At 42.0% G+C, this 143870-nt stretch overlaps 2 protein-coding genes and 1 long non-coding RNA gene across 5 annotated transcripts; 1 reads left to right on the top strand and 2 right to left on the bottom strand.

The window, feature by feature from the left end:
• Positions 1 to 45241: 45241 nt before the first annotated feature.
• Positions 45242 to 60718, bottom strand: Ccnj (cyclin J). 3 transcript variants are annotated; one of them, XM_034498348.2, is made up of 6 exons: positions 60555 to 60718; positions 59914 to 60023; positions 54594 to 54804; positions 48903 to 49202; positions 48658 to 48817; positions 45242 to 48158 (listed from the first exon to the last, which is right to left on the bottom strand). In XM_034498348.2, exons 2-6 carry the CDS (start codon positions 59980 to 59982, stop codon positions 47759 to 47761), a joined length of 1140 nt encoding a protein of 379 aa, XP_034354239.1. In that variant the 5' UTR covers positions 59983 to 60023; positions 60555 to 60718; the 3' UTR covers positions 45242 to 47758. The 3 variants fall into 3 exon arrangements, with proteins under 3 accessions (XP_034354239.1, XP_076777033.1, XP_034354258.1); XM_076920918.1 differs by having other exon boundaries at positions 47610 to 48158; positions 48658 to 48784; positions 60555 to 60693; XM_034498367.2 differs by having other exon boundaries at positions 47610 to 48158; positions 48658 to 48781; positions 60555 to 60693.
• Positions 60719 to 62633: 1915 nt separating this feature from the next.
• On the bottom strand, positions 62634 to 143478 carry Cc2d2b (coiled-coil and C2 domain containing 2B). The gene is made up of 35 exons (XM_034521319.2): positions 143353 to 143478; positions 139918 to 139982; positions 136228 to 136285; positions 135170 to 135234; positions 134273 to 134347; positions 132012 to 132095; positions 127644 to 127842; positions 127354 to 127490; positions 127123 to 127251; positions 117733 to 117942; positions 116328 to 116425; positions 114635 to 114775; positions 111453 to 111555; positions 111188 to 111306; positions 104614 to 104791; positions 103621 to 103771; positions 100751 to 100898; positions 98725 to 98863; positions 97628 to 97831; positions 96186 to 96278; positions 93822 to 93913; positions 92656 to 92826; positions 91143 to 91239; positions 90256 to 90365; positions 87060 to 87156; positions 82437 to 82535; positions 80072 to 80254; positions 79714 to 79911; positions 78505 to 78594; positions 75886 to 75999; positions 73674 to 73808; positions 73245 to 73367; positions 68397 to 68455; positions 66725 to 66899; positions 62634 to 64699 (listed from the first exon to the last, which is right to left on the bottom strand). Exons 1-35 carry the CDS (start codon positions 143435 to 143437, stop codon positions 64511 to 64513), a joined length of 4413 nt encoding a protein of 1470 aa, XP_034377210.2. The 5' UTR covers positions 143438 to 143478; the 3' UTR covers positions 62634 to 64510.
• On the top strand, positions 71089 to 73219 carry LOC143436679 (uncharacterized). The gene is made up of 3 exons (XR_013106536.1): positions 71089 to 71205; positions 72894 to 72990; positions 73084 to 73219. It is a non-coding gene; the product is annotated as an uncharacterized LOC143436679 (long non-coding RNA).
• Positions 143479 to 143870: the final 392 nt, after the last annotated feature.

Below are 143870 nucleotides of genomic sequence, written 5' to 3'. Positions count from 1 at the left end.
AAAAGACCATACACGCAGAAGTACTGTGGAACCTGCTGCCATCAAAACCACGAGGCGGAGGGATATAGCAAAATATTAAAAATCGAAACTAAAAATTTTGGCTTCAACGGTGGGCCGTAGTTTTTGGGGGGTGGGGTGGGGGATAGGGTGGTGGCTAGTAGGGGGTTAACCTGAGTAACCCCTGACACGCACAAATTTTTCTTAAAACCAACTTTAAAACCTTTAAGAATTTTCCATTTTCTTGGGGTATGCTTTTGAACACATTGACCTGTTGCACACGGACTTTACCCTTTAAATAAAAAGAGAGAGAGAGAGAGAGAGAGAGAGAGAGAGAGAGAGAGAGAGAGAGAGAGAGAGAGAAGGAAAGAAAAAGAAACACTCCGGAGAACCCTTAGTTTTTGGTAGTATAATGTTGTACAAAAGTCCTCCTAGAAGAGGCAAGCTGAAACTCATATAAGAAGTACAAATATAACTATAAAACTGAAGGTGAAATCTATTAATATAAAAGGGCATATTTATAATCTATAATGATATTTGCAAAATAGATTTTTGGGGGTGCGGGGGAGGGAGGAGGGCGATGAGACAGGGGAACAGGTCCTGAGACAGTCTAACAGAGCCCAGGTTGTCTCAGAACTCAATTTGTAGACCAGGCTGGCTCCAACTCACAGAGCTCTGCCTGCCTCTGCTTCCTGAGTGCTGGTAGATTTTCTCCTTAAAACAGTATTTTCATTGCTCCAGAAAAGAGGACACACATTGCTGAGGAGAGAAGGGGTGAAAAGCTTATTTGTTTTTGTAATAGGGGAAAAAAAGTTGTTTGGGAATGTGAATAGTTTTGTTACAGTTTTTATAATTCACATGACGAAAATGATGCATCATCATGCTCTGAAGTATTCTCATAAATATTTAGTTTTGCATATATATTCACCTTGAAAACCTGCGTTTATGCTAGAAGACTCAAGGTATTCATTGCATGCTAAATAAGCTAAAACGTTGTTGAGCTCTCTCTTTCCCTTGCCCAGTTTTTTCATTCCTAACAAACAAGTCTTATTTGCTCTTTTAAAGTTCTGAACACTGAAGTTAACAAAAGGAGTGAAACAGAAAGGAAGAGGAGATAGACTCTAAAACTACAAAGAAACAAACGCTGAATAATAGTTCAAGAAAAGATTCTAGAATGTTTTATACTTAAAGGTAGTTCATGGGAATAGGATAACCATGTTAATGCTTTCAGGGATAGGTTGTTCTGAAGATAAACCTGCTATTTACTAGTAGGGGGCAATAACCTCTTAGCTTATCATAGTAAACCTGGTGTTGACAGTCACAAAGTTTCCTTCTTGCTTACAAATCCTTTGTTTAAATGTATTATTAATTCATAGTCATTGCATCATAAAGTGGGTCAATATAAAATAATGAAAAAAATGGATATAATGCATTTCACTTTAGGTATTCTGTCCTCTGAATCATATGACATCATATCATAATGTGGGTAGCTTTCTTAAATATAAGTTCACAGAAAAGCAAGTATAGCTTGATACACCATAAGTACTTCAATCATAATGAAAAAACAGAAGTTTACTTCTTTGTTTGTTTTCTTGAGACAGAGTTTCTCTGAGTAACCCTGGCTGTCCTTGAACTCTCTCTGTAGACCAGGCTGGTCTCAAACTCAGGGATCCACCTGGCTCTACCTCCTGAGTGATGGGATTGAAGGTATGTGCCACCACTGCCTGGCAAGATGTTTAATTTAAAGCACAAGCAAGAGTCTCCTAAGATTTCATCTCTTTCTGTTGATCTTTCAACTCAACCCCATGCATCCTGCCCCAACAATATCTTCAATGCATCTGATTGTGGACAAACTAAACATAAACAATGTGAGAGATCTAACATGAAATGGCCATATACCTTGATCAAGGCTATTATGGGTTGGTCACTAATGACAATCTATAAAATGGTAGCCGAGCTTCAAGTGGTATTTTCCCCCAATGTTTTCTTTTCCCTTTTTTTTTTTTTTTATTTCTTTCATTAGTAGACAAATCCATTCACTTCACCCTTTACATTATGGCTCAGGGATGAGAAGATGTTGCTGTCTTAGCAAAGAGGTCTCAATGTTATCTTCAGAGTTCATTATTTGATATCTTTTCAGGAGAAATTCCCTCAAGCACCTATTTATATGCCACAGAGATGAATGTGTGTATTATATTAAAACAAAGACAGCTGGGATTGAGAGTAAAAATGAATTTCATGAAACCTCAGCAATACAAATTATAAGAGCAGCCCATTTTTTAAAACGTATGTTCTAGAATCTGCAAACATCTTCCTGCTACAAAATATTGTTTCTGCCCTGGTGGTACAAAGTTAAATTAATAGTAAGTAAAAGGATCACACAACTCTTTTCCATGGATGTTCTCGTTTGTTCCAGTTTCCTGTAACTCACTCTATACAGGAGTTGAAGTTTAAGTGATAAGTGTATGCTCACTAGAATGATAAGGGAAAACTACTGAAATTTTCATTAAGTAATAATAAGCAATCTCATGTTTGGTTTGCCTTACTCATGGCTTAGAGAAAGGAAACAACTCATTCATAGGAAGAAATACAGACAGAAAGCAAGAACTGTTAGCATGAGCTCAAGACTAATCAAATAGCGGAGTTTCTTTACAGTGAGGTGTGGATAGCATGAGCTCAAGACTAATCAAATAGCGGATTTTCTTTACAGTGAGGTGTGGATAGATGGATCGGAAGCAGTAATCCTCAGTGATTTTATGAGGTCTGGTCAATCAACTCTGACTCTCTTCATTTCTCTCTTTTTAACTGGGACTAAAAGAACTTAGCTTTCAATCTGATCTAAAGAAAGAACAAAAATTCCTAAGATTTAACAAGCAAAAGAAAAAGATGTCAAATCAAGAAGCATGCCTTTCTGAAAAGCTAGGAAGATCCCTGAAACTTGCTGGCTACCCAACCTAGCAGAATTCTTGAGCTTCATGTTCAGTAAGAGACACTTTGTCAAAAACTGAACATGAGAGCAATGGAGGAAAGACCTTTAACATCAACCTCATGCCCCCAATGACACAGACACACTTGTGCACATGCCACACACATCACACATGTAGTCTCTCCCCCCGACCCCCCTTTCTCTCACACACACACACAAACAGGGGGGGGGAGAGGGAGAGAGAGATTTTGTAAAAGAGATGGAAGTACAGATGCTACTATTCAAGCAAACAAACAAACACGAATAAGGGACAATTAGAAGTTTGAAGACTGAAGATATTTGATAGTAAGAACTTTCAATAAATAAGTGTAGATAGATAGATAGATAGATAGATAGATAGATAGATAGATGGATAGATAGATAGGTTTTTAAAGCATGCTACCTGAGATATATTGCATTTTTACAGATGAGATGATAATTTATCAGAGAATTATTCCACAAGTAAGAGGAACACATATAGGAAAGAATATAGATGAAAGATAAAATGGTTGTTAAAAATTATTTTTTATTTTGACATTTAACATAGAGGGAAAGAGAGAAACTGAATGACTTATGATCAGGTAATTTTGTATTTCGCTGATTTCCTTAACAGGAAGGGAAAGCTAGAGTGTAGCAGAAAAGGAAGTAATAGAATTTGGAGAAATGGCTCCACAGTTAAGAGAACCACTGGTTGCTCTTCCAGACAATCTGGGTTCATTTCCCAGAAATCACTTGAAGGCTTACAACCATCTGTAACTTCAGTTCTAGAGAATCTGATGCTCTCTTAGACATGCACACAGGTAGAATACCCATATACATAAAATCAAAAAAAATTAAAAAGAAAGAAAAGGAGGAGGTTAGCCTGGGAATAAGTATTAAAGTAATAAGTATAAACCAATAAGTATTAAAGTAATAAGTATAAATCAACTGAGAGGGGGGAAAACGTCTGTAGCCCACTGTCTTCACTTTAACTGGCCAAGTCACCAGACAGCCTACATTTATCAGAGGTAAAGAGCCAATTGCATCAAAGGAGCCTCACTTCAAGGCAACAGGTAGAAGCTCACCAGATTTAAGTAAAAAAAAAAAAAATGACCTTAGGAAGCCTGAGATTACCTCTGTTGCCTTTTTCAAAAACCCAAAGCATCAGAATATCTAGAAAACATATATACTGTCACTATCCCACTCTTAGCTCAAAGGGTAACGGGATTCAAACACTTACCTAAAAATAGTAAGTTTAGAAGGCTCTTTTTACCTAGACAATAATTGGAACAGAAAGATTAATTTCAAATTACTCATTTAAAATGAATACAGTTCATGAAGTAGAAATAAATTTCATCTTATTCAAAAGAAGACTTATAAAAAAGACAGGCATCCAGAAATAATTCTGGGACTATAGCAAGAGAATAAGTACCAGGTGTCTATCTACCTAGACAAGAGCTGTTTGTCAGGATCTGTTGATGATGTAACTATTTTGGAACTCTGAAGTCCACTGATAGCTTAGAACTTCCATAGGAAGTCTTGTCTAGACTGACCACTAGTAATTTTAGTCCATGTCAGCTCATAGCTTATGCTGGCTTCTGTAGTCCCTTTAGAAAAATACCTAGGTTCTTGATCCTGGGGGGAAAGCCAGGATATGCAATAAAAACCAAGTGTTTGTCTGCACATACCAAAGATCAGTATTTTCTTTCTTTCTTCTTTTCTCCCTCCCTCCTTTCCTTCCATTTTATGTTTTGTGGCAGTGGTGGTTGGGTACACAGTGGTTCATATATCCAAGACCAAGGCTATACTCCCAACCTCTGTATTGAGATTACTGATAATTACTTCTAATCACAGAGATACTGACATAAAGGTGAAGAGGCATTGTTGCACAATGGTCACACAAACCTGCTGCAGGCCAGGGTCCCAATACTGTCCTCTGCAGAGTGAAGCTGAAGCAACTACTGAGTGTCCAGGCATTTGAAGGGCCTGCGCCTTTCCCTTCCTTCCATTTTTCTCTTTCCCTAATTTTAGGAAGCAGACATTGAAGAATTATCGGTAGAACACTAAGACAGCAAGAAAAAAATTAAATGCAAATAAATGACAAAGTAAAGGACACCCCCTTCAGTGGCATCTTAGAGACTGTAAGACACATCTGGAATTGCTGAGAGTAAAGAGGATATGGCTGTCAACCTAGAACCTCACACCTAGCTAAAATAACAGGTCCATGGTGAGGGTGGGGGGATAAAGGTATTTGCCACATAGGAAGAATAAACAAGCTTAAATATCACCTTCCTAGTCACGCTGAACTTTACCAGAGGTAAGTCATCCTGAGGGGAAGGTCACAGATTTAACAACTTGAAGAATTCTGAAAGTTACAAGTATTTCAGAAAATTAATTCTTTGAAGAAACTTTATCTTCAAACAACTTGATGCCAACACTATGCAACAGTCAAACGATTTGGAGCTAGCCTTGGCATTTGGTGGGTAAAACACCTTATTATTTTCAGAATAGAGGTAAGAAAACTGAGTATGGACACTACTAAAAAAGATATATCCATAATTTATATCCTTAAGGATGAATATAATTAAGGATGACTACTTAAGAAATAGACATAGCCCCCACAGTTTTTAATCCAGGAGAAAATAAAAAAGTAATGCATGTTTTCTACCCACTATGAGAAAGGGACACCATAAAAACCTAATAACGCTACAGTACTCCAATAAAAACAATTTAAATGTATCAATAACCATTTTAACAGATTGTGCTTAGATAATGCATGACAGATTCTAGGACTGAACCCTACAAATAAATGCTATCTCTGAACTATGCATAGGAGAAAACCTAAAATAAAAGTATGAACTCTGAAAGCAAAGGATAGGAAGACATGCCAGGAAAACAGTGAAGGAAAACGAGGTCAACTATTAACAAGGGTGCCAAATGTCATTTAAACACCAAAGTTTTTATAGGGATGAAAAAGAGTCACTCAAGAGTAATAATAAAAAAGAACAGTCTATTAAGAAAGTATCACAATCCTGAACTTGTACATAGCAATGTAAGATTTTTTTTAAAAAATTAATTATTTATTTTATGCATATGAGTACACTGTAGCTGTCTTTAGATACACCATGCAGTTGTGGGGAACTGAAGTCAGGACCTCTAGAAGAGCAGCCAATGCTCTTAACCATTGAGCCATCTGTCCAGCCCTCTGTAATTTTTTTCTTATACAGCAAAATCTAAAAGTCAAATGAAAATGACCGAGTGGTCCATACATAATCTGAGAAGATCTGAGCACACATCTGTCAGGGATGTATAGGTCTGGAGTACAAGAGATTTGTGTAGCAAAACGCAAAACTGGATCTCATGTCTATATTTCTGCCTTTAAACTGTGCACAGAAAAAATGGAATATTTACAAGATTGTAGCTCACTTTGGGACAGTCTCACTACAATGCCTATGCTGATCTTGAAGTGGCCATCCTCCTGCCTCTGCCTCTCAAGGGCTAGAGTGCAAATGTGAACCACCAGGCCTCTTTTAAATGCAGTCTTTATTTTCCTTGCTCTGTATTGCTTGAGCACACCAACGAGGTCCTGTGCAATAGTCTATGAATGCAATGTGCATGGTAACATTCAGCTTCCCTCCATTCCTGCTCTCCCACTCACAGCTTCTAAAAATCTCTACTCCACATTCAGACTGACATTATTTAAAGCTTCCACATAGGAGGGAAACATGAAGCAGTTGCTTTTCTGTGTCTGGGTTATTTCACTCAACATTATCCTATCCAGCTCCATTCATTTTGATTCAAAATACAGGATTCCATTCTTCCCTATAATATTCTCAATAATATTCCCGAATAATATTCTCTGGTGTGTAAACACCACACTCTTCTTTATTTGGACACCTGTTGGTGAGCAACCATGTTCATTCTCTGTCTTAAGCTAGTGTGAATAGTGGGCAGTTAACATGAGTATCCAGAAAAACACTTTGGTGTGTAGATTTCATTTCTTTTGGACTTGTGCCCTGAAGTGAAATAACCAGATCCTATAACAGATTCACTTGCACTTTTTGAAGCAATGTCTGTACTGTTCTCCATAATAATAGTACTGACTTACAGTCTCATTTTTTAAAATGTGTTAAATTTTATTCTGAGTAGGTGTGTACATGGGGGTCTGAGGACAACCTTTATGGAGTTGAATTCTCTCCCCCACCTGTGTGTACATTGGGAGATTAGGCTCAGGTGACCAGATTTGTGTGTGACAAGTGCTTTACCTGCTGAACCATCTTGTTGGCCCACACACTCTTTGAAAGTTCCCTTTTCTCTACATTGTCACTAACATTTGTTATCTCAGTTTTGTTTCTTTGTTTGTTAAACAATAACCATTTTAACCAGGGTGACAAAATTGGTCACCCTGGTTTCTATTTGCATTCCTCTAACAGTTAGTGACATTTTTCATACATTTATTGGCCACTTGAATTTCTTCTTTGGAAAATTTCCCCTCAAATCCTTCGCCTATTTAAAAATATATAGAATGAGGGTTGGCTGTTGGATAGATTTGTTGAGCAATTATTTTATTCCTTCCATTTGCTGTCTCTTCACTCTTGGGATAATTTTTAAGACACAGAGTTTCAGCACTTTTCCTAGAATTTATTCCATGCAAACTATTCCAAGATCAAGACAAAGAAGTAAATAGTTGTATATCATTTCACATGGTGGAGCTTCCTTTAACATCTTAAATATCAACCAAACTCTGCGACTGAGGATCCTAGACATTAAACATCTCAAACACAGTAGTAGCATATAAATGCCATAAGGGTTTAAGAATATAACCATTAAATATGTTTGTCATTTCAGTATAGTTTTAAAGGCACTAAAATTGCATAAGTGCTATCCCAGATTGGATACATTTTAAAATGAAAAACACCAAGTGAAATTATATTTGATGATTTTTCAGGAAGTACAGTTCTGCCCAGAAGAGGCAGCTCAGTGGCAGAGTATTTACCTAGCATTGCACACGACCCTAGGTCAGACTCCCAACACCAAAAGGAGGGGAAAGGACAAGCTCAGAATCAAAGTGTGATGATAGTGACGTCATTGACTCACATGTGCATCTCCTGTACATTTTCCAGCCATGTATTTCCTCTTCTGTTCATTTTGTTATATTTTCCTAGAACATGCATTTTTTCCTTAAGTGCTAACTTCACTGTCATTTTATCATTTTCTTATTTGCAGATATTTTATAGCTCCTTATACATTGCTATTATAAGCTATAATATCTTTCTGTCTCTTTGTGTCTGTCTGTCTATCTATCTATCTATCTATCTATCTATCTATCTATCTATCTACCTATTTACCTATCTATCTATCTATCTATCTATCTATCTATCTTAAGCACCCAAATTTTTAACTTTGCTGATTCTGTTGTTCTGTAGACCAGGCTGGCCTCAAACTAAGCGATCTGCCTGCCTCTGCCTCTGGAGTGTACAATTAAAGGTGTGCACCACCACGGCCAGCAATTTGTGGACTCTCCTTGTTGAATGTTTTGCTTATTCCCTCCCTTTACATGACACGAGCTTGCTTGTTTTCTGCTTCTGGAAACTTTAGCGAATCATCTCTTTTTGTTATTCAGCCATGTAAAACTGTAAATGTCCCTCTTAAGCACTGCATTAGCTGTTTCAAAATGTTTTCTAACTTCTATTGCAAGTTTTTTTGGGGGGGGGTGGGGTGAGGGTTTTTTTTTTTTCTGTTTGTTTTTTTTTTTTGTGGGTTTTTTTGTTTGTTTTTTGGCTATTTTATTTATTTCATTTCAAACATACCCCTTCCCAGTCTCCCCTCCACAAACCTTCTACTCCATCCCCCATCCTCTTTGCCTCTAAAAGGGTGTTCCCCCACTCATCCACCCATTCCCTTCTCACTACTCTAGCATCCCCCTATGCCGGGGCATCAAGCCTCCACAGGACCAAAGGGATTCCCATCGATGCCAGATAAGGCAAACCTCTGCTATATGCAGCTGGAGCCATAGGTCCCTCCATTTGTACTCTTTGGTTGGTGGTTTAATCCCTGGAAGCTCTGGGTATCTGGTTAGTTGATATTGTTGTTCTTCCTATGGGGTTGCAATCCCCTTTAGCAACTTCAGTCCTTCCCCTAACTCTTCCATTGGGGCTGCCAGTCTCAGTCCAATGGCTGGCTGTGAGTATCTATCTGCATCTGTATTGGTCCCGTGGGACAGTCTCTGGATGGCCTTTCCTTCAGTCTCCACTCCATTTTTTGTCCCTGTGTTTCCTTTAGACAGGAATAATTCCGGGTTAAAATTTTTTAGATGCTATTCCTTTAACCCTTGGGGTTTCTTTTGAAATATATCTTAATATCTAAACCCACAGTGTTTCTTTGATTTTATTCTTTGCTGCTTTTTGTTATGGATTTTGAACACAATTCTATTGTGATCAGAAAAGGTATTTCTCAGAAAATCAAACTATCCTAATTTGTTGAGAGTGCTTTACAGTCTTCAATATAGTCAATATTGTTAAATATTTTGTGTGCTTTTCAAAATAATGTGCATAGAAGGTAAAGTGTCTATAGATGTCACTTAGGTGAATCTAAACCGGTTTTTTTTTCTTCTAGATCTCTATTTTTTACTCTGTTCTCTTATTTCCTCGGAGAGTATGTACAAGGGCTGGCAAGATGGCTCATCAGGCAAAGGTGCTTACCACGTAAGTCTGATTACCCAAGTTTAATCCCCACAATCCACATAATGGTGCAAGGAAAGAGTCTACTACACAAAAGGTTTCTCTGACTACTATGTGTATGCTATGACTTGACCCTTCATGTACATTTCACACACACACACACACACACACACACACACACACACACACACACACGTGTGCATGCAAATGCACAGTAATAATTATTAATAATAATATACCCAATATATATACACATGTACACACATATGTATACAGTTAATATATGCTAATAAAAGATAATGACATTTCCACTATGAACATAGATGTGTCTCTTTTTTTATAGCTCTGTTCTTTTGCTCTGTACATTTTGAAGTGACGTTATTATGTATATACAAATTGTTATATCCTCCAAGTAGACAGAATGCTTTCCTTTATGAAGATCTGTATGAAGATCTACCTGCCTCTGCCTCCCAAGTGCTGGGATTAAAGGCATGTGCCACCGCACATCTTTTAGTATATGCTTTCAAGTACGTTTTTCAATGTTTATTGGTCTGAAGATTTGCTTTACTTTTGATAATTCATTTTTGGTTGGTGTGGAATCTAGGCTGACAGTTGTTTTCTTGCATGGCAAAGAAGGTATTTTACATGGTTTCTGGCTTCTCCTGTTTCTATTTAGATATCATGACTACAATCTATCCAATTTCTGTTTCATTGGAAATATTTTTTAAATATTGGTTTTGCTCTTAAAGCCTTGTTTATTAATTTTATTTATGTGTGGCTAAGTGTCTCTTGTGAGGGTATGCAACACATATGTACAGGTGACACAGAATCTGGAAGGTATCAAATTTCCTGGAACTGGAGTTACAGGTGGTTGTTACTGATATGGGTGCTGGGAACCAAACTTGGGTCCTTTGAAAGAATAGCCAGTGTCCTTAACCACTGAGCCATCTCTCCAGCATGAGTTTTGCTCTTAAATTTTTCTACCTGTCTGCTTTCAGCAGCTTGGCTCCTACATCTCTAGCATGACTTTGAAATATGCATTGTGCTTATAGTTTTGATGGGGAAGTAGACCTTCATATTTGGGGAAATTCCCATGTTAGCAAGTTATAATTACATTAATAATTACTTCAAGCTTCACAAACTCAATCAGCTATTATTTTATTGCGATTTGTGTGGGTAAGTGACCCAGGAGCAGCACTGCAAGGTGTCTCAGGCACTGTGTCACAAGAGGTAACAGTAACAGCAGGTGGGGTTCACTAGAAGTGCTGTCACAGCTTGACTGTGTGTAGTGATCTGCTTTCAAGTGTCTTCCATGCCAGGCAGGCTGTTGCCAGGTGGCTCCTCTGAAGCACCCCTTAGCTCTGCCAGGGTGTTGCATGTACTCTGGCATGGCAGCTGGCATCCACCACAGCAACTAATCTGAGAGAAAACAAGGTGCAAGCCACCTGTCCTTTATTACACAGGGCTGCCTCCCCCACTCCCCTCATTTCTACTCTGTCACTTTGGCTGCAGAGATCAACTGTTTTAGTGCGGAGACTCTGCTAACAGTCTGTTAATATCAAACGACAAAAAAAAAAATCACTGGACACCTTCTCAGTGGCCACTTTGTTTCCCAAGTACCCCTCCACATTTATTCATGTGCCGCTCATATGGGAAATACAGTCACTTTCCAATGTGTCAGCACAGAATGAGCACAAAACTCCCTAGTTTTCTATCTAGTTGTTATGACTCGACTTGGAGAGTGTCCAGACAGGGCACCTGAGAGAGGTCCTAGACGAGATTAGTAACTGTGAGCTTCCCAGAGTTACTTTCAGGAACGTAGGTAAGAGGTGACTTAAGGGAGCGTAGGTGACTCAGAGCAGGTACCCAGCCTACCCCAGCATGAGTGATAACTCAGGTAAGAGGTTACTTAAAGGAGGTGACTCAGAGCAGGAACGTAGCCTACCTCAGCTTGGCTTCTCCTCATGGGGCTTCTCCCATAACTTGCAGATGACTTGGCTGCCAGAAAGGTCTCCTCTTCCCAGAAATTGTTTACTGCTTTTACAACCTTGAGGGCAGGGTCTTGTGACTCTGGTAGTCTGTTACTTCCTAAATCGTATGAGTCTCCTCCCTCTTTCCTCCATGAGGAAATGACTACAATTGGCTACACAGGTGTGGATGAGGCTTTGTTGTAAGAGTCTTTTAAAAAAAAAAAATGCTCCTGGGACCAGGTGTAGTGGCACATGCCTCTAATCCTACTTGGGAAGCAGAGGCAAGTGGATTTCTGTGAATTTGAGGCCAACCTGGTCTATATAGTGGGTTCCAGGACAGCCAAACCTATGTGCCCTATCTTGAAACAAAACAAAACAAACCATCAAAAAACTGAACAAACAAAGAAAAGCTCCTGGGCATTGTTCCTGTTGATCTGAAGCCTCATGAACAAAGAAAACAAACTGTCTATGACTTCCAGGCCAAATAGAGACTGGTAGAGAAGCCCTGGGTGACCGGGTATAGATGCTTAGCTTTGAAAGGTGGAAATGGGCAGAGCACATGGTTTACAGAATTCTTATGAACATCTGGGCAATAAGATAGTTTTAATTAGATCCATTCCCAATCACCTGGCCTTACTATCCAAGCGCTTGGTTCTTCCTTCTGAATTAGCTTTTCTTTCTTGTAAAGCACAAACTTGTACTTTGAGTATATGAAGCTTTTTGCAGTGAAGTTCACAGATTTGATGACGGGCTACTACCTCAGTTCTGTGGCACCATCGATTTTGCTGTTCTTAGTCATTTCCCAGTAAGCTATTTTGTCTGATAATATCTTTAAAAGACAAAGTCTCCCAGAATATTCTATCTCCTCATTCTTCTCCTCTCCTGTCCTTTTAAGACGTCTCTCATGAAAACATTAAAGATGAATTTTAAAAACTGAATGTGGAGCTTTGAATCTAATATTTATCCTTAAGTGATTATGCTACTTTATTAAACTTAAACTTGCTCTTTCATGTGTGAGGGTATGTGTGTGAATGTGCACATGTGTGTGGGGTATGCATGTGTATGTGGAGGTCAGAGGATAGATAATCTTAGGTGTCTATGGATCTTTTGCTGGAGATATGCCTTGCACGGTCTGGAACTTGACCAAGTAGGCTAGGCTAACCGGACATGAGCTCAAGGAATTTGCTCTCACCTCCCATTTCACTATCGTTGGGGTTAGCAAGTGTCTGTTATCATGCCTAGCATCTGATGTGAGTCCCAGGGTCTTCAGCTAACTAAGGCAAGCACACTATCTACTGAGTTATTTCTCCAGTTCCTAAACAGACTCTTCCTTTTAGCCTTGCTCATAGTTGATATTGAGCCAATATTATCCTTGTACAACTTACCTATCATATTCATGTATTTCAGATTTTGTGAATGTAAAAGAAAAGGACTCCTGAGTTCAATATTATAAAAACAACTTTTATGCTTATGGCTTCTGTGTGGATCAGATTCAAAAAATGCACAGAGATAGCTCATCTCTGCTCTACATTGTTTGGATCCTTCTTTGGAAGACTGCAAACTGGTATTTTGAAATCATTAAAGATCTTATCCCTCAGAATGCTGGTGGTGGATGCTGGCTGGGAGATTCATTTTCTTTCCCTATGGGTCTCTCCAGGTAACTTCTGTTTGTAGATTACTTTGAGATTCCTTAAAGGTGCCTGGTTTCTTGAGAGTAAACTTTCCAATAAGGGAGAGGCAGGCAGAAGGAGTATTTTGGAACCCTCAGCAGTCACATGACACCAGTTTTGTGCACTTTGCTATTAGAGAGCTGGTATGAACCACCCAGCTTCAAGGGAAGAAATGACACTGCTGATCCACATAACCACCCTCAACCAGGGGTCAACAGCTGCCTCTCGAGGCTGGGACTCAGATTAGAGCTTGCTCAGCCCTTGTCAGAGAAGCTTCTTCTTGTGGTGGATGGTAGTTAACACAGAGACTCACAATTGGACAAAGAGCAGTGAATGGGAGTGCTCAGTCCCATACGTGACATCTTCATGAAACCACTCCCTCCAAGGGACAGAGATCTGTGTGGAAAAGGAAAGATTCTAAAAGCCAGAGGTGGTGGATAACTCCAAGGAAACAGGCCATCCAGACACAAAAGGATTGATACACATATGAACTTACAGAGACTGTGATAGCATTCACGAGACCTGCACAAAAACCAAACAAAATCTCAGAATGGAGAAGGGCAAGAGACGACAAAGTCTCACCCCTAACAAAGAAGCCATTTGCAATTGCATTTCCCTTTCTACTGGAAAGGGAAAATCAGTTTTTTCTAATGTAGTGTCACACTGGGCATAGCAACCACACTCCAGGACAGGCCCCATGCCCAGGGGCCTGAAACTGGCCAACATAAGATTCTATTTTTGTATTCATATACACATGTGCATGTGCAAGTGTGTGTGTGTGTGTGTGTGTGTGTGTGTGTGTGTCTATAAGTGTGTCTGTGCATATTTTGTTTTGTTTTATTTTGGTATGTTTTGTTATATTGGGCTTTTGTTTTGATTTTCTTTTCTTTCATTTTTAATGTAGAGAAAGAGCATAAAGTTGGGTGGGTAGCAAGGTGGAAAGCATCTTGAAAGAACTGGAGTAGGGGGAAGCATATGACCATAATGCATGGTAATTTTTAAATAAATACTTTGTTAAAAACTAAAATTGTAAAAGGAACTGTTTATAAGCACCATTTCCTTAAACAACAAGCCATCCTGTTCCTCCAATCTCATTCATTTTCTTTCTAGGGGCCTCCCACCAGTGGTCTAGTTTTGAATTCTTGAAATGTCTTAAAATACATTGTTTTGTCATTTGACATGAAAGGTTCTTGGACTACAGGATTTCAGGTTCAGAAGGAGAATGGGACTTTGGCCAATGTGTTGATTCTTTCTGTGCTTTCTGATCTCTTATGATTAAGAGGAGTGACCGCAGACTCCTGATGCTTGCTCCGAGACTTGTAGGAGTTTTGTGTGCAAACATATACCATCGGCACAGTGAGCATCTTTGGGTATCAGTTATTCTTCTCTCTTCTCTTCCTCCCTTCTGCTGCTAACATACCAGTGTATCATCACAGATGGCCGAGCAAGGCTCCCTTTGCTCCATTCAGATGGAAATCATGAACAGGCAAAGAGCAGCTCCATGCACTTTTGAGTGTAATACACTTACAGTCTGGGCTTTGAACCTAAAGGCTCATGGCTTTAAACTCCAAGAACCTAGAGATTCATTGCTGCCAGATTCAAAAGCAAAGACTTACAGTTCTAGCTGTTCTAGTCCAAAGATGATTGGTTGTTCTAGGCTTTGAGTGGCACTAGCCCAGCACCCAGCAGCTGGTGTGACAGCTCCTAAGCTGTGGGTAATGGGACCTTTGACTCTTAACTCTGTTGGACTTCAAGAATTCTTCCAGAAACCAGGGATTGGAAATTTTTGCCTGTGGTTTCTTAAAGTCCCTCTGCCCTCCTCCGTCCCAGTTTAGCCGATTTAGCTCTCCCAGTGTTCCTGAACTGTTCAGCAGCCTTTTCAGGGCTGGTGGGTGGGTTTGGGACTAAAATCTCTAGGAGTGCTGGTTTTCCTTGTATAACCAGCTCAGCCTACCCTAACTGAAAAAACAAACAAACCTGCAATTAACCAGTAAAAGAACACTTAGAAGCCAGGTATAGTGGTGGACACCAATAATCCCAGCAATTTGGAGGCTGAGGGATGAAGAGGATGTGTTAAAGGCTGGTATGGGCTACATGATAAATCCTTATGGTGGTGGTGAAGGGGAGGCATTGGGGGAAACCTTTCCTGAGGCCAAATGTTGCAAAACTGTGTGATTGAGGGTGTTCGAAGAAGGTAATTTTACCAAACATAGCTTTGTGTGAGGGTGACTTCCAGCTTACCATCCACAGCTTACTTATACCCTTATCAGATACCTTGTCTATGAACGAATCAGAAGCCTTACATATAGGAATCAGGAGCTTTTGCCGAGTCAGGGGGGGAGGTGCCTCTGCTTCCTATCCTGAATAAGAACAGTTGCACAGTGGGCAGGATCATCTAGGGTTTCCCAAAACCCACTGCTGTCTTCTAATTTCACCATGAGTGGAATGGATGTGGTTGTGATTGGAGCACGTTCTGAAAGAGCAGTTGAACTCTAGCCACGGTCATGGTTTACGGTGGTCCTTGCAGCTGGAATAAAGTTCTCTCCATGTCATGGGGTATTCAATAACACTGGACTGCCCTGGGCAGGTCAGTCAGTTGCCAAGGAAGAGTGCATGACTAACAACTCCGAGGCCAGGGCAGCCAAGCTTTCATGCAAGTGGCCTGATGGCCCATTCCTGACTCCTACTCAGTCACAGAGGAAAATATATATAAGGATGCTTATAATAAAGAACTAAGAAATTAATATTTTTAACATTACCTAATGATGCTGAACCCCTCACCATGGGCCCCTTAGGAGGGTTGGCTCTTTTTGATCTGTCTTTAACCGTACTGATATTTAACTACACTTTTCAACAATTAAATCTTTCATTCCCAAAACCTGTAACTAACTTACATAATAACTTACATTTGTCTGTTTATTAAAGCTATTTGTTCTTAAGCTGGGAACATGCATTTTATACATTAAGAACTCATCATCGATTCCCTGTTTGCTACCTCGGTTCATAGTTTATGGTCCTTAAGTGTCTACTGAAAATTGATGATGAACCTACCTTCAGAGTTGTGATTTCTTGCTGGTCTTGAGTGAGATCTTCATGGTAAAAGAAAGTAAAGTAACTTGCTAGGGGTTGCTGTCTGCTTCCAGCAGGAGTGGGTGTATTATGAGGGTCTTGGGGTAAGGGGTTGTCACCTAAGGGTATCACATGAACACATAATTGTTAACCTGGGAGAGAAGACAAACTCAGAGACTGAGAAAGTCGAAGGTGATTAGAAAGTGAAAGTATCAGCTGAGAGTGCCAGGGCCATCTACCTGAAAGGGGCTGGTACCTAGAAAGTGAAAGTGACAGACAGGGAGAAGAGGGCCACAGCCATGGGGACAGAAAAGCAACAGTCACAGAGGAAGGAGAAGACAAAAAAAAAAAAAAGTATAAATTATATTAAAACAGACAAACATCTCCTGTCAGCATAGGAGGGGCCCCAGAGTTGTGAGTCCATGTTGGAACTCTGGGTACAGATTTATAGGATTCTGGGGTCCTCACCTTTCGAGACTTTCTTCCTTTCTCCATCAGCAGTTTTGCCTGGAGTAATCTTCCAGGAATCCCATTGAGGGGCCGGCCACTTGTAACAGTTGCAGCATCCTGGGATGAGCAGAGAGCAATCTCAGGAACAAGTGACAACCCCTGCTTTCCTGATCAACCTAAGTTTCCTTGACCCTTCTTCCGGTTGGTTAGAGATGGGCAGACAAACGAGATATCTGTGTTGCTGGTTTTCTGGTTTGCTCACACTCTCATTATTAAAATGAGAGTTATTTATCAACAAGGCCAGCTCCTCTCTAAAAATGAGATACCTGTATTATAGCACTTGAATTTTTTGTTAATATTTTATTACTTATGCTCCTATTCTATTTGTTCCTCCTTCTGTATTTCAAAGATTATACACTGTGGTTGACAAGAAGTAGTTGCTCAAAAATGTTTACTGGGGTTATGGAAATGGTTCCCTGGTTAATGATCTTTTTGCACAAGCATGAAGACCTGAGTTCAGATCCTGAACATCCATTGAAAACCCAGGAATGGATGCATGCTCCTGCAACCCCAGTGCTTGGAGGGAGGGAGACAGGAAGCCGTCTAGGGCTTGATAGCTTTCAGGCCAAAAAATGGTGAACTCTGGTTCAGTGAGAGACCTTGTCTCGAAGGAGTGAGGTTGAGAATGATAAAGCAGGAAACTTGGCTTCATGTGCATGTGTGTGTTCACCCCCTACCACCACCAACACATTTATTGGCTCCATAAAGAAAAGTAAAAAAAAAAAAAAAAATAGGAAAAATTAAAGTTTGAGGAATTCTAACACTCCCAAAGTAGAGGCAGCAGGATCAGAAATTCACTGTTGTACTCTGGCCATTCTTCATGACTACAGGAGACCTTGAAGTGCCATTAAAAGCATCTCTCTCTCTCAGGAAGAGAAACTTGGGACTTTTGGCTCTAAAGGAGCAGGTACCACAAGAACACATGAACAAGCAGATTTCCCTAGATAAGCAACATTCAGTTTCTCCATCAATACTTCACCCATCCATTGCTTTGGATTTTCTACTAATCCAAGCCAAGCAGGCTTTCTGTGCTAGAGTCTCAACTCTCCTCTTAAGCATGTCAAAATGGTTCTAACACAACTTTCTCACTCCTGTGGTCCACACTTGATGCATCACTTGTCTTGACACACTGTGGTACAAATGGTATCCACATAGAGATTCTCTATCACCTCTGCTAAAACTTCTTGCTGTTCCATTCCTCCTACTCTTGACATTTCTCAGATGTCAAGGTATTACTCAAAATACCATAGTACCTCTAAAAGCTCTGGTGATACACCGGCACTTCTCTGACTTAAAGCAGTGTAGGGAAATGGATAACACTGTAAAAATTCCTACTCCTCTTATCTCTAAAATTCTCTCTTAAGACTTGGAACTTGAGGCTGAGGTAGGAGGACAGCAGCAAGTTCAAGGCCACAGCAGGCTACAGAATACTGGGTCATCTGGGGGTGTATTACAGGAACCTGTGAGACAGGAGAGCACAGGTAGCTGGCAAGGAAGGGGTGCTAGTAAAGTTTCCAACAATTATGAAACCAATCTTGAACTGCTATGGCTGTTTAACAGAGAGAGCAAACTTGGTCAAGGGTACCCATGTACTACACTCAGAAATCCTCTGCCACATTAGCATCAACACAGGCTGTTCCAGCACAGATATAAAGCAAACTGGTTCCGGGGAGGTCTTCTCGGACAGTTGATTTCTAGATTGAGGATCCTCAATGGATTTGTTGAAAGTTACTTAGGTTGTTAACAGTCTAGGACACTTTCACCAACCTTTCTGACCTCTGCCCTTCCTTCCTTAACTGTTTCAGATTGTGGAGTGGCTCTTGAAGCCTTCCCTGGTTCTCACCCATTTTTTTTTTGTGAAGAGTAACCCCTTACTCTCATCTTTAAGATCCCCCCGCCCCTCAGGAGAGAAATTAAAGAATTTAAATCTCTTTGAATACATGTGTTTTTGTCAGTACCTCACTTTGGCAGTTCAGAGTTGCTACATTGTAGTGCTGCAGTCAGTATTGCTAGTTATTTATTGTTTACTACCATCAGCAAAATAAAGCAATAGTGAAAGTGCAATATGCTGATAGAAGACAAAAGTTTTATTGTGCTTAGTCTGAAACAAATTGTTTAAAACTACAGTTTCCCAGGCTTTGTTCCCCAATATAGGAAAATACTGTACCCCTAATGAAGCCAGAATACAAAATTTGATCTTTGATTTAAATCATAGGTGTGTCTAGGTACCATTCCTTGGGCTACTATGCTTAAGAAATGCTTGCAGAGGCAACAATCTTTGATGACAAGGAATAGGACGAAGAACACAGTCTCTGGCTTAGGTCAAATACTACTGGTAGGGGCTTAGATAAGTCCCTTGCCCCTTCTCAGTCTTAATTTCTCCATATGTACAAAATAAAAATAACAGCTTCTGGCTCTCGGGTTGTTGAACAAGGCACAGCACGGTTGGCTTTAAGTGCAGTGACTGGGCTTGTGTAACGGGCCACGCTCCTCCTACTGCCCCGTCCCAGCAGCAGAGTCCGATTGCACCCACTTCCGGAGGCCTCTTCACCTCAGCTTCCCTAAGTCGAGCGCGTATCCTTCCGCGTCGCGTCACTTCCGGGAGACTTAGGACGTGGCCCATCTTCATACCCGGATGTAACTGTCATGGCCGACGTCTGTGAGTGCTTGCAATGGACGTGGAGTAAAGGGCTGTCCGAAAGGCGTTTAAAAGTCGGGGTTTCGAAGCCTGTTGTGTAGAAGCAATGGACTCGAGACTGCCGCGAGGCGGGGTGTCCCCTGGCGGCTCCCAAACTGCGCTCCCACACTCCTGTCAACCCGTCAGACTTTTCTAGACAAGTTGCTCCCCCTTGGCTGGGCGAGGCCGCGCGGCCCACTCAAGTCTTTCTTTAATCCTTTTGCAGCCCAGGCGCTGGGCGGGCATTGCGGCCGCATCCTACAGGAAAAGGCGGGCCGGACGCCCGGAAGAGGTGGGAGCGCCGAGGACAGCGCCGCGGCGGCGCTAGGGACCACTCACTGAGTGCGAGCAGGAGCCTCCGCCCTGTGGGGTCCTGGTCAGATCTCAGCCAAGGTTGTCCTTACGGTGGGTCACTTCGCAGACTCAGCCACACTCAGACAGTCTGCCCTGCCCTAGATTTCTATCCTCTGAGTCTCAAGGATGGGTTGCAGCGCAGTCTGATTCGTTTCAGAGTTCTAAATAAAGGAAAGGAAAAAAAAAAAAAACCCAACCCAAACACAAGCAAAGCAGTACTAGTTTATAATTCAAAATTCATAAACAAGTTCACATGTTGAGTCGTGATAGTGTTAAAGATGTGATTGTCAAAGAAGTGTTTTAGTAAAACAATAAATATGACTATTTAGAAAAATTGAACTCTACTACTGCCGTGAATTGTAAGAAGATAGAGTTCTTCATAAGGTTGTCGTTGCCAAAGGTTTCTGAAAAGTATTCTAGGTACATTCATTTTAATTACATTTTCTCTTATCAGGAGTGGGGAGTCCTGAAGATCTTGTCACTAAGTAAGCAGAAACAAACATATGAATTGATTTATTAACTGTTCATAGTTAAAGTCAACTTAGACCAATAGGATTAAAATCTCAGTTAAAACTGTTCTTGCCTGAAATATGTAATATAAAAGACAGACTGTAGCTGCCTCATTCATAGAAACACAAATGTAGAAGTTAGTACTTACAGCAGGCTGACTTCACTTGATGGTGTTGTAATTTAGACTGTCACCCAAAGTCCCACAATTTTTAGAGATGATTTGGAAAGCATTTTTTAAAAATAATAATAGTAAAAGGAAAAAGAAATGACAGCCATGACCCATTTTCAGAATATCCCATTACTTAAACATAAAACATGAAATTAGGAAGCACTTTGAAAAACAATTTTTTTCTTTTTGTTTGTCTTGAGACACACACACACACACACAATGCAGTTTCAGTTTTTTTGTTTGTTTTGATTTAATTTGATTTTTTGAGACGAGGTTTCTTTTTGTAGCTCTGGCTGTTCTGGAATTTACTCTGGAGACCAAGCTGGCCTCAAACTCAGACCTTCCTGCCTCTGCCTCCCGAGGGCTGGAACTTACGGTGTGTACCACCTTGCTCATCTAGTTTCAATATTTTAAAGAGAACAAAAGTGGAGTATCTGTTTATATACTGTATTTTGTTCCTTGTATATATTGAGATTGTTATTTGTGCCCAATAAAGTGTTTAGTAATTTGGTGATAGCTAACATAGATTCTTACTGTTTGTATGATTTCTTGAATGCAAGTCTTCTGGGTCCATGGTATAGTTTCTGGACAAAGCAGTATTGAAGTGGTTATTTTTGTTGTTGTTGTATATTCATTTAATTGCTTTAGTTGGAATATTAATCTTTGTATTGACTTTTTAATTATTGTAGTTAGCTGCAAGCCTTGTGTAATGTCTGTTAGTTGTGGGGTAGTTGAGGCTTCCTTTAAATTATTTCCTGCTAAATGTAAAATATGATCATAAAGCCTTGCCATTTATAGAAGACTTACCATATGCTAATCTCTGTTACTGTCCTGTAGTGTTTAGTTTATATTTATGCCAATACTGTAGTCTTTTAACAGATGGAGAAACAAGGCAAAGAAGGATTTTCCTATGGTCACAAAACTAGAGCCATATTCTTGGGCACCTTCCCCTCTTTCTCGTTCATTGTATGTGTGTGTGTTGTACATGTTCATGTGTGTGTGTGTGTGTGTGTGTGTGTGTGTGTGTATGTGTGCGTGCATAGTGGAGTGCATGAGTGTAAAGGCAGAGATTGAAGTCACTTGTCTTTCTCAGTCACTTTCCACCTGATTTTTTGAGACAAGGTCTCTCACTGGACTTGAGCTCACAGATTCAACTAGACTGGCCAGGGAGCTCCAGGGATCCAATGGTCTCTAGACCCCTAGACCATTACCAGGTAGCAGGAGGCACCAGTCCCTTCCATCCTCTAGTTGGCAGCTGGTACCTGCTTGTTTCTGAACTCTGAGAGGTGGAAAGGTACAGGTAGTCTGCTATGTTTCTGAGCCTAGTGTCAGAAAAGAGACAATTTGCAAACCCCAAATTATTCATTAAATTAGGTTTTGTGTCCTAAACCAATAGGATGGAAAACTTGTAAAAGGACAAGTCCTAGCTTATAGGAAAGGGAGGACAAGAATTTCCCATAACTGAGGAACATTAAAAATTACTATCTTCCAACAAACCAGCCATTTTCCTGTTCTGTCTGAAGAGTGGACTACTCAAACCTTCTTTGTTTTCACTAGTCCCTTGGATTTTCCATCTTACAGCCCACAGACTGAACCCATGGCCTTAAACATACTAGGCAAATGCTGATGTGCTTCTTTTATCTGACATCCATTTCCTCCAAACTGAAAATAGACCCAGACTCAGCTTTACCTACCCTGATTTGTCTGTTGGGGAAAAATAATTTAAAATTTTCTAAGTTTTATTATTCTCACATTGAGTAAATTAACCAATGGAACCTTACCTTTAATCTTAATTTACTTTAATTTTTTTGAGACAGGGTCTTGCTCTGTGGCTCACACTATTCTTGAATTTGGTGTATAGCCTTAACTAGCCTCAAACTCCTGATAATCCTCCGGTCTCAGCTTCCTGAGCGATAGGATTACAGGTGTACACTACCACACCTGGCTGAGTTTTTTATTCCTTCAGATCTTGAGACATCCAGAATCCTTAAAAGGATCTTTTCCAATTGAGTCTGGCATTTTCTTCTAAGCTTTCACAGTGATTCTGGAAGTTTCTCTACTTCATTTGTGCTCTCTCCACCTATGGCTGTCTATGGTGTCTCACACACATCCCAGGTGTGATGTCTCAGATTTTCAAAATGTCCAAGTTTAAAAGAATGTACATCTTGGATTTAGGCAGCTTTCCCATCTTAATTATGTATCTTTATAGCCTTTTATTTCTGTGTTATGTGGTTTTGATATATAGAATTCAAGGTTAAAAAAGAAAAAAGCTCTTGCTGGGCATAGTGGTGCAGGCCTGTAACTTCAGTTCTTGAGAAGCAGAGATAGGTGGTCAGACCAGCCTTCATTACACAAGAAGACTCTGTCCCAAAAATAAAGCAAAGCAAAACAAAACAGAAGCTTTGTGGTAAAGGGATAGTAGGAACTGTCTCTCTCATTCTCACAAGCAGACATTAGCACAATGCCTGATATGCAGTTAGTTCTAGGTAAACATTTGCCAACTGAAAACATGCTGTCACATGCCCGTAATGCTAGCACAAGTGATGTGGAGGGAGGAGGGTCAGGGATTTAAGGTCAGCCTTAGCAACACATTGAATTGGGTCCCATCTGAAAAATACTCCCTCCTAAATCACTAAATTAATTCAGCAAATCTTAATATACAAATGCATTTTTAAAAGATTACACTTGGCTTTAATTTTATATAAAATACAGTATAGCAAAAGTGCAAAAGTAAGGCTGGAAAGATGGCTCAGCAGTTAAGAGGACTGGCTACTCTCCCAGAGGATCTGGGTTCAATTCCCAGCACCCACATGGCAGGGCACAACTGTCTGTAACTCCAGTTCTAGGGGATCTGACTTCTTCACACACGCAGACAAAACATCAATGTAAATAAAATAAAAATAAATATATTCTTTTAAATGCAAAACTGGGCCTAGTAGCACCAACCTATAATCCTAGCTCTTCAGGGGCTACAACAGGAGGATTGCAAGTTCAAAGTGATTTGAAAGCCAGTACAAAAAGAGTGGGGTGGGGGAAGGGGGAGAGGCAGAAATGGTCAGGCTATAGAAATGGTCAGGCTATAGAAATGGTCATGCTATTTTTGTTGTTGCATTTAGAGAGCAAACACTGGGCTTGGGAGATAGCTCAGTTGGTTGTGTATGAAAGACTTTTCCTGGGCAGACACAACACACACACACACACACACACACACACACACACACACACTTGTATTTACAGAAAGGGAACTCACAACAGATTACAGTAACAATTACAATATACAACCTGGTGAAGCAATGAGTTTTTGCTGGGGCTATTGACAGGAGTGTGGGTGAGGGGTTACTTACAGAGAGCAGGATGACTCAAAAGCAGCTGCCTCACAGAAAAGTAAGAACTGAGGAAAGCTTCAGAGCCCTGCACAGCTGCTGGGATGCTGGAGAAAGGGAGACTCATCCTCTCCTCTCCTTGTCTTTCCTCTCCTCTCTGCAGTTGTTTTTCTCCTTGTTTCTCCTGTGGAGGGGTCCTTGAGACTCAAGTTTCTTTCCTTCCAAACATGTGACTTCCCGTTTCCCTGCTGAGTCTCCTGAGTTTCTACTTTCCTCCTGGTTGGGACTGTTTTTAAATGCTATAGTACAGTTGGTACAAACAAACAAACAAACAAACAAACAGTTCTTACTTTGTAAGGATGAGGACCTGGCCTTCCGCTCCAGAATCCACATGGAAAAGCCTGGGTATGATGCTGGATGTTTTTAATCCCAGCACAGGTCGGGTGGGGGTGGAGGCAGAGACAAGCAGATCCCTGGGACTTACCTGCCAGGCATCTATCCTGCTTTGTGAGTTCTTTTGTGACTGAGAGATCCTATCTCTAAAACAATGTGGACAGCACCTGGGGAAATGATGCCCAAGGTCACACTCAGCTGTCATACCTGTGCACACACAAGTATAGGCACATACACAGAAATCACACTATCTTCACATTTCTTTCTGTGTGTGTATATAGTGGAGTGCATGAGTGTAAAGGCAGAGTTTGAAGTCACTTGTCTTTCTCACTCACTTTCCACCTGATTTTTTGAGACAGGGTCCCTGACTGAACTTGGAGCTCACTGATTCAGCTAGACTGACTGACCACTGAGCTCCAGAGATCCAATGGTCTCTGGAATCCTAGTGCTGGGATTACAAGGCATTTCACTGTGTGCATCTCCTCTGTGCTAGCTGGGAATTCAAACTCAGGTCCTCAAGCTCTTCACCAATGGTGTCTTCTCCCCAGTCTCCCCAAACAGCATTCTTTTCATCCTGATAACATTATCATCTTTTGCCCCTTAGAGGCGCTCCCTGGTAAAAACTGAAATGCTGGTATATATGGACTTAAACAGGAAGCCCAACTGACTTTATTTTCAAACTGGCTAAAGATCTTAAGATGTTTAAGAACAGTAAGAAAAGTTATAAAAATGTTGATAGCTTATTATATTCTTATATCATGGAGATGTATAAACTTACAAGTAGCATGGGAGTTTTCTGAGTTCCGAATTTTAAAAACTATAATTGAAAGATATTTGGAAGTGTATGAATAGACACATGTTCAGATAGGGGGAACAAAGGAGAACATGATGCTCCAGTCTAATTAAAGTGCGCCTCATGAGGTCAGTACTTCTGTTAAAATGAGCAGGGGACTTGGGAATTACAATAGAATTATATGTAGAGGATTCCCCGCTGCCTGTCCTGTGTTTCTCTGATCTCACTCACTCTTTTTAACCCTGACATTGCCGCTTGAAGCAAATTGGCAAAGCTAGGAAGGCTGATTATTCCGGCTAATGGCCGCCTGAGGGACCCTCTCAGAAGATATTTAGGGCTTTGCTTTTGTCACAGAAGGGATGGTTGAGATTTTTGTTTTGTTAGTTTGTTTTCTCCCCTGTCCAGACAGAAATAATCAATGCCCTTGGTATTGGCAGTCCTAAGTTCCAGAGACTTAGAGGATGGGCCCTGGAACCCAGAGGCTTACAGTGAGGCCTTGAAGCCTAAGGGCTTTCAAAGCCAGAGACGTTTAGCTGTGGGTACTTAAGTAAGGGGCATAAGAGGTATTTTAGTCAGGGTTTCTATTCCTGCACAAAATATTATGACCAAGAAGCAAGTTGTGGAGGAAAGGGTTTATTCAGCTTACACTTCCACATTGCTGTTCATCACCAAAGGAAGTCAGGACTGGAACTCACACAGGATGGGAACCTGGAGCAGGAGCTGGTGCATAGGCCATGGAGGGATGCTGCTTACTGGCTTGCTTCCCCTGGCTTGCTCAGCTTGCTTTCTTATAAAACCCAGGACTACCAGCCCAGGGATGGCACCATCCACAATGGGCCCTCCCACCCTTGATCACTAATTGAGAAAGTGCCTGATGGGATCACTAATTGAGAAAGTGCTTCATGGAGGCATTTCCTCAAGGGAGGCTCCTTTCTTTTCGATAACTCCAGCTTTTGTTAGATTGACACACAAAACCAGGCAGTACAAGAGGCCTTGAGTGTCAGTGGCCTGGCACCTAACAGCTGGGGTTACAGTGCAAGCTGCAGGCATTGAGCCCCAGCTCTTAAGCTTTGGTAGCCCTCTGGAATTTTTCCAATGGCCCTTCCTGGTCTCTTGTCTTCCATGATCTTACCTCTCTGCCGCTTCATTACTTAGCAGCTATGGTCATCTGTAATCCCCATAGGCTCTGCTTCCAGTCACATTCTGAAATGCTTCAGCTTCCTCTGAGCTGCTGAGTTGAGGGATTATAGCTTGGAAGTCATGAAGATTTATAGCTTAGGGGGCTCTCTCTGATGCAGCTGTCTATAGCTGCCAGCTAGAATGTGCTACCAGCATCCCACTCTACCCACGATAAAGACCATTTGAGAGATGCTTTGACTGGGGTTTCATGTTGAAGTAGCATGGGGCTGGGGGGCAGTGCCTGGTGAGGCACCTCCTGGACTGATCCAGGGAGTCTGAAAAACACCTCACTTATATAATCAGAAGAAGGGTGTGGCATGTTTGTGCACAGCTTTTAGGTCCAACAATCTCAAGTCTTAAATGTGTACCAAGCATGAGCTTTTCCTGAGCCACTGAAAGAAACACTCCTCTGGGTGCCTAATGAGAATAGCTACAAGATGGGTGGGTTCATCTGGGTGTCACAAAGGCTTGTCGAAGCTGTGGTGAAGTCTCTTGGAGCCAGGACAAGCTGCCTGGAACTGCTATGGTTAAAGCAAGGCCTCCTGCAATTGAAGTTGATACTTTCAACAACAGCCATGGTGGCAGCAGGCTTTACACTGGAATAGAGATCCCTCGAGGGATCCAAGAAGTGTTTACTGCTCAAAATGGCTGGGTTGCCATGAGGAAAATCCATCCAGTATGTAGCTTAAAAAAAAAAAAAACTGCTCTAAAGTTTCCTGTTCAAAGCAGCTGTCAATCAAGTGACTGGTATGACTAACAGTTTGACTACTTGAAAGAAAAAAATATTAAAGGCTTCTTATGATAAAGATCTACCAGTGAAGTTAATATTCTCAACAGTACTTAACAATGTTCAACGTTAAGTGCCTGTAGGGGGAGTCGGGCCCTTCTGATTTCACTTGAGAATATTGCTAGTTTCTCTGTGCAACAGATCTTTCCCTGTCGCTGTTCTCACAAACTTATGAAGGCAAACTTTGTTCCTCTATATAACTGAAAGGATACCAGTACCTTTTTACCCCTTGTGATGGTTGATATTTGAAACTTGATAGGATCTAGAGTCACTTAAGATACGAACTCCATATCAATAGTGATGACTGAATTAAATAGAAAGAGAACTGAACAGCAGAATCTCTCTCTGACTGAGCACCTATTGTGACCAGCGGCCTCAGGTTCTAGCTGCTGAGCTGTGATGGATCATATCATCAAATTGTGAGCCACAACAAACTCCTCTTTACCTAAGCTGCTTTATTTGCTTCCCCCCCACACCCCCAGAATAATGAGAAAAATAACTAATATACGATTTACCTCAGACATCATAATTTCTGTGCATCTCATACTTCTCCATAATTCTGACCAGAGTTTGAGTCACTCAGTTTCACCAGCAAAGAAAGACTGTGGTGAAGAGGGAGGCTCCTTATAAGCCTCTTACTTCCTGAAAGACTCCCTGAGGAGGAGATCAAATGCTGGAGAGGAGCAGCAGTGCATCCTGAGTTGACGAGTATAACTTCACCTGGCAGCTCTGTTTCCCTGTCTTCCTAAGAGAACCCCTCTGTTCACTCATCAGAGATGCAGGGACTTGTGTTGTTCACACTGGCCTCTAGTTCTGTTTTAGCATCTCCAGGAGCTGTGAGGAGAGGGACACAACCACTGCTCTGACTTCAAGGACTCTCAAACATCTGTTTCCCTCAGTCCTCCCTGTTCCTCCAAAGCGTCCCTGCATTTTCATCCCCCACTGCAGGTTATCTCTGATTCTCAGAGAAGAGAGAATCCATAAAACAGGGGCATCTCACATTAGTACCACAGAACATTCCAGCATTTTCCTGATGCTCTCCTTTGTTCTCTTCTCCTTTTACGTGAAGAAAGAAAGAAAAAGAAAGGAAGGAAGGAAGGAAGGAAGGAAGGAAGGAAGGAAGGAAGGAAGGGAGGGAGGGAGGGAGGGAGGAAGAAAGGAAGGAAGGAAGGGAGGGAGGGAGGAAGGAAGGAAGAATGAAAGAAAGAAAGAAAGAAAGAAAGAAAGAAAGAAAGAAAGAAAGAAAGAAAGAGAAAGAGAGGTTCCTTTCTGGATCCAGACTCTGGGTGCTTTCCCTGTCCTGCCTTTTCAAGTCCGATAGCTCCTTCTTCATGTTGGTGCTATCACCCCCCATTGGGTGATCTGAAACCCATCTACCTTAGAAGAAAACAAATAAACCTTCTTCCAGCACTTTGTCTTTCTCAGTTCGATGCTGTGCCTTTTTTTCACGCCCATGGTTCATGAAAACATGCCCCTATCCACTTTTTTTTTTTCCACTTTGCACTTCCTCTTAATTCTTTGATCAACTGCAATATTTTACCTCCACTCAAATTAGCCAGTTTTAAAGTCACTAGTCAGCACGCTGTTTCTAAACTCACCATGTACCTCTCAGGACTTGCCTGACTTGGCCCAGGCTCTAAGGATAGCAGATTAAACACTTGACTTGACTTTTCTTGACTTTTTTTTTTTTTTTTTTTTTTTTTGGACTTTATTAACTGTTTCCTGATGGCTAATAGCTACTATATCTCTGGTCATTCTTCCCTGAGTTTCTAGAAATCTTCATTCATCTGTTGTCTTATTTTCATATCTATACCTCCATAAATCATCTGTCACCCTCCAGTAAGTATGCTACTTACTGGAGAGTGAGAATTTTTTTTTTCAATATTTAGACTCTCCAGAAAAAGGCATTTCTTAACATACACCCAAGGTTTATTTAGCATGTGTTTTCAGGTTTCTCATTTATATGTGTTTGCTTTCATTCTAGATTTAAAAAAACTGTCCCTTTAAGACTTGTACCCCATTTTGTAGAAACTTTTACAGAAACATTAAGTGTTTTCAATGGCGTAGTTAAATGTAGGAATGGGAGTTAGGATCTCCCAAACCTATACAAAAGTTGGGAACCTATAATTCCAGAATGCTAGGTCCTAGCTTGCTAGCTAGAATAGTTATAAATTGACTAGTTCAAGAATGGTTCAATGAGGGGCAATGCCACAATTTTCTTTTAAAAAAAGAGGAGCATGAGAAAACATGCAACATCAACTATACACACACACACACACACACACACACACACACACACACACACACACCTGTATACACCACACACATATAGAGAGAGAGACTAAAGAGAAAGTGTCTCAAGAAGATTGAGGATCTAGGCTATAGCTTAGAGATGGTGTACTTGCCTACCATGTAGGTAGCTACAGGTTAGATCCTCAGCCTTGCACAAAAAAAAAGGTAAAAGAAAAAGAAGAAAAAGAAAAGAAAAAGAGGTTAAGTTTTTAAAAAGAAGGAAGCTCGCTGAAACTGAAAATGAAGACAGTTGCCTAAACTGAGGGTTTGGGCAGCAGAGGTATAAACTGAGGACCTGACTGCTCCAAGGTATGTTTGAGGAGAAGGTTTTTTATTGTGGACATGAAGGGGAAGACAACTAGAGGGATCTAGAAGAGTCCAGAGCAGGGAGAAAAAGTAGTACACTGACCATGGCCAGCAGACTGGACTAGGCCATGGGTGTGAGGGGAGTAAGAGAGGAGGAAGGAGACAGTATAAAGGAGACCAAGAGAGAGGGGCACAGGATCCACAGGCAGGAAGGCAACAGCTCATGGGTAGCCCCTGCTCCAGTTGTTGGGGGACCCAGATGAAGACCAAGCTCATCTGCTACATATGTGCGAGGAGGCCTAGGCCTACCCTGTGTTCACTCTTTGATTGGTGATTCAGTCTCTGGGAGCCCTCAAAGGTCCAAATATGTTGACTCTGTTGGTCTTCCTGTGGAGTCCCTTTCCTCTGCAGGTCCCTCAATCTTTCTCCCAACTCTTCTGCAAGACTCCCCGAGCTCCATCTAATGCTTGGGTGTGAGTCTCTGCATCTCTTTTCATTGGCTGTTGGGTGGAGCCTCTCAGAGGACAGTTATGCTAGGTCCCTGTCTGCAAGCATATCAGAGTGTCATTAATAGTGCCAGGGATTGGTTATTGTCCATGGGATGGGTCTCAATTTGGGACAGTCAGTGGTTGGCCAATCCCTCAGTTTCTGCTCTACCTTTGTCCCTGCACATCTTGTAGACAGGACACATTTTGGGTCGAGTGGGAGAGGATGTGCCAAGTCCTGCAATGACTTGGTGTGTGTGTTAGTGGTGGGGTGTTAGTGGGGAGTGTGAATCCCTGAGGGGGGCTTCCCCTTCTCAAAACAGAAGGGGAAGGTGGAATGGGGGGAGGACTTACATGAGGGGATACTTGGAGGAGAGGAGGGGCTGATACTAAGTTGTAAAGTGAATAAATTTTTAAAAATGAAGCAAAACAAAACAGAAAGGATATCCAACAGCCTCTAGAAATAGAAATGAGTCTTCACTGACTTAGAAAATCCTGGGCTAAAGATGAATACTTTCTGCAATTTCCTTCCCTGATTCAGCCAAGGACCAAACACAAGGCCAAGGTCATATTATTCAGGTAATTTGTTCTCACCAGAGAAAACCCTGGTTAAATGACAATATTTGTCTTTTCACTCTTGACTTCTAAAAGCTCAAATCAAGACATTTGCTCGATCCATTAAAGATGAGGAAATGGAATGATAGATTAACTTTACTCTGAGATGAAGCTGAGTGGTATCTTACCTTCTACTACCTTCTACTAGAACAGAGAGGGGTTATAGAGGGGCTGAATGATTCCTTATTGGATGAAGTTATGTCCAGTGGCAAGCAATGATCCTGCTGTTGACATCTTGCAGTGACAGTACTAAGCTATTTGCAGTCTGGGCATTATCCCTGTATGCCCTCCATATTTCACTAGCCCCTCCATGTTGAATGGAAGTTAAGATGACCTAGCTCTGTGTGTCTAGCAAGATATACTATTAAAGAAAGGGTCTTCTAGCTAGAAATCCCAGAGTAGGCTTCTTGGGGACATTAGTAACAACAAAAGGAAAAAAAATTAAGAGATTCATGTTTCATTAGGGACTACTACCTAGGGCTAAACAGTTTTGCTTGCTTGTAGCAGATTGTCAGTAGCCCCAAATCACAGACAAACATAAAAATGGGAAAATATACTATGAATTACAATTAACATGAGAACTGGACTGTGTCAGGGAGTCAGGAAGTCTTTCCAAAGTCATGCTCAGCTGAAATCTGAAGACAGGAGGAAATGTTAATGGGAGGAAGAGGGTAAGAAAGCATACCCTTGAGGAGAGGGGCTGAAGCAGACAATACCTCCTATGGACAACAACAGTCAAGTGGAGGAAAAACTGGAGGAGAGAGTCAGGAGGAGATGATGCTGAAGCCAGCTTTGAACTTTGAGATCGCCTTAGCTACAGGTGAACCAAGGGCTGCAGTGGAGCAGAGAAGACCTAAAGAGGCAGCCATCTAGGCATTAGATAACAGAAGCTCTCAATGGTGGTGATGGATGGTTAGGAGAACAAATTGATAATAACCTGTTACTGTTTTGATATGAATGCTAAATTAGACTTATAATTTTTATAGTAATTTAGCAGAAACTAAATTTTGAGAATTTCTTTTGGCAGTGGAATAAGAATATTGATTCTAGAAAGTATTCACGAGTATGAAGCTTTTTTATATTCTTTAAAAAAATTTTTTTTATTGGATACTTTATTTACATTTCAGATGTAATCCCCTTTCCCCATTTCCCCCCCACCCAGGAACCCCCTATCCCATCCCCCTCCTCCTTCTTCTATGAGGATATGCCCCCCACCCACCCTCCCACTCCCACCTTCCCACCCATGATTTCCCCCACACTGGGGCATCCAGCCTTCACTGGACCAAGGACTTGCTCACCCACCTATACCTGACAACGTCATCCTCCCCTATATATACAGCTGGGGCCATGGGTCCCTCCCTATGTGCTCCCAGGCTGGTGGTTTAGACTCTGGGGGGTGGGGGGCTCTGGTTGTTTGGTATTGTTGCTTTCCCTATGGGGCCACAAACCCTTTCAGTTCCTTCAGTCTTCTCTCTCACTCCTTCATTGGGAACCCCATGATCAGCTCAATGGTAAGCTGTGAGCATCCACCTCTGTATAATTCAAGCTCTAGTAGACCTCTAAGGAGGCAGTTATATCAGGTTCCTGTCAGCATCCACATCAGTGTCTACCATTGGTGACTGCATAAGGGATGGATGTCCAGGTGGAACAGTCTCTGGATGGCCCCTCCTTCAGTTTCTGTCCCATGCTTTGTCTCCATATTTGCTCCCATGAGTATTTTATTACCCCTTCTAAGAAGGGCCAAAGCACCCACACTTTGGTCTTCCTTGTTCATGAGCTTTATGTGGTCTGTGAGTTGTATCTTGGATATTGCGAGCTTTTGGGCTAATATCTAATTATCAGTGAGTGCATACCATGTGTGTTCTTTTGTGATTGGGTTACCTCACTCAGGATGATATTTTCTAGTTACATCCATTTACCTAAGAATTTCTCGAATTCATTGTTTTTAATAGCTGAGTAATATTCCATTGTGTAAATGTACCACATTTTCTGTATCTATTCCTCTGTTGAAGGACATCTGGGTTGCTTCCAGCTTCTGGTTATTATAAATAAGACTGCTATAAACATAGTGGAGCATGTGTCCTTGTTATATGTTGGAGCATCATCTGGGTATATGTCCAGGAGTGGTATAGCTGGGTCCTCAGGTAATGCTATGTCCAATTTTCTGAGGAACCGCCAGACTGATTTCCAGAGTGGTTGTACCATCTTGCAATCCCACAAACAATAGAGGAGTGTTCCTCTTTCTCCACATCCTCACCAGCATCTATTATCACCTGAGTTTTTGATCTTAGCCATTCTGACTGGTGTGAGGTGGAATCTCAGGGTTATTTTGATTTGCATTTCCCCAATGACTAAGGATGCTGAACATTTCTTTAGGTGCTTCTCGGCCATTCAAGTTTCCTCAGTTGAGAATTCTTTGTTTGGCTCTGTACCCCAATTTTAATAGGGCTATTTGGTTGTCTGGAGTCTAACTTCTTGAGTTCTTTGTATATATTGGATATTAGCCCTATATTGGATGTAGGATTGGCAAAGATCTTTTCCCAATCTGTTGGTTGACGTTTTGTGCATTTGATGATTTGATTATTATGTGATGGGAGGAATTTCTTTTCTGGTCTAGTCTATTTGGGGTTCTGTAGGCTTCTTGTATGTTCACAGACATTTCTTTCTTTAGGTTAGGGAAGTTTTCCTCTATAATGTTGTTGAAGATGTTTACTGGCCCTTTAAGTTGGGAATCTTCACTCTCATCTATACCTAGGTTTGGTCTTCTCATTGTGTCCTGGATTTCCTGGATGTTTTGGGTTAGGACTTTTTGCATTTTGCATTTTCTTTGACAGTTGTGTCAATGTTTTCCATGATATCTTCTGCACATGAGAGTCTCTCTTCTATCTCTTGTATTCTGTTGGTGATGCTTGCGTCTATGACTCCTGATTTCTTTTCTAGGTTTTCTATCTCCAGGGTAGTCTCCCTTTGAGATTTCTTAATTGTTTCTACTTCTATTTTTAGATCCTGGATGGTTTTGTTTAATTCCTTCACTGTTTGGTTGTGGGGTTTTTTGCAGTTCTTTAAGGGATTTTTGTGTTTCCTCTTTAAGGGCTTCTACCTGTTTACCTGTGTTCTCCTGTACTTCTTTAAGGGAGTTATTTATGTCCTTCTTAAAGTCCTCTATCATAATGAGAAGTGATTTTAATTCTGAATCCTGCTTTTCTGGTGTGATGGGGTGTCCAGGGCTTGCTATGGTAGGAGAACTGGGTTCTGATGATAGCAGGTAACCTTATCTATTGCTTATGTTCTTGTGCTTGCCTTTCGCTATCTGGTTATCTCTAGTGCTACCTGCACTCACTGTCTCTGACTGGAGCCTGTCTTTCAAGTTATCTTGCTTGTGTCAGAACTCCTTAGAGTCCAGATGTCTCTGTGATCCTGAGCTCCTGGGTGGAAGAATTGCTGGGACTCAGGCCACCTCTGGGATCCTGAAATTCTGCTGCTCTGAGTGCAGTGGTTCCTCTAGGATGGCTCAGGGTATAGTGTCTTCACAGGAGCAGGCCAGCTAGGTGTCTGCCCCAGCCAAAAGGTCCAAGCAAGGAGTGGAAGGGGGGTGGTATTATAGAGGGGTGGGGTTTAGGTGGCTGATGTGTCCTGATTGCCCCAGGCTCCCAGTTGTAGCTCTGGGGTATAGGGTAGTGGGAGAGGGTTCTTACCTACTGCTCTGAGTATAGTGGTTCCTCTAAGATGGCTCAGGAAATGGTGTCTTCACAGAAGCAGACCAGCTATTGAGTATGAAGCTTTTTTAACAGGCTCACAGTGAGGGTGGAAGGATCTCTGAAGACAATCTATCATTCTCCAAGAGATATAGGTATAAACACTCCATTCTTTAGAAAATCAAATAGAGAGTGGCATCCTATGTCTGAAAGCAAGTGTGTGTGTGTGTGTGTGTGTGTGTGTGTGTGTATGTTTAGGAGGTCACAATGGAAAGTACTTATTGTTGGCCATGTTGGAGATGTGAAGGATACAAAAATATCTGTATTCGTTATAATGTTTTTGGCTACAAGAAACAAAAACCCAGAGTCAAAGATTAGTACAATTATGGTGGTTTGAATAAGAATGGCCTCCACAGGCTCATAGGTTTGAAGATTTAATCATCAGAGAGTGGCATTGTTTGATAAGGACTAGGAGGTGTGGTCTTGTTGGCGTAGATGTAACCTTGTTAGAGGATGTGTGTCACTGGGGATGGGCTTTAAGGTTTCAAAAGTCCAAGCCAGGCCCAGTGTCACTCTCTCTTCCTGCTGCCTGTGGATCCAGATGTAGAATTCTTGGCTGCTTCTCCAGCACCACGCCTGCCTGTGTGCTGCCAGGCTTCCTGCCGTGATGACAATGGACTAAACCTCTGAAACTAGAAGCCAATCCCAATTAAATTCTTTTATAAGAGTTGGTGTGGTAGTGGTGTCTCTTCACAGAAACAGGATACAAAGACAGCAATTAGCTTGTAGAAGAGAAACTACAGATGGAAAGGTATGTGTATGCAGGGTCAGGGTGTGTTGCTCCTATTCACAGTGATATCATTAAAGAAAGGCTATTGCCACTGTCTCTGTCACTGGCCCCACAACTCCCTCCCCCGGCATGTGCCATACATGTACACTCTGAAGGGGATTGAGCCCAGTGCTTTAGGAGCACTATGCAAACACTCCACCATTGAACTACATTGCCAGCCTTCTGTTGCATTTCATGTTATGGATGAAAAGGTGACATAACTCCAAAATCAAGCTGCAGCCATTCCATGCAGAGCTGGCAAGGTTCTCTGTACCTTGTTCGATAGCTATTCCTTGAATACAACCATGATTCTTATTGGCCTCAAATTAACCATGTGTTCATTTCTGAAACAAGAACACATTCTCTCTCCTTTCCGTGCCCAAGCTGGCAGAAGGGGTGAGTATGTCTTGCTCATACCTGCTGGAGGATTATGATGGTAAGCCCATTATTCTGGTGAGGAAGGCTACAATTATTGTCCTGTCCAGCCTTTCTGGTTGGGAATACTGAAATCCATTGTATTTATCTGAATGGCCATTGAATTAATACATCAGAGGCATGTCCTTAAGTCAGAGTCTTTTCATTCATCCTCAGAGACAGAGAGGGAACTGAGCAGTGAGCGTGGCTGGGAAATATTGTAAAAGAAGGATCAGACTCTAGAAGCCCTTAGAACAGGGCTTCTCAAACTGTGGTTTTCAACCCCTAGAGGAACCAAATGACCCTTTCACAGGTGTCATATATCAGATATCCTGTGTATCAGGTATTTGCATTATGATTTAAAACAGTAGTAAAATTACAGTTATGAAGCAGCAGCAACAACAACAAAATGTATGGTTGGGGTCACCACAACATGAGGAACTCTATTAAAGCATGAGGAAGGCTGAGAACCACTGCCTTAGAAACTGCCTTACTCTACTCTGAGGCTTGAGGGACCCTTTTCAGGGGGACCTGCAAATGTTTTCTATCTGTATCTTGCTTTGAAATAGGCTAAGTTAACACAGCCCTTTTCTAGATCTAGATAACATTGAGAGCCCCAATCCATTTGTTAATGAGAGTAAGTGTGCCAATTGTGTGTGCTGCTTCACAGACCTCACTGGGTGGGGGTGAATAAGAGTTCTGCACATGTGCTGGAGTATGCTCTTATTACCACATCTGTGCCGGCACTTCACCAAGGCTCACAACCATCCCAAGAAGCCTTGCCAGACACAGTGTGCAGTTCTTGTTTAGAACCTTGGCTTTGTTTGTGATGATACAGTGCCAACCTTGTGTCACGATTGGTATAAGTCAGTTTTAGCCATCTTATCTCCTTTTGGAAGAGCCTCATTAACTTCCTGGGGCCTACTAAGCTGGTCTTGAGATCCATTTCTGGATGATGAAATAAGAAATCTTCTGGGGACTTCCAGGAGGACTCTTGCTTTTCCTATAAAAGTGACATAAGATAGCTCTTCCTGCCTGGAACACGGACATGTTATCTTGGCTCTGGCAGCCATCTGACTTTGTTCTAATGATAGAATACATTATTCAGGAAGTCTCCAGAGAGCATTGACTCTCCTGCTCCGTCACTTTAAATACTGGTCCATAGTCTTCACATTCCTGCATAAAGACTGGGGTACTGATATATTTTATCACAAAAGAGCTTTTTTCTCCTAAAGAGCAAATGTATTTGTATGTTTTAGTTTTAATTTTAGTTTTAGTTTGAGACAGGGTCTTGAGATAGGGTCCTTTTGCTTCAGTGTTCCAAGTACTAGGATTCCGGGGCCTGTGGTACTGCACTTGCCTTGTAGCCTACATTTAGCTAGTGGCTAACACTTCCTGATACATAAAGTTTTCAGAAATATGTTTGTGGAGTGAGGGGAAAAATAATGGCTGAAAAGATCAGCACATTCTATAATCTTAGTGCTGAAGAGGGGAAGAGAGGAGGATTCCTGGGACTCGATAGGCCAGTCAGCCTGGCCAAATTGATGAGTGGTAGGTTCAATGAGAGATCTTGTCTCAAAAACTGATTAAAGAAGACAGTGTGGATCTCTGGTATTCACACATACATACAGATGTGCATGGATATTTGCACACACAAGATCACATATATGTGTGCATACACAGAGAGAGAGAGAGAGAGAGAGAGAGAGAGAGAGAGAGAGAGAGAGAGAGAAAGAGAGGGAGAGAGAGGGAGAGAGAGGGAGAGAGAGGGAGAGAGAGGGAGAGAGAGGAGCTTTGTGGATGAATAAATGAAGGCATTAATGAACCCAAATATTATTAATTATGAATTTCTAACATGATGTGATTTGTTTTTTGTTTATTTTCTTTTTGTTATTGTTGTTGTTGCAAAGCACAAACAAAATACCATGCAGAAATAAAAGGAAGCTGGGCTAACAAGATCGTTTAGTGGGTAAAATTCTTCCTATTCAAGGCTGGTAATGCCAGGTTCACACACATATCACATACAATAATAGCAAATAAATTAATTAAAACCTAAAAATAAAAACAAACAAGATGGTAAATCTCAAAAACAGGATGGAAAATAAATGAAGTCAGCCCCAAAGGGAACGTAGTATACGGATTCATTTGTTTGAAACTCTAGGTTTCCTGAGCCAGCAGGAATAAGGGTTCTGAACAGCAAAGTTTTGAGTGGCAGAATCAAGGATGAGAAATAAAGAAGACAAAAGCAATAGCTGGGACCAGGAGGTCTTGCATATGATGATGACTTATGCCAAGTAACTTTATTATAAAGTACAGCATCATAGATACCTTTTGTGGGGGATGGGGACAGCCAAGGTCAGCAGAGAGTTAAGTCAGACAAAGTTGGTAAAGAGAACATAAGATACCTCAGACACAGCTGCCAAAGGACTGATAATGACAGCCTAGGAGGGTCTGGTCCCCAGAAGCCACAACCTTGAGATTTTCTAGGCACTGGCTCCAGCCCTAGACCAGCTCTGCCAAGTCCATTCCTGGACAAAGACACAGAATTAAAGTTCTCTTTGTCCTCTGAGAACGTTTTGGGTTAGCCTGGCTCCCTATGTCTTGGAAAAATAAGTTAATCATACATCATCAGGTTCTTACCTTGTGGCATTGTTCCCAATGGGAGCCTCAACCATGGGCTTGTTACAGGGAGCACTGGGTGGGAAGGAACACAGAGAAGCTTTTAGGGCAATGGGAATATTCTGAGTCTTGATTGTGGTGGTCATCACACAAGTTTATAATTGTCAACACTTACTTAGGGTGTACATCCTGTTGTTTACATACTATACTCAAAGCAAGTGCAGTAATTCACACTTGTAATATCAACATTTGGGACTAAGGCAGGAAGATTACGCGTTTGAGCTTAGCTTGGGCTACATAGTGAGACCCCCATCTTTAAAACAACTAAAATGGCTGGTTTTGTGTGTCAACTTGACACAAGTTAGAGTCATCAGAGAAGAGCCTCAGCTAAGGAAAAACTCCCTGAGATCTAGCTGTAAGGCATTCTCTCAACTAGTGATCAATAGGGGAGGACCCAGCCTATGATAGGTGGTGCCATCTCTGGGCTGGTGTCTTGGGTTCTGGAAGAAAGCTGGCTGAGCAAGCCACATAAAGCAAGCCAGTAAGCAGCACCTATCCATGGCTTCTGCATCAGCTCCTGTCTCCAGGTTTCTGCCCTGTCTGAGTTCTTGTCCTGACTTCCTTTGAGGATGAACAGTGATGTGGAATCGTAAACTGAACAAACCCTTTCCTCCGCAACTTGCTTTTTAGTCATGGTTTTTCGTTGAAGCAATTAAAACCCTAACTAAGACATTAGGTGTGTAGCTCAGTGATAGAACGCTTGATTAGCATATGTAAAGTCCTAGATGAGAGAGAGAGAGAGAGAGAGAGAGAGAGAGAGAGAGAGAGAGAGAGGTGAATAGCCAGTGGTAGGAAGGAACGCCAAGGCTGAACATAAATGGTAATTCACACAGACATAAGAGGGTCATGTAAAACAAAACTGAGATTATAAGAATGCTTACAGGATCACATATATCTTACATGATCTGTATATTAAATACATAATTTATATTCTACTTTTCCTACTTCACAAAGTACTAGCACAACTTTGTATGAGTTCACAATATAACCAAAGCATATTTAGAAACATTGTCAGAATAAATTCTATGAATGGGATGTATTTTAAGCATTCTCTAACATGTAGAAATGATCACAATTTCTTTAGTAAACATGCATTTTTATATCTCCAAAATGTGCAACTTCTGATGTCTAGTTGCATTTTTGACAGTGTTTTCCATGCTAATTTTATTCTTTGAACTTGACTGTAGCTTTTCTTTGTAGGTTAACACAGTCAAGAATTGTTCATATTTTGAAAGCTCCAATTAGTTTAACTTTATCAAAGGAAACATGAAGATAAATGGTCAATTACCAGTTTGGTGTGTTGTAGTGGGTATAGGTGCTTTCGCTGAATAACGTCAAACATGAGTATCGTAGCAGTTTAGAAACCATAATTTCTTTCTTCTTGAATAACACTGCAGACAGCTGGAAGTGGGCAAAGAAGCAAGTTACTGTATTCTGACCTTAGGCACCTGACTAGGTCAATAAAAATAGTAATTTTAGTTGTCTAAAGCCTTGGGGAGAAAGGAAGCCGTCATCCTTTGGAAAGTGTCACAGTAAGACATGCATGTTGTGTCTCCACTGTGGCTCTGCAGCCTACCACCTTCCGAAGTCAACCTGGGAAAAATGGGGCTGTCCTGCTAAGAGCAAGTACAACCGGACTGCCCAGGCTAAGAGATGAAACACTAGTCTATGGCAGATTCAGACAGGAATTCCACAAAGGTACAACATCGAAAGCCAAGAAGGCAGCCGTTGTAGCATGCAGTTCAGCTTGAGGATGTCAATCAGTCATAAAATGGTGTTTTGCTGACAGCATGGTGACAAGCTGTCTCCAGGTGTCACTCGGTGTCCTTTGCTTCCACTGTCATCTTTGTTTCATGTCAACTTTGTTCCACATTCCTTCTTAGAACTGTGCACACTGTCAGATTACCAAATTGATATGCTAAGATCTTTACATCCTTATGTTTGGAGAACTGGTCCCTGCCACTGATGTTTATCCTTTATGTCTCCTAATTTTCCCTACATTTTTTTTGTTCAATATTGCTAAATGATTTGTTCCCAGCTGCTCCTAACTGCTCACCCTTGTTGCAGGTCCAACTTTTGACACTAGATATGTGTCTGTTAGTAAGACTGTGATTTTGTTTTTGTTTTCTGTTTGTGAGACAGGATCTTACTTCATACATCTGGCTGTCTTTGCATTGGTCCTAATCCTCTTGCCTCAGCTTTCAAATGCTCAGATTACAAGACTGAGACATCATGCCTGGCTTGTTATTAAAAACCTGATTTTTTCCCCCCTCTGAGTTTTTAATGGTAATTCTTAACTTTTATATTCAGTCCATCTGAATAATTTTATAAAATCTCCCATACAACATTGAGTTTTGATTCCACTTTTTAAGTGGTAAATTCTCTTGATGTTGTTATGTATGACACATGCTTTATATGCATGTGCTAGCATGCTTTTCCTGAAGCCAGAGGAGGATGGCTTTCATTTTTTAAAATTTATTTATTTTATATTTTATTTACATTTCAGATGCCATCCCCTTTCCCCCTTTCCCCTCCCTAGAAAGCCCTATCCCATTCCCCCTCCTCCTTTTTGCATTTATACATTTTTTAAAAATGTTAATCAAAGGATTTATAAGTTTGGTAATGCTCAATCAGAAGTGTAACCCAATACCCAACCTAGATATATAAACTATCTTTGACTGGTGGAGACATGTGAACATCTGCCTCCATGCCCCCCTCTTTCTCTCTCTTTCTCTCTCTCATCACCTAGCTTCACCCTTCCTGTTAAAATAAAACTTTTCTCTCAAAATGCAATTAGAGCATAGTTATTCCTGATTGTACCAGTGAGGTACAAGATAGTCCTAATACCCAGTCAGCTGAAAACCATCCACTCAGATCTGTTCTCTCAAAGTAAATAGCCAGGATTGGCTATGAGACTATAGGCCTTCACCCCATCAGAAATCCAGAATGACTGAGTTAACTGAAATTATGGGAAGCACTAAGCATAGCTTCTAAAACTTAGCCAATTTATAGAGACCTCTGAACACCTGGACAGCCCCTATACTACTGAACGTTGGAGCATCAAATCTTCAGCCTTCTGGCCCAGAATCATCTGACAGACATTAGTGATGCAGAATTATTAAGGGCTGATTACTCTGTCTAGGCAGATATAATCAGTTGACTATTCTGCAAGTGTGTCCTTTTCTGGACAGTAATTTGTCTGTAGATGGAAAGAGGCAATTCTTGCCTAGTGGCTGTCACCGCACAACTGGAGTAACTCTAAGGATGCTCAATTTCTTCTTGTTTGGTCTTATCTTTCATTCTCTTCTGCCTTTTCCCCTCGAGACCGGGTCTCTTACCGAACCTGAAGCTTACCCGTTCAGGCAGGTTGGCTAACCAGGGACCTCTGGGGAATCTGCCTGTCTCTGTTCTCTAGTACTTGGGTATGCCTGGCTACTAAAAGAGGCCTGAGGATTCTAAGTCATGTACTCAGAGTTGCACAGCAAGTGCTCTTACCCACTTACCCCTAAAATCATCTTTCCCTAATTTGTTGTTTACCTGAATGATAGTGATATGTTGCTTTTAGACTTAAGTTTTCATTAGACCCCCGGCTCTTGAACTGTTTTTTGAAGCATTTCTTACAAGAAATGGTATATTTATTTGCTACTGTTATGTCTCACATTATTTACACTTTTAAAAACCGTTTATTGGTTCTTTGTTAATATCACATCATGCACTCCAATTCCAATCATCTCCCCCTCTCCTCATACCTGCCCCTCCCACCCACTGCTGTAACCTCCCCTACAACAAAGGCAAAAAAATCCCATTGTGGAAGCTGTGTGGCAGTGTGTCCCACAGTGTACCCTTTTGTCAATACTTCATTTGCCTTTTTTTTTTTTTTTTTTTTTTGCAATGACTCATTGGTCTGGTACAAGGCCTCTGGCTTCTGCTACTCTATCAGTACTGGATCCTCACTGGGACCCCTCTCAGATACCCTGTTACCCTGTGTCGTGGAGATCCTGTAGTTTTGGGTCTGTAGACCTGGCCCATCTATGCACTCCAGCAGTTCATGGGAGTAGATGTTGGGGTGAGCCAGTTCAAAGCCCTGGATCTGGGCCTGAGAGGTATCAGAGTTGGTCAGCTTGCCAGTTCTCACATTCTCAATGCCCTTGGAGCCAGCTCCCATGCAATCCCTGAAACCAGGGCCAGCTCTACCTTGCTGCCTAGGTGAGGTGCAGGGCCTGCTCTCTGTCATGTTGCAGCCGGTGAGGGATATGGACAATTCTTCCACTCTCATAACCCCTTGCCAGATCTCCCATCTACCATAGTTAGTGAGGAATGAGGAAAGAGGGTGTCTCTGCCTACACCACTGCCCAGAAAACAAGAGGCAGGACCAGCTCTCCCACACTCATGCCCTTAGGGGTGGCTCACCCCCCCTGCCCCCCCCCCCCCCATCCTGGGTCAGCTTTACTGTGCTGCAGCAGTTGAGTGGCAGGGCCTTCCCCGCCTGCCACTGGTGGTGAGGGCAAAAGAGAGGAGATATCACCAATGCTAAGGCATAGCAGACAAGAGGCAGGGCTGCCAGCTCTTGAACTTTTAAAAAAATATTTATTTAATGGGTAGTTTGAGTTTTTGCTATATTTCTTTTAATAATCAGGAAGCTTTGTAGTTTTGCTCTTATAGTTGTGTCTGTGGAATCCCATGCTTGTATAATAGCCTGATTTCTATTTATTCAGCCAGCATCTCAGTATCTGTAATTCACTTTTGTAAATAATGCAGAATTAGTTTATTCATTCTGGTCTCTCTTGGTGTTCACATCTGTATACAAGCACCATATGGCCCCATCTCATGAGGGTTCCAGCACCTCTTATTGGGCTAGCAACCCTCCTCAATAAAGTTACAGTGACAGGAAGAGAGGTGACATCAACCTCTGGCTTACACAAGCATGCATACACATGTGTCTCCCTCATCACATACACATTTACAAGAAGTTAGGAAGGAAGGAAGTTAGGAAGGAAGGGAGGAAGGAAGGGAGGGAGGGAGGGAGGGAGGGAAGAAGGAAGGCAGGCAGGCTGATTCAACAATACAAGCCTGTAATCCCAGGTCTGGGGGTAGGGGCAGAACTCCTGGATCTTGCTAGCTACCTGGTCTAGCCAATCAGCTATAGATTCAGTTAGAGATCATCTCTTCCCACCCCCCCCCCCGCCCCCATGATATAGATCAATTAAAAAGACACCTGACATAATCCTCTGGCTTCCACATATATAGAAATGCACATGAACACACAGACATAAGATGACTAAAATGCAGACTTCCAACAATTGGTTCATTGTGACAAAGGTAACATACAATGTAAGACGAGTAAGAGAGGAAACTGGGTATGGGATATATGGGAATCCTGTAAACCTCAATTTGTACTAAAGTGAAAGGCTATTAAAAAGAAAAAGGAACATGTCCTACTTGTGGTAGTGAAGCAAGTCAACAGAATGCACAGAATGGTACTGTGGACCTGGAAACACAATCTCTACTTTGACTTTAGGGACAGAGGCTCTCTTCTCTCTTCTCCAAGCTGCATACCATGCCAAAGGCCCATGACTCCAGCTTAAGAACTCCCTTAATTCAGGGTGGCAGTGAGTCTCTGACAGCATCTTGGGAGCAAATGTAAAGAGTAACCGTGGGGTACAGGTACAGCAAGCACCCCTTCCCGACGGAGTGACTTCTAGCTGTATGCGTTCAACTGACTTTAAAAAAGAACTGAGGATTTTAAAACGAATTTTGAGTGATTCCTAAACCAACACGACTAGTAAACCGAGCACCGGGCTCTACGTCTAATTGTTCCTAGTGTGCCGAGTCCTGGAGGTCCATGTAAGCCGCTGTGGGTGGTGGGTGGTGGGTGGTGGTTTCACCATCTGCTTCAGAAGCAGCTGTTTAGCAACTCGCTTCCTGGGTTAGGGTCACAGTGCAGAGCTTGGCCTGTTTACAACACAGCTGTGCCTTTTCCTGCTACCTAAATTCAGCCCCAAGTGACACCACATAAGAGCGGGTGCTACTGCCGTATCAGAATCTGCTCAGGCCTCAGCTAAATTAAGTAACGAATGATATTTATACTTAGGTGAATAAAAAAGGCTTACTCATTGCTAAGACTCTCTCACGCTCCCATACCTAACCAAGGAGCTATTCCCAGTAGACAACAGCACACAAAGGAAAAATTATTTTCTGCAGTGGAGCATCACTGAGTATACAGACCACACTCATGGGCAGGCTCCATGCTCGGCAGTAGATGATCAACTCAAAACGGCACTTGGGAGGTTTTGCTTTTTGGGTTTTTGTTTTGTCTGTCTCCTGTGCTTTGGCCATCTCCCCTCTTACTGGCCTTTTATTTACATATTTTGTTTTCTGACTTTGTGCTTTACTGGGTTTTCTGTGTGCCTGGTGTGCATATGTGTGTGTGCTTTTTTTTTTTTTTTTTTTTTTTTTTTTTTTTTTCTGTTTTGTTCTATCCTGGTTTTTTACTTTTGTTTGTTTTATTTTTCCTGTTTGTGTTCTAAAGACTGAGATAAAATAGGCTCAGAGTTAGAGGGATGGGAAAGATCTGGGAAACAAGGGAAAACTTACCAGAATATGTTATATGAAAAAAAAAAAAAAAAAAAAACTATGTTCAATTAAAAAAAGAAAAGAAAAGAATTTACAGTTCCTAACACACGACTCATTTTAAGGCAACAGAGTTGTCTGCTAAATTCTAATGGGCTCCAGTGCTCAGGACGTAATACACAAACGGACAAATGTTTCCTGACCCTGAACAATGTTCTATATCCGGACGTCTCTCATTAAATACACTTGTGACTGTAAGTTTGACACACATGCCAACATGGCTTTATGAGGTCACGACCAACGACCCCAAATTTAAAACAAAAGCAGCATGACCCTTTTAGTGAAAACGACTTTTATTTTAAAATCAAGTGCACAGCACTCACCTGGCCCCGCTGTGGACTTAGCACCAGAGCCAACGTTTGTAGTTAGTCAGAGCACAGATATTTTGGTTTGCATTTTGTACTTGAGTAGTGTTTATTTAATGGACTTGGGTTAAGTCCTTTACACACATCATTAATCTTTTCACAGTACACATTTAATGATGGTCCAGTAATCTCAAAACAAAACAGAAAAAAAAAAAAAAACCTTTTAAGACTAATTAATAAATTAAACAAAATGAAACCCACACAGCACCCTCCCCCCACCCCCACCCACAGCTAACTGTTGCTGAGTTGAATTTATCTTGAATCCTGCTGTTTTTTAAAATAGTCATGATTCTCCAGCCTCCCCATCATCCGGGTATGCAGCAATAGTCATCAATTATTTGACTCTACTCCCCAAAAAGAATTAATCCAGTGTTCTTTAGCTTTTTAAATATAAACTGGAAAGTGTTAAGCTTTTTTTAAAAGGCAAATATTCTTTGACAACAAGAATGACACATAACCAATCAATAAAAGCACTGACAAGACATTAAGTTACCACAGGCACTGGTTGTTGTTTCAAGTTAGGATTCTATCCCAATCTCTTACATTCATAGCATTACTGAGGTAGTTACAATACTGAACACTGACTCCATGTTGCTGGGCTCTATCTGTGAACGTGAAAGATACATTATCTTTTGAACCTACTTCCTCCTAATAATTCAAGTTTTCTTAAGAATTATAAAACCAATTAGCAGCCTTTTGAAAGAGGAAAAGCAAAAGCGTTATGTTCCTATAACAGTTTCCAAGCTTGAAAACTGTCATGAGTGTTCTTACCTGAGTGATTTTCATCACCAGACCAGTAAGTCCACACCATGCCTTCTGTATGCTACAGATAAAAGTTAGCTTCCTCTTAAGGAAAGAACATTCCTCTAAGAATTCCTGCTGGCAGAAGCTGCCCACCAGCTTCTCCACTGGAGGGAGCTGCCCCTGTCAGTCCATCCCGTGTGGAGCCCTTCCCTTTCCAGCAAAGGCCACTGACTCCTGCTGCATACCCACCTCTTTACAGTGAGCTCACGCCAACAGACACTGTGTCTCATAGCTACCAGTTTCCCTTCTGTTCAAGTGCTATCTTATAAAAACAAATACATCTTACTCATTTTAAGCCAGAAAGCTTCCCTCCAAGAGAACTATGCTTACAGTTTATCAGTTACTTTTTTACTTTTGAAGTTTGTCCTCTGCACCTCCGACAGTATCTTAGGGCTAGGTTGCCCTTGTTATGACTATTATTGCTGTTTTCACTTACTACCAATACAACGACTTGTCCCCCGGCAGTTACACAGCCAACCGCAGAAAGTGGCTACCGAAGTCAGTAGCCCTGCTTGCTTGACTTGCTGGATTCCAAGGGCGTTCACTGAACCACCCTCCCTCAACAAAGTGCTGCGTTAGCCCAACCTGAGCACTACCACAGCCACCCTCAACTCCAGAACAGTCCTATCTGACTCTACTCTAGCACTGACACTTTATAGTATGCCTTCCCCTGAAAACTGTCTTAAAGAGCCAATCTGAGTGTGGGCCACTGACTGCATGGGTGATGACCAGCCTCTCCATGCATGAACTGAGGACCCACTTCATTTGTCCTGTGCTGATCTATTCTCATCCCAGCAGGAGCACCGCAGCCTATGCTACACAGGTAATTCATGTCCTCACACTCCCAAGGCATGCTGGTTACAGCTAAGTGTTTCCAAGTACTACAGGTTCCCTGAGTTAAATATGCTTAACCCTGAAGAATCGGGGCTGAGCACTTACGGGGAAAAGGTAGCAGAGCAAAACAAAAATTATGACCATGATTTCAAGGTATGTATCTGCTTCACCCCTAATTGTAGTATATAAATCCAGCACCTATATTTATGATATGAAGTTATATAAAATCATCTGAATTTTGTTTAACTGCACAGATTAGTATACTTAGCAATTGGTGAGTTTGAATTTAGAAACCTACCAGTAGGTCAAAAAAAAAAAAACAAAAACAAAACAAAACAAAACAAAAAAAAACCTCTGAGCTGCAAGATTAAAACAATTCTTCAAAAATTAATACTGTAACTTCCTTCATAAAAGATGGTTTTTTTGGCAAGTCCACAGATAAACATTAAGTCTTTGACATATATGCCAGCATAAGGCTAAAGCCCACCAGAGGTCAAATATTAGAATGGCCAATTTTCTGCTGTATTGAGCATTTTGAAATATTTGGACCATCAGCCAAGAACTGGGACATTTCTGTCACATAGGATTTGACACAGGTCAGTACCTGCTGAGTCCTCCTAGGTACTCATGGTACTGAAAGGGTTACTCAGTCTTCTGGTGCTGGTGCCTGTGGCTTTGTGGTGCTATTTGTATCCTTTCCTTCTGAAGAGGAGTACAAAAAGCTTGCTCCAGAGCTATCGGGCTCAGAACAGTCTGGATCATCTATGACCCGCTTACATACGTCATCACCTCTCAAAGCATGGGGTGATACACGGGAAGTGTTCGTTGATCTGGTAACTCCGGTTATAAGAAACACTGAGGCAGGGTTTAACTTCTACTGGTATTGCCAGGGACATCCCAACACCAGTCTGCACGTGGCCAAGGCCCTGGACACTAGTTTGGAAGCCCGCAGGACAAGTCTGTAGCGTGTAGGACGAGGTGTGTGTGGTAGACACAATCTGCTGACGGCTCGGCTGTTCCGACACAGGGTGTCGATACTGCACGGAGGTTGGATGAAGATACTGAGGCTGCTGGAAGTGAGCCGGCCTCGAGGGCTGCGCTGTCTGGAACACAGTCAGTTGTGCTGACTGAGGAGCCGACTGTCCCCTCTGCTTGTTTGCTTCTTTCACGTCATTGTCATGAGCACTGAGACAAAAGAAAGGGATCAGTTACCACCTGGCAAGAACCCAGCGCTGCCCGCTTCCCACCTCTGCCACTGTGCTCTCCATGAACCACCACTGCGCTGCCAAGGCCACCGTCACGTCAACAAGTCACACCTTCCCTGTATCCTTCTCAAGGATTCATCTTGGTATGAACAGTGCTCGTGGCTTTGAGGACTCTTTACAACTAGGAATCTGAGGTCACACCCTGGCAACCCTTAAACTGAGTGGTATGGAGACGGGAATGGGGTGAGACCGGCCTGGACAGCTCCTCGTCCTGCCAAGTACTGAGGGGCATACCAGTAACAGGGTCACAGGCAAAAAACACTCCTTTACTGTGCGTGGAGCACGTTTGTTCCCAGCAGTGAGCAACTGACAGAAGTATCCCAAGAACCTCGAGCCTTTGAGAAGTAATTTTTAGGATACACTATACACAAAGGAAAATGCTAACTAGAAGTTATAAATGCAAGAGCAAAAAGGCTTACAGCAGCAGCCGTTCAATACACTGCACTAAGAAGTCCCAGGAGTAAGCAGTGAGACGGTGTAGTCTCGTGGGCCATGTTGGGGACAGACGAAGGATAATCCTCGAGGAAGCCACACATGCAGCAGCTACTAAAGAAGGTGCATAATTTAGAAAGGCATAATCTGTGGAGACATCAAAAATAAACTTGAGCAACAGAATACATGAGTCACTGTGCACAGTCACATGAGGGCGTGCTCGGCAACTCACCTTGCAGAGACACTTCCAGGAAGTAATCTGCATATTTGGCCATGTAGAGTTTAGTCTTTTCCAAGCAAACCATTGGCCAGCCGTCATGAAGGTCTGTCTCATGGACTGCTTCAGAGAGGTAATATTCAATGAAGTGGGCGGCCGTGGGAAGGCAGAGGTTCCACTGAAAGGTCTCTAACAGTAACAGTTCCATGTGCAGCAGGTTCTGCTTTGTGAGCACGAGATTCATGTTAGTCATACAGCCCAGGCTGTTGAGCTGCTCCAGCTTAGGCACACTGTCTTCTTTTTCTTCAAATTTACCTTGTGAAGAGGAGTGGGAAAAATGTTAGCCAAGTGGTACTTGGAGGTCCTGCCGGCTCAACAGGATGTGCTAGCAGGGTACAGATGTAAGAGCCGTCCCCTGTCTCACACAGAGGTACTTGCACCAGAGCACTCTTCTGTTCATGTCATCCTCCTCCTCCTCCTCGTGTTTCCTACCTTTAACCATTCTCTGAAAAAAATGTGCATACACTTGAATGGTGTCCTGTGGCATAAAGGATATAGTCATATAAGCTAACAAGGCCAGTTGATTTTTCTTTCTTTCTTTCTTTCTTTTTTTTCCAGAAAAGTATTGTTTTTGTGGGCAGGGGGTAGTTGGAGAACATTATTTTAGAGTGTCAAGAATTTAACATCAGAACTTTATGAGGCAGAATGCTTGGCCACTAAACTAGCAGTAGTTCTTAACTTCTTCTGAAAACCAGTCAGGCCCTAGTATATTTAATCTTGGCAAGTTTTTAGCATAATCTCAAGAGCAGAGAAAAAGAAACTATGGAAGAAAAACTGAGCAGATGCCTCTAATATAGGCAATGCTATTTCACAAATAAAAGCACAAAGAATAAACCTACCTCTATGCCTCCTTTCTGTAAGTTTCCTTTTCAGCAAAGGAGAGGGGCTGGGTATGGTGGTGCATGCACACAACACATGTGCCTGTGTCATCTGGGAAGCCGACACAGAACAGGAAGTATGAGGCTGCATATGGGATATACAGTGAAAACCTATCTCCCAAAGCTCAAAAGCTGCTGCATATGGGATAGTAAAAACCTATTCCCAAAAGCTCAAAAGCTGGGCCACTGAGGTGGCTCTGTGCAAGCCTGGAGCCTGAGTGCATCCCCAGAACCCCCAAGGGTAAAAGCAGAGATCAAAGTTCTCAAGGTTGTCCTCCGATCTCCACACAGCACATATACCCAAGTGCATGCTTCCTTTCCCTTCCCTCTAATCATGTTTTAAAGTCAAGAGGTGGGGGAGGGGAAGATTCTAATCCTCTTTTAAATCCCTCACGAAAAGCAGAAGAGTAGTGAAGGCCACACTGTAGGAGTTCATTGTCTGAAGCATTAACTTCTTAGGAAATACTCATCTGATGTTCCAACTATTCGCAGCTCAAGAGTAAGATTTCCTTTCCACCCAAGAAAAATGTTTCTACGGATTATGAACAAACTTACATTTCCATTTCCAAACAAGCATTCCTACACATAAAGCGTGCACTTGGACACGTCTATAAGCTATGAGTGTTTCTGGGACATGGTGGTTCTCAGAAGAACAGAGACTGGGATTAAAGCACATTCTCAGTACTGTGTTCTATTTTACACTGAAGTTTAAAAGTTATAATTATGGATTTCCCTCAAAGGATATCCTTGTTCAAAACTACTGTTAGAAAGTTATTTTTCAGAGGCACACATTATTATATATAAAAACTGTTTTAATATCTTGATAATGATTTCAATATCATGTGCTTTCCTTGGCAATTTTAATCTACCCATTTATCAGCATTTTATATGGAAAAGTAAGAAAGTCTGCCAAAGCAAGAAAACTAACATTTCCTGGTGAAGCGTCTCTTCTTGAAGGGGTGGATTTGTAACACTGGTGAAAGCTGCTACCAGAGATGGCAGAGGCCAGGGCCACTGAGCTGGCCAGTGTGTTGGCAGTGGGTAGCCAGAGGGGCTTTGCTCACACTGGCTCAACTTGGAGAAGGAGAAAGTGCTGCCGCTTACCTAGGAGCTTGCTTAGGGAACAGAACAGGGCTAGAAAGATTTGTCCCTGACGCCAGGAGGCTCTAAGGTATTTTGAGAAAATCTTAAACCCAAAGAAGCAGGAGACAGCTACTCTTGCTCTAGAGAGACTGTCAACTTCTTTAAATCTAAACCGCAACTGGGTCTTGAACAAGGTTTACACATACATGTTAAGCAACTGTTGTACAACTGAATTACACTGCTGACCACTTTCGATTTTAATTTCAAACACTGCTCACATTGCCCAAGCTGGTCTCCTGAGTATCTAAAATCCCAGATACACCCCATCCCGCTGCCATCTCCAGCTCAAAATCATTCTAAATATTACTGCTGAGGGGCAAAACTTACATAATTCAGACTTTAAGAATCTAGACAGCCTTTCCCAGTTCAAGTCATGTCAGAATGGCATTTTACAACCCCACAGCAGTGGTCTTCACATACAGTGGGCCTCAGCACTCCCGCTGAGCAGGAACGGAAGTCACTGAGCCCAGAGCAATCACACAAAGCTCTGCAGAAGGAGAATGGTGCAGGTGTTCGTTCTGTCACAGATGAGTCATTAGGGCTTTCAAGCCCTTGGCCACTTGTGCAGCAGCAGTACTGGCTGCACACTTCAAAGGAATGTTATAAAAATTAATGAGTTTATTTATGCCTGACTTTAAGTTGCTTTGAAAAAATTAATATACCATAATTGACCATAATTCAAGGATCAAGGGGGTTTCAAATTCTCCCTTTGAAACTTTCATCATCAAAAAACAAAAACTATTTATGGTCAATTTCAAGCTCAAGAATCCAAGACATTACATAAGGTCAGCCAGTTCACTCAGGGACAAGTAATAAGTTGAATGAAACTAAAACTGAAGGCCAGAAGGATGACTTTTATATTCCCAAACCTGCATTTATAAACTAAAATGTGATGCCAGACTATATGGGACAGCTATCAGGATGACAGACTTTATCTATGTTTATAAATATTTAGCTGTAAATGTCAAGGAGTCTATATGCTGATTTTCAAACTTAAAAAAAAAAGAATGGCACGGGCTGGAGAGATGGACCCAAATGGCAGCTCAAAACTCCAGTTTTAGGGAATTCGACACCCTCATACAGACATACATAAAGGCAAAACACTAATGCACATAAAATAAAAATAAATCTTTTAAAAATAAAATAAATTCTATGCCAGACACAGTGTATAGGCCTTTAATCCTAGTACTTGGGAGGCAGAAGCAGGTGGATCTCTGTGAGTTTAAAGCCTGTTTGGTCTACTTAGGAGGTTTCATGTCAGCCAGCTATATAGTAAGATCCTGTGTAAAATAAATGACGTGCTGCATAACAACCACACTTGGAATTCTAATTTAGTCTTAAGTTTTTGGAAATCTTTTCATTATGGACAGTGGTACACACTCAACTATATGAACAAGAATTTCACGAAGTGTGAAAACATAAATGAGCTGCATTTGCACCTATCACTGTGTTAGCTGCTCCATGTCATTTAAATCTGCTTGTTCATACACAGATCACAAAGATCAGGGGTCTTCTCACTTGAAAGGAAATACCAGAAGCCATATGACTATATTGATAAAGGACCCAAACAGGAAATGAGGATACAGGAAATTCATATCTGCTTCCAAGAAAATAAAGAATTAGAGTGCAGAAACCAAATACCACATTGTCTTTCCTTTGCAGGAAATGTACAGATCAGCCATGGGAACAACATGTTTTCAAACACAGCAGCAAACGATCGCTTCGCGGCAGAGACGACGACTGGCACAGGGGCTGGGCAGGTGATGCTCTCTGGAGCCCAGCCAGGACTCTATCCCTTCATTACCCAATCAGAAAGTCATCTACACTCCACACAAAGAATCCTCACAAATCACTAAGGCCATCAGCTTAACAGAGGAACGGAGAAAGAACAGGAAAAAGCAACCCATGGGGGACGAGGAAGCGAAATTCATTAAAAATTAAGATGTAAATCAAACCAACTGTAAGCTTTAATTTTTCACCTAATAAAAAATAAAGTGAAAAACTTAAGGCAGTATTGGTGACCAAGAGAAACAAACACAAATTATTAGCACTAACAGCCTATGGCTAAACGTCTTCACCGGGGTCCATGACCATCTATCCAAAGCCTCATTTCAAGGTTGCCTCCAAACTGCCCGTAAGCTCAGTGCTGCTCAAAGAAGCCAAAGCGAGCCACAGAAAATGGCTGAAATGTAAGAAGTTATTTTCCTGAAAAAACACAGGTCTACTTTAGAAAAAGGCAGACTCTTTAGGAGTGGAACAGAGAGCTGGTCAGTGCGATGCTACACTTCTTACACTGCAGGTTTCCAAGGCGGCTCTACTTACTCCTAAGAACAACTTTATAAGCCAAGTGTCTTTATTTCCATTTTATAGAGAATTAACCCGAGATCCAGAGTTATTGAAATTTGTTATTGTATTGGTGATACTAACCTACAAAACCTGTCATTACAATCTGACTCCTAAATACTACAAACTGCTTTCAAATCAGATAACGTACAGGCCCTTTCTTCCTACTTCCAGCAGTACAGCTTCCTGGGCAGGAAGCAGTAGTGGCAAGAACATCCAAACTGTCGTCTGTTTTTGGACACATTACACACAGCATCCAGTCTATTATATAACTGCCTCTTGATCTAATAGTCATGCACTATTCTTTATTTCATAATACAGCCTAATATGCAGGGAGCAGACAGTGGGCAGTCAGAATAGGTAGTCAATCCTTCTAATGGAGAGCTGCCACTGATATCCAAATGGAAGAAGACAGGTGCTAGAACCTAAGAAATGCTAGGTGTGGTGGTGCACGCCTTTAATACCAATAAGTGGGAGGCAGAGGCAGGTGGATCTCTAAGGTTGAGATCATCCTGGTCTGCAGAGCAAGTTCCAGGACAGCTAGGACTATAAAGAGAAACCCCATGGGGAATAAGGATTGAGAAAGAAAGAAAAAAAATATATAAGAAATACTAAAATAATCCCACGAATTTATAAGTATCTGACACTAAAAACAGACTATTGGTTTATAAGCTTTTTTGACTCAGTATTAGAGACTGAGGGGAGGCTATATTGTTGCTAGCTAAATTCCAATCTCCTCAATTCCTGACCTAGTGGAGACAATTGCTCCAACGCTCATCTACACTTACTCTGTAGGGCTGATGGGTACTCTGGACCCGCCTGCCTGACTCTAGGAAGAGTGGAATGTAAAAGCAATTCTCTCAGGAAAGTGGGTAAAAGGTGACAGCAGAACAAAGGGAGGAGGGACCTGGATCTTCCAGTAGTAGTCCTAGCCCCAGCCTACAAGGTAGTGTCACTTGCATTCAAAGTAGGTTTTTCCTTAGTTAAACCTCTCTGGAAACTCCCATGTGTAGAGATTCCAAATCATGTTAAGTTGACAATTACCTATATTGTATGTGGTGCCTAGAATTTGTATCAATCTTGATGAGGTAGGGTTGGGCATTTGTGGTTTTAAAAACATGCCTGAACTATTTTTTAATATCTAGCTAACAACCATAATATATACTTCCTAAAAACAATAAATGGAAATGACTGGTATTTGATAATAATTCAGTGAGTTCTCCACAGTTTAATCATATAAGCAATGCAGATCTTGAGTCATGTAAATCAGATCCAGACTCACTTGCTAGAAGCAGACAGGAAAGAGCAACTAAATGCAGCTGCTGAATGGAGATGTCATAGCGGTCCATGAACAGGTCCAGCAGGTAGACAGCGAGATGTCGGGCAGAAGGGCAGAGCGTGAAGCGATTGCTCACAATGGCAATCAAATCAGCAAAATACCGCCTGAGATTCAGCTGAGGAGACTGGCCCTTGTAGGAAGGCAGCTTCAGCTCCTAGATCAAGAAGAAGAAGATTTAATCTATAGACATAGCCTCATAATATCAAGACTTAACGACACACTTTGCTTGAAAGGAATGCAGAAATAAAGTTGAGTGGAGGGTGTATGGCTTTAAGAAAAACACATAGCCAACACCACTGCAAACACTCTTCCTCCACGGAGGTCAAAGCTTTGGTTGAAAGGGATCGGACTGGTGAGTAGGCTCCTGGAACTATGCAGACAGTACACCTGCAGGGCTGTAGAGACCAGGACGAACCTGTCAGCATCTTTTAGTCTTACTTCCCTCCCATCCCTTATAATCTTTATTTTGCCGCCATCCTTTATATACCTGATTTTTAAAAATCAAGACAATATTAAACAATTTGTTTTAAAATTTTGTATTATTGGGGAGATTCTGTGGCTGGGAATACAACCTAGTGGTAGAGCACATTCCTATCATGTACTAAGCCCGGGTTCAGTTCTCACAACATGAAACATATTTCCCTTTCCCTCCCTCCCTCTCTCTCTCTCTCTCTCTCTCTCTCTCTCTCTCTCTCTCTCTCTCTCTCTCACACACACACACACACACACACACACACACAGGTGTAGAGGAGGTTATACAAATGTGTATCAACATGGAAAGCTTTGAAATTCATTTTGCAAGATCAGTGTGACATTAAGACTAAATCTCACAGGTAATAACAACAGAAGGAAGAACCATGAACACCAAAAGCACAGAGAAATAAAACAATGAGACTTCATAAAGAAAATGTATCTTGAAGGAAACCACTGGAGTAAAAAGGGTAGCCCACAGGATGGGAGAAAACGTTTAAAATCATATATCTGATTAAGACGTTAGTAGCCAAATTACTTTTAAAGCTTGCTTTCTCTTGTTCTAGAATGGAAGAATTGAACCTATGGCCTTGCACAGGCTAGATATCCTGTTACTTAGATAAACCCCCAGTTCTTCCCAAATTACATAAAGAATTCCTACAACTTAAAAGCAATAAAACAACCTAATTTTAAAGTGGGAAAACAACTTAAATAGAGATTTTCAGTAGGAAAACAGACAGACTAGTTCAGGAGATGGCTGAGAGGACAAGAGAGCTTTCTAGGAAAGCGTGAGGCTCCAAATCAGATCCAGAATATATAAATAAAAAGCTGGGTACAGCTGCCCACACCTCTAACTCCAGCATCAGGGGAAGGCAGAGACAGGCAGACTCGCAGGGCTTGCTGGTCAGCCAACCCAGCCAAAAAGAGTTCAGTGAGAGATCCTTTCCCAAGGCAATGCAATGGATACAGAAAGACACCCAGAGTATTAATTATGTGCACATACCACACACACATAAATTCAACGTAACATGGAGACATAGAGAGAAAAAACAAAGAAACCAATAAGCACTTAAATAGATCTTCAACAGCTTTAATCATTAAGAAAATGCAAAACCAAAACCACAAGGTACCACTTCATACCCATTTAGAGTGTTATTATCAAAAACTACCCTATCCCCAAAAAGCCCTAAACAAAGGGAAAGTAACAAGCATTGAGAAGGCTATGGAGAAACTAGAATCCTTGCCCATTACTAATGGTAAAGTAAAATGAGGTAACTGCCGGAGACAACAATCCAGTAGTCATCCCCCCCCCCCAAAATTGCCTCATGATTCCACATTTCCACTTTTAATCATTTATTACAAATATTTGAAAGTAGAGAGATAGGTAGGCATTTGTACACCCATATCCATAACACAGGTAGGCATTTATACACTCGTGTACATATTAGATAGGTAGTCATTTGCACACCTGTGTCCATAACACAGGTAGGCATTTGTACACCCATATGCATAACACAGATAGGTAGGCATTTGTACACCCATGTCCATAACATAGATAGGTAGGCATCTGTACACCCGTGTCTATAACACCATTACCTACAATGAGCAACAAGTGGAACTACCAACCCAAGTGTGCCCGAGCAGATATATGGTCACACACACTATTTGGCTTTCAAACTGTGACATATGCTGCAAGGGTCACACAAAAGGACAATTATTATGTTAATATGATCCATTTACATGAAATATTTGTTCAAAGTCATAGAGGCTCAAAGTGGAATAGTGATTACTGGGGTAGGTGCCTGAGAACTGGGAAGCAGTGGAAACTGTCTCAAAAGAATTAGAATGCAGGGATCATACAATAAATACACTGCTGAGAACACCAAAGACCTAGCTTGGCCACAGGGAGTTCTAGAAAAAAGGGCCTGAATATTATCTTAAAAGACAAACTGAGGATCATACCTGGAAAATATTGGTGGGCTTTATTTTTAACTATGTTAATCTTACCATTAGTAAAAACAGCCTGGAACCCAGGGCCATCAGTGAGATTTTATTCTTACACACTGCTATTACTGTGTGAGTCATGGTATCTGTGGGTAGGCACACATGCCACGGTGTACACATGGAGATGAGAGGTCAGCTTTGTAGAGTTGGTTTTCTCTTCCATCTTGAAGTGAACTCGGTGGTAAAGCCTGGATCACAAGTACCTTTACCTTCTGAGCTACGTCCCCAGCCTCAACAGAAGAGTTAAAATAACATGATCAACACAATTCATTTGTCTTTTTCAGTGGGAAAGTACAAGTGCTTACCAGAAGACTGTCAGAACCTGTTGTCCTTGCGCAGGTATAGAAAAGAAGCTGCACTTTCCCCAGCTACAAGTTTCCTCTGCTGCCCTTCTCAGTGCCTTAGAATGGAACACCCTAGCTCCAGAGGATCAAATCAGGAATCCGGAGGACCAGAGCACAGGAAAGCCAAATGTACCACCTAAAGTCTCCTCCCTAGCCAGTTTGGAAATGAAGGCCTGTAGGAAACTACCAAGTATAACTACAACTAACTCCTTGGGCGGATATTTTCTTATGTTTCCATTTGTCTTTATAGCTCCTCAAATGCTCTTCAGAGAGTTACAAGACTAGAAGATGAGGCAGAATGATAAGAAGAGAAGACAGGTACTTAAAGGGGACAGACGGTTGGTAAGTCTTTTTGAGTGGGAAACCGTATTTACAAGAATAGCCCAGTTGGTGTTCATATCTAGCTTCTTCCCAGTCAATACAGTTTTGGTCACATCAACTATTTCTTTAAATTTTGGTGGGTCTAAACCTAGACCATCTTTCACAGCAGATGAATGGCAACTGCCCTGGGGAAGCGCTACATTCGGGTGCCTTCAACTTATAAAACAGATTGTTGGAGTCTATACAGGCAAGGGCCATGCTGGTGACACATACTGCTCTAACACCTTGCATATACTAAGTACTAAGCACACGGCACAAATGACCAAACCACTGATTAATGGCTGACTTCAGCATTTTTAATGAGAAAAGTTTCTTTAACTTCCTTGACTCCAAATCATTACAAATAGTGATCTCTCCAGTTGTGAAGTTCAAGTCCTACTAATTAATGCAAATCCTTTATAAAATCTTACTATTGCCTGAAATCAGGACCATCCTCTGATTGACAACATCAATCAAGACAACACCAAGTAGTTTGCAGCAGGTGGCCTGAGACAGGTTTCAGAAGTAATCCTCCCCATCCACCTGACTACAGGCTGCCTTATTCCCTGCTCCTTCAGAGACGACACAAGCATGCAACAAACCCTAACTTATTAAAAAAGAAAATTCTACTTCTAAGATCACCTGCAAAACTATTTCAGACAATTACTTATGATTAAAACTACCTACATAGAAAACATTATAACTAAAAATCCCAGGGATCCTCAATGAAAAAAAAACCTTTAAACTGTCATATCCACATCCGCACAAAGTATCATTTATACCAAGTAACTAGTTTTGCTACACACTAGAGAGATAAAAAGACTGACAGAAAATCCAAATATACCTCCCCCAAATCAAAGTGAATGGGGATAACCTTTCCCTCTAACATTCCAAAGAACCTTTCCATAGCTGGAACATTTATGTAGAGCTATCTCATAGGGCTCTGGGAAGTACCCAGGGTAAGAGACTGAATGTCAGCATTAGTAAAGAACTTTTGGAAATTGCAAGCTGAGAGCATCATACAATTTTAACAACTTAAGCCAAGATTCAATGTCCTAATCTGCTTAATTTAGTCATAGACACCAGATACAAATCTATTATTATTCTAAAACCCTTAAACCTCAAGCTACATGATCTTCTTAAAGAGTCAGCTGTTTTGATTCTTTCCCAGTTTTCATCTAAGGTGAAACTGAGTTAAGTTGATCTTTCTGATCTTTCCTCTGGCTGTCAGGGAAGCAGGGCTACCTCATATAGCTAACTTAGGACACTCATCCTGAAAGCATTACTTAGATAAGAATACACAAGCTTTGGTCCAGAAAGAGTGTATTCTTTTTTCAGTGTTTATTAAATACATTGTGTCTACTTTCTACACTTGACATTACCAAGGAGTAGTTCCTTCCACTTTAAGGCTTTTTGATTAGCCTCACTCTGAAGGACCAAGCAACAGTAAGTTAGCACATAGCTCTTACACTGTTCTAAGTTCCTGTACAGTACATACTTAACAGATTTCACAATCACCCCATAAGAAAACGTTCCGTCCTTGTTATTTCTCCTTTTACAGACGAGGAAACTGAGAAACAGAAAATTAAGTTGTCCGAAGTCTCACAGCAGGTTTGGGGAAAGGCTGGAGAACTGAGTTGAGTTCGGGGCTTACAATAACTACGTAAAACAGCAAGTATGAAGCAAGGGCGCTGCTCTCTATATACAAATTCATTCATATCCATATTCATATTCATTCTCTCTCTCTCTCTCTCTCTCTCTCTCTCTCTCTCTCTCTCTCTCTCTTTCTCTCTCTCTCTCTCTCTCTCACACACACACACACACACACATTCACACACACACACCACATGGTCCACCTGGCAACATCGGCACATCATCCACCTTCCTTCTCCCAACTACCACGCCCCAGTCCTCTCCACACTTACGGGTTCTTCTGATGCAGCCCAGGGAAGAAAGAAGTTAATTAACTTTAACAAATAAGCAAACTCGCCTTCTCAGGCCTGGAAAGAAGAGAGTAAAGAACCTGACTGGCCTTTCCAGGAAGCACAAGAGCCGGGATGGGAAGGTCGGGTCCAAGGGGTTACCTTGTACCGAAGTGCCTGGTGAATATCCGCAGCCAGCTGTCCTCGCCACCACTGCCCCTCCAACTCCATGGAAGCCAGAGGCGCGCCCGGCCAGACGCTGCAACTTCAGTCTGGAAGACACGCCCCAGACGCGGTCACCGCCAGCAACTCCTCCCAAGTCCCCCCACGACCCTCCGCGCCCCCTCCTCCAGGGATGTGATCTCAGGTCACCCCGCGCGCGCGGCTGCTCATGTTCACCTGACCCGACCCCAAGCCATCTTCCAATGCCAGCAAGGCCCGATCTACCCAGTCCAGAGATGCGGGCTTAGTCTGCAATCGGCCGCTGCATGAGCTGCAGAAAAGTGCGAGCTCCAAAAGCTCAGGGGGAGACGGCCGGCCTCCGGCTCTTTGAGTCCTGGGTTCGAACTCAGCCGGCCACACATAGGTGCGGGAACCCTGACGCTGTCAGGACGCTGCCGGGATGGAGGGTGATCAGAGCCGGAGGCCAGGTCCGCACTGACAGCCCCGCACGCTCCATTACCCGGAGGTGCGCCCGTCGCGGCGAACAAAAGGCCAGGCGGCTGGCCGGCCGTGCTCCGCGCCTCGCCTCCCCTCGCTTCGCTGCCCTCCCGCAGGCCTGCCCAGCCCACGCGTGTTCTTACCCGGAACCGCGGCCCTCACAGCCCCAGCCCGGCCGGCGTGCGCGGGACGCCGGCAGCGTTCATGCCGCGGACCGTCGGCCGCAAAGCCCCCGCCTCAGCTAGGGCCCAGCACCGGGGCGCTCGCGCCGCCCATTGTTAAAGGACCGGCAGACGGCTCGCCGTACAAAGCCAGCGCCAGGGCACGGGCCGCCGGGCGCTGCCAATCCGCTCTCGCGATACAGCAGGGTCGCGCCACACCGTCCAATCGGCGGCCGGGCCGAGCCAGGTGCGAGTCGGTCTCCGCGGCCCCCGCCCGGTGCCCGGCAGTCTCGGTCTGCAGCCTCTGGAGTCTGTCGATGCCCAAGGGCCGCTCACCTGCAGAGAATCTTCGATGGTTCCCGGGTGAGGGCAAAGAAAGCTGCGATGCCTCAGCCCTGCGATTAAAACTTGGCAGCGCGGATCTGAGCCGCTCTCTCACTTCCGAGGGGCTGCTCTCCGGGATACCCCCCAACCCCAAGCCTTCCAAATGGGCTTTAACCAGCCCCTATGGTGGTCAAGTTCTGCTCCAGTCTCCCCTCTAAACCCAGTACTCTTAGCTCTTCTAACTCAGCTCTTCTTGTTGCTTTCGCTTCAGCGATTCACTCGAGTTGTGACTGAAATTAACATCTTTAGCTACCTGGCTTGTCAAATCCATAATGGATGTAATTGACCATCTGTGGTGGTCAATGAAGAAACCCTAAACTATGGGAACACTCCAGCGTCAATTGAGGGTGACGCTGGAGCTGGAATGTGAGTAACAGAAACCTCATCAACTGTATTTGAGAGTGTCTGGAGGACCACCACAAAAGTAGTAGATGGGTTCCCTCAATTTTCCAGAGACTATAGAGCGACTTCTTTCAGTATTTAAACATAAATCATGAGACCTCACCCCTTACTTTGAATGTTTTGTTTAGAACATTCGCACTGGTATTTGCATACATCCCGGAAGGACTGCTGCAGACCCCTGTGTGACAATGTTACACAATGTTACAATGCCTGGGGAGAGCAGGAATTCAGGAACCGATGGGAAGAAAATGAAAAGCATGCAAAAGAAAGTTGGCAGAACCCAGCCTAGCCCGGTGCATTTCGGGAAGAGTCTATTAGCAGAAGAGAAGGACGTTATCTGGCTAAAATTTCCATGTCATTTATGGTATTTAAATAGTACCCACGTTCTCAGTTTCCAATTCATGACTACTAAGCTGCTTTATGGTAATAATTTGGCTTCCAAATGATTTAAGAGTCCAGGCCTTTCTTAAGAACTTCTTCAGAAAAGTGGGTCACAGACTGTAATCGTCTATGCGATGCTGTAATAAGCAGGTTGTCCTACAGTCTCTACTTTGAAGACGTTTACCGGGAGATACTGGTTCAGAAATCATGTATTATTCTAGACTTAGATGGCTCATTATAAGATCCCAGTATTCATTCTTGTTCATGCCTGTGTATGTCTCTGGTGGTCTTAGAGTCTACATTCCTAAGAGGAATTTCAGTCCCACTTTTTTTTTTTTTTTCATTCCTTTAGAGTGAGCTGGGCAGAAAGCAGTTACTTCAACTATGTGTTTCCATAGTTTACATTCTACTGGGAAGAGAAAGATAAATCCATACCACGTGGTAACAAGTAACTGAGAGGAAAACGAAGTGAAAGGCTAGATAGGTGGACATTGTTTTATGATAGGGAAGTCATACAAAGGCCTGAGGGGAAGTAAGTGACTGGGCATCTAGCTGGTGGATGGGTGTGCCAGACAGAGGAGACAGTAAACACGAAATGGTTCTCAGGAGAAGACACATTTGGGAGGAAAATGGAGGACAATTTTCTCCTTCAGTAAAGATACTCCAAACTTCAAAAGTGACTAACAAAGGTTTCAAAGTGAACCAGGCAAGGCACCCGCACAATAGAGGATGGAACCTGGAGTCTAGTTGCAAGAGATGAGGGTGGGGCCAGCCTTCTCTGGGAGGCTTTTGCAACTCTAGGAACTTCAGGCAGTAGGAAGCCGCCATGCCATGGTCGGGCAGCCAAGGCAGTAACATCGGAGCGCACAGGGGAGATGATTGTTCATGAATCTCCCTATACTTGATGCACGTGTTTATTAAACGCTGTGTGCTGAGAACTAGGGGAGAGAGTCAGCAGTAAAATGCTTGCCCAACTCACCCGAGTCCCTGGCTTCAAGCTACAATACCACAAAACCAAAACCTTGTAAGCTGAGTACACAGAAGGTATTTAAAAACAATTTTTTTAAAAAAGAAAGCCATTGCTTTTTGTCAAAAAAAAAAAAACCCAAAAAACACTTTTAAACAAATGCAATCAAAAGGCAAAACATCCAACCAATATAAAACTATGCATACTAACGAGCAGATTCCTTTCTCCACTTCTTCCAGAGGTGGCCTTTCTTAGAGGCATCACTACTGCCGTGTATTTTGTTGTATCTTCCCAGAAGTGTACAGATCTTTATAGCAGTACACACGGGTAGCCCGCTTGCCTTGTTTTGTGTAAAACGGTAGCTTATTCTGAGGTACACTGTGTACCTCGTTTTTGCCATGCATCCTAGTCTAGTGAGCATTCTGCAGTGGAACATCCGGGGCTCTTCTCAGGCTCTATCAAATTCCTTTGGATATGGAACACTCACTAGGAGCCAGAAGCCCCGAGCCTTGTTCTTGATATGTTTCTTTGGTATAAATTTATACCCGGGCACTATTTACATCACCGCAAGCACATTCACACTGGTGTCTTTGCCTGCAACACCATCATCTCCCACATAGATTTGGATAGGCCCATTAACTGCTCTTATTGCCATGACACCTGTCATCATTCTCTAAAATATTTGACACTTGGCACTCGGAGCGGTTGAGAAAACATAGATCACACCTGTAATGAACTAGATCTGGAAGAGCCTAGATCATATTTCCAAGCCACTGCAGTGCAGAACGTTAAGGAGAAGTCTCTATGCTAGTCTCAGAAACCGGGATCAAAATCCGCAGATATTTATAATACATAATTTACCAGGAGTTAATCTAAATTAAAATTGTACATACACTCTGGTTAAAATTGACATAGGTTGTTATTATGAATCTACATGACTGGGCTACAGGGTAACCAGTGATCGGACATCCTGGATATACCCTGGATATTCATGGGAAGGTAGTGGTGGCTTGGAGTATATTTGACTTGGTAAGCTGAGTAAAGCAGACTGCCCCTCTGAATGTGGGTAGTTCTCACCCAGGCAGCTGGAAGTCTGAGCAGAGTTAAAAGACTGCCCTCCCTCAATCGAGTAAGAGGGATTGGGGATTTCCTCCTGCTTAATTTCTTTAAGCTGGGACAAAGTTCTTTTCTGGCTTTTAAACTTAAACTAAAACAGGCTTTTCTTCCATCTTGAGCCTGTTGGCTTTCAGACTAGGATATGACCTCAGGATTCCCTCTGAGAAATTTTCATCTGGAACTGGTACCAGAGCTAGCATCGAATGGAATGTACCCATGTCTCATTAGTACTGATGACATTCTGAAAGGGTGGTCTCTTGTTCAACAGGGAATCGCAGTTGCTTGGAAGCTTGTTGAAAATAACACCACTCTCCTCTCAGAGTTCTGATTGAGGAAGTCTTGGGTGGATCTAGGAGTCTTCATTTTAATAAGACTCTCCAGATGGCTCAGATGGAGGTGTCCTGACCTCCACCATGTGAGCAGCATGAGGCAGGCCAGAATTGCTTCTTTTCCAGAATGAGATCTAATGTGGACTTTGGTACATAAAGCAGCCAGACTACCTGAAGGGTCTAGCAGAAGAGGTGTGTTGGTAAGGAGGTCAGCCAAGGCTGGGGAAGGGGTGCTGATGTGGTCTCCATAGTACTCAACTCTGTATGGGAATCCAAGTTAGGCCCAGCATTGATGAACTTGAGAATAAGCAGCAAAATCTCAAGGCCATGGTACTCTTTGCCTTTTCCCATCTTCTGTTTCACTGATGTCGGGCTAAGGAAGCCAAATAGACCCACACAGATAAGATGTTGTTTGGGTATGGATGAATGTATACAGCTAAAGCAAATTCCGTCTGAGGAAACTCGGAAGAGTGAATTCCAGTCTGGTACACAGCATCAATGACTGCCTGGACATCTGTGTAGGGCATCTGGATGGGAAATCCTGTGACCTGGATCAAGGTGAGATCAACACAAAGGTGGGTTACAGTCTTAGAAGTAGTCCAGAATTATCCTATGCAGAAAGATCACAGAAACCTTAGTGGTGTGGCAGCTGTAACAGTAATCGCCTTTTGTTGAGTGACTGTGATATTCTAGATACAGCGTTAAATAAGTCACAGACAACCGTATGAGGTAAGTTCTGTCATCACCCCTGCTCTACAGACCAGGCTGGAGCACAGCCAGGGCTCTCTGATGCCAGAATGTGTATAGTTGACACAACACAAACTTGGACCCTGTAGATAGCAAACTGCCAACAAGGAAATGTCGGGGTCCTACACAGGTGGGATTTAAGTGGAAATCTGAGGGGTTTATTTAACACCAATCACATGTCTATGGAGTTGCTACTGTGTGACAGTAGTGAAGGAATGAGGAACGTGGGTCTGAGTAGCGTTACATGATAGGACACAGATGACAGCCATGAACCCCTCAGTCAGTCCTCCATGGCTTCCCGCAGGAGGATTTTTCTCACCCTTAAATCTGCTCACTTGCTTTTCCCATGTGCTGTCGTTTCCCGAGCTCAGCTAACAAGATTACATTGTTAGGCGTTTCTGCTCTGCCACTGTAGTGTGCAGATCTGTGAGTGCACTTGGCTATATCTTTACTGTTCACTGCCTAAGTCCTGGCCCAGAACAGAAGCAATGTTTAGCAATTGTTTACTAATTACTAGAAGTTGAATGCAATGCTAAGTATAAACTCATTTGATCCTTACTACAACCACAAAACAACTAATTTCACCCCTGTTGTCCAATGGGGGTGAGAGGCAGAGATGGGTTAGGTGATTGACCTCTGTTAAAACCAGTAGATGGTCAAAATAAGATCTGACTACAGGCTGCAGGGTTCAATCTTGACCTGATCTTGACCTATGTCAATAGGTCAATAACTACTAGTCTGGTATTTTACATAGACACTTCAAGCTTTAACCCTTGGCTTATATTTAACTATATTTTATTTATCTCTCTAATCTCAAATTCTATTAAAAACGACAAAGGTGAGAACAACTTCCTCTTATTCAAGAATGGATGGTACGCAACTGCTAACAGATCTCATTCTTTCTCTTAGGGACTTCTGGGAGACATCTAGCTTCCTGGAGGGGAGAGGAGAGAGTCTAAGAACCCAGTGGATCATTAATAGAGAACATCTGGGCTGACTGAAGGGATGCTGGTGCTAGACAGTAAGAAAAGGGAAGGAAGACTAACAAATGTCTGCCTTGTTTATTTATGGACTTGCTGAACTTGAGATGTCTTTTCACTATCCAGGGAGATGTCAGTGTGCAGATGACAGTGAATGGTGAGGTTGGTACATATGAAATTGGAAGTCATTGGCACACAGAAGACACCAAAGTTTCCTGGGCTCCTCTTGCCCAGAAGCAATGACACAAAATCAAATATATTATTCAAGATCATTTCTCAGTGTCCCAGTTGCAGGGTGGACATCTCTTTTTAAAAATCATCATTTTTATGTCGTAAAACATGCAGTTAGTTCTAAGAAAATTCCACTCATGGAACGGTCATTACATCACAACTTTTTGGTCTATAAGTTAAGTAGAACCCAGGCCGAAGAGCTCAGTCTCAACCTAAATTGTCTACTATGCTTTATTAGATATTTTTACACAGAAGCTCCAAGCTTTACACCTTGATTTGTAGCTAACTATAGCTTACTTATCTCTAACTCCAAATTCTATTAAAAACAAAGGAGGTTAACAACTCCTTCCAATTTCCAAATGAATGGTACCTGCAGACCCCTCCCTGACAGCCAAGGTACCCAACCCCTAACAGATTGCTTCCTTCTTTGTCTCAGAGAGTTCTGGGAGATATGTAGCCTCGTGGAACAGGAGATTCTCACTCTTTGGATTTCCAAATCATCTGTCTTTGGTGACCAAGAAAATAGGCATTTCAGAGATAGTCTAGAGTGCTAGTATTTGCCAGTTAACAACAGGTTAACCAAATGTCATTTGAACATTAAAGTCATATACAAACCCAATAAAACTGTAGAAGCCTTTCCAACTCACTGTCTTCAAATGAAGCAAAACTTCCTGTGTAAAACTCTAGTTTAGGAAGGATTTGCCGTAGAACAGAAGTGCACTGTCGATTCCAGCGTGTTGGGTGCTTAGGCCGCCATTCCATCATCTTACATTTCAGTGCCCTTTCTATCCTACAGTGAGAATGTAGAAACACAGAGATAACTTGGTGACAAACTGCGGCTTGACTCAAGAACTTTGACACTTCACAAATGAGAAAGAAACTTTTGGGATTTAGGAGGAAACCAGGCACTTACGGTGACGGGTGACAACTATGGTTCACACTGATCAATAAGATATGGAGAGGCAGGTTCTTGTTGGCTCAGGAAGGCCAGAATCTTCTATGCATAGCCAGAAATTAGGTCTATTAAGAGTATCTCTCCCAGATACCCAAATATAAGCAGTTGCTGTTTGACAGCGTCTGTCACGTGATTCCTGACTGAGACTTTTACCTGTCAAGGCTCACTTGACAAAGGGCATAGTGTTTCCAGGAACTTGTCTTTACAGAAATGCAGATATCTAGTCTGGGGTATTAGTAGGAGTGGGATCATTAGGTCAGTCAATTTAGGATGTGGACTTGGAAAGAAGGGAGGCAAGGGACTAAATTTGGTGGTCACTCCCACCTACCCACACTAGAATGCAGTTCCACAGTAGCAGAGGTGTGGACCACCCCTGCACTAGTGCCTGGTGACACCATGGCGGGAAAATGGAAAAGGGTGTAAGTTGGATCATGGGATCCTGTGAGATGATCTTTTGGGGTTGAGTCTATAGGTTGTCACAGAGAAGCTGCTGAGAGTCTCTTTTTGACTGAGTTTACAATGCAACTTCTGAGTTTATAGTATGTTGGCTGAAGCGTGCAGTGGGTATCAGTGGGGTCTGCCATCAGAGTGCTTCACCTTCTGATAATGATACAAGTGGACTCTAGGCCCTTAGATAATTCAGGTAGTTCTGGAAGCAGCTCCAACGCAAACCAGTTGGGAAACCTGTCTCTACTGTGTTTATTCCTTGTTTTCTTAAGAACTGGGAAACAAGGACTGGAGAGTGGTCCAGAGGACCCAGGTCTGATTCATAACTGCCACATGGTGGCTCACAACCATCTGAAACTCCAGTTCCAGGGGATCCAACATCCTCTTCTGGTCTCTGTGAGCACCAGACATGCATGTGGTGCACATGTCTATAGCCCCTGTGAGGCTTGACTGAAGCTTTCCATAAGGCAATGAATGTATATATTTGGGGAAGTGGGAAACATCCATAAGTGACAGTGTTGCTGGGTACTACCACTCTCCAACTGGTATGTTTTCCCACCACCATGGTCAGGGCCATTAGCCTTTATATCCTTCTAGAAAGTATTGGCTCTTGCATACCACAGGCTTATCAACTAGCTACACTGAGGATATTTCAACCATGGCTAAGGATGTACAGAGTTAACTTAGACTATCCTTGCAAGAGCTGCCTTAGTTGGTAGAAGGACCATTTATCAATGCTGACTCCAGGACTTGGTAGTTCAATGGGTCTAGGTGTTGTCATCTCTCTTTTCTTGCTTCTGCTGTTGAGTCTAATGAATGATTTGAGAGGCTGGACTAGATGATTAGAAGGTGGCTGGACATGAGATGGGAGGGAAGACACAGTACCTGCTCTTTAGATCTTCTACCATGCTTTTATTGGTATCCAAGTAAACTATTTCTTCAGGCTGAAATACAGACAGCTGAAAGTTAGGAGCAATCCTAGAGACCAGTTAAGTCCCAATTACCCCTGAAGTCCTGGGGCTGGAAAACCTGGACCCAAACTAGTCTCCCATGGAAACACAATCTCAAATTCAAAGATCACACATTTCCTTGGATTTCCACACTTCTTACTCAGCATGGGGTGGCGCAGTAAAAGAGAGCTTTCATGGGTAAAACACATTTGCCACTCTCATTTCTTTTTTAGGCAAGTATCTGGCATACTTACTGAAAGCACCAAATGATCTCACGCGCTGGTCTCTTATGCTTATGGTGACTTTGGTAAAGTTAGAGAACATGCCCTTGTTCTGAACCTCAGTTGCTTTAATCATTAGGACAGGAACAATAGTTATGCCTGCTGCTTTGGACTCTTAGAAGAATTTTAAAATGAAGCAATACATGTAAAGCCTGGCATTTATGGGATGCCCAGTAGACATCAGATAATGCTGTTACCCTCTGGCATGGTTTACAACCATTCTTCTCTGGTTCTATGTTTCTTGTAGCTGGCAGGAACCAATTCTTTGTGCCCCTATGTACCTGCATATGTGTATGCACTTAAACACACACATTCCATACTCGCATTTCCGAACCTCCACTCTGTGTACTCTATCCTATAGTAGGGGGCAATGCTCTTCATGTGTTCACTTGCTGTCCAAGGTTGGGTTTACATCTCAAGTTCCTGCCTAACCCTGCTCTAGATCCTTCTGAGAGTCACAAAGCCAGTTTTAAAGGGGCTGATTTTCAACAGTCTCTACTTTGGGTTTCTGAATGGAGGAATAAAGGCAGCTGAAGGGAGGGGGACAGGTGAGCCCCAGAGTGGAAAGAAAGTTGTGTAAAAAGGGAACACTAGAACCTATCACATTTCTAGGTCCCCAAACGGTGGCCCTACAACCAACTCCAGACATGTGAACTTGTTAAAAACACAAATTCTCAACTCTACTATCATGGCAACTGAATCAGAAACTAGGGTGAGGCCCAGTGGTCCTTGCTCTAACCAGTCCCCCAATGATTCTGGTGCATGCTGTGGTTAGACAGCTGCTATAGTAAGGAGCAGACTCAGGCCCATTGGACATGGCAGAGCACAGCAAGAAATAGAAGTCTGAACTCCAAACACCTTGAAAGAACTGCAGCTACGCTGGACAGAGCAGGGAGGCTGAATCCCTGATCTAGCACTACATACCCATGAGGCATGGATTAGTGAATCCCTCAGGTCTGAGAATGAAGCCTGACTGTGTTGACTTGGTAAATCCTGTGATGGGGTTTTGTGAGCTTTCCAATTTCACCGAAGGGACCTTTCTTTGCAAGAATTTGTGTTCTTCAAAACTTCAAAAAGGTTTCCTGTTAACCCTGGATCTGGGTGTGCTTGTGTTGCACAATGAAACCTGTATTCTTGATCATGTAAAATAGTGGTCATTCAGACAGTAGCTTATTCTGGGATGCATGTGGTAAGGCAGGAGACTGACAGGAGAGAGATACAGCACAATGGTAGTGCTTGCTTTACATATACAAAGCTCTGGGTTCAGTTTCAAGCACCATAAAATGTCAATAGAGATACAAGTCCAGCAATCATGTGCTCCTGGCACATATGTAGCAGAGAACTGCCTTGTCTGGCCTCAGTGGGAGAGGATGTGCCTAATCCTGTTGAGACTTGATGCCGCAGAGAAGGGTGATACTTGGGGGTGGGGGAGGGAACACTCAGAGGGGCAGGGGGTGAAGAACTCTTGGAGGGGGGACTGGTAAGGGTGGCAACATTTGGAATGTAAATAAATAAAACAATTTCTTTTAAAAAAAAGAGGCAAGGTCTGGTCACTTAGCTTGTCACCCACTTTCCCGAGGACCCCACCCTGCCCCCACGGAATCCCCTCTCTTCTCCTGCTGTGAGCTCCCCAAAACACATTCTTGACTTCTGCAGCAGCTCTCATCAATCCTGGTGGCTACTGCTTGAGATTTTGTTGTTGGATTTTCCTCCTTGAAAATGGAAGGTCAAAGAATAGGGGTGTCTTTTGCCTTGTGGCAGCTACATCTAACACAACACCAACAGGAAACCACCACCACCCCCCCACACACTGGACAAGAAAAAAACTAAGCAGATTAAAACAAAGCCTCGAAACAGATGACTCTCTCTCTAGGAGGCAGCAGTGCCGCAGCCACCGCTACTGTAGTTTGCACACGAAAGATAAGCACATTTCCCTTTTTCAAAAATGGCATTTCAGACAGGAAATATAAAAATACACACATATGCTTGACCTGTGTGGAGACTGTTTAGAGAATGCATGAGGAACTGACAGGCAGGGACTATTTCTGTTATTTCTTAAAAACAAGTGGGGAGACTTTGAAGGTGGAGAAACTATATCCCTTGGTATTCTTGACTTTGGCCCCTGTGACTATGCCTTTCTTTTGCTATTGTGGGTTGCCTTGAATACACACACAGTCATAGAGCATGACAGAATGGATACCTACCCAACATATGGCCACTCAGCTATAGGTAACCATTGCAGCCTTCTGTATTTGCTTAGGTTTTTACTCACTCATTTCTATCTTACTTATTATCTATTTATTTGCAGTACTGAGTATTGAACCCAGGGCTTCATGCATGATAGCCAAATGCTCTACCACTGAACTACATCATCCCTGGTCCTTACTTTAGATGAAGAAGGAGGAGGAGGAGGAGGAGGAGGAGGAAGAAGAAGAAGAAGAGGAGGACAAGATAGCACTCTAGGTATATGTTGTTCACACTAATGCTCCAGGGTCTGCTTGCATGCTACCATGCTTCCTGCCATGATGATAATGGGCTAAACCTCTGAAACTGTAAATAAGGACCCCAGGTAAATGCTTTCTCTCATAATGGTTGCCTTGGTTATGGTGTCTCTTCAAAGCAAAAGAACAGTGACTAAGACAGAAACTGGTACCGGGATAGTAAGGTATTGCTGTGACAGACCTGACCGTGCCGTTTTAGGGAGGATTGTGGAAGGACTTTGGAACTTTTGGGCTAGGAAAGCCCTTGAGTGTTAAGAGCTCCTTGGCTGTTCCATCAGAGCTTAGAAGATAAGAGTGTTGCACACAATGCAGATGAGGAAGGTCTGGCTTGTGCCTTCCAGATGTAAGCAAAGGGTTATGTGAATCATCTGTGGTGTCTGCTCAGCTGGGACCGAAGAATCAGCTGTGATTAAGAAGAGTCCAGCATCCTTGAGGTGAAGTTTTTGGAAGCTGTTTGCTCAGAGGCGGCACATGTATACTATGCTCTTTATTCTCTATGTGTACTTCTCTCTGGTATTGATCTTTCTTCCCCTCCAGTCTAAAGGTAACTTCTAACCTGCATTTGGTATTTAGCATTCCTATCAATGCCTTTACAAATCTATTGTATATAAACGTGTGTATACGTGTATAAACACATATAGCTACACAACGTTGGTTTCAGACGTCACTAAGTGCTCTTGTGCTTTGAGCATTATTTCACATCCTCTTTATTTTCCTTCCTGTAACACTTTTTCTATCCATTCTTCTTGTTATGCAGAGTTCTAGGCCAGTGTTTCTCAACCTTGGCTGGAAATTGTAATTGGGGAGCTTGAAAACCTATTGATATGATTGCTATGCAGACTCACTGATCCATCCCGAGGTAATAACGTATAGATTGAGAACTACTGCAAACTTATTCAAACATTTTCCACTGCTGTGGAAGAACTCATTGTATGAGTATTTCACAACTCATGGACTAATTTCCTAATTGGGAACTGTTTCCATTTTTTTTTTTTTTTTTTTTTTTTGCTATTTTAAATGATTCTCTGCTGACCCCTGTTTTTCTAACCTGTGCATATTCTCTAGGGCACACAGCTACATGTGTTCAATTGGTAGATCACAAGTTGAGCAAGCTCAACTTCATCATATCATCAGGCAAGCTATACCTCCACCATTGCTCTGCTTTTTGTTAACAGTTCTGTGATTACACATCTTCAAATCTTAAGTGATATTCCCCCGATTTTAAGTGAGGCTGAACATTTGAATTTCTGCTTCTATGAACTGTCTTTTGTCTGTTATTCTTTTGTGCTCTCTCTTTCCTCCTCACCACCCTCTTCCCTTTTCTCTTGGCTCACAGTTCCTACTTTATGGACTCTGTATTGCCTTCACTCTGCCACCCTGTGGCAGCTGTTTCCAGGAAGTGCTACTGATCTTGTCACAGATATGCTGAGCCATGACATTTAGATACTGGGTCAAGATGGTCTCCTCACTCCTGGACTCCAGGCCTTTCCCCTTCCATCTTATTTCAAAAGTAAATGACCAAAGCTCCTTCATTGTCTGGCTTCTGAAGGGATGCCTGCTCTAGCTTGCTGACATGGTTTTAGACTTTGCTGTCATCTTTGTTTTAACTCCACCAACTGGTACTTTTCTGTCCTGTTTTCATTCTGCAAGATAATCACTGTGGTTTGGAGTCCAGAGAAGCACTTTTATTTATCAGTTTCATACTTGATCATCACCAGACGTGAAAACCTGCACACCATCTTGAATGGTATGTGCTGTATTTCTGATGGGAATGGTTATAAGACCTAAATAACATTTGAGATGACATTCTTTTTCTCAAATTATTTTTTTTTTCCTGCAGATACAGGAAAGGCATCAAAGTCGCCCAAACATAAGCTGGATGGCAGAGAAGATTCATTTTAGGTGAACATTGCTGAGTAATTCAACAATTGGGCTATCACAACTGACAAAGACTAGAAGCAATAGTAACACTCATGCAGATACACCTGAAGGAATATTTACCTGCACACTCTGGGCTTTGGTCCCCTGAAAGTTTTTTGGAAGCAGCTGTTTCCAGAAGCTTTCTTTTGAATAGTCAAACTGTACAGCCATCGGTGTATTATTTTGTTGAATATTAAACCAGACCTATGAAAACGTTAACAAAAGGATACTGTAAGCCCACAGGAACACAAGACTACAGCGGGGAAGGATGATGCAAAATTTTACATGCTTAAGTGGCTGAAGTCAAGGGGAGGTCTGAGGGAGAAGCAGATTCCAGGGCTCTGGAAGGTCAGTATTAGCTTGGTAGTGACTGGTTTAAGGGCAAAAGATGGTCTAATCTCTGGCCCCAAAGACTAGTGGGTACCATGACTTCAAAGTTCCTGGGAGACTCTAATGTGTGCTCAGGATGACTTGAAGAAATAACTCAAGGTTTTTTATTCATATACTTACATTTTTATCATTGAACAAACAATCTACACTTTGCAAGGGACAAAATGGGTCAAACTGCTTATGGCATTGCCCTGTTGATGGATTCCAAAGCAAACACTCGCCAGTTTCTTGAGTTAATACATAAGCCACGTGGCCCTGCATAAAAAAGAAGATTCATCATATATTGTATTTGTTGACTGCCTTCTATATATAGAAATTATAATTATTCTGAGTTGTAGTTTTCTTTGGGTTTAAAAAAAATTTTTTTTGAGGCCAAGACCAACTTAACAGCAAAACAAAACCCAAACACCAACAACAAAACAAAAGTCAAAGTCAAGAAAGTTTCAGAAATCCTCAGACCCAGGTAGTATGCAGATTTAAATCTGTGAGCCAGTGACACGGTTAGAGGTTCTGTAGGGTGCACCGGTGGCAGTAAAATATGTTACTCTAACAAAATCAATAGCTATGACGACTTTCTAACACAGTCTTAAACCATCTGTGACAGGGTCACTTTTGTCTAATTCACACAAAAGGGCTGTGGGGACTCTGTTTGGTTAGCGTATACCTGGAGACTGAACACCAGGCTGAGGAAGATAAACTGGCCTAAGGCTGAGAGGGAATCACGAAAGGAGGTTAAAATCCACTAAATTAAAACTGAGAGAAAGACTTGGAACTAGAAGGTAAAGTATACAGGAAAGCAGTAATGGATAAGAAGCCTGGGGAGCATCTTAGCGGGCAAAGACACTTGCCATGGAAGGGTAGTTGGTGACCTGAGCGACATCCTGGGGACCCATGAAAAACACACAAGGAAAACTCCACAGAGTGCCCTCTGCCCTCCACATGTGTGCCTTGGCAGGTCTCTCTGCCACCTATACACATACACACTAATAATGATAATAAATATTTATTTTAAAAAGACAGTAAGCATTAGTTATGGGGCCAGTGAGGCGGCTCAGCAGGTAAAGGCCTGCTGGCCTGGCCACAGGAACCTGCGCAGGCAGAAGAAGAAAGCACTCAAGTTTTCCTATGACCTCCACGCGTGTGCTGTGGCATGTGACTCCTGAATAAGAAGTACAATTTTTAAAAGTTTTTAAATGGTTATTATTTTGCTCTACATGTATCTTCTTATGGTGTTGAGACTTTCTTGGTGGAAAAATAAATAATTCCAAGTAGTGATAACAATATTTAACATTTATTGGTTATGCTAATAGTCACACGGATTTTTCTTCTTTTAATTCACTCTCAATTCTGAAGGTAGGCATGTTTATTATACACCATCTTCAATGTGGAATCGGAGTTTAAGGGGCTAAAGTGACAGGGAGAAGAAGCATTCACTTCCGGGCAGAGGTTAACAGGACGCAGAGGCAAATAAAGCCGAGCCCACACCTAAATGAAGCTGCCAAAGCTGCTTTAAACCCAAGTCAGTCTCCACACCGCTCTGCCCAGCTTGACGTCTCTCCATCTCTATATCTCTGGCCCAGAGCACTTGCTCATCAATACTGTGCCTCTCGGAAGTGAAGGGGAGGCTTCACCCCAAACCACCAACTGAGGTGGAATTTGCCTGCTGCCTGCTATGGAGTTCCTTTCTGGATCAAATGACAGTTATTTATTGAGATTTTATTAGTGCCACCTACTGGCACTTACAACCAGAGTAGTGGATCAAATGGGACATTAATAAATTTGACAAACAATAAGCTACGGCAAGGGATCTTGTGAAATAAGTCATATTATAGTAACAACGGGGGGGGGGGGGGGGGAAAAAAGGCAAGACCGGAAATGCTGAAACATGGCCAGGTATCCATGTTGGTCCTGAAGCAGGGAGGGATATCTTCAGAAGTAGAATGTAAAGTGTTAAAGCCTGGAGAAGCAGAAAAGACACCATTAGAGTGTTGTTCGAGCCTTACAATGTAGTTTCTGAAACCGGATGGAGGTGGTGGGTGAGAACGGCTACTGCGCCATGCACGGGATGCTGCATGACCTCTGACCTCATTCACTGCACATTCGCCACAAACAGCTGCTGTGCTAAGAGGGGATTTAATATTCCCGGAGTCCATGTCAAGAGCACCATTTTACAAGAAGAAAAGTAAAATCTGCTGTTTGCACTGCAGAAGTGTTGGTGCACCAGCGTTACCCTCGAGTCTCAGAAGCCTGTCCACGGAGTTCTCTGGTTAGCGGGAAGTCTACCAGACACGCAGCTTAACTCTGGTTGAGTTCACACATTTCCGGCACTTACTTCTAGTACTGAGGTTCCCAGGATCACCAATGCCTTCTTCCCGAAGTACAGAAAGAAATTACAGAGAAGTACGGCGTGCTCTTCTTTATTTCCAATGGCCAAACTAATACAGCACTGGGCAAAGAAAAGGAACAAGAATAACACAGTGTATTCTAAAAGGAGGGGGAGATGAAGAGGAGAGGGGAAAGAGAAAGCTGAGTCCAGGAAGTGAGATGTTCAGAGCCTTACACTCCCTGCAATCCACCTTATCAGGCTGCTAATACAAAAGCAAAGCGGAGAGCTCTGGCTTTGATAAGACGTAAGAAGAGAATATTAACTTGGAACACCAGGCCACTCTGATAATGGGACAGTTGATATGAATAGTATATAGAGTGGCTGGCCAGACAATTTATATCCAAAACATTTCATTGGAGACAAATATACTGCCCTGAGCTTCCAAGGGAGCATATCAGATAAGGAATCACACAGGATCTCGGGGAAAATGGTATTTTGGGCCTTGGGGCTACAGTCTGTCCTGTACCAGTACAGTATTTGACTCAAAGAAAGGAAGAGATACAAGTTAAATGATGTCCAATTAGGAAGCACAATAGAAACTCCTTACCCCACAGAGCTAGACAGATGAGCTGCAGGTAAGAGATCAAACACAGGACACTGAGTAAGTGTATGACAAATAGGAATGGATACAGCAGGAAAGGCAGCCTGGTGGCCTGTGGTCGCATCAATGTAAGCATGTTTTGTTTGGTCCTTAGCCATTTTTTTGTGTATTGTTGTTGTTATTGTTTTGAGTCCCTGTCTGTCCTAGAACTCACTATGTAGACCAAGCTGGCTTCAAACTCAGAGATATTTGCCTACCTCTATCTCCTAAATGCTGGGACTAAAGGCATATGCCACTTCTCCCTAGAATTTTTTAAAAGAAAACTTTTGTGTAAAATTTTAGATTTCTGGCTTCTGTTGAAAAGCATTCTGACTGTCCATTAGCAACATCGGGACGACATGTTCAAGTGGCAGCTGTCAGGCCTCTCGGGCTGTCCAAATACCCAGAAATGAGCTCACACCGGACTGTAAGATTTCTGGCACTAAGATAAAAGCCAGAATTTTTCAGGAACTTATGAAACTAGTTTCCTTCTACCAAAAGGAGTCATTTCCCTTTCTTCCAGTAGAAGGGACACGTGGCTACCTGTGGTGTCTGCCAGCATATCAAAGTCCATGCTGGCCTCTGTTCCCTCAGCATCACAAGCACCTGTTACACATTGTAAAGTCCATGCTGGCCTCCTAGGCCTCCTCAGCCCCTCCTCTACACCCCCCCCCTCCAGCTCATGGGCTTCCCTCCCCGTTGCCATTCAGCCCAGCTATTCCCACTATCCTCTCTGTTACACACACTCTCTCTCTAGCTCTTGCTGTCCACATTCCCTCTCTCTCTCCCTCTCCCCATCTCTTATTCCCACTAACTCTCTCTGTTTCACTGTTTTCTCTCTCTAACGACTGCTATTCTCTCTCTCTCGCAGATAGCCCTGGCTGTGCCCAGTCTGCTGGCCATGTTCATTCTACTTCTTTTTCTTTCTGCCCTGGGCTCCTTCAGGCAGCTCTGTCTGTCCTCTCTTTTAAATCTCCAACAAAACAGCTAACCATATCATGGAGCAGTTGGTCGTGTCAGCAGTTTCTTTACTGTGCCCACTGGGATACAGTAGCAATCTGTTGATAAGTGGCAGTGATAACAGGCAGGTGAGACACATGCTTTCTGGTTCATGACAGCCTGGAGAGAGAGAGAGAGAGAGAGAGAGAGAGAGAGAGAGAGAGAGAGAGAGAGAGAGAGAGACAGGGAGATGGGGTGGAATGAGGAGGCAGTGAGCTTCCGGTAGCAACTGTTTGTTCATCAGCATGGAGACGTCTTATGAGAGCATAACAAGAGATACAATCACACCAGTGTGCCCTGGCTGCACCTGACACTAGATGACAGGGTTCAGAGAGAGCGTAATACTGCACTGCTGACATTCCCACAGAAAAGAAATATTCATGAAAAATTACTTTGACATTTGAATAGAAAAATCATCTTAATGACTTATTTTCATAAATGATTATGGAGCAGGAAAGTATACACAAATTATTAAATACTTTCTGTTGTGAGGTATCTACCAGAAAAGACTGCTAGGACACGGGTTTAAGCTGATAGAAAGCATTTATAAGCTGGCCAGCTACTAGACTGAATGCTTGGCATCCCAGTGTCATCCTGAGCCTTTTTAAGGATGAGCTTTAAGCACAAAAACCATGTTCTGGGTCGACATAGTTCAGTTAAGAAGAATAGTTAGCCAGAGTCAGAACTACAAAAGCCAAAAGACAAGGTTAGTATATTTAGAGGCTTTATTAGAACTATGGACTTTGAAGGATTAGGCCTTTGTTTTAGTTTTGACAGGTGGTGCTATGTGCTGAGTTTTACAGCCTGAATAGCCGGCCCTTCCATCATGGAGTCAGTTGTGCTAAGGTCTCAAGGCCTGCTAAGGTCTGGGGCCCTGTTCCATTCTCATATTTCACAAGGCAGAATACTACATATGAAGTGCTACCTTAAGAGGAAAGACAAGTGACACATAGTATACATTTTAACTATAAAATGTTGTTTCTTACCTCTGATGTCATCCATATGTCAGAACCATCATTTTCATCCAACGTCTCTGCCGCAAAAGGAATCAGAGATACAAATCGGGCGATGAGGTCCTGGAATAATAGTAACTGACACTCACTGAGCATGCTCACTGTCCAGCACAGCACTTTATAAGTATTATCTCTTCCAGAGCACACTACAGGTCTCTCAGGGGACAGAAAGAACAAGCTTAGATCCATAAAATAACTTGCTCAGAGTCACAAAGGTTATATGCTATGTGAGCCTCTTGGGATTGGGCCCAAACAGCCTGACCCAGAGACTACTTGTCTGGCATTGTGTTTTACTGTAATAAATTATTACAATTTAAAAATACTATAACTGCATCAACATTAAATGTGTACTTTATAACTGGTCAGCATTTTTTTTAAAGGTGAGAAACAATGAAGACTTGACTTGCTTTTAGTTCAACATCTTTCTGAACTCCTTTTCTTATAAACTTGCAGAAGCTGCTGTAGCTAGAAACAGAGAGAGAGAGAGAGAGATGTGACCTGCTTCCTCCAACACAAGTTAAACTGTGGATAGCCCCTTCCCATCAGAATGTGGCAGACTAAGACACAGAGGCCAGAAAGGAGAGAGAACAACACACAGGAAGTTCTTTGACATTCAAAGTGATGTGTAACAGGTGCCAATTATGCACAGCTATGACATTTTGCACTAATGACTTCATGCAGTTACATCCTGTGCCCTACTCTGCTCAACAAGTGCCTGAGAGAACCCTTAGCTCCAGGACAGTGGGCCCTAAGACTGACAGGCAGGAAGAAACCATGACAGAAACACAGAGTGCAGTGGAAAGCAACCTACCTGAATTTGGGCATTGAATTTTTAGGTCAAAGGGTCCATTTAAGAGAGCGTTATAACTCACAAATGACATAAATTCTCCAAGGACAAACAATCATCTAGATTGATCCCCAAATAAAAGATACAACAGAGCCCAGTGGTAGTGGTGCACATCTTTAATCCCAAACTCAGGAGGTAGAGGCAGGAAAATCTTTGTGAGTTTGTGGCCAGCCTGGTCTACATAGCAGATTCCAAGACAGGCCAGGGCTACACATAGAAATACACACACACACACACACACACACACACACACACTACTCTTGATTCTTTATAGGTTCTCTATAATCTCAATGAAACTGCTAAAAACAGTAACTGAAAGAAAAATTGTCACTCACAAGTGTTGCATTTGAGTCATGAAGAAATATATCCAGAAGTTGCTGAGGTGGATTCAATGCCTTGATGTATCTTGTGACTAAGATGTGCATCCCTTCACCATTAAAAACAGTCGCCACGACTCTTCGGTTGGGAAACATGGCTTTACAGTTCCTGGTAAAAGTCTGTGCTCGCTGTAAAATGTCTATTTGGTCTGAAAACTAGAATCAGATTAAAAATAGCTCAATACCATGCCTTCCCCCTTACAAAATAGGGAAAAGCCAGTGTTTCCTTCTGGTAAATTTGAAATTCCCACTGATCTTTAAAACAGTTTACACTTTTTGGATGATCTGTTTCAGAATAACTCAGCATGAGACCTACCTCATCGACTTTTGGATTGCACGTGACATATGATATCTGAGGTTCAATTGTAGCAAAAATGTTTAGGAAGGTACATTCTTTTGGGTTCTGTCCACTGCAGTCTTCTCTAGGAGGGACGTAAGTGTTACTCCAGGTGTACCCAAGCAAAATGGGTGGGATGTTCACTTGAAATGTCCCACTAATCTGAAAGAGCACAGGGTGAGAATCAGCTAAACCTATTCCCAGACCAGTCTTCTTCCCAGGAGAGCCTTAGCTTCCACATGGATATAGGTTTCTGCCGGAGAATGACCAGGCTCTCTGAAGTAATCAAGGGATACTCTTGACACCTTAGGTCAAGATGTCCAATATGTGTTACTTGAAGAGAACAAGAGTAAGAATGGGTGAAGCAATGAATCCAGATAGCACACCATCTATCTGGGATGAGGGATGAGAGCTCTCAGAAAATCTACTGTAAAAGAGGCTGGAGGGATAGTTCAGTAGTTAAGAGTGCTGCTCTTCCCGGGACCTCAGTGCTCATGTTGGGTGGCTCACAACAGCCTGCGACTCTAATTCCAGGGGATTTAATGCTCTCATCTGGACTTAAGTGCACATACCCACATGTATACAGAACCCAAAATAAAATAATTCGCAAACCGAGAAAAATCTAGTTTAGACTCAATGAAGATGCTGAGAAGTCATGTTGCCTTGTGCATTTGAATCTGGAGTGGGAGGGAAATGTAAGGGCAAGCCCCATAGCCCTGAGTATGAGTGTGGAAACGGAGATCGTGAGTGTCCACAAGAAAGTTTGGGGGTGGTAGTGAATCATAATGACACCAGCAGCCCTCACTGTGTGCAAGAACCTTTCACTGTGTACACAGTATACATTCTGTGAAAATGGCTACTGCCCTTACCTTTATTTAAAGTATTAAAGTTGAGGTTCAGAGAGCTGATGTAATTTGTGAAAGATCATAGAACTGATGAATATCGGAGGCAGGATTGTAATCCAGCCTTCGCCATCTTTGAAGCCCACACTTCGTAACTACCTGTCTGTCATACAGCCTGGTCTGAGGCAGGTAGAGGTCTGTGGAGATTTGCAAGTATAGCAAACCCTGTGCCTCTGATCACCTGGATCTCTTTGTCAGTAATGCGTTCTATCATGGCCCCATGTGATTGTCCATAACATCTTTCTATCTTCCAACTACTATTTATAATTTCCTCTTTAAAAAAAACGCAACAGTTTCAGTTGGTACCATGACAGAAGGGCTGTGGTCACATCAATAAAATGCAAGCAGAAGTCTGCGTGGTTGGAGAACTTCTTCCCTGACATGGAGACTGGCCATCTTGTTTCTCCCTGCCTCCTGTCATGGCACAGCTATGAAGCTAGAGTTGTAGTGAACAGTTTGCAACTCTGAGGGCAAAGAGGACAGTGGAGCAGAAGGAATAAGATAGCTTGGGTGCTTGGTAATGTCCTGGAGCAGCTGGCCCGGAGCATCTGAACTTCTTTCCTGGAGAGGTTAAGTAGACCCCTGACTTATACAGCTGTGGTTGGTTTTTTCTGTTACACCTGGCCTAATCCAGTCCTAATAAGTGATTCCTTTTTACTCAAATGGCCTCAAGTGCTTGTGAAATTCATTAAAATACTTACTTCAAACAGTCAAACAAAAAAGGGGAAACAAAGTCACGGAAACATTCTTCTCTTACCTACCACCAAACTCTCAAAGTCTCCATTGCCCCGGCAGCCCAGGCACAGCGAGGTCCTGCTGCTCTGTACCCTCAGAGAACCCATCCCGTACCACCACAGAAACACTATAGCATCTCACACTGCACCAAAATGAAATTCACTTCTGACTCTTCAAATCCTCAGAGTCTGGCAGAGCTTCTGGGATTTTGGGTACCCTGCGTAAGATCTTTCCATAAGTAACTGAGCCTACAGTGGAGGAGCCCAGACCAGAGTTTCATACTTGCTGGTCATGCTGGCTTGTTGCCGCTGTGGAATCCAACAGTTGAGCCCCGCCCCTAGGTTCTTGCAGAATTCAGTCTCATCGACAACCTGACATAACTGATAAGCAAGGCTGGAAAGATGAAACTCTTGGTACCTGAATCTGGCTTTACAAAGGCCTTCATGCAAATACAAATTTTGCTTTAAGATTTAGGATCAGCTATTTTATTCTATCTCTTTAAACACTTTAAAAATGCAAGAAATAAGTTTATGGGTATCTCCTAGAGATGGTCACACCCTGCAAGCCCTCTCAGACCCCACAGTGCTTGGTAATAGTTACTAACCTTCTAACCTGGCAGTAACAGAATCTGACTCAAAAACACCAGAAAGTGCTCTTATTAGACAGAAACGAATCTTGGGGTAATTAGCAGAGAACTTTTTTGTTACCTCAGGCTGCTGTAGAAGGGCTGAGAAAGGGAAGCTGATGGAGCCGAGCCAGTTCTTTTGTATGTATGAGTGAGCACTGCAGCTCTTGAGACAATGATCCTATTAAAGCAAATATAAGTTAAACTCAAAGAAATGTTTCCTATAGGATGAATACTTTTACAAACTCTAGGTAACTATGACAAATCAATATTTTTCTTTTTTGTTCTCTCTCTCTCTCATCCCCTGTCTCTCTCTCTGTGCATGTATGTGTGCATGAGTGCATTGCGAGCATGTGCGTGTGCATGTGTGCGTGTGTGTGTGTGTGTGTGTGTGAGAGAGAGAGAGAGAGAGAGAGAGAGAGACAGAGAGAGAGAGAGAGAGATATCTTGGTGCAGTTTATATGCCTATCTCATAGTGTGTGTGTGTGTGTGTGTGTGAGAGAGAGAGAGAGAGAGAGAGAGAGAGAGAGAGAGAGAGAGAGAGAGGTATCTTGGTGCAGTTTATATGCCTATCTCATAGTGCTGTGTGTGTGTGTGTGTGTATGTGTATGTGTGTGTGTTGTATCTGGATGCATTTTGCATGCCTGTCTCAGTGGGTGTTCTCTTTCACTCTCTCTTACTCCTTTGAGGCAAGGTAACTGAGACTGACCTTGAACTGTGCTGGGAGTCTGACCCGGAATCACCATACCTAGCTACAAATTTTATTTTTAAGATAGCCAGTTTGACGACTTGTTTATATCAGTTAGTGTGGGTCAGGAGGAGGCAGATTCTCCAAGAGTCAGTTTAACATTTTCAAATGCTAACATTTCAGCACGCAATCCTTACAAATCAAAATAACCCTTTCCTCTTTGTCTTAGGATGTGACTTCTTTGTAACCTAGCTTGCCCAATGGCAAGTGTCCTATTAGGGTCTGTTAAGGGCAGCCATAGAGAGGGACCAGCGACTCCATGAAACTGGAGACTAGGAAGCAAATGATGATTGCTTATGCAACTAAATGATGCAGCTAAAAGTTAAAACTAGAGGTTTATACTGGAACCTCTCAAACATTTAAAAATGTAAAAGCATAATATTTAAAAGTCAGAGACTAAGGAAGAATATATAATTAAAAACATACACAGAAAATAATACAAGTTAAAAATAGTAGGTACTCAGAAAATATGCAGACCAAGATGGTTTGAAGATGATGTCATAATTTAAGGATGTTTCTATCCTTCAGGGCAAAATAAACAAACAACCCACCCAAATAAATAGATACTGAACACATTTGCCCAAATAAACTTAGAAATCCTGGTCACAAGTACATTAGAAGAATATAATAAAACTCCAAGCAGAAATAAAACAGAAAACAGAGTGAAGTATAAAAATTCAAATAGTTGGCGATTTTTCAAAAAAATTGAGAAGTTCCATGAAATTCTAAATTTCAGGCCCAAGGGCCAGAGGAGGAGAAAAAAACCAAGAACATTAACTAGTTATCAAGACACAGGCTAAACAGAACCCAGGCTGCTCCAGCGTATCAGCAACAAGTGCTGGCCATCCTGCTGACAAGGACCCATGCAGAAGCAAGTCTCTCTGGTTACGGACTATCCTCCTGCCTCAGCTTTTCCTGCTTTATGTAAACTCACTCCTCTCATCTACAGCCAATGTAAGTCCAGTGTAAGTGGTTTATGCTCTCCTAAGCCACATTTTTATAGGTCTTCTTATTTGCAACTGCTGTCAGGCTTTGCTGCTGGCAGCGGAGGGATCTTGCCCTGGGACCTCATCCTTGGGACTGGAAGCTGTGATAAGCTCCCCCACCTTCATTTCAGAGCTCTTTGATCTCAAAGAACGTGGGTGTCCCTTCCTTTGGGAGACTACGGTAGACGAATTATGAGTTCTACGTCAGTCTGAACAGCAGGTTAAGATCTCTTTAAAAAAAAAAAAAAAACAAAAAAAACAAAAACAAATGCAAGGGGCTGGAGAGATTGCTCAGTAGTCAAAAGCACATGCTGCTCTTCCAGGCTCTGAGTTCAGTTCCCAGCACCCACACCAGGTTGCTTACAACCATCAGTAACTCACTAACTCCAGTAACTAACTCAGTCCAGCTTGAGGGGAGCCGACATCCCGCTGGCTTCGGCACGTGAACGCTCATGGGCACAGGAGTAAATAGTAACATAAATCTTTTTAAAAACAGACACAGACAATGTAATCAGAAGAAAACAAAGCACTTGGGCGAAGTGAGAAATGACAAGAGGCTAACAGAGTATTAGAGACTGTAAGACACTGCCAGTGATGTGCTAATGATGTGAAGTCTTTCAAAAGAATCTTTTCTTCTTTTTCCTTTCTTCCCATCTGTCCCATCCCTCCACGGAACTCTCCACCACCCCTTCCTCCTTCTGCCCTCCTCCTTCCCTAAGCATTTAAACCATCATCTGAATGCTGGATTCATTTACATTCGTTCTATGTCTATCTGGTTTATGTCATAGTTGTAGTTGTATGTAGTCCAGGCTCCAAGCCTGGAGTGCCTAATCCAGCTCCAAATGCTGTTGGCAACAGCTCTGCCACCCCTAGTGTTGAAAATCAGTATTGTGTCTGTGAGGCTTGTAAGTCCTCAGGGTTCTGTTAACACATAAGCTAACAAAGCGGGGGATCTGTGGGGAGTAAAGATTTGATAACAGGAAAATAATACAGGAGAAAGGAGCCTTTTAGGAAGAGAAGAGTGAGAAATAACAACCCAACCTGTCTTTCAAATGGGGGCTTGCTGCTGTGGGACGTTCTCCAGAGAAGATTGCCTGGACATGGGTGTGAGCCAATAGAAAATCTAACAGTCAGTGACTACACAGCATGTTAGGGATCCATCTCAGTGTAGCCCTGAACCTTTTTTAGGATGAGCTTTTAAGAGCAAAAAAAAAAAAAAAAAAAAAAAAAAAAAAAAAAAAAAAAAAAAAAAAAAAAAAAAAAAACCCATGTCCCAGGGTTGATATACTTTAGTTAACAAGAACAGTACTCAGTGTAAATCCTTGGATGTAAGCCATTAAGAATTTGCTATTTTAATGCCTTACCTTCTGTCTTATTAAGAATTCATTTACAGTTTTAATGTGAATGTACACTCTTGAAAAGCTGGATTGAAGACATTGTTGGTAAGAATCAGTACTGTTTATGGTGAACTAACCCTGAGCTCTGTGCTGCAAGGTCTCATCCATGTTCTCTGACCTAGAGCCTCCATTCCCCCAGGCAGAACTGTCTGTCCCTTCAACAGAACTGAGAAAACAAGGCCAGTTCTTCAGGGCATTTGTCTTCAGCTTGGCCATTTCTACTTCCTCTTCCTGTTATTCCTTTTACACCACACCAATCCTTTGACAATCTTCGTCCCTGGCATTCTAAATTCTAAAGTATGGGCATCTGATTTTTTTTTTTTTTTTTTTGCCATGTATGATGTCATCTACAGATGGGATGGGCCTCATCCTAGGTCTTCCGGGATGCATGTGGCCTGTGGGTCACAGGTTGGACACACCCACAAGAGAAGGCTCACCTAAAGGGCTAAAATACTAAATAATACTTCTTTCAATGTAGATTTACATAAAGAACATCTGCTGACTGTTATAATGTCCATTCTGTCCTATTCATTACAGAATACAGCACATGTAAACTGCTGAACAGTTTAACTTGCAGGAGCGTAAGATGTCTGTCTACACAGAACTTGAGGAGACAGCACCAGGTGGCTGAGGTCCACAACAGTGTTTCAGAGAAGAAAAAAAAAAGAGACCCTTTGGAGGACAAAGACAAGCATGTATCCTGCTTGCCACCATCTCATAATGAATCCTTTCCCTCCTGATAAAGCCCCCTGCATAGCTGAGCTCAAGGTTGATCTCTGAGATGACAACCCCTGAGTAACCCGGATTCCTTCCTGCCAGCTCCCATCTTTCAGCAGTGAGAAGATGGATCCTACCCTCACAACTGTTCCGAAGACTTTTAAAGCCATTTATATGAAAGCATTTAACAGTAGCTATGGTGGATACACACCTTTACATTTTTCATGTCAAGCTAAACAGAAGGAAACCCTACAGAGCTTGCTGTGATGCTAGGCATTGGGCTGGGACTTTTCACTAATGTATGGGGAAGGCAGTTATTAATTTTGGAAATTATAGAAAACAACAAAATTCTGGTCTTAAAATAACTCAGTGTCTTATATAGAGTGGTATGTTTTCTTTGGTCAGCTAATGAAAAATGTGTAAGGTTTTCTGCCTGTCTGCCCATTCTTACTACCAAGAAGTTCATATTTAAATGTAATGTTCAATCATAAACACCTGCTTCTCCCAAGGCCTTGGCCTGTTTTCCATTTCTTCTCCTTATCTGTTGTTTATGATTTATGGTATTTAGAGTGGTTTGTCATCTGTCTGACTTTATTGCACATTGACTCAAACTCTTTTAAGAAAATATTACATATATCATTAAAAGCAAATTACACCAGGTGTGATGGTGTGCACTGGTTATGGGACTTCTGCAAGTTCAAGACCATCCAGGGCCACCCAGTGATTCCAAGGCCAGCCTGGGCTACATAGGGAGTCCCTGTCTCAGAAACAGACAACTTCACAAATACGTTCTGAGATTTCACTCAGTTTGACCTCATAATTGTTTCAATATTAGTCAGTCTTTTTTTCTGTATTACCTCATGTTTTTCAATCACCACTTCATCAAAAATGTTGATATGTATGTTATCTTTTATTTTAGATAAACTAGAGAAGCTGTAATCATGTCCTGGTGAGCTGAAAACAAGAAAAGCATACTTGAGTGTTTAAGATTTTTTTTTTTTTTTTGGCAAAATCCATTTCTTTTCTAAGTGCATCGAGTCATTGATAAAGTATAATAAATTATCTATGATCTTTTTCTTTGCAAAGTTTAATTAAACTTAGAAAAAAACTATATGCCTTCTACTGTTTATTAGAACTAATGCCTGTATTATAATTCACCTTATTTCTTCTTAAGTAATTTACCTTATTTATACTTTACCTTATTTACTCTTCAGATGAAAATAAAAACAGACAACAAAACAGCTGGGTTCAGCTGGAAATCATGTTAAGCCAAATGGACCAGGCAGAGAAAGACAATGTTTGGCACTGCCAGTCCTAAAGAGAAGACTCATCAAAATTCCCAAGACTGCAGATAGCCCTTCTTTGGATTTACAGTTCCCAGACTAGCTGGGGATCACTGCATTGCACCAGAGTGTGTGACACCCTTCTTCAGACTTTAGTTCTGGGTAACAACTAATACAAAAGAAGGACATTGCTGCGAGGTTTAACTTGTAAAAGCGTAGTATGCCTCACTGAAGAAAATTTGGGAATTAGTTTCAGTAGGTCCAGGTCAACTGAGATATGCATGGCCATGCCCAGAAGTAGCTTTGTTGCCCCTGGTCTCTCTCTACTCCTTCCCCTACCTGTAAGAGCCCTTTGTACCTCTGAGTGTCCCAAGATAGAGCTTTGAAGATGACAGCTCCCCCATCCCAGGATGATAAAAGTTATTTTCCCCCTAAACTCTGAGGTTCCAGCTATTGGCTTCTGAGTGGCAAGCAGCCCAGCCCCATGCCTGGTAATATCTTTACCATGCAACTGGTACTGACATTATTAAAACTTTTTAAAACAATGACTACTTTAAGGAATCTCTAATAATGCCTATAATTTTCTGATAACAGTTTCTGGCAGTGGCCGCTGGAAAAACAATGGTTGAGTTTTGTGACAATTTTAAATTGAATGTTCCCTATGTTTCTGAGAAACAAAATAAGCTAATTCTCCTACATTACTCCTCTGGGGTTTCATTTCATGCTAGGAGTACCTAGACCAAGTCCAGGAGGTAATGCATATTAGCATGAGAATGGACAAGGATCACTTCAAGACACCTTTTGGTTTGTCCATTTGGTATATATCTTAAATTTCCAAGCCCTCTGAATTAGCTTACATTAAATAGTCTATTCAAACTTTTCCTTAAATTTTGCCACACTTCTCCCTCCAAAATAGAGTTTGCTAATTATCCTTTATTTACTGTCACTGTATGTTACGTTTGCACATAGGTGTTTTTTTTCCCCCTTTCCATTGCTGGGAATTGAACCCAGAGCCTCATGCATACTAGGCAAACAGTATACCCCTCTACAGTCCTGCATACAGTTCTTATTCACTAGAATGTCACAGGGAACAAGGAGATGGAATTGAATCATTATTACAGACAACAAAAAGTGATAGCTGGATCTTTAGCTGACTTTCTGGATCCCACTGCATTTTTGGCTTTTCTCATTGTTAGAATCATAAAATTATCAATATTCTAGAGTCTTCTTTTCCTTCAATTCACTTACAAATTTGTTTCTCTTACTGTTTTTTTTTTTATGTTCTCCTAATTAAACTACTTTAATGTAGTGTATTTTTCTGAGCACACAGGCACATGACTATAGTCAAAGCACTCAGAACACAGAGGCACAAGGAACAGGAGTTCCTTGACAAGGAGTTCTTGATGGCCAGCCTCATCTAAATAGCAAAGTCTAGGCCAGTCTGGAATACATGCGAAGGCTTGGTCTTAACAAATGACCCTCAGGAATCAACTCCAAACACTAATGTATACATTAATAATCCGAGTATGTCTAAACACACATAACCAACTATCTTAATTTACAAATTTTTCAGCAAGTACATTTCCTTTCATTTTCTCCATACTGCTCCTTCTCTTTCCCCTACCCCCCTTCTCTCTCCCCTTCTCTCTTATACATCCTGGTCAGTGTCTGGTAGCTTTCACTTTGAGAGAGGCATCATTCATGAGAAAACCCATATAACTCGAAAGATGTTACCATAGAGACCACGATAATTACATTAGTTCTGAATTTCCTTGGCATTTGTTGGAAGAGGCTATATGTTAACATAGAACCAGATAAAACATACAATATAAAATCATATAAATAATTACATTAAATAATCATGATGTTTTTGCTCCATAGTAGAGTATACAGAAGTTCAAATAAAGGGATGGGAGTGTCTTAGTCTATGTAATGCTGCAATTACAGAACACCTGAATCAAGGTAACTTGTAGAGAACAGACTTCTCTTTTATAGTTCTGGAAGCTGGGAATACAGAACCTACGTAGTGACTGGTGGTGGTATTCTTGCTGTCTCTTCACATAGCTCAAGAAGAAAACCCTCTCCTGAAAATCTACTCCCCCTTTCTATAATAATATCAAGTCATTGATTAGGGCTGGTGAATACTAGGACGGACAATGAAATACCCTGTGTTCTACAGTGATATCCCTGGAACCAAGACATTTTCTATCCTAGAAGGAGGCTACTTAAGACTCACAAAGTAAACAACTCACAAGTCTCAGAAGTCCCTCAAACATAGTTGATTCACAGGCCCCACCTCTGAGGCTATAGAAGTAGTAAGCCTTGGCTAGGAAAGCATACTCTGACCCATCAAGCTGCCTATAGGTTTTGCAGAGCACTCTAGGACTGCAGTTTTCCTGAGTTGGCATCCAGGCTGGGTTGGTTTTCTGGTGACGGTGCTGCCCTTGAGTCATCCATGCTTCTGGAAGTAACCATTCTCCCATACTCATGCCAGTAGCCTCAGTACACTCGTTGGATTTTTGTAGATTTATTTATTTGGTCTGTCTTCAGATATTTGTTTTTGACTCCCTACAAAAAGCTTCACTCACCACTCTCTCCCAAGGAAAAGGTGGATGGTACCTACCTCCACATGTATACACACACACACACACACACACACACACCCCTACACACACACTCACACACACACACACACAAGCATACATGAATATGCTCCCTTACCACAGAGTTACTCTGACTAGAAACTGCAGGAAAATAGACTCCAACTTACATGAAATCTACCTTGATTTCTTCATTCCAGCACGGATGAGATCCGTTTGCAATGTTGGTTTGATACATAGTGTGTTGAAAGGAAACTTCTATGAAAGGATGTACAGGATCCTGAAATGCAGAGTATATTTTTATATACTCCGAGTATATAATATACTGAGTATATTTTTATAAGGTCTTGCAAAAAGTTGGGAGATTACTTGGCAACTGGTTTCCTTAGTTTTTATAGCTCTTCTTTTCAGTAGCCATTACATAATCATTGACTTAATAAACATCTATTAGTAGTTCCACTCTATGTCAGACACTCTTCAGAGATCCAGAGACAGAACTTTTCTTTAAGGATTTTAAAGTTTGTCAGGAAAAGAAAGCAAACAAATAGACAAACAAATAAGAAAGAGGAGCAATGCGGCAAGAGAAGAGGCTTGCAACTGTGGCTTTCAGGAGGGGGTGTGGGTGTGAATGTGTCTGGGGTAGGGCCAGATGAGCATCACAAGAAATCCTACTTGAGCTAGGACTTTGAAACAATTGTGCTTATCTGGCCAAGGGCAGAGAGATGGCTGGAGGCCATTCCCAGCAAAGGGAAAAAGTACTGGAAGCCAAGACAACATGGCTGTGCAGCGCACAGACAGGAGGGCAGCTGGCAGACAAGAATAAGACTATCAAAGTTCCCTGTGTGTGAGCAGGGAACTTATACCTTGTTTTATAAAGCCCGAGGGCAGAGGACAAGATAATATGAATTACATTCATGAAGAATACCTTTCCTTTCTTAGAGGAAAATAACTGTAATCTGAAGGACACAGACATGAAGAGACTAGATTGGGAGTTGAGAGCCAGATGTGACTGAGACCATTCAACCAACCATATTAGACCTTATAAGATGCTAAATACCTCATTTATGACTTCATCCGAGGCTACAAGTTTAGAGACATTTTGATGTCTGAGGTGAGACATGGACGACCTCAGGTAAGTAGGCATACTCAAAGTTCTTCAAGAAAAAAAACATGGAGATATAGTTTTAATATAAGTGTTGGTAGGCATAAGGGTTACCCTGAGTCTTACAGAGGTTTTGTTTTGTGTTTTGTTTTGTTTTTGTTTTTGGCTTCTGTCATATCACTTTGTGAGCATCACTGCTGTGGAGGAGTGGCTCCTAACTGCGGTTATAAGCTGGATGTAGTCTGTGGTGACGTGTCCACTGGTTTTCAGCATCAAGGGAAAAGTGAAGCTGAGTGAGATTTTGGGAAAATAGTTTTCCTCAGTTTTTCATTCGTTTGTTTGATTTTTGGTTGTTGGTATTACAATCTTTTCTTCTGAAGAATGAAATTTATAGAAAATCAATGGTTTTGTGTTCTTTCTTCACAAACAGCCATTATGATATGGGTTGTGAAAACAATTAGTTGTGTTGAGGAATAAGGTTGTAATTTGTAAATTAGCATCAAAACCATCAAGAGGTTTTAGATATAAATTAACAGAAATCATGAGCTGTGCCAAGCTAAAGGCAAGCAAGCAGAGAACATATGTGGGAAACAGGGGAGAAGGAGATACATGATATTCCTGGGGAATTTGGGTAGTAATATTCATATTTATCAATCATCCTTGACACTAAATATCCAAGATACATTTAATAAAATGGATTCTTAATATTAACAGTGCTTTAATTTGACTGCTTTAATTTGGTAGGTGATATTTAGTTTGGTCCCAAGGGAAAAAAACTAAAACATTCTTAGTGCACACAGGAAAGAGGGGTGAAATCCTGCTTTGGTAGAGCTACCTATATATCCCAAGCAGAGCAGGCCTTCCATTTAAAGACCAGGAACAGAATGTGTGTTCCACCTACTTTCCCTAACTTTCTGCTTCCAACATTAAGGGCTCACCACTGTGACAGTGAATGGAGTGGCAGGCAGCAGAAACTCCAAAAACTCCCAACAGGGAACAGGAACAAGAGGAAATTACTTGGTGATACAGAAGATGCTTGTGTGTCAAATATCTCCAAAGCATACACTAAGATTACTTTGGGAATCTTAGATCCCTGTGATGTTTTGGTTTGGTTTGGACAGTTTATTTTGGGCTAGGTATATTATGCAAACACCCTACCTCTGAACTACTATGGGGACTCATAATATGTGACATTAAAAATAGCTCTAACTATTCAAATGAAGGTTTAAAGGTTTGTTCATTTTATGCATATGATTTGTGTGTGTGTGTGTTTGTGTGTGTGTGTGTGTGTGTGTGTGTGTGTGTGTGTGTGTGTGTGTGTTAGACATCAAACCTCCAGCATTGCAGGTACTAGGCAAGTGCTCTACCAGTGAGTGACATCTCCAGGCATTAAACATAAGTAATAAGGATGTTTATCACATTTAAAAAAGATGTTCTGCAACTGCAGACATTGGAGCCCACCACCTACCTATAAGACATTGTTTTTCTGGTAGGAATGTTATAGGCCCTCAGGATCCTGACGAGAATCTTGATATCTCCATCAGAGATGCTCTGGGCTGTGACTTTTCTTCTTTCTTTCCTCTGAGGTTTTAACTTCCTTCGTGGTTCAATGAATTTACAAATCGCATCTGTCAACTGGCTAAGGGGAAAAAAAGTGATCAGCTCCATAGACACAAAATAGCCTTGCTTTAAATACAAGGTGTTTAAAATAATTGCTAATGAGGCCATTATTCTGAACCAAATCATGTCCATTGCAGAAGGGGACAGAGCTCTTTTCAACCCAAAGTAGAAATTATTTCCTTAGCTTACAAAGGAAGTGACTCCTCATGCCAGGAGTGCATATCATTGCACCAGCTCTTTGGCTACATGGTCCAAAAAGAAGTAAAAGGCAGCAAGATAAAGCTATAAAGCATTTATCTTTCACCACAATTATTGCTTTTTAAAGCAATCACTCTTTTAAAGATGACTAATATCCCCAAATTCTTCATTGCTCTGAATCAGTTAGTTGCCCATGCTGACAACCTAAATCGGTGGAATTATAGTTTGGTAGTCACAGCAGTTTCTGCTCAAGGTCTGGAAATACACAGCAGTGGATTTCAGCACCCTGGGCAGTCAGAACCTCACTGGTGATGCTGAGGATTTGCATGCAGCCCTTGGAAGTGCTTAGACCTTCTCCTGACCTCCCCTTGGGTTTCACTATGGGCTCTGAAGAATGAAGACAATTCCTCAAAGGCCCCATCACCTGTCCCTGGGCTGCTCAGTGCCCTGGCACCACTGAGGCGGAAAGGATGGGGTTATAGCACTGCTACCAACTCTAAGGCATCAGGAGCAGTCTTATGGGGAAACCTCAGAACAACAAAAGAAATGGGAAGACATGTTCTTTTTTCTTTCTTGTCCTAGAAACTGCCCAAAAGGACAGGGGGAACTCAACCTTCTCTCTGTAGTATTGGACAACGACAACAGCATCACGAGGGGTAAAGTGGCCAGATGCATTTTGTCGCCAAGCCTCACTCTGCATTCCGAGACTGCAGCTTTGACGTGTGACATAAATATTTGTAAACTACAGAGAACCCAGGGGATTCTGAAGATACCAGCTCAAGGGCCTTAATTTCACACTTACTAATTGTAAAGTACCTTGTAGATACAATTTCTTCATAGTCAGCCACAATATCTGACAGGTTAAACTTGCTGACTTTGACGATTTTTTTCATGATCAACCTTCTCACCTAAAGAAAAATCCGCAAGTTAAAAGAAATGGAGTGTTTCCGCTTTAAGACTGTGTATTGATGATGCTTCTGGCCCACTGTGTATTTTACTCCTTGATATTTCAAGCAGTGAGTAGGAAGGGAGTTAGGTAAGTGGACATATGGCTATTTCTACTGTTATTAAAATCATTCTCAATGCACAGTTATACCAAGGCAAATTCTTCCTACATCCTTTCCTTTCTCGTTCACTTGCTCTTAAACTTGCTCAGTTTTCCCATCGGACTCACAGTCTGCACTGCTGGAACAAGTCTTCAGTAAGAAAAAAGACAGTCCTAAGGTCTTATTTCTACAACAACCAACTAGTGACCAACAGGAATCCTGACTACAGATCAGAAGAAATCTGCACTTGTGTGTTTTCCTCAAGCCTCCCAGGCTAACTTGAAGTTTCTATTCCACCAGCATGGCCAGAGAGTCAGCCAGAGCTTAAAGCTTCACCTTGGCTGCTAAAAACCTTGACATTTTTTTTTCTTCTTCTTTTTAAAATTTGAGCCAGGGTCTTAGTATGTATCACAGGCTGGAATGATCTTAAGTGGCCCAAGTTGGCCTTAAACTTGCAATCCTCACTCAGTCGCCCAAGTCAGGGTAGGGCGGGAGGATCATAGTTGTGCACCACTATACGTGGCTCAGATCTCTATTATTCTAAAGACTGCTGCAGTCTTGGGAATGTCTTCCTGTTCCTCCTCCTCTAGTTTCATGATAGGTTTAGGCTTTCAGACATAACCAGTGGAGTTGGCAACTTTCAGCTTTTTGTTCTGCCACATGTCACTCTGGAGGCAATGCAACCTAAAGCTTGGTCACCTGCTTGAACTAGTTAGGAAATAGAAGTGGTGGCAGAAGAATAGGCAAAATATCCTGCCACACAGGCAACAAACTGTTCCCTTAAAAGTGAACCAGGCCTCCCCTCCCTCAGGAAGTTTGCTCTTTTGTCCCCTTTGGTATCATATAGGACTGGGCTTCTTGCTGGTCCTCCCATAGAATACATGGGTTTCACCTGAGTTTTCAAACATGTGTTAGCTTGGAATGTTCTTTTCCAGAAAATTCTATGGCTGTCTCCCTTACCCAGCTCAAGTCTAAATGAATTGAGTTCTCATCCAACTGTTGTCTTCTCATGGGCTTCCTTTCTCAGCTACCTTATTCACAGTCACAGTTGCACCCCCTAAACACACACACACACACACACACACACACACACACACACACACACACGGGGGAGGGGAAGGGAGAAGTAGCTCATGTCTTTATTTTCTACTCCTTTCCCTAACATGTTTCATTCTCTCAAATATGACTTATTTTTTATTATGTGGCTTCTAGAATATAAACTTCAGGAGGTCAAGACTCATAGCATATACTCAATAACTGTCCCTGAATAACCAAATTAAAGAACCACAATGAAGAAACGCACTTGCTCCTTAGATGCTATCATTTCAGCAAAACATTTATCTAGTGACTCTTGGGCCAGCTTGAACTACATACCATAGAGCTATGGCCCCAGCCTCAGCTGATACCAGTCCTACAGCAAAAATCTAGGGAACACAGCCCATGTCCCATGGAGGGCATATAAACCTCAATGACACTGACAGAATATGCCAACAAAGGGAGGGGTTAAGAACCTATAGACCTAAAGAATGTAGGGTAAATAATTTCCACTATCTGTAATTCTAGTCTTATGATGTGAACCTACCTAACTTGAAGGTTTCAACCAACCCAGAGCACAGTCTTTATACAAGCTCACATCCAACTGCACAGCCACTGGCTTTCTTAATACTCCCTTGTAGGATGCATTTCAGGCTTGGCAATTACTACCTTAGCCCTTGGGAGAGCCAGCTCACTGCCTTCTTGGGCTTCTTAGAGGGAATAAAATGGCATGAGCTCTCTTTCCTCAAGAGCAGCCATATTTCTCTATTTTCCAGTATGGCAAGCTCATTATTAACGCATATCCTACGCCTTGTTTTTAAAGAGCAGTGTTAGCTAGGATGGGGTTCAAGGATGACGCTGTAACATTCTTGCTTAAGCAGGGGTTAGGGCTGTACTCTCACAGAGCGCTCACTGGTGATGAGGTAAACTAAAGAGTTGTTTGTCCCACTCTGTGAAAAGTGTCTACCATCTATGGTGTGTGTGTGTGTGTGTGTGTGTGTGTGTGTGTGTGTGTGCATGTATCCAGCATATATAAAATCAGCAGATGGGTTCTCACAAAGGTAAATCAAATTGACATTGACAATGCCACATTCATTACCTTTTTCAGAAAATTGACAGAATTAATCCTCTGTGCAGTAATAGAGTTCACATCTGAAATGGATATATCCTTCTGTGCCTGACTCTCATACTCCTAAATAGAGAATTGGATTAGTTCACAATACAGGGATCAATGGGCTCCGACAAAAATACTGCTATTTGTTTCCATTTAAGCACAAAGATGGTGGCAAACACTTCTCAGGAGGAATCACCTCTTTTTGATTCTCTTACTGAGAACTGGCCCAAACCAATTTCTGACTACATTCCATTTTCGTCTGGTATGAAGTCCACTGATCTTTTATTTGTATTTGCTGACTTAATATGCTGATTTGCAGGAGTGTGTTCTCTCCTGATACCATGAGTCTCAGGGATAAACCTCAGACTGCCAGAGTTGGCAACAGGTGCCTCATCCTCTGAACCATTTGACAGACTCACTGGTCTTCTAAATCGTTGTGGCGACTGAGAAAGATTGCCATTTTAAAAATGAGAAGCTGAGGAAAATTCACTACTTTGCGTTTCCTCTCTCCTCTCAGTCACGCCGTGACACTCCTGACTGGGCTGTGAGCATGCTCCCATCCACAGCTTGAGGTTTAAATATGAGATGAGCCCTGGGTATTTTTTTGTGTAGTTTCTAAAGGGCTGAGTGGGCATCAGAATCTGGCATTTTTAATCCAAGATGACTGCCATCAACCTACAGCAGTAATTCCACTGTACAGGGGTGTTCCTTAGAGATGGGAAAACAGTTGTGCTATCTCTTGGAAAGCTTGAGTGCTGGGTTATGGCAGTTGGACAATTTCACAGCTATCAGCTCTTACAAACCTTCCTGTGAGACTGGTGGTGTGCGGCTGAAGTGGTTTAAAGCAGGTCCTTTTCAAGTAGGAAGAGAAGCTTTGGAACATTTGCTAATCTGTAATACAAACACTGCCCTGGCTATAGATTGATGGCAGCCGCCAGGAACTCCCTGCAAGTGTGACTGGGGAGGGACTTGTACTACAGGCTGCAGCATATAACCCAACAAGACCAGCACTTCTCTTGCCCCCCCCTTTTTTTTTTAGATTCTAAAGATCTGAAGTTGAGATATGTTCTATAATTAATACCTACTGTCACTGTGGTAGTGTTTCTTCCCTGACTCCTCCCCAGAATTGTTGTAAAATTAGTGATATATTATTTAATGATGCCAAAAAAATGCATCAATCCATGGCATCAATTTAGAACAAACCTGAAGGATTTGGGCTGTTTAGTAGATTTGGATAATATTATGTTGTAAAGTCAAGCTAAGGGCATGATGGGATGTAGGTGACCTGTACAGTTTTAGTGTCTACAGAGAGAGGAAGAAAAATCTATGCTGATTATTAATTGTCAAAATTAACACATAAATGAAGACAGGTTTGTAGCAGCGTGATATGAACTCTATCACACAGTGTTTGAACAGGAGCCGGGTACCTGGAAGACTATGTCTGGAATCTCGTTGTCATAGAGGGGCATCTGCTGCAGGAGGAAGAGATCTAGCTGGCCTGCATTTCTCAGCTGCAACAGCTGGAAGCGTTTGCTCCTTTTCACTTCTTCCTCGGACACAAAGTTAAATTCATCTTGCAACTGCTCAAGACGGAAATATTTGGGGATTTCCTGTCCTTTGTGTCTCAAATACTGTAAAACACGAACAGGTCAAGTCTTTACTTAGGAAATTATTTACTTAGGAAAATATTTGAAAGCATTGACTTTAGGTTGTACTGTAATGATTGGAATGTAACAGAAAGAAATCGGCAGGTTAGGCCAGGGGAGGATCTTTGCTCATTGACAACTATCTTCAAACACGGGGGCTATACAAATAGGCTAGATTCATGATAGATCCTAGACTTAAGACTTACTTAGACATGTGACATGTGACCTGCAGAAATACGCATGCTGCCTGACATGGCTTTCTGCCCTGTCTGATCATGGCTTGCAGAGAAAGAGAAAATGTCAGTGTTGTATAGAAACAAAAGGCAGAAAGGGGCATCATCGGGATACGAGTACTGGACTTGAAACATGGGTGTCACTTCTACTGTGACCTACTACTATTAGTGTCCTACCTACTAGTTGTAGTAGTAGTAGTGTCCTAGGAAGAGATGTGACACTGATGAAGGGTGGTCAGAGTAAAGCATGCTGGGAGCACAGAGCAGTTCAGCTGGCTGTAGGAATGGGCACAGATGACCAGATAATAGTGGCTGAGTGAAAAAAAAAACATTCTTAAGTCCTCTTGATAAATCACCATGGCATTTTTAGTACCTAATAATATGGCTAGCATGTGACAGAGTTTTAACAGATGTTAGTTTAAAGGTTGGCGTGCCAACGTCAGATCTAAAGTAGTCATTTCAGTTGTTGTGTTTCTAATGCCTTCCCAATACTCTAAACCCATTGAAAACCATATGTGCCCTCACTTTTACTTTTGTATGCACCCTAAGTGTCTAGAAAAATACACAGCAAATAATGGAAGAATTTACAAGATACATATAAGGAAATAAAATATATGTATAGTGTTGATAGTTTCTATAGCTTACCATGATAAGTTCTGTTATATCTGAATACTCTGGATTATTCGGATCAATCCTGATGTCATCAGCCCAGTCACAAAGTTTTTGTGAGTTCACGATCCACGGGAGTCCAGGAACACCTCTTGCATCCACATTCCTTAGCACACTAATGTGGAGAAAATATTTTATGTACATAAAATAAGCAGGCTACACATTACACAGGTTAAAGCCCACCCACAATAGGAACCCAGAGGTAAATCTAGCCATGTCCTGAACTTAATGATAAAAGAGAATCTATCTTTATGTTATGCAGACCAGTGCGTCTCATGTTCCAATTTCACCATAACTTTCTAATAAAGTGTCTACTCTCTCTTAAAAGACAATATAGCTTGTTAAGGATAAAACTCTATAGATATTCATCTGTGCCATCTCCAGTTTGCAGAGTAGCTGAAATGCAGTAGATACTTAAATAAATAGTACTTTTTGGGAGTATATTTTATAAACTCTAAACATAATATTGGGTTAAATATTTTATGTGATGCACAACACTAAATTTTAATCTAAATATCTGCTTGTGCAAAACCAAGAAAGCATACAATGTAAAAAGTGAACCTAAGGGGCTGGCAGGATGGTTCAGTGGTGCCTACTGCCAAGCCTGATGACCTGAGTTCTATCCCTGAAACCCAAAGAGTAGAAGGAGAAAACTCTTCTAAGTTGTCCTCTGATCTCCATGGTTGCGATCACATGTGAAAATAAAATAAATACACAAAACAAACAAATGTGGAAAATATTTTGAAAGCATTGACTTTAGGTTGTACAGTAATGGTTGGAATGTAACAGAAAGCAATGTGGTTAAGTAGGCAGGACAGGCCAGTGGAGGATCTTCATTCCTGAACAACTATCTTCAAACATGGGGGCTATACAAACAGACTAGATTCATGATATATCCTAGTGACTCAGCTATATCAACTATAGACTAAGAGGAGAAAGAAGGCAGTCCTGGAGTATGTGCTTGGAGTTGTCAATTAGCTTGAAGTCTTCATAGATAAGTTATCATGTTCTATGTAATTAGAAGAATTTGCAATGGATTTCCAAGCTTTTTGCTCTCAAGCATCAGAGAACACTTCCCACCTGTCAACTGAGCTCACAGAATTACAGATTGGACAGATTCTGTAACGGTTTGGCCCAAGCATGATGTCCACTCTATAAATTCTTCCTTCATCAGTGTCTGCTCTTACTTCTCCTGTGATTGTTATCAAGGTGTGGTGGACCCACCCCATAATAGGCAGCTGTGTGAATGAATTCACAGCCACTACAAGTAGAGCTGGGCCTTTTCTTTCCTATTTCTGTTCTTGAAGCTGAATATTCTTTCTATATTTGTCACAAAAGACCTCTAAACCCTGACACCTCTGGCATCTTGCAACAAATTTTCCTTTCTCTTGGGACAGTGTTAGCCCGCATGCCCCAGAACACAGGGCTTAAAGCAAAACTTGAATGTTCGCAAGTAAATTGGAGAGGGAAACTTAAGCAACTTACCTTCTAATAAAAGGAGGCTGCCATTGGATTTTACCACAGTCCCATGACATGTGCTTCATAAAATACCACAAACGTCAGAACCGAGTCAGTGAGTCAGTCACACAGTCTCTTGGCTCAAGGCCAGTTGGAGACCTGAAGATTGAACTGTGCCGATGGAGGACTCAAAGAACATTCTAGAATTCTAGGACTTGTTTCTTCCACCGAGCTGGTAATTGGTGGTTCTTTGGTGATTCAGAATGACTGGGAAAATTTTAAATCCCAGAAATGAACTCTTTGGGAGTCTGGGCCTTTGCCTGCAAGTTAAGGACTACAAGAATACCTCTCTAGTGGTCCATGTGACTGTAAATCGTAAGCAGTGAAGAAACACATTATCCTACACATGAAACACTGTCACAGAGGGATGAGTCAAATAACACGTCAGTGCTGTACTGCTATTTGCATGCCCCTTTACATGCATATTTCGTAGGACACTCTGCTGAGATAGAGACGCATGCTTCAGACATGAAAAGTTTATTACCTACAATATGCAGATGTCAGTGACTGGGACACGGGAGTCAAAGGGATTCCATTTTCATCCAAGGCCCATGAGAGGGAGTAGCTAAGTTTCCCTGAGGTTAAAAGGCAAAGTTCTTCATTCTCGCTTTCCTCGAGATTAAAAGGCACATCTGTTTTTAAAAAGACATTTAGAACAAACACATCACTAGTTTAGAAATGCAGGGGCTGAGCGGCTGGGAAGATGACTCAGTGTGTAAATTGCCCCCTATGCAAGCATGAAGATGAAGTTTGGATCTTCAGAACCCATAAGAGAGCTATCTGCAATCCCAGGGCTGAGGAGGCAGACCGGTGGATCCTGAAGCTGACCTCTCCAGCTCCCCTTGCCAAACTGAAGAGCATCAGGTTCAGGGAGAGACTCCATTTAAAAAGAGGTAGGGTACAGAGCAATGGTGCAAAGTCACCCAGTGGCAGCCTCTGGCATACATTATAGCACCTCTCAGCTCCCCTCAGCTCCCCTCAGCTCCCCTCAGCTCCCCTCAGCTCCCCTCTACAAATCCAAAAGGAGGGCTGCCTCAGACGGCAAACGAGAGAAAAAATACTGAACCAAACATAGAGAGGAGCATGTCTTCCTTTCTTATGCCTGGGATTTTGTAACCATTCTACCTGAGACTGGCTTCCAGTAAGGAAGGATCATTGGCAGGGGGGAAAAAGAAGGCAGACAGGGTGGGAAGGGTGGCTCAGTGGTTAAAAGCACTTGCCACACTCAACCATGAGGACCAGAGTTAGGATCCTGGAACTCACACTGGGCATCTCACAAATGCCTGTAACCCCAGCTCCAAGGAATTCAATGTCTCTTTCTGGCCTCCATGAGTAAGCATGTGCACTTTTGTACATACATACACATACAGATCACACACACACACACACACACACACACACACACACACACACACCTCTTCCAACACATACACATACCTTTCGCACAAACACACATAAAAAGTTTTTTAAAAGAGCCAGGCTACCTGCCCCAGCACACACACACACACACACACGCACACACACACACACACACAATATATATATATATATAAATATATATATATATATATATATATATATATATATATTTTTTTTTTTTTTCTCAAAGAGTTTACCACTATGGGAAACTGTTGCTATGCTCCCATATTTTTATGTCCTTAGTCTTAGCTTCTAGGTTTCTATGGGAGAAAAGAAATTTCAGGTCCATCTGGACCAGAGCAGACCATGTTCTTCAGCCTGTCCTTCCCAGTTCTTGTGCTTACACATTTTCTCCTGCCTCCTCCTTGCTCACTTGCTCATACCTCCCTTTGCAACTAATAGACACAAGTAGATGTAAAACTCCCGAGAAGATGTAAGAAAGTAATCCTGAGGAAAAGGCTTTGATGTGATAGCTAATCTACTTGCAGAAGAAGAGTGAAGTCAATCAAGTAAAGGGATAGAAACCTCTTCTTTCCTTCATCTCTTTTCTGAGTCCCTCGTTTTCTTCTTTTCTCTTTACCTTCTATACTCTTTGAAGAATAGCAGACATATCCTGCAGCATCCTTACAGTCGTTGAAAGAAAGGAAGTCAGAAGCAAATCCCTAGACTGGGAAAGATAGCTCAGAAGAGGACTTGAATTCAGATCTCCAGAACCCTAGTAAAAGGCTGGGCATGGTGGTACACCTTTGTAATCCCAGCCCTGGGGAGGCAGGGGCAGGCAGATCCTGGAGCCTGCTGACCAGTCTCCTAGGTTCAGTAAGAGACCATCTCAAAAATGAGGTAAAGAATGACTGACAAAAGATACTTAGTATCTACCTCTAGCCTACACACATAAGTACATACACACATAGCACACAAATACACACAACCCACACAGACACACACTGCACAAATACATACATGACACAATTATACACACCATGCAAATACATACATTTACAGCCCATATGCACCATACACACACACACACACACACACACACACACACACACACACGCAAAAACACACCAGAGCTCATATTCCAGAATCCATAATGCTTCTCCATAGGAGAAGAAAAAACATAGGTGTTCACGGCAATGTTTAAATTTCCCTAAGACTGGTTCAAGACAGTGTTAAACAAGATAGTTTTTGACACCTGGAGTAAATTTTTTTTTTGTAACCAAATATTGTAAATCGGATTTTTTTTTTTTCCTGAGGCTTGCTATGGAGCCCAGACTGGTCTGGAACTCACTATCTTCTTGGGCCTTCTAAGAGCTGGGATTACAGACAGATGCCACCATAATCATGTTGTGTAAATTTCATTCAGACTGAAATATTCTAGTTTGCAGGGGAACTTTAAACAGATCAGTAAACAACTCAAAATTGCTTCAGGAAGTCCCTGAAACTGATCAGATTCACTAGGCCCATCCCTGGCAGAATAAGAATAAAAGCTAAGAGTATCTCCCTGAGAGGAAGAGAAACTGCCTGGGAGAAGCAGAAACTAGCCCAGCTGCCTGGAAGAGGTTTAGAGCAACAGAGGCACCTAGCAAGGACCCCCCCCCCACACACACACACATGTGTTGAGCTGCCTGCAGGCTGTGCAGTGTTCCAGTTTCCCTGCTTTGTGAGCTGTCGCCCATGCTGGGTGAGCTTTGGTGATGCATCTGCCTTGGAGTCATCTCTGCTCCTCTAAGGAACTTCAATAAAACTCACTGGTTCACAAAGTTGGACTGTGGTGGTTCCCATACTTTGGTGTGTCCTGTTCTCTCTATCTAAGGTGAATAGATGTGTGTTGCGTCTCCCCAGGAAGAGTTTTGTTCAGAACACCCAGCTAGGGTGCCCAGCATTTGGTACACATCAAAAAAGGTAAGGGGAGGAAATTTTAAACAAACTCACTGCTTCCTACGCCTCCGTCCATAGGTATGACAAGTCTATCAGAACTAAATTCTGTATATTCCAGGATAGTCTTGCCTTTCAGCTCTGTCTTGTTAGGTAAAGGCAGATACAGTTTAACCAGTAAAGTTGACCTTTTACTTAGTTCATACACCTGAATATAAAACAAACAGTTGATAACTCACCAAAATGCAAAACAGGAACAAAGGGAAAATAGAAGAACTTCCAATAACTCACTTGAATCATTTTTGAAAAATACTATAATTAAAATAGCACTGTCCTATTACATTCCATTCACACAGTTAAGTCAGGAACAGGAATCTGGTAGGTCACACTACCAGATTAAAAGCAAAACAAGAGCAGGAAATAGAGGCAGTACAGAAAAACCTCAATTTTATGTTTTACATGGACTCACTTCCTCCAACAAGGCTCTACCTGCTAGAACCTTCCTAGACAATGCCACCAATGGAAGACTACATGTTCAAACATATGAGCCTAAGAGATGGGGGGGGGGGAGGGTCTGTTGTGTGTTTACCTACCTGGTTCCTTACTGGGATCCAAGAATAACAGCAAGAAGAGAAAAGGAAGATAAAGAAGAGACTCTCTCCCAAGAGACTGAAACCACCAAGTCGGGTGCTGGGAAGTGAGCAGTGATGGCTGACACAATAGCTCTCTGGCTTACTGCGGCGACAACAGTTCACTAGGAATGAATGGTAACAGTGTATGTCCGGGCTGGCAGGACTCTTAATGGGAGGGGATTATGTGGAGTACCCACGAACAATTTTGTGCTTGCGACATGAAAGACCATAGCTGAGGTGGTTGGGTTATGTATTTATTAACTATATATTAACTATATATTTATTAACTATTTGCTAACTATAGAAACCAGATGTTCCATAATATAAAAGAAATAGCCTACCATATATAACAGCCATCAACAAGAGAAAAGGACACACATGGCATAAAACAAGACAAACATAAATGACAACAGCATACCTCCAAGCAGATTGTTTCGGGCCAACATATCAGCTGAATGTTAAAAATCTGTTGAAACATGACTTTAAAGTCAAACTGTAGGGGAGACACTGAGGTGCGGGAAACCTGTTTATCATTGTAAAATATTTTGATAAAATACTTAAGCTTCTGCATTTTGGCTCTCCTCTTTTGCTCGTATCTAAAAGAATCAAACAAATCATTAGATGACCCACAAAAGCAGAGATGTAATATGCTGTTTCCCCCAGATTATCTTAGGATATTTTAAAAAGATAAGAGAATGACTCGTTCAGAAGATAAATTCTACCTTTAAGTCCAATAGCATCATAAATATTTTTATGTGATAAAAATATCCTCTTTACAGTCAATTATTTTTGAAGAAAGACACATATTCAAAAATAGAAAGGAACTGAAATCAAGGTTTGGCTGTTAATTCTGCCAAGTCATATCTTATAGAAACTGTAGCATTCACCAGATGTCTTATAAGAGGAGGAAGGAGGGGAGCTTCAGCATGGAGGTGGAGGGCTTGCACCATCATCATTAACAATGCAAGACCACAAAGAAGCCATTTTTTTTCTTGGAACCCTACAATAGGTGAGACACTATGTCACTTTTCTGAGACCTCTATGAAAACACTTGTTGGTCATAAAATCACCCAGTGGGTGACAAGAAATTCCCAGTCTTCTCTATGCCTAATTCGTTCCCCCAACTCAAGTTTTTATGTTCTCAGCAAGGAACCTGACCTTGAGGATTAAAGCTGGATCTTAGAGCTGTGACTGGGAGGTAAGCCTGGGCCTGAAACCCTTCTCTCACGTCTGCCCTAATGAGCTATGGGCCAGAGTTTCTCTTCCCATTGCTTGCCCACTCATCTTTTTGTAACCCTCTTAGGAGGTCAGGGGACAAACATGATTCTTCTACCTTCTCTTTGTCTCTTCTACCCTCCCAGTTATTCCAGAGAAAGCTGCCCTGTGTGTTGTCCTCTGAAAGTCATTTTAACAATAAACTCACAAAAGGATTATGTTAGGAACATAAATAAGAATAAAATAAATCTTGTATAACTCAGAAACCATTTTTTGTGTAACTCAAAAGCCATTTTCTGTGATTTTAAATATAATACCTAAGCTTGCCACTGGGAAGCTAGGGGAAGAAGAAAGCCTCAGAAGCAAGCTCCTGGGAGGCCACCTCAGATAGGAGCCTAGCCCAGGGACCAGCCTTGTAATACTAATCAAGTTGCCCCAAGATGGTGTTGATGTGCTGGTGAACCAGTCATAAGCTATGAACCCTGATAGCCTAAAGCCATGGCTCAATAACATGATACAAAAAGTGGAACTTTGAGAATGATCTCTGGGGTCAAACTGCTGTGTTCCTGTAGCCTCTGTGTTAATATCCATCAGCAAGGCTTTGAGACTCTGTGTGTGGCCCTGGCCTCAGTAGCCTTTGAACTTCTGACACTGTCACTGGGCTCATAAAGGCAGTGGCCAGCATTCTTGGCGATGTCCTGACCTCTGACATCCATCAGTGCCATCCTCCCTCCTGCCCTAGCTGAAGGACTTCACTGAAGATTCGTGTTGAGCCTACAAGGTTGAGAGTGTTCACACCAGAGAAGATACCCCAGTGAAACCTGGCATCAGTATTTCAGCCCAAACAATTGTTCCCTGCTTGGTGAGATGTCTGGTTTTAGCTTTTTATATTAGCATGCTATTATAAGGAATGTTTGTATAAATAAACTGAGCATATTTGAAAGTCAAATTTTGTGTGGACATCCTAATTGCCAAGAGTCTTACAGATCTTAGGCTGTGCTCTCCACATTATGAAAATTTACCAACTCAGAATTATATGATCTTCAGGAAACAGTGCCCCTTTTCTTCTGTTGTAAACAATCTTTAACTGTAACTTTAATTTTTTTCAAACTTTATTTTTTTTTAAAGATGGTTCTTAAACACTTTAACCTCCCTCATAGCCCACCACCCATCAGAGGTAGTGGAAAAGAAAGAATATGGGGTGCTTGCTTTAGCAGAACGTCCTTTCACCTGTGTCTGCTTCAGTTAAATGTTTCTTCACCGGTCTGCCTTGGTCTTTCACCTGTAGGGAGTGGACCTGTTTAGAAAAGTTCTTTGGAGTCCTGTGTTGTCTGGAAATTGGCAGTTCAGTTCACAGGTTAGCAAGTAGTGGCAGCAGCTCAATCCACTCACAGACACCTCATAGATAAACCAGCAGTCCAGTTTGGTAGAGTCTGGATAGCAAATACAAATCAGCGATGATGGCACTACCTAGAAGAGAGCTAGGCCTCAGCCTCAGCCAGAGTCAGCAGGAGGGACCAGGGCCAACAGGAACACCAGGAGTTCTTGGCTGTGCCTCTCTCAGGGAAGAGAAGATCTGTGAAGATCAAGACCCACAAGCATTGCACAGATAGCTCTGTAAGCAACCCTAGCTGAGCCTCCCTCACTGTCCATTGAGTCCTGTTCATAGCCTCCAAACATCACATGTCCACCATGGGTCTTGCCTCAGCACATGAGTCTGTCTCAGCTGACATCACTCTGCCAATCAGCCTGCATCAGCAGAAGCAGCAAGAAACTGCAGCACACCACCAGGTTTTTGATTCATTTCTCTCTATGCAGCTCAACTACAAAATGTAAGGTGGACCAATACATGCGTGTTGTTAGCAAAGAATCCTTCATCCCATGTCCTTTCATGTGCTTGCTTTAGCAGAACATCCTTTCACCTGTGTCTGCTTCAGTGAAATGTTCCTTCACCGGTCTGCCTTACTCTTTCACCTGTGTCCACTTCAGGACAACATTCTTTCATGTGTTTGCTCCAGCAAAACACAATTCAACACAACTGACTTTCCAAAGAACCCTTAAAAACTTAAGGTTTCATTTAACCCTTCCATTGTCTCTATTCTTTCCATTTCTGGCCTTGGCCAGAACATTTTTCTCCTTTCTAAAGAATAGATTTTGATCTGTGAAATGGGCAGCCACCCTGTTTGATGGCGACTGCTTTGGAAGGCACACTGTCTGATGGCGACCGCTTTGGAAGGCTGTATTTACTGTAGTTTGCCTTAATCCCACCACGACTTTTCTAGGTTTTCTGACATGCAGATTCATTTTCCCATTGTCAGATCTCAGGCTCTCCATATGTCTAGAAATAAGCTCAAGCTGAACCATGGGAGGATTTCTGGCAGTTAGATAGAAGCCAGCATTCCTCGGGAACTTTTGAAATGGGTTTACTGTCCCCAAAAGGAGTCGGTCCTCCCACTATCCTCCTTTAACATAATCATTCTCCTTTAAATCTGCATAGTCTCATTACCCCAACCTTAAGGGCAGTGGTGGTACATGCACTTGGAAACCAGAGGCAGGCAGATCTCTGTGAATTCGGGGCCAGCCTGGACCACACAGAGAAATCTTATCTCAAAAAAAAAAAAAAAAAAAAAAAAAAAAAACCTCAAAAAATAAAACCCATCTGCATGATTTGCCCCCTCCATCCAACTCGCTCTCTCAGTATTCTTTTTTTTTTTTTTGAAATTTTTATTAGATATTTTCTTTATTTATGTTTCAAATATTATCCCCTTTCCTGGTTTCTCCTCTGAAAGCCTGCATCCCATCCGCCCCCCCCCCCCAGCTTCTATGAGGTTGTTCCCTCCACCCACCCAGTCCTGCTTCCCTGTCCTGGCATTCCCACACACTGGGGCATCGAGCCTTCACAGGACCAAGGGCCTCTTCTCCCATTGATGCCCAACAATGCCATCCTCTGCTACATATGTGGCTGGAGCCATGGGTCCCTCCATGTGTACTCTTTGGTTGGTGGTTTAGTCCCTGGGAGCTCTGGGGGGTCTGGTTGATTGATATTGTTGTTCCTTCTATGGGACTGCAAACCCCTTCAGCTCTTTCAGTCCTTTCTCTAACTCCTTCATTGGGGACCCTGTGCTCAGTTCAATGGTTGGCTGCGAGCATCCACCTCTGTATTGGTCAGGCTCTAGCAGAGCCTCTCAGGAGACAGCTGTATCAGGCTCCTGTCAGTGTGTACTTCTTGGCATCCAGAATAGTGTCTGGGTTTGGTGACTGTATATGGGATGGATCCCCAGGTGAAACGGTCTCTGGATGGCCTTTCCTTCAGTCTCTGCTCCACACTTTGTCTCTGTATCTCCTCCCATGGGTGTTTTGTTCCCCATTCTAAGAAGGACTGAAGTATCCACACTTTGGCCTTCCTTCATCTTGAGCTTCATGTGGTCTGTGAGTTGTATCTTGGGTATTCCGAGCGTTTGGGCTAATATCCACTTATCAGTGACTACATACCATGTGTGTTCCTCTGTGATTGGGTTACCTCACTCAGGATTATATTTTCTAGTTCCATCCATTTGCCTAAGAATTTCACAAATTCATTGTTTTTAATAGCTAAGTAGTACTCCATTGTGTAAATGTACCACATTTTCTGTATCCATTCCTCTGTTGAGGGACATCTGGATTGTTTCCAGCTTCTGGCTTTTATAATAAGGCCGCTATGAAGATAGTGGAGCATGTTTCCTTGTTATATGTTGGAGCATTTTCTGGGTATATGCCCAGGAGTGGTATAGCTGGGTCCTTAAGTAATAGTATGTCCAATTTTCTGAGGAGCCACCAGACTTATTTTCAGAAAGATTGCACCAGCTTGCAATCCCACAAACAATGGGGGAGTTTTCCTCTTTCTCCACATCCTCACCAGCATCTTAGCCATTTTGACTGGTATTTTGATTCTAAGGGTTGTTTTGATTTGCATTTCCTTGATGACTAAAGATATTAAACATTTCTTTAGGTGCTTCTTGGCCATTCGAGTTTCCTCAGTTAAGAATTCTTTGTTTAGCTCTGTACTCTATTTTTTAAAAGGGTTATTTGGTTCTCTGGAGTCTAACTTTTTGAGTTCTTTGTATATATTGGATATTAGTCCTCTATCAGATGTAGGATTGGTAATGATCTTTTCCCAATCTGTTGGTTGCCATTTGGTCCTGTTGACAGTGTCCTTTGCCTTACAGAAGCTTTGCAATTTTATGAGGTCCCATTTGTCGATTCTTGATCTTAGGGCATAAGCCACTGGTGTTCTGTTCAGGAACTTTTCACCTGTGCCCATGTGTTCAAAGATTGTCCCCTACTTTCTCTTCTATTAGTTTCAGTGTATCTGGTTTTATGTGGAGGTCCTTAATCCACTTGGATTTGAGCTTTGTACAAGGAGATAAGAATGATCAATTTGCATTTTTCTATATGTTGACTGACAGTTGAACCAGTGCCATTTGTTGAAAATGCTCCTTTTTTCCACTGTATGGTTTTAGCTCCTTTGTCAAAGATCAAGTGACCATAGGTGTGTGGGTTCAATTCTGGGTCTTCAATTCTATTCCATTGATCTAACTGCCTGTCTATACCAATATCATGCGGGTTTTATCACTATTGCTCTGTAATTCTCTAAGTATTCTATTCTATTCTTTTTGATGCTCCCTCCCCTCTCATAGATAGCCCTGGCCATCTCCAGTCTATTCTTATCTGCTCTGGACTCTTCCAGATGCCTCTGGATATTTTCTCTCTCTTATTCACAATAAGAGCCTTCTCTCTAAGTGGAACAGTCATGCTGGCAGTGTCTTTACTGTGGCCCTTCCCACATGCTCTCCAATTTCTTTTCATGGTTCATTCTCTTGCCTTCTTTTTGATGGGTACTTGTTTTACCTAATAAATGATCTTGGGCCCTTATTTAAAGGACAAATAAAATGCTGCTTTCCTGATGTACCTTTCTACTCAGAAAAAGGGTGGCGACACTTGCGTCCTTCTCTCTGCCACTCTTTGTGTTTGCCCTTCCCTATAACCATCCATCCATTCATTTACAAATGTGAATATTCACTGGGGTATCATCCATGTTCCAACTCTGTGCTAAGAGATGCATTCACAATAATCCAAGTCCTCTGGGATGCAGACGTAGAAAACCGGATGCAGTTCAGTGCACTATGCTGCATTATCCTGTTTATGGGAGATGGGACCCACATGCCTAGTGGATGAGAAAAATGGGTATTATATTTGTTTATGCATAATGTCCTAGGCAAGGACAAGGAAGAAGATCTGGGAAGAAATGAAATTTGTATTGTCAAAGATAGAAACTGTCCAAGGGGCCCTCTTGATATGGAACAGTTTCATAAATGCAAGATAGTCTATAATGATCAAGGTGACAATATAATCTTACCGAATAGTGGCTTTGTATCCCTCATCTCTACCTGAATAAGAACACTACCATGACAACGTATAAAACTTACTAATGTATCAGGCAGTACAGGTTTAATGTCGAGTTAAAATGATTAGGGTTCTCACTCAGGAATGCATTTGATATATGGCCTGGAGCAACTTTATCTTCCATTAGAATAAACTCTCCCCCTTTCATGATGAGGATAACATCGCACTCCACTGGGCTACGGGGACAATGAAATGTGAGAATGTATATATGCAAATGGTGCAGGGTTATATGCAAATGGCACAGGGTAGATCAAGTGGTACTCAAGAAACCTGACATTGTTAGGAGCAATACAGTCGGTCACGGCAGTGAAGAGACACTTCTCCACGGTGCTTACAATGAACACTTGGATATGTTTGTCAGTTCTGCTGTGAAAGAAAGCTGTGGCACCAGATTGATTAGCTTTATTTTTTCAACTTCCATTCCTTCAGGATCTGAGGCTGGATGGGAGAGAGTCTAGAAACCAAAGACAGAAGGACATAATAGTTTGTACTTGTTTGGTATCTGTTGAGAACCTCAAGAAACATGTACCGAGCAATGAGACAGTCTAGCTCGTAAGACCAGAGGGTCTCATCATGCATGCACGCACACACACTACGCACCTCCTGTGTGTCTTCATTCTGAAATGAAGTTTCCTCACTTCCGTCCCTGGGTCCTTCTGACACTCCCACTTGGCTCTGCTCATCCCACGTGTTCACCTTTATCCTGATTAACAACAAATAAAATTATTGAGAGCAGAAGTGACTTAGGTACTTGGGAGTTGTTAGAGTTGTACATTTTGAAAGAAAATGAGAAAAGTCGCCAGGGGTGGGGTGATACGTAAACTGGAGGGTAAAGGCCATGTGTATGCAATCTCATTTTTGTCCTCTCGTGGTTCTAAACTGTGCAAACAACCTGGTGTAGAGGTAGGTGGCCAGTAATAGCAAGTGTGTGTCCCAACTGATCACTGGGGCTGACGCACCAACAGGAAAAAAATTCAGTGTTGGGACAGGACTGTGCTACTGTTGGCCATATAACTCTCAGTACTTACTGAGCATGAGTCAGGCAAAGCCCCGCATACTGGATACACATTGGCTCTGTTCTCACAGCCCCAGGCAGTGGGCATCACTGTGGTTCAACAACGCTCCAATTACCTTGAACATTTTCAGAAAGTAACTGTCCTGGGAGCTGAATTTTCTTTATTAGGGAATTTGCGCTGTTCGGTTCAAAGTTTCAGTTTTTACTTTTAGGCTTTAGGGAGTCGTTTGGGGTGATATATGCTCTGCTTGGAGAATAAAAGGGCACAGACCCTCTGGCAAGCAATCTGGTAGTTCCTCAGAATTCTAAACAGATTGATTCCATGTGATCCAAAAATTCTTACCAAGGTGCAATCTCAAGAGAAATGAGTCCTATTCAGAACATGTGAGGGGTAATTACAAAAGGGGAGGCAATGCTGTCTTTTCCAGATGATGTAAGTGCTTTTAGACTGTGGAAAATACTAAAAAAAAAAATTATAAACTGTGAAGCATATTCTAGTAGAGCTGTTTAAAAGAGTATATGCTTTATCCTTCTGAAACAGGACACAAGGGTGCTACTGTGTATAATACCTGTGCGGGCTTGGGACCAGGGTACCTGTATTGAAAACCCAGCCTCATTAACGTCACTTCGTAATTCAGACAAATGACTGAAGCATCTAGGTCTACTTTCGTCTCATAGTCAGGTTGATATGAGGGCTAGAACGTTGTCAGTGTTGTACGTAAAGTGCACACCCAAACGTTCTCAGCAAAACACAGGACAACCATAGTTGCTTTTCTCTGATTCACAGCCATTAATAGTGAATTGGCTGACTTACTGTTCTTTAATGCAAATGGCCCTCAAACTTTGTAACATATTAAATCCCTCAGGGGGATTCAGTTTTAAGACTCCTGGGCTCAGACCATGCACCATACCAATTATGGAATAGCTAGTATTCTGACTCCCAGGTGATTCTAATGAACGGTAATTTGGAGAACCAGTGTTATTAGTAACCTATTAGTAAATCTCTATTGAGTGGCATCAGTCACATGCTATGAGGCTATTATATTTGGGATCCTTTTGAGAAAGTTAGAGGTAGAATGATATTGGGTCTGTGGAGTCCTTTTTATTCTGGACCATTTAGAAAATGACAAGATTCTGGTTAGTTTAAGTAAATGTGGGGGTCTCCTCTCGTGTGGCTTGCACTCACCTTCTCATCTGAAGCACCTCTCAGTGACTTCAATCTTCTCTAGTTTATAGTAACAGAGAACACAGTACCTACAGAAATGGTTCTCAAGTAACCATCCTTGAACCTCTCCTGGTCTCACTGTCTCCCCTTTTCTTAAGGAGTGTCACAGACACTGGTGGCATTATTACTACTGTGCTACCAGCTTCCACACCTTTACTTCTAACTGTTTGCTCGACTACCTTATTAGGGGATATTAAGGAGCACAGATTCTATGGCCCAGTGAAACACTGGAAGGAGCCAGTAAATTGTCAAGGTTTTTTGTTGTAAGTCCAGTCTTTCCTCCAGTCTCACTCAGTTAGAATCTATGGGGACCAGGTTGGTTGTTAGTACAAGAATGGTAAACTTAGCAAAGAAAAAGAATTCTCGGGCACATTAAACACGTTGCTTTTCTAGTTGATCTAAATGATACTTTAACTCTTAAACTCAGTGTTCCAATTTAGGATCACTGGGGCTAAGTGCTGCAACCCACCTAGTCACTGACTCTTTGGGGTTTAGTTCAGGGGTTTCTAAGCAAAAGCACCATGGAGAGGCAAATCCCAGCCCAAGTCTGTTGGGAGAGCCAACACTGAGAGCCTCTGATGGGACTGAAGTTGAGACTAGTGGGGATAAGACTAGTGGACTAGTGAACTAGTGGACACAATAATACTAGTGGACACGTACTGCATTACCCACATCCACAGGTCTGAACGGCCTTATCCCTTGTTCCTCCAGTTCCTGGTGCATGGGTGTCTCTGGGTTGCTTTAAAAGATCAGAAGCAAGTTCGAGCTCCTATTGACTCAGGAGTTAAGGGGAAATCCCATGCTGGACTTAGCTTTAGAATCTGTTTGATAACACCTTTGTTAAAAGCTCCTGGACACGTAGAAGAACAACAGAAAACACACCTTCCCTAGTTGCCTAAAGCCACACTCACTCCTACCAGTTTTGAAAAAGACAGACTCAGGACAAAGGGTTGTCAGGAGGGAACTAGTTATTTCTCTGGAGTTCATAAACAGCTTACATGATAAACAGTTCCCAATTAGAATTCCCATTTAGTAGACACACTTTAATGACCTAATCTAATTACTTATAATATGTTTCACCACATTTTATATGCACAGTATGATTGCTGGGTCCATGTTCAACTTTGTGAGACAGTGCCGAGCCACCTCTGTGCCCATCAGCAGTGAGTGCAGATTTTTGCTGCTCAGTGTCCTTGGCAGCATTTGTTAATGACTTTCGTTTTTTAGCCACTTGAACAGGCATGCTAGGACTGTTCCATTGCCGCCTCAACTTACGTTTCTCTCTGGCATGTTGCTAAGCACATTTTCATGTGTCCATCTTCCATCCACTTACCTTCTGGCCCACGTCTACCCTCTGGCCACTTTTAAATCAAGCTGCTTTCTAGCTGAGTTGTAAGATTTGTTTATATATTCAAGATACGGGCCTTTATTGAGTATGTGAAGTAGTTATGTTTCTGGACATCTTTTCCCAGTTACTGTGAATTCTCGGTATTCACCGGATTTCCTCGGAGACCAACAAACACAGAGAGAGTGGCCACTTACCTATGAAACTGCAGCTTTACTGGGGTGCTTGTAAATCCTTGCTTTTGCCGGAGAGATTTTATCTGTTTCCAAGTCTGTAAGACACTGTGCAGCAGGGAGTGGTCCTTCTCCCTTTCTGCATCATACAGCTGCTTCGTGTCACTGGGAAAATAATTGCAAACCAAAAGTGGGCTGCTGGATTAGAACTATAAGAACTGTAAATCATGTGGAGTGTTGTAGAACACATTGGATGGAACCGATCCTCTCGATCCTCTCTCCCCACTTCACCCACATCTGAAACCTCTGTCTTAGGATGCTTTTCTCTTATCCACTAAAAGCCCAGTAGAAGTGTGCTCTGCAAAGGTTTTACCACAATTCAAAAGGGCTCTGCTAAAATGTGAGCTTTCTGGAAAAAGGAAAATCTCCTAGCTGAGGACTCAGCAGGATCCCAAAGGAACGTACAGAAGATGCTGGAAGAAAGGGCCAGTGAAAGAAAGGGGCTGGGAGGCCCTGGCACTTTGTGACGTTTCTTGCTATCTGTGTGATGCTTCCATCTTTTCTGGCTGATACTCCAGTATTTATGGTGACACGGTGTAAACCAATCAGTGCTTTTATCTGCTCGGATGCAAGGATGTGTGTGCTCCTGTAAGTTTTTTGCTAGTAAGTTCCATGTAGGCAGACCCACAGCCACTAATTTAGGAACAGTTCAGGTATTTGGGGGGTCTTGGAACCTCACGAGGCTTTGATGAGAAGCAAGGCTGAGGATTATCCTGAGTATTGGACCTCTGGGAGGGTGCTGGGGAGGGGCTGGTATTATTTGAAATACTTGAGGGGAGAAAAACACCATTCAGGATTCAACCTGTATCACTTCCTTGTTGGTGGGCAGAGTCCACTCTCAAAGTCCCCTTTATTAAGATATTAAAACATACCACCCATGACCATGGGCCTCTAATAGACTTATCAACTTTAAAGGGCCCCACCTTTTTCCCAGCACTGTTAACAACAATCCATATGGACACCACCCCCAACTGATGGTGTCCTGAAGAGAGTACATCATGAGGGTTCTAACTTAACTAGCAGGTGGACACACAAGCCGCTTGTATCACTGGCAGGTGGTGGGGCCTTGTGTCACTAGCATATGATTAGCATGTGTCTTGCATCTAGACCTTCCTCTCCCGTTTCTTCTCTCCCTGCTTCCTGTCTGCTTGATATCAGGTCAGTATCGTCCCCCACCATGGCTTCAAGCCTCCTCAGGTCTATTTCACCCTTTTGGAGCTTCTATAATGAGTGTCATTTTACATAACGGCTCTTAGGTTGCCCAGGCTGTGATCTTCTGTTTCATGCTCTTATCTCTAAGTTCACTTGACTTTTCTGTCTGCTCAAACCTGCTTTTAAACCCGAGTCCTCCAACGAGTTTCCTTCTCAGTTATTCTGCTTTCCCGCTCCAGACTTTCTCCTTGGGAATTCTGGGAAGTGTCTCACCAAGTAATCTTTTATCAATAGATATTAAACCTACCAGCATTCTCTCGTCGTAGTTCTAAGAAAGGCTTCTACACAAACATGTGTCTTAAGGAAAAACTAGCAATGCTTCTGTAATTTCCCAAAGACTAGGAAGTTCTATATTTTCAAACTTTATATATCCCAAAGTATTTACAACTTCTAAAGAAGTTGCTTAGTTAATGTTTGATACAAGCAGGACTCACTCAAAACCTACCTTATCTGCCGATAATAATCTTGTAGCGATTTTCTGGTAAACTGGCTTAATTCTGGGTTTTTGCTTGCTAAGTTGGTAGCATCCTTCAGGGCTCTCAGCTGCAATCAAGGAAAGAGGATTTCACTGTATTTCATAGACTTGTGGCTGTCACTCTGACTTACAAAATTGAGACTGGAGTCTACATGTGTGCCATAAATTCCCATGAGTGTAAATCTTGTCCTACTGCCTTTTGTAATTTAATAATTAAATTTAACAATGAAAACAAGGTAAGACTGGACCAATACGTGAGGGGAAGAAATAGCCCTTATATACATAATAGAACATAAATGTAAGGACAGCTCTTTGCAGGGCACCGGCAGCACATGCCTTTAGTCCCAGAATTTGGGAGGCAGAGGCAGGCAGATCTAGGGTTTCTGCACTTGTGCGTATTTTTAAAGAAGGCTTCACTATCTATCCCAGGCTGGTCTCAAACTCCACGCAGTTTTCCTCCTTTAGTCTCCCAGAACTGGTACTCTAGGTGTGTACCACCACAGCAGGCTACACTTGTATTTAACAAGCAGACATTTGTTAGTGTACAATTCAGATACAAATTTTTGAGATGTCCACATTGTGTGGTTAGTGAAATACTGTACTCTTTAATTTTAAGCATACTCGGGTGAATGAGACCTACAAGGTTTTTTTCTAGAACATTCATTAACCAAGTGCTTGGGTACCAAGAGCCTCAAGAAGGCTTAGATGAGAGGAGACACAATAATCAATGGATATATCTCTGATGCTTCTTCAAAACTTACGTCTCCCCTCCTGATATCCACAGATGACTAGTTAGATTTGTCACCCCCAGAAGAAGATGCTTCAATTTCATGGGAGGCTCAAGGCTGCTACTCATTTTAATGAGGAATGCTAAACTGCAATATTTGAAAATGGTGCCTCTTAAAGTCATTGCAATTTCAAATGCTCTTCTTGAGTCATAGAGCCAAGAATAGCACTGTCTAATGCAGTGGTTCTCAACCTCATGTTGTGGTGACCCTCAACCATAATTTTTTTGTTGTGGTGACCCTCAACCATAATTTTTTTTTCATTGCTACTTCATAGCTGTAATTTTGCTGTTGTTATAAATTATAATGTAAATGTGTGTGTTTTCCAATGGTCTTAGGTGACCCCTATGAAAGAGTCAGTCTGCCCACAAAGGGGTCATGACCCACAGGTTGAGAATGGCTGACTAGTGGCTATCCTCAGCAAGCTTGAGATGTCTCCTCAACAAATCAGACCTTCCAATTTGCTCTCAAATCACTGTTCTGACAGGTTAACTACTGAAGCACTGAAGGACAATGTTCTTTGATACCTGCTCTAAAGCAAGAGTATCCTCTCCCACTATCAAGTGTTGGACCCTTGAAAGCCCCCTCACCTTCTCATAGAGCAACTGAGATAAGCTCTGCTTCTGCCTGTCCTGGAAAGACTCACAGAGCTGAAGCAGCCTGGAACAGAGGACTTGCTCTTGATTGAAGAGAGGGTGATGACTGAACTGCAAGCCCACAATGTTAAGGTCTAATTGGTACATTTCCTTTTGACCATCCATTCTGTTTCCAAAACAGCACCCCACATCAGATTTCACCGCCTTTTAAAGGAAAATATGCACCGAGGTAATTTGATTCTGTTGCCTTGGAAGCCACAAGTAGCTTTTCCATATAAAATAGCGTGCCAGGCGCATTTAAATTCCAGAGCTACAGAACTGTAAAAGCAGCAAGTGGGTCATCTTTGACATTTATTTAGACTCTGACTTAATAAAATAGGTTTACATTACACTTTTATTTTTTATTATAACAGCTTATTTTTATTTAACACAGCATCTTAGTCATCTTCCTGTAAATTATTGTCATCTACATCATTACTGTTTATATGGATATCGGATTTTCAATTTACAAGACCCAAAATGATGTTTTATAGGAACACCACAGCAAATTGTGTTTCAACTTTCGCATTAAGAGTTTTGTCTTGTGAGTCAGAGTTAAATGGAATTGTCTATTAAAACGTTATTTATAAAGTGAATATACTGGTGATCATCTGAAAAATCCCTTCAAAAACTCCAGACTCTCTGAGTGGTCTAAGGACACCATCCCTTCTGTACAGGACACTATCTATACTTGGATACTTGGCAACTCAATTATAATTGTTTCAGCCTAGGGAACTTAGATTATTTGCAAAATGGTTCATCTATGCCTTAACCTGTTGTCTTCGATTTAAACATGTATGTCTAAATATGTGTGGCTAATTATGATATGTCTAAATATGTGTGGCTGATGCAATTTGAGAGAGATGGTGAGTTCCTTGACACGTACAGTCTAATCTAACAGGACTGGATCCACCTCAGAAGGATGGCACTGAGCCTTCCCTCTGAATCAGTCTGGTATAACAAATCTACTGTGGGAGTTTGAAAGGGGCTTTTCCCCTCTGAAGGTCATTGAAATTTGATTGCTCTTGGGGGTTATTTAGGAGTTGGACCAAGTGGGACTTCAGGTTATTAGTCCGCTTTTCTCGCGAACATATTCATCACTGATTAGCAGCTGCATGCACTTAATGGTGCCTTACTCTGCTCCTATTGCTGTAATAAAGACCATGACTTGGAGAGGAAAGGGTTTATGTGGCCCACGTGCCCTTCAGACTACATGCCCTGCAGGCAATCCGATAAAGACATTGTCTCAATTGGGGTTCCTTATCCCAGATAATGCCAGCTTGTGTCAGGTTGACAAAAACCTAACCAGGTTAACTAATAGATTAACTGGTCATCTCAAGCATGTGTCATCAGCTGTAAAAATCTGTTTGTCTGAGTTTTATATGCTTCCTGCCTCTTGCCATGACACTCTGCCCTGTCTTGGGACTCTGTCAGCACGGTCATTATCAGATGTGCTCCCTAGTGTGGAATCAAAAGCCTCCATAAACTTCAAAACTTACATTGTCTGTGATACTATGTTACTTAAACAGAAATTTAAGAAGATCATGTCTTCCAGCCTTGCTGAGACCAGCACTGGCGGGGTCAGGTACTGCTGAGGCAGAACACAGCATCTGACAAAGACCAAAGGCATATGATCTCTGGCCTTATAACTCTTCTTCACTGTTCTGGGGGGCCAGAAGCTGATGGCCCCTGGAAATTTGACTCTATCATCATATTCTGTGGCTAAAAGCCGCTGGTTTCTGGCAATTAACTCCTGCTTATAGCAGCAGGGGATTAAGAGAAAAAGTTAGTTACTAGGTTCTTTTCTTTCTGGCTCAAGGGCCCCTCACTGGCCAGGTGAAAGGCTTAGGGTTCATTAACTTTTCATGAACCAGAGAAAAAAGAAAAGGAAGAAAAGAAAGAAAGAAAGAAAGAAAGAAAGAAAGAAAGAAAGAAAGGAGACATACATACACATACTGAATGAAGCTGAAGAAAGCTGCACCATCATTCTATTGCGGTTCTTAGTTTTTATACTTTCTCTAAAAATTATCTCATACAACTATCAGGTAGAGGAATTGATTACATGATTTTCTAAATACTTTTACACTCCAATAAATTCATAGAAAATTTAAGGCAATAATTTATGTCATAGATCGGTAAGGTTTTAGGAGTTACAACAGAATTGTTTACACAGCTTTCTATTAAGATTAGTATCTGACTAAACATTTATTGTCTCTAGTTCTTTATTGAACTAGCCCACCCATAAGTTCATTATAAGTTTAAAGCAATAATTTTTATGTTACAAGTTAACACAGTTTTGTTGAGAGACAAATCATCTGCCTTATGTCTCATTTGTTTTGACATTTTATATTGATTAATCAGTCAATATTTTATTTTCTGTCCTTGTAGCTAGAATAAATTGTCCATTCCCAGTTTATGACCTTTAGTTACCAGACAATGTTCTCACATATAACCTAAAAGGAATGTTTTCTTTGGTGGTAAGTTTGTCCTAAGCCTGCATTCTAGTTCTAGTGCAATTAGCCCATGACACATGAAAGTTTACAGAGCTCTACTTGCAGCTTTTATTCTATAGATGGCTTAAAATTACTTATAAATTTTCGAATTCTATAAAATCATTATCAAGAATTATGGAATCGCCTTCCGGTCTGGGCCAGAGCACTGAGCAGACCTTGGGTGGCAGCTCTGCCTCCAACATCCAAGAACCCAGAGGGAGCAGGGATCCCAGGCACTCGAACTCAGGCAGTGTCCTAGGTAAGCAGACAGCAGGGCCCGCCCTAAACAGGGAGTAACTGGGAACCAAAAGGACCCAGGAAGTCACTCCCGGCACGGAACACTGGTTCCTTCCGGTCTGGGCCAGAGCACTGAGCAGATCTTGGGTGGCAGCTCTGCCCCCAACATCCAAGAACCCAGAGGGAGCAGGGATCCCAGGCACTCGAACTCAGGCAGTGTCCTAGGTAAGCAGACAGCAGGGCCCGCCCTAAACAGGGAGTAACTGGGAACCAATAGGACCCAGGAAGTTACTCCTGGCCGGGAACACTGGTTCCTTCCGATCTGGGCCAGAGCACTAAGCAGATCTTGGGTGGCAGCTCTGTCCCCAACCTCCAAGAACCCAGAGGAAGCAGGGATTCCAGGCGCTCTAACTTGGACAGTGTCTTAGAAACTACTTCTCAGATCTGAGGCCTAGATCAGACCTCTTCCAGGTCTGCTGTTGTGTGGACCCCGGATTCCACCTGAGACATACTGGAAGGTCCACTCAATCCAGACCCACAGAGGAACAAATGAACTCAGAGCTTCAGACAACATATCCTGAGATATTCTAGAGGAGACACTGCACCCAGAACAGCAGACACCTAGCTGGACTACTACCTTGGAGGCACCATATCCTGAGGCATCCTAGAGGTACCACTGTAATCAGTGCAGCTGGAAAAGATCACAGAGACATCTGGACCCCTAGGAGATCAGACACAAGCTAGATAACTAGAAAGACAGGCTTCAGTCAGAGACAGCAAGTACAGGCAGCACTAGAGTTAACCAGATGGCAAAAGGCAAGAGCAAGAATGTAAGCAACAGAAACCAAAGTTACATGGCATCATCAGAACCCAGCTCCCCCATCAGAGCAAGCCCTGAACACCCCATCACACCAGAAAAGCAGGAATCAGAAATAAAATCACTTCTCATGATGATGATAGAGGGCTTTAAGAAAGACATAAATAACACTCTCAAAGAACTTAAGGAGAGCACTGGTAGACAGATAGAAACCCTTAAAGAGGAAACACAAAAATCCCTTAAGGAATTTCAAGAAAATGTAACCAAACGGGAAAAGGAATTAAACAGAACCATGCAGGATCTAAAAATGGAAGTAGAAACAATAAAGAAATCACAAACGGACAATACCCTGGAGATAGAAAACCTAAAAAAAAGATCAGGAGTCATAGACACAAGTATCACCAACAGAATACAAGAGATGGAAGAGAGAATCTCATGTGCAGAAGATACCATGGAAAACATTGACACAACTGTCAAAGAAAATGCAAAATACAAAAAGCTACTAACCCAAAATATACAAGAAATCCAAGACACAATGAGAAGGCCAAACCTAAGGATAATAGGTATAGATGAGGGGGAAGACTCCCAACTAAAAGGACCAGTAAATATCCTCAACAAAATTATAGAGGAAAACTTCCCTAACCTAAAGAAAGAGATGTCCATAAATATACAAGAAGCTTACAGAACTCCAAATAGTTTAGACCAGAAAAGAAATACTTCCCGCCATATAATAGTCAAAACATCAAATGTACAAAACAAAGAAAAAATACTAAAAGCAGTAAGGGAAAAAGGCAAAGTAACATATAAAGGCAGACCTATAAGAATTACACCAGACTTCTCACCAGAGACCATAAAAGCCAGAAGATCCTGGACCGATATCATACAGACCCTAAGAGAACACAAATGCCAGCCCAGACTACTATACCCAGCAAAACTCTCAATCATTATTGATGGAGAAACCAAAATATTCCATGACAAATCCCAATTTACACAGTATCTCAACACAAATCCAGCACTTCAAAGAATAATTGGTGGAAAACTCCAACACAAGGAGGGAAACTACAACCTGGAAAAAGCAAGAAAGTAATCTTCCAAAAACCCCAAAAGAAGATAGTTACACAAACATATCTCCACGGATGTTAGTCCAAAAGCTTGGATTAGCGAAGACTCAACCCACAGACCACATGAAGCTCATGAAGAAGGACGACCAAGAGGGGATGCCTCAGTTCTACTTAGAACGAGAAACAAAAATGCTCAAGGGAGCAAATAGGGAAACAAAACATGGAACAGAAACTGAAGGAGGGGCCATCAGGAGACCTTTCCACCTGGGTATTCACCCCATGTACAGCCACCTAATCTAAACACTGTTGTGGATGGCTGTAAGTGCATAATGTGAGGAACATAATATAGCTGTCTCCTTAGAGGTCAGCCAAAGACTAAAACACTCAGAGGACAATGTTCACAATTAACCACTGATATGATCAGGGGTTTCCCAATGGAGAACTTAGTGAGAGGACTGAAGGAGCAGAAAGGGTTAGTGACCCCAGGTGGAAAGCAACAATACCAAACAACCAGAGCCCCCCAGGGTCTAAACCACCAGCCTGGGAACACATAGGGAGGGACCCAAGACTCCAGAGATATATGTAGGGGAGGATGGCCCCTTCGGACATAGGTGGGAGAGGAGTTTCTTGGTCCCATAAAAAAATGAATGAAAAATGAATGAATGAACACACAGTGTGGGGGGGGGGATGTGAGGGTGGGGAGGGGATAGTGAGGGGGGTAGGTGTGGTTACTGCCTCATAGAAGCATGAGGAGGGGGATGGGATAGGTTTCTGGGTGGTGGGAGGAAGTAGGCTAAGGGGATAAAATCTGAAATGTAAATACTACAACCAATTTTAAGAAGCGGGGAAAAAAAAAAGTCTTCAGAACCAACATCTTTAAAAAAAAATGTCAGGCCCCTGGGGGTGGGAAAGTTTTTTTTTTTCTTGATACTAAAACTTGTTCTGAGAATTGTATATTGCAGAATACACAGCCTTGGTGTATCTACTCATCAAGCATACTGAGCAGACCTGCCCAAACCTCTGATGTCCTGGAATTCCATCTGGATTCAGTGAAGACACAGCATCAGAGGCTTATCAACTTACTCTCCCCCCCCCACCCCTCTTCTAAAATCTCAACGCCCTTAATCAGCTTGAAGAAGTTAAAGAAGAGTCAGCGCCCCTATTCCCTGAGCTTGGGGACTAATGTGGTTAATAATGGTCTGTCTTTCTAGGGACAAGTAGTGGTTTTGTTGGAACAGGGGGGATTAGCTAGGACTTACTGCATAGCCATAACCTACTGGTAGAAATCTGTATAATTATTATCAAGATGAAGTTATAAATTCTTAAATGGTACAAAATTTACTTTGATTTCAAATTTAAGGTTTTCATTGGTACGAGCTCCTTATTAATATAAAAGTGAGATGAATATTGATACGCTCATGGGCATTGTGCCTGTATAACACCTTTAGGAATACAGGGCCTAGACCCAGCCCTTTTTTAACTTTTTTAACTTATTTGGGACGGTTAACCTATGAGTTAAGGGACTATAGCAAATTCATATTTTTGAGTTTATTGTTAGGGTGCTTTCCATATTTTACTTAGAAATAGCTGAGAGGAGTTAACAGAAAACAGTCCAGGTTACCTTACATGGATAGTTGGTTTTCAAAACATCAGAAGTCCATAAAACTGATGCTACAAATATTTATATATTAATGTTCATATTGATTAGAGACCTGTCTGCTCCTGACAGCTTCCTGTCGTGGATTCTAAGAAGAAATTGAGCATCCTTGGAGTTACTCCAGTTGTGTGGTAACAGCCACTAGGCAAGAATTGCCTCTCTCCATCTACAGACAAATTACTGTCCAGAAAAGGACACACATGCAGAATAGTCGACTGATTATATCTGCCTAGACAGAGTAATCAGTCCTTAATAATCCTGCATCACCAAGGTCTGTCAGATGACTCTGGGCCAGAAGGCTGAAGATTTGATGCTCCAACATTCGGTAGTATAGGGGCTTTTCAGGTGTTCAGAGGTCTCTATAAATTGGCTAAGTTTTAGAAGCTATGATTTGTGCTTCCCACAATTATAGTTAACTCGGTCATTCTGGATTTCTGACGGGGTTGAAAACTTATAGCTATTTACCGTAAGAGAAAAGATTTGAGTGGATGGTCGGCAGCTGACATTCATCCTAAAGCCAGGTTCAGAACTAAATGTTTTAGTTAGGATAGATGACAGAGGTGCTGGTTAGTCAACAAAATGATGGACTGGGTATTAAGACTATCTTGTACCTCACTGGTACAAATTGGCATAATTATGCTCTAATTGTATTTTGAGAGAAAAGTTTTATTTTAACAGGAAGGGTGATGTGTAGGAGGAGCTAAGGTAGGAGGAGTACTGAGAGAAAGAAAAGGAGTAAGAAGAGGAGGAGAAGAAGGATAGGAGAAGCTAGGTGATGAAAGAGAGAAAGAGGGGGGAGACAGGGAGGCAGATATTCGTGTATCTCCACCAGTCAAAGATAGTTGTTATATCTAGGTCGGTCAGTGGGTTACACCTCTGATTGAACAATTCCAAACTTATAACGCTTATGATTAACATTATTTTAAAAAAATGTATAAATGCAAAAAGGAAAAGGGGGCATGGGATAGGGGTTTTCTAAGGGGGGGGGAATGGGGAAAGGGGATGACATCTGAAGTGTAAATAAAATATCTAAGAAAAAAAAGAAAAAAAAGATAAAAAAAAAAGAAAAAAAAAGAATTATGGAATCATCAGCTTGTCTACACAACATTACTACATGAGTGCATCTTGGTGATCTGCAGAAAATCTGTCCAATAGGGTGGGCTGACGCCCAGGGATCATTAGGCTATATAATAGTGACAGGAAAGGCACATCAGCAGTGAAAAGCAATCCTGGGATGAAGTCTCTAAAGACCCTGCATTCTTAGAGCTCACCCACCACAGACCATGCCCAATGGTAGTCTGTTTCCAGAAATTTCACTTACATGGTTTTGATTTTCCTAGACAGTTTCTGACAGAGCCTGTGGTGCCATTGCTGTCACACCTGCTGTTGAGCTGGAATAAATGTTGTTCCACCCCAAGTCTAGGATGGCAGTCTGGGTGCTCTCTAATAACTAGAGGCCACCAGCATTGTTCCTAAACCTCTGCCTCCCTGAGCTAGGAACTCATCCATAGGGGCTTGATGTTACTTGTTCCATGGGGAGACATTAGCCTTTCCCTGGTCTTTTCTTACCCAGTACTGACTGTGGTCCTCAGTAGCTAAAGCACAGTAATTCAGCTGATGAAGGTTTTAGTAACAATCAAAGGATGTGAGTTTATGCTGTAAGAAAAATCTAAAAGGTGGAGTGACTATAGTCTACAGATTTCAAGTAGTTCACAAGAATAAAGCGCTTTGTGAGTTCTCTGAAGCCAGACAAGTTCAAATAAATACAACACCCAGGAGACAGATTTTAAATCAACAGTAGGAAACAATTAAAACTATGGAACACAGAAATGCATTATTTTGGGAGACAATAAGTTAGAACTTCCACTCCCAAGAATTCTCCATCTTGGTATATAGGACCAAAATCTATCATAAATCTATCACTCAACTCATAAATCAAGGAATTAACCTTTCTCTTATTAACCACTGGCTTAGTCACTGTTCTATTGCTGTGAAGAGAAACCATCACCAAATCCTAACAAAGAAATCATTGAAGTGGGAGCTTGCTTACAGTTTCAGAGGTTTAGTCCATATCATCACGATGGGGAGCATGGTGGCATGCATGGTATTAGAGCAATAGCTGAGAGCTACATCCTGATCTGTATGCAGGAGAGAGATAGAGACATGGAGAGAGATGTAAAGAGAGGCTGAGACAGAGAGAGAGAGATGATGATGATGATGAGACAGAGATGAAGAGAGGGGATGGTGAAGGAGAGAGGCAGAGATTGGGTCTGGCCAGCTTGGGCTTTTGAAACTTCAAAGCCCACCCATCAGGGACCTACTTCCTCCAACAAGGCCACACCTACTCCAACAAGGCCACACCTCCTAATCTTTCTCAAATAGTGCCACTTCTTGATGAATAAGCCTTCAAATATATGAGCCCATGGGGCCACTCTTATTTAAACTACCACAGAGACTATTTGGCATTATATACCAAAACTGAATACATACAAATCTACAGCTAGCATTTTTATTCTGTGATATTTAGCCAGCAGAAAATATATATACATATATAATCAGAACACATGTGCAGACATTTCTCAGCAGTGTTGTTACAATGGCCAACAACTGGATACACCTGATATCCATTAATAGAAAAATAGATAAATAAAGTATGGTTTTCATACAGTTGATTTCTATACAAAAAATAAGCTAACCATTGCTGCATACAAATAGAGTAATACTTTATGATTCCATTTATAAAATGGGCAAAAATAACAGGGAGAGAGTAATCCACAGAGCTAAGAGTTTAAAACGGTGATTCCCTTGAATACCATTCATTTGGCTTTTTTATGTACAAAGTGAGAATCATACAAATTTTGTATTATGGTTTTCATATTACATTTTATTTTGAGCATTTCCCATCATTAAATAGACCTCAATAATCTTAAAGATTACTTAACATTTTATCCAAGGTTAGCTATTCTATGACTAAGCTCAGTAGCCTTAGAAGGTAAAATAGAACCATAAAAACATAAGTTATAATTGATGTTACAACAGCTGTTACTCAAGCGTTATTACAAGCAGAACACTGTTGCTTACCTTTCTGTGTATGGTCTTTAGTGCTGGATTCAAAGATTCCTTGCTCGTGCAGAGCCTAAAATTCCAAGACTGTCTAATAGGTGAAGGTAATGACATTATTTCTCCACTTTCTTCAAACCAACATTTTCCCTATCAGAGATAGGTACAAAATACAGTAACTGAGTATTTCACTAAAAAGCAAGCGTCGTACGCTGTCAGCTACTGGCCTCACTCGTCAGCTGGTATACTTGCCTCCTGCAGGCTGAGCAGGCGATTTTCCATTTTGTTGCAGATCTTTTTATATGTCTCTGGCTTTTTCTGAATGTAGAATCCTTCGTCTTCTAAAATGCGAGGCAGCATGCCTTTTGGCAGTTTCTGCTGGCTGGCCACTTAATGACAAAAACTTAGATAATCACTTTAAAGACCATGGTAAAGAACAAATACATAGAAGATCAATACCCCTTACCGCTCTGACAGGCACAGAAGTTGGTGCCCTATAACATGGCGCATCCATGACTTGTGTATTTCAGGGCGTGTGTTACCTGGAGAACTACTTGGCACAAATATGTTTGCCTCCTGTTTTTTTATCTGTTCTTGATCATCTTCATACTCCGCAGGTTTCACCTCAAATAAATCCGTTAAAATTACTTCTTCCATAAAGTCCTCATCTTGGCCCTCAGCAGCATTTTGGAAACTACCATCTGATGCAGAGTGCTTGAAGTAACTCTCACTTACTGTTCTCTGTTGAATAGCAAAAATAAAAATCGGTCTGCATGCTTTCCCCCGTGACTGATATGCAGGTAAGTGGCACATTCTCGAGCCTTACTGTGGTCTTCCAATTCACTTAGCCAAGATCAAGTGCTAGCTGAAACTCTCTCTCTCTCTCTCTCTCTCTCTCTCTATATATATATATATATATATATATATATATATATATATATATATATGTGTGTGTGTGTGTGTGTGTATGTATATATATATTTAATAAAATAAGTTTTTTTGGAATAAAGATGAACTCATTTAAGGTTAATGTTATGTGATATTTTTCATAGCTCACTGTTCAATTCTCCAGTGAATGTTGCTGAAACAGAATGATAACTTGGTCCCCTTCCATTCTAGTGAAAAGGCTCAGACACAGGCCGGATATGGGAAGGGGAGGTCTAGGGCCTCAAGACCCATGTGGTCTTCAAACCTCCTCCTATTTGGTTTCTTTCACCCCTAAAGCAGCCCTACCTAAAAAGTAGAGAAACTATTTTCTACAAAGTATTTAAGAGAAAATAACAAGGAGGAAATAAAGAAGTCTGTGACCAAGTGGTTACAGTGAAATTCTAAAATATAGGCTTATTTATAAAAGTTGTTTTATTTTTTCTTATTTTTTATTAGATATTTTATTTACACTTCAGATGCTATCCCCTTTCCCCATTCCCCCCCCTTAGAAAACCCCTATCCCATGCCCCCTTTTTCTTTTTGCACATATACATTTTTTTTAAAAATGTTAATCATAGGCTGTATAAGTTTGGTATTGCTCAATCAGAGGTGTAACCCACTACCCAACCTAGATATATCAACTATCTTTGACCGGTGGTGATACATGAACATCTGCCTCCCTGTCTCCCCCCACCTTCTCTCTTTCATCACCTAGCTTCTCCTCTCCTTCTTCTCCTCCTCTTCTCCTTCTCTTCCTCTCTGTACTCCTCCCACCTTAGCTCTTCCTACATATCACCCTTCCTGTTAAAATGAAACTTTTCTCTCAAAATACAATTAGAGCTTAATTATGCCAATTTGTACCTGTGAGGTACAAGATAGTCCTAATACCCAGTCCAACATTTTGTTGATTAACCAGAACCTCTGTCGTCTCTCCTAACTAAAACACTTAGTTCTGAACCTGGTTTTTTCCTTGGCTTAGGATAAATATCAGCTGACGACCATCCACTCAAATTAAAAGTTGTTTTAAAATCTGAGTATTGGTATGAAAACATATCATTGTTGATAAATGCCTCTCTCTCATGAGTATGGATCTGCTCACAAAACTGAATATATCAGATTGCTTCAGATGACTATGTAATTTAAAATTTTCGTGTATTGAACAAAGTATCATCCAAATGTATCATGCAATCAAAAAAAACCCCACTCAATTCTAACACTTAGGGTAAGTAATAAAATAGAATTGCAGGATCATTTTTATTGTTGTTTGGCTTTTAAGAGAGGCTCAGCATGTTGCTCTAGCCAGCGTGGAGTTCACTTTGTAGCCCATACTAACATAAAATAAAACTCTAAGATTCCCCAGATTCCCCTGCTTCAGTCTCCTATCAGCTGATGTTAGCTGCACACTCAACATAAGTGGTGTATGCTGACACAACCCAATCATAGCATTCTTGTGACTACAGACGCTTACCTGCTCTTTGACCAAGCCTAGCAAAAAAAAATTTGCAAGTATTTTAGAGTTGAGGGCTCAAGAATTATTTATACATGATGACATTTTTCTTTTTCTTTTATCTATCTATCTATCTATCTATCTATCTATCTATCTATCTATCTATCTATTTAATTTAGAGACAGAGTTTCTCTGTGCAGTTCTGGCTGTCCTGGAATAAACTCTGTAGCCAGTCTGGCCCTGAATGCTTGCCTCTGCCTCCTGAGCGCTGGGGATTAAAGCCACCATGCCCAACTTATGATGACATTTTTCCAAACACAGTTTTTTGTCGTTTTCCCTCTCAACCTTCTTCCTTTTCCCCCTCCTCCCTTCTGTCCTTCCTGCATTAACTGAAGCACAGTTGGGCATCACTTGGGTTTGTGTCAAGTCCTGCTGTCATTCCTGCCTTCCTATCTCCTTTTATGAAATCACAGAAATAGTTTACAGGCAGCTATCTTTTTTGGGTGTCTTTTTGGGATTCAAACAAGGTATAATGGTAACAAGCATAGGTAAGATTGGGGAGAATCTCAACACAGAAGAGCTCCTTAAATATTCTGACCACCAGCTATGAAGTATGAAGAGTCCTTTGTCCCAGCTGGTGTCCCCATGCAATGTTCCTCTATACCACTGGTATAGGCCACAGTTCTCAGTCCTGATGGCTCAAGAAAGTGGGGTCTCCAGTTTGGCCCCTGATGTTTTGACCTACAGGCATCTCTGTGGACCTCAAAGATAGTTATCTTTGTTTTCAATTTGGGCTAAGGTACAGTCTTGAATCAATTATGCATCATCTGCCCAACTCTTTCTCATTTAGTCCAGCCCAGCTGCTATCCCAAATCATCACTTTCCTGGTCTTCAGTAAGCAGCTCACAGCAGAACATTCCTTGTGCTGGCAGCTGCTGGAGTCTAAGCTGAGAAGATCGAAATGTGGATGGTCGTAAATGAGCATCAGGTAACAAGAGGAGATGCTGTCCTATCTCAAAGGAGCATCCCTCCCTCGCTACAAATCGATCACCAGAACCTTCAGAGAGCATCCTCTGACTTTACCCTAGGTTCATGGATAAGGCTGGGCCATCTTCCTCTCAGCAGGAAGGAGCCATGCTTGAATTCAGACTCTTGTAAAATAGATTTCTTGGTAAGACAGTGACAGTAGCTTCCCATCGCCTTCTGGCAGGAAGACAGCTTTCCCAGATAACTCCAAGTTGTGTTCCTCTAACCTGGACTCCAGCATGCCCAGCTTGGCCTGGGGCCTCACAATTTGCTTCGCTTCTTTCATACTTGCTCTGTGAGAAGGAAAAGTGTCCATGCACGGCACCTGGCTCCTGCTCTCTGCTGCGTAGGAAGAACAGGGACAGAAGTTCCTCCTTTCCCAGATAGAGATGGATGAATCAGGAAGGGGTGAGAATGGGAACGGGGGTGGTGGTGGGGGGAGGGAGGGACTGGGGGGGGCAAGCACACAGCAGCAACCAGCTGAGGGGTGTGTGAGCCTGTTTGAGAAGGAACAGGAAGATATGAGAGAAACACAGGGGTCTGTAGCTGACTGTGCAGGAATGAAAACTGGAGAGACGTGAGGAGTAATGGACCACGTGAGGAGACACTTCTTTAGACAAGGCCAACAACAAGACACAAGACCTGTTCTCACACAGGTGGAGGATCCCTTCCCCCACCTCTCTGCTCTGTGGATGCCCCACTCTCCCACCTTAGTTTCTTTATCTATGAATACAAACAATATTGTCTCACAGATCTGGGTATGTGTGTGCGTGTGGGGTGTGCATGTGCGCTCATGAGAGTCAAGACAAAGCACAGCCTTGGGTGTTAGCCTTAGGTGCTCTCCATCCTCTTCTGAGAGACAGTCTGAGACAGTCTCTAATTGACCTGGAATTTGCCAAGCAGGCTAGGCTGATCTCCAGCGTCCTGCCTCTCCGGAGTACCAGTATTACACATGCACGCCACCACACCTGGCTTTTTTTTTTTTTTTACCTGAGTTCTGGAATCAAACTCAGGTCTCTCACATGTGCATGGCAAGAACTCTCGCCACTGAGCTAGCTTTCCAGCCCTCACGAGTGAGCATCGACGGACACCATCCATTTTGATGATCTAATGTATCACTGAGTATCCCGGAGGCACTCTGTTAATGTTAGGTATTATAACGAACGGGCCCCTCAACTCCAAGAGAGGAGGAAGGCTTAGCAATGAAATTTTCATCTTCCAAGCCAGACATGAGGGTGCACAGTGCAGTCTTAACATCAGGAGACAGAATAGGGGAGTCCAGAGTTCCAGGCCAAAGCTGAGTTACAGGGAAAGACCCTGTCTCAAAATGAAACAACACACACAGACACAGACACAGACACACACACACACACACACACACACACACACACACGGGCACACAGGCACACGGGCACACAAATCCCTTTCCTGTCCAGCTCTCAGCCTATGCCTTTAATAAATAGCTGGTTTGGGGGAGAGCAAAGCTATTAAATGGAGACGCAAATCCAACCTGCCTCGAAGACCGGCTCATTGCTGAATCTTCTTCTCCACTCAGGATGAAAAATGAAAGACCTTCATCCAGCAAGACTTCAGTCTGTGGGTTAAACAGCAGCAGGCCAGTAGTTAATGCCGTACTGGATACATACTGTCTGTATGCAAGGGAAGGAACACTTCTCCATAATGTGGCAGATGGCAGCTTAGCAGCAAGTAGAAAACAACACAGCAGTCATTTACACTTGGTTTTGATTCATAGCTTACCTTTTGCCTTTCACCTTTCACGTGTGTGTGTGTGTGTGTGTGTGTGTGTGTGTGTGTGTTGGTAACTCTAGTGAGAACCATATTAGAAGAAAGTCAAAATCTCCTTCTCTGCTCTCTCACACTAACCTGAGTAGTTAGAGTATTATTTCTCACTTTAATCAAAATGCTGGCTGATCAGTGTTCTCCATGTTCGAGCATTCTTGTGGACTCGTGCTCACAGATATCCACACACTTTGCCATCCTAGCCCCACAATATTTGGTGGCATAATCTTCATTACAGACTCGTCCATAAATAAGTCCTCTTTTATGTCTTCTATGCTGCAGACTCAAATTCTTTTAAACAACAACAACCAAAAAAGAAAAAAAAAAAAACTATACCACTTCTTTCTCATGCATATAACTGCCCTAAGAGAAATTTAGAAGGGACTCAATTCCATGAAAAAGCAAAAGTCACACTAGGAATTCAACAATTTCAAAACATATAAAATGTGAAGATCTACCTTATATTTTGTTTCTGTCTACAGTCTAGCTGCCATTTGCACATACAAACTGCCCACTGTCTGTGCTTGTCCGCTGCTTCCTGAATACACAAGCTTAGATTTAGTATGGAGTTCTTATCTTATGTAGTTAATTTATTTCTGTATTTCTGTGTGTGCGTGTGCCTAAGTGAGTCTGTGTGTACCACATGTGTGAAGGATCCCCGTGTTTTAATATCTGCAAAACTAACGATCCCACATACTATCGCAAAATGACCAGCTCCCAGCAGTGTCTACCCCTCTCTTATCATAGAGCCCACTGCTAATTGGACATGAAGCTATTTCTTTTATATTCTCTGACTGGAAATGATATGCACAACTTGCACATCTGTCTTATAAAAAAGAAAAAGAAAAAGAAAAGGCAACCTGCAATTCATTTCTTCCTTTCTCTTCTCTGTCTTTGTCTAGCAAGGGAGAAGAGCAGAGCTTTGTGCCATGGACCCACAGGTGAGAAGCTTGTCGAAGGTGGTGAGAGACCCATCAGCCTGAGTAACTGAGCTGATAAACTGGAGAGGGGTAAAACCTCTCTCTTAAGGCAGACATTTTTGGTTTTAATTAATTCATTAATTTACTTATGGTTTTGTTACCACAACCTAGCCTGTACTCTAACACAGCTACACCCCCAAATCTGAGTCCTTTCAAACACACAATTGCACGCGGACTGTAGCACCAAGTCTGTAAGTCTGGGAACATCGCTAACGCTGCTAGAATAACTCACTGGGAGGGTCTTAGGTGATTTCAGCGTCCTCGGCTCCTATGTAAGCAAACTGAAACCCGGTTCAGTGTGGTGAGAGGCCTGTGTCAGGAACACAAACAGTCGTTTTCAATCCCAAACTGCCAGCTAACTCCCGACACGGGACTTTACAGTTACTGCCCGGCTTTGCTGACTCAGCTATTTTCTCTGCCCTACTTGTTCAGGCATGACTGATTTCCCTTCATGGATCCCTGGTGGACCCCTCAGCACCTGCCATCTGGAGATGCCCAATTCATGAGTTCTGTCTGCTCACAAGGACTCTGTAAACGTTTAATGTGCTTAAGTTTATCTTATTAGAATTTATCAGGATAAGTAATGCCAAGTGAAGATAGATTGAACTGGGTGTGAGACTTCTTCTATGGGAGGACGCAGATGGCCTAAAACTGGATTGTGGTGTCAACCACACAGTTCCACAGCTTAACCAAAAGCCACTGAGTTGTAAGCTAAAAGGGGGTTGAAATTTGTTGTGTAAACTATACATCCATAAAGATGTCTTTAAAGGGCTGGAGAGATGGCTCAATGGTTAAGAGCACCGACTGCTCTTCCAGAGGTCCCAAGTTCAATTCCCAGCAACTACATGTTGGCTCACAACCATCTGTAATGGTATCTGATGCCCTCTTCTGGTGTGTCTGAAGACAGCTACAGTGTACTCACATACATAAAAAATAACATTTTTTTTAAAAAAAGATGTTTTTAAAAAGTATTTTAAAGAAAGTTACTCACCTTAGACCATCTTTGTATCTTTGTAGTCTTTGTATCAGTGAGCATCTCAGGTGAGGACTTTTCACCTTGACTGATCTGAAACACAAAATTTTACAGAAAATCAGCATATGTGAGCATGTATGTCTTCTCTTCAAAATGAATGAAAATAAAAGTTTCCTCAATGTTTTTAATGGTGTGTTCACACACACACGCATACACACACACATTTATCTGTACCTGAGATGTCATATATAATATTACTATAACCAGATTGACTGACTTTTCTCGGGTTGGGTTTAATATCATGGTGAGGGAAGAAGGGGTGGCATGGTGGCTAGTCTTATGTTAACTTGACCCAAGCTAGAGTCATTGGAGAGTAGGAAGCTTCAGTTGAGAGATTGTTTTCATAAGATCTGGCTGTAGACAAACCTGTAGGGAATTTTCTTAATTAGTAATTGATGGGAGAGGGCCCAGCCCATTGTAAGTGATGACACCCCCTGGGTGGGTGATTCTGGGTGCTGTAGGAAAGAAGACTGAGCAAGCCATGAAAGCAAGCCAGTGAGCTGCACTCCTCCATGGCCTCTGTGTCAGCTCCTGCCTCCAGGTTCCTGCTGTGCTTGAGTTCCTGTCCTGACTTCTTTTACTGATGAGCAGTGATACAGAAGTGTAAGCCAAATAAAGCCCTTGCTTCCTAACTTGCTTTTTTGTCATGGCATTCTATCGCAGCAACTGAAACTCTACTTACAATAGGGTATTAAGACATAAAAGAAAAAGGAAATAGAAGAAAAGAAAAAAAATCAAAGCAAGCTTTAAAATTGAAGCAACCTCAGCTTTTAACACTGGAAAAAAGTTTTTGTGATCCACGTTCCACTTAAAACACTCATTCTGAAAACAGGAGAAATCCATTAAAAGCATTACCTTAGCATTTTTCAGTTTTTCTCTTACTTTGCCTCTCAGTGTCTCTGTTATGTTTTGATTTTCTTCTGCATTTAAAGCAAGACATCAGCATTACACAGAGTTCACATCATTTTACTATAATTAATCAGCAGTGTCAGTGAAAGGACTCTATCGTGTATCTTAGCTACAACTATGCCTAGCTCCCATGATGAGCAGAGAGAAAAGACCACAGTCTCAGGAGCACGCAAAAGCTTGCACCTCTTCCCCCTTCTCATCGGGAACAGCTTTATCTATGGTAAACTGTGTCTCTCTTGCAACCGCTTCTCTATCCTTTGTCACCTTCCCTTGCTGCTGCATCAGGTATCAGCCAGAGTCTTTCTTGTAGCCAAGCAAAGCATAAAACAGCTCAAACAACCTCTGATGCTGTTTTCTTGTTAGAAAGAAATTCCTTGACAACATTTGTATTCCATCTAGGGTACCTTGGGACATGGAGGAACATAAAAGCCACGTTGTGTTGTTGTTGTTGCTGCTGCTGCTGTTAAAATGGAAGAATGGAATCGGGAAGGCAGTGTGTACACTCTAAGCTGTTTGTTACTTTCTGCTACTCATAGGATGGATGGGGAAAGACAGCAGTTGTACAGTTCTGAGTACAATTTTTAAGAAGGAAGATGAATTGGTTGTGTTCTCTTGAGTTGGCCTTTTCCTCCTGCTCCTGTTGAGAACTTGTAAGTTGCTCTGGTTGGAATAAGGAGTAAGACTAGAGTTAAGTCACAGGAGGTCTTCTGAAGCAAGTTCTGCATCTACACATACCTAAGGGTCTAAGCCAGTCTCAGACACCAGCAAATCCTCCGTGTGTACAGATAATGATGGAGAAAGTGAAACATCAGGAGTTCAATTTCTTGGAGAAAATGAACATCGTGAGTTTGATTTCTATGTATTTTCCTTGGGCCCATCTTATATCCTATAGGAAACCTAGTTTATGTTTAAGATCTAGAATACTGAGTGCTGGGATGGAAGTAGTCATTACATCCTTAAAAACTAAAACCCAAGGATATCAGAGCTGTGGCATGCTACAGAACCTTTTGACAGACGCCTGTCCGTTATTTCTTCTGTGCTGCTGATTGCTGCTTCTGACATCTGTGGGGGAAGAGCAGGGAAGGTTAGGTGACATCTGGCAGTTACAGAACGGCTTGTCTTATGTCAATCAGTCTCAAAATCGTCTCCTATAAAATACCCATTCATATTCTTTTGTCTGTCTACTCAAACTTGAATTATTTACTAACTTATATGAATTCTTTATATATGATTAATGTTAAAATTAAGTCATTGCCACCTGAAATCTCAAAAAAAAATCTTTAAATGACAAAATCTGACTGAGACTTAGTTCTTTGTGCGAGTGTACTATGTGCCTCCTGTATCTTCTAAAAAAGTCTGGTAAAATTAAACATGTATAAAAGTACTTTAAAAATCCAACACCCCACAGATGTCATTGCTTGAGGAATTTTTCTGCAGTACCTGACAATGCAGACATCTTTCTTCCTAAAAACTGTCTACACATTGACTTCAGTTCTTAACTGTCCCCTCCCCTATATCTTCTTCAATGGCCACCCTGTTCCCTGGCACAAAAAGGAAAGTATACTCAAGGGTTTGGTAAGTGTGTGCATGCATGACCTCCCAAATATGAGTGTCTAGCTCGGACTTTCCTCTCAAACATCAAAAGAACTTTCCATTGTTATTATTTTCCATTATGTGACATTATTATTTTCCAGAGTGGGAGGGTGAACATTTGCAGTCTTTCAAAGCTCAGCCTTATAAAGTAACTATTCTTACTCTCTAGTGGTTTGGAGTCTGAGTTTGTTTTAAACTTTAAATTTAAGATATAGAATAGCAAAGACTCTTGAAAAAAATTGTGCTGACCAAAATAGCCTGAAGCTGGAATGAAAAAAGTAAAAAGAGACATATTAGCTTCATGATTGCATTAAAAATGTGGATTCAGGGGCTGGTGAGATAGCTCAGTGGGTGAAGATGCATGTCACCAATACTGGCTACCTCTGAGTTCTATCTCCGGGGCACACATGGTAGAGCAAAAGACCCAATTCCTACAAGTTGTCCTCCAACCTCCATAGGTATGCTATGTCATGCATATGTATGTGTGAACACACACACACATACATACATACACACATACATACAAACATACATACATGTATTAAAAAATTTTTAAGAATGGATTTTTGTTGAAAATCAAAGCGAGGTATCAATATGATCCTGATTTTTAGAAGATTAATATAAAAAGAATCTAGTCAACAGACTTTACTGAAGAATTTCAAAGTCTGCCGCTGACTCTTGTATCACAGTTAAAACTCCCAAATAAGTCACTATGAGTGGATATGGCCTGGTCTCACTAATCACAAACCTCCTCAAGACAACTGAAGACGCCAGTGTAGTGACCCCTGAGGTGATGGAAGATCTTGGCAAGAGACTGGTGAGGAGATAAAATGTCCAACAATTTTATCAAACATTGCTCAACTGGGAGGGCATTCTGACCTAACTTGTTTGAATTAAGGAGACTGGCAGCCCTCCTCCCTCCCACAGAGCTAGCACTAACAGAGAGCAGTGGGGAAGACAGTGCAATGCACATGCCAACTTGAAGGAAGTTCTGTTGAGAACACAGCCTACTTCATTTCATTGTTTGTTGCTATCTTCTGTTGTTCAGTTGTTCTTAGCTCATTAAAGGCTTGGTCAATACAAAAGGATCAAAATAATGCCTTGCATCCAATCATAGAAGAAACCTGCAGTTGACAGCAGCTGAAACCCTAGAAATTGCTAACACCGGGAGATGGAACTGTACTCTCAAAGAAACAGTGCATCCTCGAGGAACTCGGGAGGAAATGTAAAAGTTCCTAGAGTCCAGTTAAAATGAAAGCAGTTTATCCAACCCCTGGGATATGGCTAAGATCTACAGGTATAAAGGCCTTAAATCAGAGAATTCCCAAATAAATAACATGTTGATTTACTTCAAGATCTTAGGAAAACAAGAACCAGCCAGATGTAAAGATTGTTAGCAGAAGCAGATCAGGACAACAGAAATTAATAAGATGAAGACTCAAAGAACAACACATAGAATTAATCACATAAGGAGTTGATTCTCTGGGGAAAAAAATAAACAAGACTGCTAAGCCTTTTCAGTGTTTAATCTTGGTTTTCAACTTGAACGAGTCTGAGATGTACTTAGAAACAGACATACCCATTGGATGGGTCATGGAGGGTGTATCCCAGAAAGATTAACTGAGGGCAAGACCCCTTCTCAAATTGGAGTGACATGCATCTCCAGCAGTAGCCTGGACCTTATATAAGGTGAGCCAAAGTCACAGCTTTAGCTTCTCTTCTTGAGGTGAGTGCCTCTGCCCTGCTGCTGTCGCAGCTGCCACTACCCTTGGCTGACATCAGAACCAAGTTCCCCCAGTCTCCCAATGTGGACTCAGGACCCAGCTATAAACCCATGCCATGGGAGTTGCCCAGTTTTTGAAAGAGGTGTCAAAAATACATTGCAAAAAAAAAAAAAAAAAAAAAGACAACTTTTTAACAAATGATGCTGTGAAAAGCTGTGTGTTTATATACGGAATGATCCACATCTTTTCTCTTGTTCAAAAATCAACTTCAAATAGATCAAAGACCTTAGTGTTACTTTTAAACTGCTAGACAAACTGTTGGACTTTTCTAGAAAACATGAACAAACATTTCAAGATAAAAGCATAGGCAAAGACTTTCTGAAAAGGGCACCAACAGAAGAGAAAATGATCACAAGAATTGACTAATGGGATTTTGAGGCATCAAAAGGCTGCAAAGCAAATAACTGGCCAAGGAAAGACAGCCTAGAGTCCGTAAAGAACTGCAAAGTTGCACAGTGGTCCCCAGTCAGCCAGCCAAGAGAGGCTTAGTGCTCTCAACAGCTTTCAAAACAAGAAATGTGACTTGCCGACCAATATCTGGGAAAGCGCTTGAAACTTCCAGCCACCAGGGAAATGTAAATTAAAAGTGGTGTGAGATTCTATCTCATTCTGATCAGAATGGCCATCATGAGAGAATGAACAAGAACAAAATCAGGCTTTGGGTATGTGGGGAACAAAGAACCCTTATGCACTGGAGGGGAGTGACAACTGGGGCAGCCACTAGGGAGAGCTGTGAGAAGACTCTTCGAGAAAACCTGAAGATACAATGATAATACGATCCAGCTGTACTATTCCTGGAATAGACCTAATTCAAGTCAACACATCGAAGGCATTTGCAGCCAGGCACTGGTGGTGCACACCTCTAATCCCACACTCAGGAGGCAGGGGCATGGGCAGGTGGATCTCTATGAATTCAAGGCCAGTCTGGCTGGTCCACATACTGAGTTCCAGAACAGCCAGGATGATGGAAAAAAAAACTGTTTAAAAAAAAAAAACAATCAAAAGCCAAAGGCATGTTGCACACAGTGTATATTGCTGTGTTGTCCATGTGAAGAAACGGCCTCCAGCAGATGAACTCATCTTCCCATCGCCTGGGAGGAAGTGGGGGATGCTTCTAATGACCTCGGTAAGCCTGTTACTCTTCAATGCTACCATATCCGTGTTGTTTACAAACTGCTTTTAAAACTCAGAATGTATAACAGAAAGCATAAAAGTAACGAAAGGAAAATGAACAGTTTTCAGGAAAATCATACATCTTGATAAAATGTATAAAACTTGTATTTTTAAAAGCCCCCGAAAATTTCATTAATACTTTACCTTTTTAAAAATCTCTTCTCTTTTCTTTGAAATTTTTTTCATGATGACTCTTTTATTTTCACCTTCTAAATAAAGAAGAATGAGAAACCATGTTATTAAAACAAAACTGTTATGACAAGGATTAAAAAGCATAGTAGGGGCTGGAGAGATGGCTCAGCAGTCAAGAACATGGGCTGCTCTTCCAGAGGACCCAGGTTTGATTTCCCAGTGCCCACATGGCAGGTCACAACCTTCATTAACTCCAGTACCCAGGAATGCCCCCTTCTGGCCTCTCTGGGCAGTGCATGCACATGATCCACCAGACATACTTGTAGGTGAAACAGACATGCACACTAAAAAAAAACAAAAACAAAAAGAATAGAATTCAAAAAGATACCAAAAGCAAGATGAAAAATATAGTCATTTGGCTCTACCTAAGATGTCTCACTATACTGACATAAAAATACAAAAGGAATAATTATTACCTTCAATATTTAATACTAATATGTTCTCAGCTTTTAGTTATTAATAGAAATTTTGGTAATTGTCTGATGTATCAATTTCCTCTGAGAAAAAACCTTCCGTCTTGGACAGAAGCTCCTTAGAGCACAGGATGTTTTAAAGGAAAGTGAAAGCGTGGAAGCTCATTAAGAGTCTGGAAGTAAGCAACTGGAAAGCTTCAGGAAGTTCTGGAAACTGACCAGAAGCACTAGATCCCGCCTTTCCATGCTTATATAAGTGTAAGGACTGCAGACAGGCACTCTCCAACTTGTTAGGCAAGCTGTACAGTATACTACAGAGATGCCACCCATTCTGGGGTGGGCTTTTGGTGATGCAGCGTGGAGGCAGACATATTTGAGACACTCAGGGAAGAGGACTGGACAGGATGTAGAAACACTGAATAGATTTGGAATGCAAAAGAGTCCAGGTTAGCTAGATTTTTTTCTTAATTAGTAGATGGGACATTTTAATAATTGGCTTAAGGACACTTAAGATTCTCACTGCTGATGTGCTGAAATAAAATACAACAGGAATAAGATGCCAAAAAGTCAGTTTCTAATTTATCAATACTTCTTGATCTTCAACATCTTCTAAAATGAACCCTAAGCCCATCATGATGCTTCACACCCATAACTCTAACATCAAGGAGGCTGAAGCAAGAAGATCCTAAATTGTTCTTCATGAAGAGACCCTGTCTCAAAACACCAAAAACACACAATAAAATGAACTTCAAACAAATACTTGGTTTCTGGTGCCTCTGCAACTTTTGTTCATAAACCACAGAAAACATCTTCTGCATAATAAAACTTCAATGACTTATTAAATAAAACAGAACAGGCAAAATGTTGAACTCTTTTTTTCTGGAAATATAAAGCTGTTCTTAGCCTATTTATAGTCCACAAAAGATATAGGATAAATAAATGGATGGGTATCAACAAGACGCCGGATAAAATTGCAGAGCTGGGTGAAACCATATTTGCTCTGTTTAAATCCCCTCCTACAGCTGACATTCTCTGTTAAAAAGCTGGCTTGTGGGTGAAGGCCAACCCTCTCTTTGAGAATATTGTCATTAATTTTTGCAATTAAAGCTTCTTCTAAAGGGCAAGGAAACTGGGGATTAACAATTTCTGTATCAGATGCTCCACAAGTCCAAGGTCAAAACACAAAACTTAAAGCCAGAGTTCTTGATGTATCTACAGCCACAGATGGCAAATTCATTAGTAAAAGCTTTTACTCTTTGCCTGCCATTTAGAAACCCCTGTATGCTGGGAAGGGAGAGATGGCTCAAAGGCTAACAGTAATTCCAGAAATACGTTTCTCCCTGGGCGTTTGTTTGTTTGTTTGTTTTTTCATGACAGGGTTTCTCAGTATAACCTTGGCCATTCTGGAACTCACTCTGTACTGAACTCACTCAGGCTGTCCTGGAACTCAGAGAGATACACCTGCCTCTGCCTCCAGAGTTCTGGGGACTAATGGTGTGGGCCACCACTGCCCTGCTTCTCTGTGGGTTCTTTCTGGACCTCTTTTAAAATGCACTAATGTCCCCTCTTTTCTGCTTAGAACAGACTTCAGTCCACTGTGGTTGTTGGCTTCATCTTTAACTGAGTGGATCTTCTGTCATACAGCTTGACACTTCTAGGTGTTTCTTTTTTAACTTTAATTAAAATTTTTAATTATTCACTTTACATCCCGATCACTGCCTCCCTCCCCCAATCCTTCCCCTAATCCCCTCCCCTTCTCCTCTGAGCAGGTGGGGGCCCCCTGGATATCCCCCCATCTTGGCACTTCAAGTTTCTGCGAGGCTTCCTCTCCCACTGAGGCCAGATAAATCATCCCAGCTAGAAGAACATAACCCATGTACAGGCAATGGAAATCTGCAACTGGCCAGGGTGAGAAGGTGGGGGCATCTCCAGGACGAGACAGAGACCTGGGATAAGGGAGACACCCAAGAATCAATGGGGGTGACCTTAGCTGTGACAACTTTGGAGATAATGGAACTTGACAAGACCACCTCCTGTAGCCAGGCAGGAACCCCAGTGGAGCCATAGAGACACCAATCCACCCACAAAACTTTCAACCCAAAATTTATCCCATCTATAAGAAATGCTGGCAAAGGGGGTGGAGCAGAGACTGAGGGAATGGCCAATCAAGAACTGGCCCAACTTGAGACCTATCCAATGGGCAAGCACCAACCCCTGACACTATTAAATGATATTCTGTTATGCTTGCAAATAGTTGTGTTTCTTACATCATGTTCTTCAGAATTTCTTTTATTTGAGTTAGAACGCTGTGCCAAAAAAAGATTCCAATAAAAATTAAAACAGCGGGCAGCATTTCATCCAAATAAAAATCCACTAAACACATAGCATCAGTTACCCTTTAGGAGCAGGTTACAGAAAAAGCAGAACTTAACAAAAGCATCTCACCAGCCAGATTCTATAAAAAGCATCATGACCCTTAGATATTTTACTACCTGACATGTTTGAAAAATTCTCATCTTTTACTTAACTGTAATCCCCCCCCTCGCCCAAATCAAGAAGTGGGAATCTTGGCCCAGGCTCAGCCTGGTGATGCATGTCTAAAATCCTACTATAGGCAAAGCTGAGACAGAGGATCCAAGGAATACGCGCATGGCCTGAAAAGACACCTTCTGAACTGTAAACTGGGTATCGCTGGGAAACATCAAAACCAAATTCCCCGTGCTCTCAAGACCAAGTGGTAAGTCCTGGGTAAATCCATCCATTTGTCCCATCAAACCCTGACCTCGAAGCTGTGAGATGTTCATGTTTCCAGCCCTGTTCCTAACGGGATGGCTGGCAGGTGGCACAGTTCTGTCCTCCTGAAGCTTCACCTGGTTGCCTTCTTATCCCAGCCCTAGGATTACGCACAGAGGAGGGCTCCATCCCTAGTGTACTCTGGTACTGTCATGGGGACCTTGCGGGACAGGACATTCACCTGATGGATACTGCTTTTCAACGTGCCTGGGAAGTGAAGATAGATCCTGAGAACCTACCAACGCCCACCCGCAGGCCAGGAGCATGCGCGATGCGAGCGTTCTGCCCCTCTGCTCTCCAGCCACCGGGTTTTGATCCAGCCTCAGTGCACGAGATTTCCTCGTGCGCCTGAGCTGACCCCGGTCCCGGTATCTGGACCCATGCCACAGCCCTCAATACAAGCGATTTATTTATTTTATTTATTTATTTTTTTTATTTTCGGAGCTTGCAATTCATGTCACAAATTTAATATCTTTTAAGTCTTGGACAGGGTGCTGGAGAGATAGTGGGTTAAGAGCACGTACTGCTCTTGGAAAAGCCCGAGTTCCCAGCACCCAATTAGGTGGCCCACAACCACCTGTAACTCCGGCTTCAAGGTGTCTAATGCCCTCTTCTGGCCTGGGTAGCACCTGCATTCACACATACACATATCCTCCCACTCCCATACAGACATAATTACAAATACATAATTACAAATAA

The sequence above is a fragment of the Arvicanthis niloticus genome, chromosome 1 (assembly GCF_011762505.2).
Source record: "Arvicanthis niloticus isolate mArvNil1 chromosome 1, mArvNil1.pat.X, whole genome shotgun sequence".
Lineage (NCBI taxonomy): Eukaryota > Metazoa > Chordata > Mammalia > Rodentia > Muridae > Arvicanthis > Arvicanthis niloticus.
Note: the sequence above shows the minus strand (reverse complement) of the source record. Positions and strands in the feature narration are given on the sequence as shown.

Excerpts from the sequence above, each read along its gene's own strand:
- Ccnj (XM_034498348.2), bottom strand. The coding sequence starts at position 59,982 with ATGGAGTTGGAGGGGCAGTGGTGGCGAGGACAGCTGGCTGCGGATATT. Across the intron at positions 54,805-59,913 it reads ACCAGGCACTTCGGTACAAG|GAGCTGAAGCTGCCTTCCTA; the intron begins GTAACCCCTTGG and ends TTCTTGATCTAG. Across the intron at positions 48,159-48,657 it reads TGTATTGAACGGCTGCTGCT|TGCTCATGACAATGACGTGA; the intron begins GTAAGCCTTTTT and ends CTTTTGTCTCAG.
- Cc2d2b (XM_034521319.2), bottom strand. The coding sequence starts at position 143,437 with ATGCTCCTGGCCTGCGGGTGGGCGTTGGTAGGTTCTCAGGATCTATCT. Across the intron at positions 103,772-104,613 it reads CCGAAACAATCTGCTTGGAG|GTGTATGAACTAAGTAAAAG; the intron begins GTATGCTGTTGT and ends TTTTATATTCAG. Across the intron at positions 97,832-98,724 it reads ATATAACAGAACTTATCATG|TATTTGAGACACAAAGGACA; the intron begins GTAAGCTATAGA and ends CGTGTTTTACAG.